Below are 124,972 nucleotides of genomic sequence, written 5' to 3' on the forward strand. Positions count from 1 at the left end.
TAGAGGGTCACCACCAACTGAGCTTGGGAGAAACCAGTATTAGCCGTAGCACCTCCTAGGTCTTGACTGGCTTTTCTCCAAAAGAAAACCAAAACAATACTAAATGGTTAGGTAACAATAATAGCAAAAGGTTCTTCACTGGTGTTCCATTGCTCTTCTCGGATGGCGAGCTCAGTGACCCTACTAATGTTACAAAGAGCAGTGGCACCAGGATTAGGAGAGACATTAACATGCAGAAGAGACTTCAAAGGCCCCTACATGCATCCAGAAAATTCTTTAATGTGTCTGCATACACAGGTTGCATGTATGGCAAATTAAGCTTTACAAAATATCTCTAGCTAGACATGCGGCTGCCGCGTTTGGTGGTAATAAGAGAAGGAATGGTGGGCCACCTGCATTTCTTAGCGTTCCACCCCTCTCTGTCCAGCAGAGCAGTCAGAACTCCAGAATCAAGATTTTTCAAACTTTGGAGAGAAACATCAAATATATAAATATTGGTAGGCTAAAGGAGAAAGGACTGGGAGAGCTGAGGAAACAAATGGAGGTGCGAAATAGGAGGAGGCAAGAAGAGAAGAGAGGAGCGCACCAGGGTGAAGTCAGAAGGAATAGAAAATGCAAGCCCCCTGCACTTTGAAAACAGAGAACCCAGCCCGTACACAAGATGCAACGCTTCAGCAGCTGTTTCTTCTCTGGCGGAAGCCTTCTCCCCTGCAGCTGGGCGTCGCTGAGCGCAGAGAACGAGGAGCTGGAGCTGACGCTGGGGCTCGCGCAATGGGGAGGGGTCGCCTCCTTTCTGCGGGCTTTGGCGGGTTCTAACCCCGCCCATTCCCAGTTACAGCCGTCTCTGCTCTCGCCATCTCTGCCAAGTAGGGAAGGGGTAGCTGTGGTGTGAATACATAGAGTTGCTTCTCTGCCCCCTATACATAGATAAATATGTTAAGAAGCATGGATCCCACAGACGTTTCCAATCACTCTGGCAAATCACTGCCCTGCTTATCTTCCCCGCACCCTTCCCTGGCCATTGTGTTTTCCCCACAAGAGCGATCAGGAAGATTAAAGGAAGCCTATTGATCCAGTGGAAGGTGATAAATGAAATAAATGATCAGGACCTGCTCTGAAATCCGGAAGAATGGTCTTGAGACTCGGGAGTGGGGGTGGGGAAGCTTTTTTTGTTTGGTTGGTTGGTTGGTTGGTTTTTGGTATAGAGAGAGAACAAGAGAAAGTGCCAGAGCTGCCCTCGGCTGGTTCACTGCCCAGATGCTCACAATAGATGAGGCTGAGATGGGGAAAGGTCCAAGCCAGGAGTCGGGAACTCAATCCAGGTCTCCCACACAGGCGGCAGGGACTCAGCCACTTGAGCCACCACCCCTGCCTCCCAGGGTTTGCATTAACAAGAAGCTGGCATCCTCAATAGGCTAATCCTCCACCTTGCGGCGCCGGCACACCGGGTTCTAGTCCCGGTTGGGGCGCCGGATTCTGTCCCGGTTGCCCCTCTTCCAGGCCAGCTCTCTGCTATGGCCAGGGAGTGCAGTGGAGGATGGCCCAGGTGCTTGGGCCCTGCACCCCATGGGAGACCAGGAAAAGCACCTGGCTCCTGGCTCCTGCCAGGATCAGTGCGGTGCGCCGGCTGCAGTGGCGGCCATTGGAGGGTGAACCAACGGCAAAAGGAAGACCTTTCTCTCTCTGTCTCTCTCTCACTGTCCACTCTGCCTGTCAAAAAAAAAAAAAAAAAAAAAAGAAGCTGGCATCAAGAGTCAGAGCCAGCAGTGGAGTGGAGCCCAGGCACAGGGGTGTTGCAGCTGCTTCTTTATTGTTCGCCCGTGGGTTACCTGATCGAGGGGTTTCCCACGTGCCGTGGAGGTAGCAGCAGCCAAAAAATAGAAGAGAAAAGAAGAAATGGCTTCTCCAGGACTTCCCCCTCAAACCCCGCTAGCCAGCTTTGTGATGTTGGGTGCATCACCAACAGAAGTGTGGGCTCCAGCCACCCCTCCCCACCCCCAAGCTGGGGAGGACTCCCTCTGTAGCCTAGTTGGCAGGCATTAAACTTCACGCAAAGGGAAAAGCATCACACTCAGAAAGATGTATTTTGTAAGTCATGGCTGGAGAGGGCAAAAGGTGGGGGAAATGAGGGAAAAACTGAACATCTTGCGGGGTGTGCATTTGGCATAGTGGGTAAGCTGCTCCTTGGCATGTCCACGATCCGTTTCACAGTGCCTGGGTCAGGCCCCAGCTGATGTCGATCCCAGCTTCGCGCTAATGGGCACTCAGGGATGCAGCAAGTGGCTGGGCTCCTGCCCCCTGTGTGGGAGACCTGGAGTGAGTTCCCGGCTCCTGGCCCAGCCTCTGCTATTGTAGGCATCTGAGGAATGAACCAGCGAATGAGATCTCTCTCTCTCTTTTTTCCCTGTTTCTCTGTCCCTCTGCCTTTCAAATAAATTAAATAAATAAAAATTTAGAAATTAAATAAAATCAAAAGTTTATAGATACTAGATATTGAAACTGTATCAGTTAACAGAAAGGCCTTTGATATTTTAAATTTAAGGAAGTAACTAAAAACAGTACAAATTTAGAAAAATAATTTCACACTAATCAGTTGTGAGGATTTAAATCTATTTTTTTTATTTTTTCATACTCATAGGTTGTATGACATCTTATGATAACTGAATTTGAATTTCTAGTTTTTTGTTTCAAGACCTAAAAATTGTTAATTCTTTTTTTCTCAATTTTATAATAATAAGAAATACATATTTTAAAAATAATCATTTGCTATTTACTCACACCAACTGGCAAGAAGCTTCTGCTTGCAAAGTGTAGTTACTTTTTTTTTTTTTTTTTAATTTGAAAAGCAGAGACAAAGTAGAGACAGACGGAGAGAGATCCTCCATTCACTGGTTCGCTCTTCACATGCCGACAAGAGCTGGGACGAGGCCAGCCTAAAGTTACAAGTCTGGATCTCAATCAGGGTGTCTCACATGGGTGGCAGGGACCCAAGCACTTGAGCCATTGTCTGCTGCCTTCCCAAAGCGCGCATTAGCAGGGAGCTAGAACAGAAGCAGGGTGACGACTGAAACCCAGGCATGCGGACGTGGAGTGCGAGCACCCCAAGTGGCGTCTTAGCCGTGTGCCAAACTCCCACTCGTGGTAAGAAACTTCCATCCATCGTGATGGTGGACATAAGTACATGAACAACACCACATCAAGACAGTAATGACTTTTACTACTTGCTAGGAACTATCCAAAGCTGTAGCTCCGTTATCTTATGAGTCCTCACACCCATCCTATGAGCTTGTCCCTGCTTTAATCCCACTTTACAGATAAGTAAAGCAAGGCCTATTTCAGACGCTGACACACACTGACTCTGCGTGTGCTGTCCATCTGCATGTGCCGGCGCTGAGACACAGGTGGACGCCCTCCTCCTGGAGCTCTCAGTCTATGGCCAGGTAGAATCTGCTTAAATGCTTACATGACTGCAAAAATGCGAATATAATTAGAGAACAAATAGTCTGTTTTTTCTTCTTAACATATTTATGGGGCTGGCGCTGTAGTGCAGTGGGCTAATGCCCTGGCCTGAAACGCCAGCATCCCATATGGGCGCACGTTCCAGACCCGACTGCTCCACTTCCAATCCAGCTCTCTGCTATAGCCTGGAAAAACAGTAGACGATGGCCCAAGTCCTTGGGCCCCTCCACCCCCTTGGGAGACCGGAAAGAAGCTCCTGGCTCCTGGCTTCGAATTGGCACAGTGCCAGCCGTTGTGGCCAACTGGGGAGTGAACCAGTGGATGGAAGACCTCTCTCTCTCTCTCTCTCTGACTCTCCTCTCTCTGTGTTATTCTGACTAGCAAATAAAAATTTAAAAAAACTCACACATTTATTTTTGAATGTTGACTCTTAGTTGAATGCTAATTTTGTGAACTTTTAATAATTATAATTATGAGGCATGTTTATTCTTAAATTTTTCGTAATGGCTTTATTGAGATAAAACTCAATGCTAAAAGGTCACCCTTTCAGGGTGTATGTTGAGTAGTTTTTTTTTTTTTTTTAAGATTTATTTATTTATTTGCAAGTCAGAGTTACACAGAGAGAGAGGAGAAGCAGAGAGAGAGAGAGAGAGATCTTCCATCCGATGGTTCACTCCCCAGTTGGCCACAACAGCTGGAGCTGTACCAATCCAAAGCCAGGAGTCTCTTCCAGGTCTCTCACGCAGGTGCAGGCATCCAAGGACTTGGGCCACCTTCTACTGCTTTCTCAGGCCATAGCAGAGAACTGGATTAGAAGTGGAGCAGTCCGGTCTGGAACCGTAGTTTTTAATACTTCCAGAATTGTGCATCCAGCTCCATTCTCAAATTCCAGAACATTTTCTTTCTTTCTTTCTTTCTTTCTTTCTTTCTTTCTTTCTTTCTTTCTTTCTTTCTTTCTTTCAAAAAAAGGGATTTATTTATTTATTTGGAAAGGCAGAGTTACAGAGAGGCAGAGGCAGAGAGAGGGAGAGAGAGAGAGTCTTCTACCTGCTGGTTCACTTCCCAATTGGCCACAATGGCCAGAGCTGAGCCAATCCAAAGCCAGGAGCCAGGAGCTTCCTCTGGGTCTCCCATGCAGGTGTAAGGGCCCAAGGATCTGGGCCATCTTGTACTGCTCTCCCTGGCCATAGCAGAGAGCTGGATTGGAAGGGGAACAACCAGGTCTTGAACCAGCACCCATATGGGATGCTGGCACTGCAAGCAGCAGCCTTACCTGCTATGCCACAGCTCCCAGAACATTTTCATTAACCCAAAGCAGCAACTCCACGCTCATTAGTAGTCACTTCCCGTCTTCCCCTCCCCCAGCCCCTAGCAACTCTGATTTAGTTTCTGTTTCCATAGGTTTGCCTGTTTCAGACATTTCATATGAATGAAATCATCTGTGTAGCCTTTTGTATTTGGCTTCTTTCACTGAGCTCAACATTGTCAAGGTTTGTTTAGGTGTGGGCACGTGTCAGGACTTTTTATTGCCAAAGTCTATCCCACTGTATGGAAATGCCACATTTTACTTATGTTGTCATCGGTTGATAGACATCTGGGTTATTTCTACTTCTGGTCTAATATGAATAGTGCTGAACATTTGGGAGTAAGCTTTGTGTAAAAACCTGTTTTCTATTCTCTTAGATATATATCTAGGAGTAGAATTGCTGTACCTATGGTAACTCCAGGCTTAACTTTCTTTTAAAAACTTACTTATTTATGGTCTGGTTCTGTGACAAAGCTGGTAGAGCCACCACCTGTGGTGCCAGAATCCCATGTGGGCACTGGTCCCTGATCCAGCTCCCTGCTATGGCCTGGAAAAGCAGTGGAAGATAGCCCACGTCCTTGGGTCCCTGCACCCGTGTGGGAGGCCTGGAGGAAGCTCCTGGCTCCTGGCTTTGGATCAGTTCAGCTCCAGCCATTGTGGCCATTTGGGGAGTGAACCAGCAAATGGAAGACCTCCTCCCCATTTCTTTAGCTTTCAAATAAATAAATACTTTTTAAAAACCTTATTTATTTATTTGAAAGGCAAAGTAACAGAGAGAGAGAGGGAGAGAGAGAGGGAGAGAGAGAATCTTTCATTCAGTGGCTCACCCCCCAAATAGCCACAATAGCCAGAGACTGGGCCGCCTGAAGCCAGGAGCAAGGAACTCCATCAGGGTCTCTCACATGGGTGGCAGGGATCCAAGTACTTGAGTCATACATAATCTGCTGCTTCTAGGCGCATTAGCAGGAAGCTGGATTGGAAGTGAGAGTAGTTTGGACTTGAACCAGGGACTCAGATATGGGATTTGGGCATTCCAAACAGTGGCTTAACCTGCTGCACCATAACACCTGCCCCTGTGTTTACTTTTTTTGTTTTTAAAGATTTATTTATTTATTTGAAAGGCAGAGCAAGGAGAAGGGGAGAGACAGACAGACAGAAATTTTCCATCTGCTGGTTTACTCCCCAGATGCCTACAACAGCCAGATCCGGGCTAGGTTGAAGCCAGGAGCCAGGAACTCCATCCCAGCCTCCCAAATGGGTAGCAGGGACCCAAGCACTTCCAGGCGCCTTAGCAGGGAGTTGGTCAGAAGTGGAGCATCGGGGGATTGAACCGGCACTCTGATGTGGGATGCCAATGTCTCAAGCAGTGTTTTAACCCACTGCACCACAGCACTAGCCCTTATGTTTAGCTTTTTTTTTTTTTTCCCCAAAGTGGCTGCGCCCTTTTACATGAGCACCAACAGTGTTTGAGGGTTCTAACTTCTCTACACCATCACCAACACTTGTTACTCATCTTTTCTGTATCCTCATGCTAGCGGGTGTGAAGTGATGTTACATTTGTATTTCCCTAATGACTAATGAAGTTGAGGAGGCTTTTGTTTTCACGATTTAAAATAATCTTGATTGGGGAGCACAATAGAATCACTTGAGGAGCTTTTACGAAACACTACCTGGGCTTCACACTGCTTAAAGCAGTGAAAATATTTGCCAGAATGGTCTATTGCTAGAAATAGAAAACCAACGTGACATGGCCTACACGGTGAGGCAAATTAGAGTTCATGGAGCAAGAAGTCCAAGTGCAGATTATATAGCTGCTTAACAAAGAGTTCAGCACTATCGTTGGAATCCACTTCCCTTCCTCTCTGCTAATGTGTCCCATTTTGCTCACATGCTTACTGCCTTCGCAGTAGTGGCAAGATGGCTGCTGAAATTCTGGGCACTTAATCTAGAGGGAAAAATGTCCAGTAGAAGGGAAATCCTTCCCAGAAGCCTCTGGTTGTCTTTTCTCACATCTCATTGGCTAAAATTGCATCACATGCTCAAATCTGCACCAATCACAGGCAAAAGAAATGGGAATTTATGAGTGCCATTCAGCTTTCTTAAATGGGAACCAGCTGGGAATTCTGCTAGAAAGGAACAAGGGAGAAATTGCTGTTGGGCAGGCAACCAAGTGTTTCTGCTACAAGCTACAACATCATGATGAGGAAAAATATTAGGTTGAATCTCAAAATTGCTGCTAGGGAACCACTGACACAACAGTAATTTCATAGAGTTTAACCTAATAATTTCCAATGCCATTTAGACAGACAGATTGGGCCGAGGGATGGGGAGAGAATAATATTGGCCCAGGTTTTAGTTCAATCACTTAATACAGCTCATGAAGTGTGAATCACTTAAATTGATTGATAGAAGTAAATCAGACTCCTGTGAGTGAGGAGAATTTGCATAATACAGATCTTATTTGATTTCTTTATCTCTTTCTTGGCACAACTCAAACATTAGGAAATAGTTCCACAATTCCAAAGCCCAGAGTATTTGTCCCATTGCGCGTGCTAAAGCCTATGAATGCTTTATTGATACAGTCTTAACAGTTGGTTGAATTTCGATTTTGAATAATTGAATCACAGAATGTAGTATCCTGTTCCCAATAAGAAATATTTTTAAATATCAAAGAGAGAAAGTGACTATGTACCTTCCCTTTTAAGAGTCTTTTGATCTAGGCAGACTTTGAAATATGCTATTTAGTGTATGGAAAGGAATAGGGCAGTTTAAGACTGGGCCAGTCTTGAATTGTGCAGAGCTATGCACAGAGCACATTGGAAAATGTCAAGAATTCCCTTTAAATATTCAGTCTTCTGTATTTTTTGAATAGGTGATATATTGACACAGTACAAAATTCAAAAAATAAAAATATTACAGTGAAGTCTCCTTCTCACAGCTATTCCTCATCTACTCAGTTCTCTTTTCCAAAAAACAACTCTTAGAAGAAAGTTTTTATATCAAATCCCAACTTTCCCTGCAATGGTAGCATACTCTACACCATGTCTGGGCCTTTTGTTTCTTGCTTGTTTGACCTAACAGGCTATTTTGGAGCCCATTCCAAGTTGGTCCATAATGAGCACCCATCTATGCATGGCTGCATAATATTCCATTCTGCTGTGGCATTGGGTTTCTTTGACCAGTTTCCTATTGGTGAACACTTAGATTGTTTTCAATTTTTCACTGTCACAACAATGCTGCCAAGAATTTTATGTACAGATTCAGTATCCCTTATCTGAAATGTTAGGACCAGAAGTGTTTCAGATTTGGAATTTTTTTTATTTTTAAAAATATTTTATTTTTATCTACTTAAAAAGCAAAGTGACACAGAGAGAAAGAGATACAGATATAGAGATACAGATACAGATACAGATAGAGAAGTCTTACATCTGTTGGTTCACTCCCCAAATACTTGCAACAGCCAGGGTTGGGTCAGGCCAAGGCCAGGAGCCTGGAGCTCCACCCACGTCTCTCACATGGGTGTCAGCCACCATCTGCTGCTTTCCCAGGCTCATTGATAGCAGGAAGCTGGATCCTGAGTGGAGTAGCTGGGGCTAGGTGGCAGCTTAACCAGCAGAACCATAACACCAACTTGATTTTTGGATTTTGCCGTATGTTTGCACACACTCTTCCTGCTGAACATCTAGAATCCAAAAATCCAAAAACCAAAATTGTTGTGCATGACGAATTTCAGAGCATTTTGGATTTTGGATTAGGGATGCCCAACCAGTGTATCATTTTGTAACTTGGGCAGATGTACCACCAGGGAGAATTCCTAGAGAGAGCAATATCTACATCAAAAAAGATATACAATGTGGTAGTTTTGGCAGATAATGCCACCATGCCCTTCAGAGAGGTTGCAGCCATTCAAACTTCCCCAGTGGGCATGAGACCACTTGCGTCCCCACTGGCGGCAGCTTTCCAGAAGAGAGTTGCCCCTCACCTCCAATCTGCATACAGAAAAGGACTTGTTCCCATTTTGCAGAGCACACACAAGTGCTCAGGGAATGGAGAAGGATCGACATCTGAACCGTGCAAACGTATCTGGGTGCGTAGGAAAAGGGCTGCACTGGTGTGATTACAGTACTGACCGAATGCAGATTTGTATCTTTCTACAAGTAGCCCTAGTTGTGTTTACAACAAGAAAACCACAGTCCAGGGCTGCCGTTGCGGACCCAGAGTGCAAGAGGTGTCAGAGCAGCACCCTGGGAGCAGACCTGCTTTTAAAGAAGTCTCTGCGTGGTTCCATTACCGGCTGAGTGGACTCTCCCCTCAAAGATGCCAAGGAGCTGAAACAGCACTGCAGCTCTTCGGTGTGGTCAGGCAAAGCTGCCGACCAGAAAATGCCAGCACCAAGGGGACTCACTTAAAAAAAAAAAAAAAAAAAAAAAAAAAAAAACCGCTCTGCTGATCAGTGTTACCGGTCAACATGCTGTCTGGGCTTTGCACTATGGTTTCTCATTAAGACCGTTACAAATATTTCTGAGCGCTATCCTCGGAAAGCACTATACCCAGAAGAAGAAAGTCCTGCCCTTTTGCGGGGGGTCCTTGGGCTCTCGGGCTGTGCAGGACACCTGGGAGCTGGTGTGGAGGCAGCCAGGCTCCTGGCCCTGTCTTGCACTCACTCTGCAGGAAGGCGGAGAGCTGTTGCAGTTGCAATTTTCTCTCTAAACCCAACTCCTTTTGTTGGCGCGCAGAAGCTCACATTCAAAAAAAAAAAAAAAAGTCATTGGAAAATGCTGCGGAATTTAGATGCATTTTGCTAATTTGTTTTTATTATGCATAGAAATATTGGTATAAAAGGTGTTTCAATTATTTTTTTAAGGGAGGGACACATGCATTCTGTGCGGCCACAAAGCTTTTAAATGGAGTTATTTTTCTCAGCCTATAATCGTTCTCCCCTTTTAAGTACCCCAGCAGAAAAAGTAAGTTTACTGCTGCCCGCACAATGGGCCTCTTCACTTTTTAGGTTTGGGAGACCTGGGTGACCTACGAAAGTTAATTAGAAGGTTAACAAAGCCCAAGACAGAGTCGAATCCATCGCCTCTCCTGCAGCCAAAGATGTCATCCATTAATTAGGGAAATCGTTAAGGTGGCCTTCGTAGAATCCAGGGAGAAGCTGTGGTTGGCGGTCGACAGTTTTGATTCGATTTTCGTCTCCCCGCTCTCGCTGGCCTTAATGGTAGGAGAAGCCGAGGGCCGGGGCGGGCGCGGGGAGGGTGGGAAGGGTGGGAAGGATGTGTTTCAGCAACTGTACAGTTAACCAGCCGCCCAAGGGGACGCCTTTGATTCTCAGGCCGCCCCGCATACTTGCTCCATGAGGTAATCCTTATTGAACCTGGAGGGCGAGGGAGCGGGCGGGAGGCGGCTGAAGCCGCTGCCACCGCCTCGCCGCCGCAGGAGGCCCGGGAGTTAATCGCGCCAGCCCCCGGGCTAGGCTGCGCCCGGGGCTCGGGCGGAACCCCGCGGGCGCGGGGCTGCGGCGGCTCGGTGTGGGGCCCGGCCCCGGCTCTGCTGCCTCCCCGCCCGTCCGGGTCTGCCCAGGTTCCGTGCTCCCCTTTCCTCGTGACGCCGAGCAGCAGTAGTTCAGGGAAGGGGGCCCTGCATTCTGCCCAGCTCCGTGCCAACAGAAAGTCTGGACGCTGGCGGGCGCCGGCGTGGGATCTCAGCCATCCCGGTCTTGGCCTCCTCTCCTACAAGTTTGAACCGGGGATTTCTGATTGAGATCCGTTAGGAGAGCCGGCAGGGATTTAGCTTGGGTGATGGGTATTGAAAGATCGTGTTACTTCTGATGGTGGGATGCCTTCGTTTTGTAATGTGGATTCGTTATTGTTGCTGTTACCATTCCAAAGTGTGCAGTTCAGTCGTCCCTCCGTGGGGCAACCTCTCCAGCACCTTGGCATCTTCCTGGATGAGGCTTCGGGTGCATGGCGGACCTTGACCTGGGACTCTAGGAGTAGTACCTTGCATGGCTGCTTCCGTGGCTTTTAAATCTATCGGTGAATTCCCAGCGAGGAATCAGGCACCTTGGTATGCAGAGTCCTCCGTGGCAAAAGCCAGAGGAACAGAACATGACCCTGGTTTTCCCTATAAAAATTTCTTCTGATACCGCACAAAACCGCCCCTGAACCATAACCTGCTATGTTGATTTGCTTATTCCCCCTGTGGCACAGCGGGTGAATGTTGTCAGAATACAGCGAAACCCCACCCAAGCTCTTTGTAGCAAAGGAGGAAAAGCCAGAACTCGTTTTCTGAATACAGAGGTCTTCAATCAGGTTCAAGAAAATGCACAGTGTAAAAAAATCATGCATGGGTTTCAAAAAATGCTTCACACCAAAATCAATGTATCTTTTAATTCTGCCTTCTGAAAACTTTTAAAGTCTGCTACCTACACAAACTCAAACGTGGCGACTCCACCCACACCCAGGCCCTTTCTCAGCCCTTTGAGAGAGGAATTTGTCTCCTCCCACCCTGCAGGAGGCCAAACTACAAGGCCCGACCTGGTTTGGGCAGTGGGGCTAGCACCTGCCACAGAGGCCTGGCTGGCAGCCCCTTGTGCAGACCGTCCCTCCTGTCCCGGCTCTGGGCACAGCACTGGGGACAAGCAAGGAAGGGCAGGTGCAGCCAGCTTCCCCAGAGAAAAGTCCTAACTACAACTGTCAGCTACAGGATTGAGAGCGCACAGCATCAGCTACAGAAATTATCAGCCATTGCTGTCGCCAACACCACAATGCAGAAGAAATCCTCACTGTGCCTATATCCAGGGAATCTCTGTTTTCCCCAAAGCTTAATGCTTTGGACTTCACAATTCTGTTTGTATGTGTGCATCACATTTAGGCTGTTGGGTTGCTTGATATTCCTTTGCAGTTGGAGTAGAAATGTATAAAGGTCCTCAACCAGTTGAACTAGTAGACTCCAAGCAGTCATCTGCTGGTAGCCCTGGGGTGGGTTTACATAAAGAGCTCCCCTGTGGTCTTTTTCTGCCCACTGCCTTTGATTACTGGGACCCTCAGACTGCATATTAAAATCACCTGAGGGGCTTTTAAAACTTCCAAGAAGCCAGCTATGCATCAAACCAGTTCCATTGGGATTTCTGGGGGTGGGACCACAGTGGGCTGTGTTTCTTTAAGCTTCCCAAGGGATTCAAATGTCCACCTACAAATCTAGGATCCATGAGGCTGTGGATTGTGATGTCATTTTATGTGTCGACTCGGCAGGGCTGACATCACTGTGAAGATGTCGGTGACAGTGCCTGCATGAATTGAACATCGGAGCAGGAGTGAGGAACGGCAGGTTGTCCTTCCTAGTGTGGTGGGCCCTGTCCGATCAGCTGAAGGCCTGAAAAGCACAGACAGGCTAACCCTCCCATGACCGAGAGGGAGCTTCTCCTGCCTGACTGCCTTTGAGCTGGGATGTTGCCTTTTCCTGCCTTTGCCCTGGAACTGAGACGTCAGCCTTCCTGGGTTGTCGGGAAGCGCGCGCCCAGCTCTCCCGGAGCCAGCTTGCCCACTGCAAATCTTAGGACTTGTGAGCCTCCATAAATGCCCGACAGTCTCTCTCCTTCCTCTTGGTCTCTGTGCGTTGATTTGTCATTGCTTCTCTGGAGAGCCCTGATTAATTCAGAACTCTGTCCATACCATGAAGTGGGCGCTGCTGTTAACGGATACCTGGCCATTGTGGAACTGGGTAATGGGTAGAGGTTGGAGGAGATTTGAGGAGTAAGCTCAGAAGGACTCAGCTAGAAAGGAGGAGCCTTGGAAAGGACACCTCCATCTTCTGAGAGAATACATAAGTAACCGTGGACAGAATGATGGAGGAAAGACAGACTTCAAGGCCATTCAATGAGATCTAAGAAAGAGATGAGAGATAGATGATTCAGAACCGGAGGAAACATGATCCTTGGATAAAGTGTCAAAGAACTGGCTGAACAGGGCTCTAGTATGCTGTGGAAGGTAGAATGTGGAAACATTGACATCAGATATTTAGCAGAGGATATCTCTTTAAATGTTTTACAAATTTTTTATTTGAAAGGCAGTGACAGAATGAGAGAGACAGAGAGAGGTCCTCCATCTGTTGGTTCACTCCCCCAGATGCCCACAGCAGCCAAGCTTGGGCTGGGCCAGGCCACAGCTAGGAGCCAGGCTGAGTCTCTCACATGGGTGGCACAGAACCAAGAACTTGAGCCATCCCCTGCTGTTCACAGGGTGTGCACTAGCAGGAAGCTGGAATCAAAAGTGGAGCCAGGACTGGGACCCAGGCCTTCCAATGTGGGACGTGAGTGTAAGAAGCAGTATCTTAACTATGGTGCCAAACAGCAGTCCCCCTCTAGGGGGCCAGAGGGGAATGTTGTGGGCTGAAAGTTTGCATCCCCTTGAAGCTCATATATTGAAGCCATAACCCGGGATGTGATTGTATTTGGAAATAGGGCCGGTGAGGTGATGACCAGTGCCTGTGAAGTAGTGGACTAAGCTGCCGCCTGCAGTGCTGGCATCCCATATGGGTGCAGGTTCACGTCCTGGCTACTCCACTTCAGATCCAGCGCCCTTCTGATGCACCTGGGAAAGCAGTGGAAGCTGCCTCCATGTGGGAGACCTGGAAAAAGCTCCTGGCCCCTGATTTCGGTCTGGCCCAGCTCTGGCCATTGTAATCATTTGGGAAGTGAACAAAAAGATAGAAGATCCTCTCTTTCTCTGTCTCTCCCTTCCTCTGTAACTCTTTCAAATAAAAATGAATTAATAAATATTTCAAAAATGCAATGAGATCGTAAGGGTGGGGCGCTAGCCCCAAGGGCTAGTGCCCTCATTAAGAAGAGTAAGAGCCACTTGAACGCTCTCTCTCTTCTCCCCTCTCTGCTGAGTGAAGACAGAGAGAAGGCAGCCACTCCCATGCAAGGAAGAGAATCTTTGCCAGAAATGGAGTAGACTGCTCTTGGATTTCATATTTCTCAGCCTCCAGAATGGGAAACAATTCTGTTGCTTAAGCCAGCTAGTCCATGGCATTTGTCATGGCAGAAGCCTGATACAAGTGCCATACAAGGAAGATACCAATTATTGCCCCTCCCCCATCTGCCCCATGCTCCTGCACCCTCACCTCATTAACGAGGGGTGGGAGTACCATACCTAACACAGGAGACTCTATTCATGGGCCCTTGAGCTGTCCCCCCTCCCCCCCAGAAAAATCCACAAAACAGAACTTCACCTAGGTTGATAAGATCTATTGAAATGTGTGTTCTCTGGGGGACAATCATGTTAGGGTGAGTTAACTTGGATGGAAAGATCTTTTTAAAATATTTATTTATACTTATTTGAAAGTCAGAGTGATAGAGAGAGGGAGTGAGTTAGAGAGAGAGGGAGAGAGAGAGAGAGATATTTTCCATCTGCTGGTTCATTCCCTAAATGGCTGCAACAGGCAGGGCTGGGTAAGGCCAAATCAGGAGCCCAGAACCCCATGCAGGTCTCCCACATGGGAGGCAGGGGCCCAAGCATTTGGGTCATCTTCCGCTGCCTTTCCAGGTACAACAGGAAGCTGGATGGGAAGAGAAGCTGCCAGGTCTTGAACTGGAACTCTGATAATGGGATGCTGACATTTCAAGTCAGGGCGTTGCAAGGTTGACTCCAGGTTAGGAAATCTAAATACCCACCTGGAAAGCTGGCGTCACAGTAATTTTGAAGCCTGAGACACTTTCTATAAAGAGGACAGGCCCAGGACGGGGGTGGCAGTTGGGCCTTTCGGGAGCCAAGGGCTGGGTGGGAGAGCAGGACACCACTTGGTGCAGTGGCCAGGAAGTAGGTGAGGAGGACAAGGGGGAGACTGGCAGGTGCAAGGCAGGCCTGGCTTCCATCAGCTTCCCCGGGACTTCCAGTGCTGTCAACCCTCTCCCTGCCCTTTGCCACCCATCTGCAGGGTGGCTTTTGTCTTAATTGTCCCAATCAAAATGAATCTTGTTGTATGGATAGAACGCATACAATATGGGAAGGGACCGTGGTTCTTGGGTAAAAGGGAGGAAGAGTGGGGCTTCTTGGGAAGCTGTGGCAGCTTCCTGCCCCGCCCCCTCCTTTAGCTTACCTGGGCAGGTAAGTACACTCCTTACACAATGGCTCTGCCAGCCTCCACGAGTGGGGAAGTACGGGCCCAGCTGAGGGGCTGAGTCACCGAGGATCTTCACGCCAAACATTCCTACTCACATTGTGAGAAACAGCCAAACAAACCTTATCTTTTCATTGTAAGTCCTAAACAATTTGGTTGAAATTTGGATTAATGGGCACACTGGGGAGTGGAATATTCTGACTCATAAGATTTTCTGATAAAGCTTCATGTTGACCAGAAAGCAATTCATATAAAAAAATTAAAAAAAAAAAAAAACCTGCACCAAAAGGTGTTTCTGGAATGTTTACTCTCTGCTTTGGGTAGGCATAGCGTGGTGACCATATTTGCAGCGTGGGTTGACATGGGAGTCGTGTTTAAACAGTGACTCCCATGGAAGAGATCATGGAAGAAATGCAAACAGCGCTGGCTTTAGAGGCAGAACATATCTGTCCTGCTCATCTCAGGACCCTTGCACAGGTCACCAACCCCCATGAGCCCTCCTTGTAGGAGAAGGGGAAATGGAGGTGGTCACACTTGCCTTTTCTTCTTATCTCAGGGGGAATTACTTTAAATTTGTGAAATCAATTGTTACACCTAAAGCCTACATTTTTATTTCAGCCTTTGGCATGTAGAACTTGTCCTGTAAATGTCTGTTGACTGACAATTTTTTTAAAAAGATTTATTTATATTTTGCAAAGCAGAGTTACAGGGAGAGAGGGAAAGACCCGGAGAGAGACCCATTTGCTGGTTCACTCTCCAAATAGCCACAATGTCTGGGGCTGGGCTATGCCAAAGCCAGGAGCCAGGAGATCCAACTGGGTCTCATACAAGGGTGCAATGGCCCAAGGACCTAGGCCATCTGACACAGCTAACACTTTCCCAGGCCCCAGGATTGGTCAGACACCAGGCTGGACACTTGCTGTTTTTCTCCGTAACCCTCATGACCAGCTTTCAAGCTAGTCACATTTGTCCTCCTACTGCATGCAAGGAAACTGCAGCTCGTAGAGGACATAGCCAAAGTCACAACGCAGCTAAACCCAAGTCCCTCCTACCTGTGAGCGCCTTCCCTCTTACTGCTAAGCCATGCAGGGCCTATACCCTTTGCTTAACAGAACCCTGGGAACCTAGTCTTCCTGTCCTATGCCACCTGGTTTTCAACATGTCAAAGGACACTGGTACAGGCTGATGCTGTGGCACAGCAGGTTAAAGCTGTGGCTTGCAGTGTCGGCATCCCATATTTGTGCTGGTTTGAGTCCTGGCTGTTCCACTTCCAATCCAGTTCCCTGCTAACGCACCTGGGAAAGCAGTAGAGGATGCCCCAAGTGCTTGGGCCCCTGCACCTGCATGGGAGACCTGGAAGAAGCTCCTGGCTCCTATCTTCAGAGTGGTTCAGTTCCAGCCGTTATGGCCATTTGAGGAGTGAATCATTGGATGGAAGACTTCACTCTCTCTCTGTGTCTCTACTTCCCTCTGTAACTCTGCCTTCCAATAAATAAAATAAATCTTTTTTTTAAAGGACATTGGTAACACCAGTAACAGCAGCTTATTGTGCCAGATGCTCTTCCAAGCCCTTTACATATATTAATTCATTTAATCCTCACGAATCTATGAGTCGCAGCTCTTCTTATTTAACAATAGTTATCTGTTATTTTTTTAGAGGGGGCAATGAGACCCAGAGAGTCAAAGCAGTTTGTCCAAGGTGACTCAGCTAGTGTTTGGCAGAGGCAGCACTTAGACCCAAGGTGCTACATAACAGTACAGTCTACATAGTATGCAGCAGCCCCGAATCCCAACACCCACCCAGCTGTGAGTGACAAAGAAAACCACGCCTGGTATTCAAAGTCTGGGCTCTCTGTCTCATTTGGCTGCTGTGCCCAGGTGCCCGACAAGCCCTACAGATACGAGGGTCCTACCTGGGTCATCAGCCTTCTTGAAAAGAGGAATTGAGCGAGTCAGCATGTGGCATACCGAAACACGAGCATCCCATATGGGCACCCATTTGAACCCCGGCTGCTCTACTTCCCATCCAGCTCCCTGCACCCACGTGGAGACCTGGAAGAAGCTCCTGGCTCCTGACTTCTGCCAGGCCCAGCTCTGGCCATTGTGGCCATTTGGGGAGTGAACCAGCAGATGGAAGATCTCTGTCTGCCTGTCTTTCCCTCTTTTTCTGTAATTCTGCCTTTCAAATAAATAACTCTTAAAAAAGAGAGAAAGAAATCGAGGAAATGAAGAAGCATTTTCTTTGCCAGCTCAGGCAATTAACAGAAGAATCAAATGTTAACTTTCTTTTCAAACGTTAACTTTAAAATCATGCGGTTTTGCGTCTTCACTCACACTGGCTATCTGGGTAAATTGGGCAGTGTCACGACTCACTGGGCACCAGAGGTTCACATGGGGGCCTGGCAGAGGCAGGAGCAGCAGGAAACGCTGGGAGCCAGGCTGATGGTTCACAGACCTCTCTCTCTCTGCATCCAGAGTGCTCCAAAGCAGGCTAATGGCCTCTAATGTAAACCTAGTCTGTGGCTGCGAACACGCAGGGTCCTTGCTAACTACTAATTAAATGAATTAAGTGCACAAAATATAATTATTCACATTCTATTCTGCCCCCCCCCCCTTCGCTGCGCCACAGGGAAAAGCTTCCACGGCAATTGGTTTGTATAAGCTAAACCCAAAATTAAATTAAGAGGTCACACACCAGTAGCAAAGACAGAATCAGACAGAAAGCATTTTCTAATCAGAAACTGCAAAGAAATGGGAGCTTTTACATAATAGCAAAATTAGGGTTTGGATGGTGGTATTCTTTCCACCAACTTTTCACAGGGAATGAATCCCAACCCGGGCTATTCTTTTTCAGATGGAATTGAGTTCACTTTGGTTTCTGCCTCCCCCACCTCTTGTCTGGTGGCCGGGAGGGGGTTGCTTAGCTCTTACCAGGCGGCACGCTTTGGTCAGAAGACCAAACTTTGTTTGTTTTAAAGATTTATTTATTATTTGAAAGGCAGAGTTAGAGAGAGGGAGAGACAGGGAGAGGGAGATCTTCCATCCACTGGTTCATTCCTCAAGTAGCCACAATGACCAGGGCTGGGCCAGGCTGCAGCCAGGAGCCAGGAGCTTCTCCCGGGTCTGCCACAAGGATGGCAGAGACCCTAGCACTTGGGCCATCCTCCACTGCTTCCTAGGCCATTAGCAGGGAGCTGGATTGGAAGTGGAGCAGCCAGGAGTCCAGCAGGCACCCATATGGGATTCTGGTGTGGCAAGCAGCGGCTTTACCTGCTACCACAAGGAACCCTGGCCCCTGTTTTTGTTTTGTTTTGTTTTAATCCAGGAGTATGCCAGACATCTCCCAGCCTCTCATTCCTTTCTTCCACAGTTACCACATTCCCTCTGCCCCCAAGAGATTTCTCCAGATGCTGTGCCCCCTCGAGGGTGCTCATCAGGTCCCCTCTGCAGCTCTGTGCCACCACCATCCGCGTTAACCTCCCATGAAAGTGAATGACTCCCACAGCTGGCGCGGACTCCATCTGACAAGCGCTCTTGGGGAGGAATCTGATGAGAGAAAAATAGAACGGTTCTGGAACCCCGGACTGCAAGCACTGAGGGTCGCACTCGCTCAGCCTGAATGGAAGTGACAGTCATGAATGACGAGAATGAGGAAAGAGAGCCTGTGCGGCCTGGGGCCTGGGAAAGGATTTAGCAGTGCACAGCTCAGGTTGGAATGAAAAGTCGCTAAGGACGCGTTCGTTTCCCACGTTAGCATCCGCGGAGGCAGGCCGCTGGCTCGGCATCAACTTAGCCTGGACACTCTCGAAAGCCATCTCCACGGGGAGGACGGCACTTGCCAAACAATTCTCATCACCCGTCTGGGCACCCGCTTTGTGTTCCGGGCGTCCTTGGAGCTAACTGACTTCGCTGCAGATTCTACAAATATTCGCTTGCACACCTGCTCCTGGGGGCTAAAAATATATTCAGATGAAGGTGTTACAGGGAAAGGTAAGAAGCTGTGTCTCTTTTGTTTCTGTTCTGCAAGTGTAGTTCGTTTGTAGAGAGAGGTTTTTTTTTTTTAAGATTTATTTATTTGACAGATACAGTTACAGAGACAGAGAGAGATCATCCATCAGTTGGTTCACTCCCAAATGGCCACAATGACTGGTCCAGGCCACATTGAAGCCAGGAGCCCAAGCACTTGGGTCATTTTCCACTGCTTCCAGGGCACATTAGCAGGGAGCTGGAGCAGCCAGACCTGGAACTGGCACCCATAAGAGATGCTGATGTTGCAGGTGGCGGCCTAGCCCCTTATGCCACAATGCTGGTCCCTGGAGAAAGCTTTATTTTGGATGTAAAAACTTAAAAAGACATCCTTTCCTCCCTGAGGAGTGTCTTTTCCTGCTGTTTTTCAGAGGCTAACACATACGTGTGTGTGCGCACACACACACACACACAAACACACACGTGTCTGGAAGTCTCTGTTCCTGTGCTCATATTTCATCCATGAGGATGTGGAGACCACCAGGATAGGAACCTCACAGTCACCAGGCAGTGGAGTTTGGTGAGTGGGCAGCAGGCTGGGGGCCCAAGTGCTCTCACCACCTGTGGCTCTGTAGTCTGGTTCTCGGCAGGAATCAGCATGCGTCATTTCCGCCATGGCTTCCCAGGATCAGGCTGTCCTGTCTCCAGGTGCAGCTTTCTGTGAGCCTCGGGGAATGTGGGATTCTTTGAGCCAAGCTTCTTAGCACAGCTGTGTGGGCAGCCAAGTGTAAAGGGGGCCCACAGCTGTGGCACGGCCTGGAGAAGATGTGGGGCCCAGCTGGGTGCTGGGCCAACTGGGAGAGGGAAGCCGGCAGAGGCATAGGGGTTCTCCACGACCCTGCTTGCTCCCCACCAGCTTTTGTCATTTTTGGTAAAGATGTATTTCTTGAAAGACATACTTAGAAAGAAAGAGAGGGGAGGAGAGCGAGAGAGAGAGAAAGAGAGAGAGAATGAGAGAGAGAGAATCTTCCACTTGCTGGTTCACTCTCCAAATGACTGCAATGGCCAAGGCTGGGCCGGATGGAAGCCAGGACCCAGGAGCTTCTTCCAGGTCTTCCACGTGGGTGCCGGGGCCCAAAGACAGGGGCCGTTTTCCACCGCTTTCCCAGGCACATTAGCAGGGAGCTGGTTCAGAAGTGGAGCAGCTGGGACTCGAACCAGCGCCCAAATATGGGATGTTGGTATGAATGTCTAAGGCAGCATAAGCTTTACCAGCCATACCACAATACCAGCCCCCAGCTTTTGTCATTTTAAAGTGGTGCCTTCATCTCTGGTTGTTGCCCTGGCGCCAGGGCACACACTAATCTTCACTCATGAATGCATTCCTTCAAAACCAAGTCATTCTCCTATGAATAGCCTTTGGCCTCACAATCCATGAGCTAAATAGCATTGTCCCATTTTACTTATGAGAAAACCGAGGCTTCGCAGTGGTTGCAGGTATTTCCCGAGGTGATGACACAGAGTATGGCATGCCTCCTGATTTTAAATTATTTTCCTTGTATACACTTTTAGTCAGTGAATAAGCATGTAGGAGTAGGTACTGAATTCCTAGCAAGGAGCCAGTATCAATTCAAAGACCCTGTGACATGGTTCCTGCCACCTTGGTGCTTACAACCCAGTCTGCACAGTAAGGGATTTGGAAATGAGGTTGGAGGGGCTCAAGAGTCCAAGTTCTTACTTCCAACATTGCACTATAGATTGAAGATTAGTAGAGGAGTATGATTTCTTTATTTACTTATATTTAAAGATTCATTTATTTGAAAGGCAAAGTTGAGAGAGAGAGAGATCTGCCATCCGCTGGTTCACTCCCCAAATGGCTGCAATGGCCCGAGCTGGGCCAAACTGAAGCTTCCTCTGGGTCTCCCATGTGGGTGCAGGGGCCCAAGGACCTGGGCAATTTTCTGCCATTTTCCCAGGCACATTAGCAGGGAGTGTCTCACAGGAGGCAGTGCCACAGGCGGTGGCTTTAACCCCTAAGCCACAGTGTTGCCCCAGAAACAAGCTTTATTAGCAAAGCAAAAGTGCATACTCAAGGTGGAGTGTGGGCAGGCTCTACAGCGGGGTGGCCAAGGACCATTTGGATGTTGATGACATTACTTGAAGTTCATATAAAATTACCAACTTGAAAATCAACCTGTGGGGCCGGTGCTGTGGCGCAGTGGGTTAGAGTCCTGGTTGCAGCACCAATATCCCATATGGGTGCTGGTTGAAGTCCCGGCTGTTCCACTTCCGATCCAGCTCTCTGCTATAGCCTGGGAAAGCAGTGGAAGATGGCCCAAGTCCTTGGGCCCCTGCACCCATGTGGGAGACCTAGAGGAAGCTCCTGGCTCCTGGCTTTGGATCAGCTTGGCTCTGTTTGTTGCGGTTATTTGGGGAGTGAACCAGCAGATGGAAGACCTCTTTCTCTCCCTCTCTCTCTGTCTCTGCCTCTCTCTGTAACTCTGTTTTTCAAATAAATAAAATAAATCTTTTAAAAAATCATCCTGCTACAGATTTACTGAATTTCAAGTCCTGTGAGTGGTTGCCAGGCATTTCCCTGCTCTAGAGTGAGCTGCAACCAAGAGGTTCAGGGTCATCCCTTTATGTGGTCTGAAGGCACAGGGAGTGGTTTGGGCAGAATTTTCTGGGAAAGGATGGAGATTTTTAAGGAATTTGGTGACTACCCTTCTTCGGGCCTTTTCAGGAAATCTTGAGACTATCATGGTGTCGGGTGCATGATGGGAGCCGGAATGTCAGCCATGGTAATCCTAATAATGATATTATAATGGGCTACAGGTCATGTTGGATATTTTCAGCTACCCAGGTACTGGGTTGTGGCTTTAGTACAATAGTGACTTGGGGTTGCAGGCTATGGGAAGGGTTCCTAGAGGCAGCCTGGGAAGGGCACGGTGACATATTTCCTCTGGCTCTTCCTCTGAACTTGTCCCCATAACTCTAACAGAAAGGCTGGGTGATAAGCATGTGATGTTATTGGTTCAGTGCACATTTTTTGGGGGGCAGGATGTGCCAGACCCTGGGATAGGAAGAGAGACACAAAGATGACAAGGATGTGGTCTCTGTTCTCCAGGGGTCCAGTCCACACAAGAAATGTCACTGACCCAAACCCTTCAACAGCTTCCCATTGCTCTCAGGGAAAAATCCCAAATCATTGCATGGCCCAGAAGGCTGTCTGAGATCTGACCTTCACCCCTGGCTCCAGCCTCACCCTGCTCCAGCCTGAGAAGTGTTCTTTGAGCAGAATCTTGATGATTCTACAGGTTTTGTAGCACAAGGAGATGCAGAGGGAGATGGAATTCCAGGCAGCAGAGTTTGAGTGGAGAGGAGCGTCATGAGTAAGAGTAGAGACGCTTCCTAGAAGAGACAAGATGTTCTTTGTATATAGCTGGCCACAGGCATCTGTTGAACACAGCTGGACTGGGAAGGCTGGAGATGGGCAGGGGGAGGACAGGACTGCAGGGGAGTGGACGGAGAGCTTGTAAGTAAAGCCTCAGGAGCTGTAACTCCCCAGGACATCCAAGTGAGGGGAGGAGCCTTGAGACTGCCCTTGAGGCAAGCTGGGAAGGTGGCAGTGCTGCACGGGTCGGGTCGGGAGCTCCAGTTGCAGCTCAGCACCCTGCTTCATGACCTCCAGTCACCTGCATCGCCTTCCCCAGACCTCAGACTCTGCGAGGCAGGTAGCCTCAACTGGTTCTGACGCTCTCCTTTCCAGGCGAACCAGGTTCCTCCAAGTTTCCAGAGTTAGGGAAGCCAGATGGATGCAAGGCACTGGGAAAGAGCAGGCGGTCCCAGGGAGGGAGATGGAGCCCAGGCAAGGGGCTGGCTTTCAAGCCCCCCACCCCACCCTGGGCTGTGGGGAGGGCTGGAGGGTGGAGAGGGCGCAGGGTGGGGTGAAGAGAGGCACCCGGAGGTGGCTGCAGCCCCTGACTCATCCGTGTCCCACCAAGGCAAACTGGCTTTTCCACACTCCGACCACAATGCTAACATCCGGGGACCAGGCCCAATATGAGGGCACAAGGCGCTAGGGCTGGGGAAACTGAGGCTCACACAGATAATTTTCAAAGGGCAGAGCAGCGAGGCTGAGGAGCTGAGCGTTCCTTCGACAGTCCCCGGAGCAGAGCAAGCCCCTCACCCACGTTTTTTCTCTAGTGACCCCATTCTGCCCCCTGGATGTCACTTTTTTTTTTTTCCTTTTTCTTTCTTGGAGCTTTTGGGGAGGGGGAGGCAAGAGGGAGGTGGGGGAGAGACTTTTTTTTTTTTTCACATGAGCCCTCAGAATTACAGTTCACAAACTATTCAGTAAGCTGACCGGCCTCCACCTCCCCTTCAACGGCCTAATCTAAGGGGTGGGTCTCCGCGTTTTGTTGCTCGTCGGAAACAATGGCTGCGCGGCCCATTACATTTGCAGCACGTCGGCCTTTAATTGGTGTAACACGCCGAGGCCTGAAAGGAGGAGGCCCACAAAGGCGCCCCGTGAATGAGCCCCGGCTCACACAAAAACACTCCGCACAAGTTCAGAGCTGGCCACTAACAAGGAGGTAGGGAGTTAGTCTGAAAAGGGGGTGAAGTTCAGAAATGTGTCACCTTGAGGAGCCTCCCATCAAAGCCACGGGCGCCTTGACAAGCTGCAAAGGAAGAAAGTTAAACCGTCAGGGCCGCCGCTGGCCTGCGCGGGCGGCGGGGCTGGGGGCGCAGCTCCCCCCCCACCCCCCCGCCTTCCCTGCCCCTGCCTCGCTGCTGCTTCCCCTTCTTTACTTCGGGGGGCCTCGAAGAAGTCGGAGCGGGGGGCAAAAAACCAACCCTCCCACGCCCTTGCGAAGGCACAGTCTTAAAAGACAAACCTACGAAAAGGCAGGCTGAACGCGCAGATGGCGGCCTTGGTGGGAGCGGTGGTGTCTCCCTGCCCTCGCGCCTCTCCCTTCCCCGGCTCCCCCCACCCCGTGTCCCAGGGGACTCCCCGCCTCCCGAGCAGGGGGGCGCGGCGGCCGCGAGCGCGCAGGCCTCTCCGTGGCACCCGGCACTGGTGTGCATCTGGGTCAGCGGGGTCCTCCTGCGCCCGCCCAGAAAGGACTCCAGCTTCCGCGCCTCCTGCGTGTAACGCTCTGGGAAGACGGGGTTTCCACTAGCTTTGCAAAAAATGCCCCCCCCCCCAAATAACCCCAAAGAACAAAAACTGGCGTGCGAGGGCCGGGGGAGCGGGTGGAGGCCCAGGTCGCACCTTCCATTCCCGCGTCCTCCAAGGTGAAGGGCTCGGCGCCCCCCCCCCCCAGATGCCCAGAGTTCACCAGGAGGTGGGGGCGCTAGAGTCGACCCCCCACTCCCCGCGCCCTGGGGACCCTGCCCCCGGCACGCTGGCCCTCGCCCTCCTCGGCGGGGGCCTCCCAGCCACGGCCACGCCCGCACCGGGGCGGACAGCTCCGCGCCCCGTTCCCCGGCTCGCCCAGTCCCCGCCTTTGTGTCGCGGCGGGACCCCCGCCCCTCGGGCTGCCCCGTGCGAAGGCGGGGGCACTTTTCAATGCCGCGCCGCAGCTCCCTCCAGATTTGTAATCCGCCAAAAAGCCGCTGATTGCTGCAATCGGTACTTTTCATTAAAAAAACTTAGAAGCAATTTGGGCGAAGCCTTCTCAATGAATACATTTCCCCCGGAACGGTCTTTATTCTCCGCCTCCACTTGATGATTTTCTCCGGCACGAATCCGTCCTTACAGGCACAGAATGGGCAATCCCTTGAGCGCCGTCAATTGTCATCCCGACTCGGGGCCACTTCGACCGCCAATAGTGGCGAAGTCAGGGCTAATCCGCAGAAGGAATCGCGGGAAAAGAAAAGCAACAATAACCAAGTCAAGCGTAAAAAATGAAAGAGAAATCTCTATTATCAGTCACTACATTTCCCAGCTATGTCCTGAAAAAATCAGCTCGCTTCTCATGCGAGTCAGACACCAGCACAAGAATATGGGGTCGTGGTGGGTTGGTAGACTCACACGACGTCAGGAGCGAGGTCTGAGAGCCAAGGGCCCTCCTCGGCCTCCGCCAAATCCCCCTCACATCCGCCATAACCATTAAATACAGACTGACTTTATTCTGTATGGCGAGGCCCGGGGCTGGGTGGTGAGGGAGTCCCCAGCTGTGCAGGGACACAAAACACGCCCCGGGGAGAGGCATGGGGGCGGGGAGCCGACGCGGCGGGGACGCGCCACCTCCCCGCGGGCGGCCCCCGGCTGCGGGGCGCCCCACGCACCCCGCGGCTCACTGGCGCGCAGCCCTGCAGGCGCGCGGCCGCAGGTGCGCCGTGCGCGCGCGAGCGCGGGAAGCCGCGGGCCGCCATCCCCGCTAGTGTGCAAACGTTTCGGCTTTCCACGCTGACACCTGCAATTATCCCGCACCGGTCTTGATTCCCGTCTGCCGCCGCCTAACGAGGGGGCAAAGTTAGTTCGCAGGAGGCGGCTGCGGAGTGTGGGCCGCGGGCCCGGCTTCCCGGCGCTGCATTCCGCCTGCGTCCGGGAGGGGTCGCCCCAGCAGCCGCACGCCCCTCTCCCGGCCTCCGGGGAAGCAACTTGGAGGTCGGGGACTGGGTCCACAGCCCCAGGCTCCCCCGACCCGGGACGTGGGAGGGCCGCGGAGGACCTGAAGCCCAAGCCCGCGAGGGCGGAGCAGGGCCGAGGCTACTCGAGTAGTCACCCTTCTGCGCGCCTTCTTTCTTCCCGAGGAGCGGGCTCTGGCTGCCTTGGGGATCATTTTCGTTTCCCCCTGGTGGGTCGGGGGAGCCTGCCACGGCCGAGCGGCGCGGCTGCTTCGCTTGGGGGCAGTGGGCAAGGCCGCGGACCGCACGAAGGCGTTCCTTCCTTGCCTCGCCTGCCCCCCGCCCGACCCCAGCCACACAGCCGAAGCCTCGGCTCCGGCTCCCGCTTTGCACTCCAGGCTCCCAGGGCGCCGCGAGGCCTCCGGAGCCGGCTCCCACTCCCACCGCACGCGTGGGACCCAAAGCTGAGAAACCTGCCGCACTTGTTCCCCTGGGGAACCTCTCCTTGCCACCGCCCCCCCGAGGTGCTACACTCACATCCCGTACCACGCACATCACCTGTGTGTATCACACTCTGCGCACCGATGGAAAGCCCACATTTGTGTAGCAACACGCCCGCAAAACACACATTTACCCAAGAGCTGGGCACTCGCACACACATTCCTGCACAGCCAGGCCCACGCCGCACGCGCACAGGCTCCCTCGCGAGCCCACGGAGCGGCGCTGTGGGGGATGGCAGGTCAGGCAGAGGGGACTGCCATCCGGACGGGGCTCGCGGGGTGTGTGTGTGTCGTGACTTTGGCCCTGGAGCCCGGGCTTAATTCGGTGATCCTGGCCGGGGCAAAGGTCCCGAGTTCCCCGTGGGGCTTGTGCTGCACTTGCGCCCCTGACCACGCAGGCGCTGCGCTCTAAGGGGAGTTCCCCACAGGAAATCAGGAGGTAGGCACCAGACCCTCGCGCGCGAGCCCCGTAAGGGAGTAGGCAGGACGCCCCACCGAGGCCGCCTGAGTGGGTGTGGGTGAGACGGCCAGGGATGGGGGGAGGGGTCCGACCCGAGTGACCCCCGTTCCCACCCAGATTGGACGGCCCCGGGAGCGGGGGTTGGGGGTGGCTTAGAGCTGCGAAGGCGACAGTCGCCATCTCTAAGGCCAGACGAGCGCTTTCCGTCCTGCCCTAGATTTACCTACCCGCGAATTTCCGCTCGGTCCGCGGCCTGGAAAGGGTGCTTGCAGAGAGGGCGACACTCTGCAATCCTAATTAGTGATTTTTGTCCCCTTGTTACTGGGCTCAGCGTCTCATGCAAATGAACTCTTCATTTCAGCCACATTACCCCAGCTCCAGAATTAACTGACTCTTATCTTTAATGATATGCCGCTGAAGTTCTCCGAGCCCGGCTAGCTTTTTATCTTGATTACTCTAATCAATAAGAAATGATAGAGTAGAATTATAAACTCTATTGGCTTTTAAATGTTGCCGACGAGCCCTCTAGATGCCATTCCTGTTCATTGTTATTTATTTTAAAATGGTCCTCAGCCTAACAGCGCATGCAAATAGAGAGTGAACAAGGAGAAGCAGTCCTGGGACTCCTCCCAGCCCACCACTGATCCCACCCCTCACCCCCCCCCCCCAACCCTGGGGAAAAGTGTTAGCTGTTAGGGCTTTGAGAAGGTAGGGGACTTTTTTTCTTTCCTTTTCTTTTTTAAAGCCGTTAAAAGCAAATAGCTCTGTTAAAGGTGCCAGAGAAACAGAAAAAGAAATGAAGAAACACCAGGCCTCTTCTGCCACTTCCAGACGGACAGTCTTGAAGGAAGCTTTGAGAAAGGCACACAGAACCTCATGCACTAGGAATCAGCGTGGAACACGCACACACACTCATGTCCTCTGACTCCCTCCCCACCCCCAAGCTCCCAGACTTTCTGCACACAAATATCTACAGACTTGGGTGTATGTGTGTATCTATAATGTTAAATGCACGCGCGCGGGGCGGGGGGGCTGTGGATTGGAGCTTGAGTCTGCAGTAGGTACCTCCAAACTCTAGCTGGTCAGTGGGTGGCGGTTGGCCAAGGTGTGAACGCGCCTCCAATGTGAAGTCTTAAGGCTCCCCAACGTCCAGCAGCAGGTGCACTGTGACCCAGAGCCCATCCCTGCGGCCTCAGTCAAGCCAGCGCCCACGCCTGCCGCAGGTCCAGAACCCCACCACCCTCCCCATCACACCTTCATCATAGGCCCAATTTGAGCGGACCTGTTTGTCTCACGCAGCCGAAAAGGTGGGGCGGCTCATCTCTTCCTGCCTTCGGCTCACGGGTAGTGGACGGGGTTGGTGCTGACGCGAGATAGGTCCGAAGCCATCCCTCCTAAACTCCGCCCGGCGCCCCAGCCTCTGCTCTGGGTTTGGTCCCAGGTAGAGGAGGAGCTTTCGGGGCCAGGGGCTGCTGAGGACGCCCCGCCATCCTCGCTCATCAGAGAATCAGGCATGAATTTCACCAGCTTTCCTTAGGATCCCACAGAAACCCGTGCAGCGCCCACTGTGCACCCCGCCCTGTGTTGGGAGGTCGGCCCAAGCTCTGAGGCCCAGGGGGACCTTTAGCTTCCCGTGCTCACTCGATCCCCCGCCCTCTCTTGGCGCTTTGGGGCGCAGTGGGGGGTGGTTCTCTACTTGCGTGGCATGCAAAGCCCCGCAAGCGCGCACTCGCACAATCACAAACGTGCCCCAGCTCTGCCTGCCCTGCGTTGCCACCCTGCGCCGCCCTTCGCCACGGTCCCGACACGTTGACGCGCAAGCCCACTAGTCCGCCGCTCGGCGCGAGGTCCCCCGGCGGCCGCGCGGCCTCTGCAGCCCTGATCGCCGCGGGCTCCGTTCTCTTCCCCGCCCCTCGCTCCACAGCGCGGCCCCAGGAGCGGCTGGGCGCCCTGGTCCCGCGGGACGGACAGGGGAGCAGCGCGCTGGGCTTCTTAAACGCTCCGGGCGGCCAAACCGGGAACAGCAGCGGGCAACCCGCGGACGCACTGGCGAGGGGCTGCAGCAAGCGGGCAGCGGGAGAGGCTGGGCAGCGGGAGAGGCTGGGCAGCAGACTCAAGTTCTCACCAAGGCCGCGGCGGATCCGTGGCAGGGGAAGTTGGAAATCGCGGGCGGGTTAAGCCTTTTTTTTTTTTTTTTTAAATGATACGTGTGGGGGAGGGCTGAATGGATCAAAATCACGTAAAATTTCTGTTCTTAGCAACATCCTTGTTATTAGGAATGATGACTAAGCCGCCAGGATTATTCTGGACTGTAAGTTATCAAGAGCCCACTAATTTCACATTAAAGCCCATTGACTGTAACCGCGTGATTGAAGGGTTTTTAACAATTAACATAATCAGAAAATGAGCTGAGATAATTTTTATTCAACTCATTACTTTTTAATCATGTATTTCTTTTAATTAATATCTTCTCCGTGAACATAACACAAAGCAGAGCCCCAGTGCTGGCCCAAGCCAGCCTGCGGGACTGAATTTGACACAGCCAAACATTGCACCAGCCGCATTCATTGCGTCTCTATTGTGGAATGGGTGAAACAGAAAAATCTTGTCCAAAAGTCACCATGTTGTTTTGAAACACAATTTAAATAAAAGGGGGGGGGGAGTGAGCGTTGGGAGCTCACAAGACCCAAGCTTTTAAATTCGACTTGACTTTTATATTTGGGTGCTTTTCTAGGTTTGCAGCCACATGGATACAAATGAGAAGCAACGGAAGAAAGAATGACCAAAAGAAAAGGCCGTGGGGGACAAGGCCCCTCCTGGGTTGGTAGGCCATGGGCTGCGGCTGCGCGCGCCCAGCAGGTGCAGTGATTGGAGGCACAGAGCCTGTCTGCCGGATCTCTGCTTCGGCGCACGAACCTGCCTTGACCGTTGGACCTGGGCAGTCAGACCCTTCCACCACCATCCCCACTCCACCGTCTGGGCACCGACCCATGGGCGTCTGAGAGTGCATTGGTCTGTAGGCCCTTTACCCTGCAGAGTGCCTCCCACCCCACCCCGCAGCCGCTGTTTGCACTGCCCAGGTATTTGCATGGACCTCTCGGTGCCAGGACCGAACCAGCCCGCCAACACTTCCTGATATTCCCACCCCAGGAGTCTTTGTCTGACACTCCCGTGAACGGGAACTTTTGGTGACATAGGGGGTCCCAACCTCGCCCTCGGCGACCTCCTTCTGCCCTGGGTAAATCCCACCCCGCAGAGCATCTCGCTTGTGGCCTGGCCTGGACAGCCTGTGGCTGTTTCTGTACTAAGACCTCTGGCTGCATCAGCTTGGGAAAAAAAAGAAAAGAAAGAAAGAAAAGAAAAAAAGAAAAGAAAAGAAAAGAAACAAAGCCGACCCCTGGTGGAAGAAAATGAAAGTTAAGAATGGAAGGTTTGGGGGAACCACAGGCCCAAATGTCTGCGCAGGGAGGCAAGGGAGAGAAGGGCAAAGTGCAGGGAGGAGCAGAATAAATCAAGAAAAGGAAACAAAAGAGAACAGGTGAGGCTGCCCAGCAGGTGGGATTAGGTAGTGGGAGCTGGGTAGATGGCAACTCTGTGGCACTGAGCTGGTAGGCACTTGGATCAAGCAATGCTTCCTATTTGAACCCTTGATGTCCAGGCTTTTGCCAGGATGACTCTGCCGCCCCAGGGCAGATATGGAAGTGCTGAGCACAAGTTTCTGTTGGGTGCTTGCAGTTGTTGCCTGCTTGCCCCAGAGAGCACCCAGATTCCAGAATCTTCCTTCTCTTTCTTTAAGCAAGCCTTTGCCTCCCACCACCTTGACAGCTCTTTGACAGGTGCTGGTAATTGGAATCTAACCTACCAAAGGCTAGGGGCTCAGAAAGCAAGCCCATGCCTCACTGGTATTTTTTAATTAATTAATTTTATATGAGAGGCAGAGGCAGAGAGAGAAAGAGGGAGGACTTCCATCCACTGGTTCATTCCCCAAATGGCCGTAATGGCTGGAGCTGTGCTGATCCGGAGCCAGGAGCTTTTTTCCAGTCTCCCACATGGATGCAGGGGCCCAAGGACTTGGGCCATCTTGTACTGCTTTCCCAGGCCTTTATCAGGGATCCAGATCGGAAGTGGAGCAGCCAGGACTCAAACCAGCATCCATATGGGAATGCTGACACAGCAGGTGGAGGCTTTACCCGCTAAGCCACAGTGCTGGCCCCTGTGTGTTACTTTTAATAGCGAATAAGTGGGCACAGGCTCGAGCCCAAGGCAAGGAGGAACTTCAGGCTCCAGAGCAGAGCAGGGAGGGGATGAACCACTATCAGGGACAGTTAACACAGAAAGGACAAAAGGTGATGTGTAAGGTAGGCGCTCATTGATTAGCATGCCACTATTTACTTGGAGTGAGCACTTTGGGTTAATCAAGGAGGTGCGCATGGTAGCATTGGTGTCCTTGAACTCTTTTTAAAGCCTCTTTTGAGTCTGGTCTCAGGCAGCTCCTGAGAGGAGGGTGTGATTCCCTCCTTCCCTCATCTTTCTGCGCATCTCCCACACTCCTGTGAGCTCTGGTGTTCTGCTGGTGTTCGCACATTCGTGACCAGCTACAGCATCCAAAGTCTCCCCTAGTCCACCCATTTATTGAATGTTCACTTGTCCTTTATGGTAAAGTGTAAATGGGCACCGACCCACTCTTCCTTAAAGATTTTCCTTGTTATTTCCCCCACTTTTAAAAAGATTTATTTATTTATTTGAAAGGCAGAGTTACAGAGAGTCATAGAGAGAAAGAGAGGTCTTCCACCCGCTGGTTCACTCCCCAAATGGCTCCAACGGCCAGAGCTGAGCAGATCCGAAGCCAGGAGTCAGGTCTCCCACACAGGTGCAGGGGCCCAAGGACTTGGGCCATCTTCTACTGCTTCCCAGGCCATAGCAGAGAGCTGGATCAGAAGTGGAGCAATCGGGACTCACTGGTGCCCACATGGGATGCCGGTGCTGCAGGTGGTGACTTTAACCCATGGTGCCACAGCACTGGCTCCATGATAAACTTCTTAATGGCCTTGACCTTGGGCACTCATTGAGCACAGTTCATGTACTGAATAGGCTGCCTGTGGCCACAGTCCTTTTTAGCATGGCTGTTGTTCCTTCTTTGTCATCTTGGAAGTGAGGACCTGAAAGGTCAAACACAGAGGTTTCTTAGGAAGAAATTCTGCAACATCATCTCCTGTATGAGTCTTCAGGCTGTGAGCCTGACCCAGTGAGTTTTAGACTGTGCAGCCCCCACAAATTTTATCATGAAAATAATAGGAGTATTAAAGGTGGTCCTCAAATGAGAGAGAGCTAGCCTGATCAATTCTTTTTTTTTAAAATATACACTCTGGGGCTGGCACCATGGCTCAGTGTGTTAATCCTCTGCCTTCAGTGCCAGCATCCCATATGGGTGCTGGTTCTAGTTCCAGCTGCTCCTCTTCCACCCAGCTCTCTGCTGTGGCCTGGGAAAGCAGTAGAAGATGGCCCAAGTCCTTGGGCCCCTGTACATGCGTGGGAGACTAGGAAGAAGCTCCTGGCTCTTGGCTTCGGATCAGCACAGCTCCAGCTGTTGCAGCCATTTGGGAGTGAACCAATGGAAGGAAGACCTCTCTCTCTCTCCCTCTCACTGTCTGTAACTCTACCTTTCAAATAAATGAATAAAAATCTTTTAAAAAATATACACTTTAATTTTAGAACCATTTCACTTTTACAGAAAACCTGAGATAGGAATACAAAGAGTTCCCAAGTACCCGACAGCCAGTTTCCCCAGTGATTAACATCCTACGTTAGCATGGCATACTCAGTCCAACTAGTGTGTCACCGTTTGTACATTCTCGTTAACTGAAGTCCATGCTTTACTTGGGTCTCCTTAGCTCTGTCCAACATCCGGGTTCTGTTCCAGGATCCCAGCCAGGACATCACATCGCCTTTCATGCCTCCTTTCCCAGATCTGTCTTCTTTCTGATGACCTTGATCGTTTTGGAGACCAGTCAAATACTTTGTAGGATGTTGCTCTCCTGGGATCTGGCTCATGTTTTCTTGTGGTTAGCTTGGGTGTTGGGCTTGGTGAGAGAGACTGCGTCATCACATTGGTACCATGACTTAGGGTATTGATGTTGAGCCCGAGTGCCTGGCTGAGGGGGTGATTGTCAGACTTCCCACCAGAAAGTTGATTTTTTTAAAACCTTCTTTCTATACTGTACTCTTAGAAAGGAAGCCCCTGTGTATAACCCGCACATAGGGAGTGTGGGGCTGTGGTCCACCTATTTGAAGACACAATGGCTAATTATGTAAATTTTTGGAATTCTTCTGCAAAGGTGACTTGTCTCTCCTCCTCCATTGCTTAATTATATCACAGTGGATCGATGAATATTTATAATATAGAACAGAGTAGGATATATAATATTGTAAATATATAATATTGTAAATATTATATATAAATATATTTATAATCCAAGAATCCTTTATTTCTTTTGCTCAGTTTATTCTAGATTTCACCATTGGGAGCTCTTTCAACTGGCTCCTATGTTCATCCTAGTAGGTTTTGTTTTCTTTTAAAACAACTTACTTACTTTCTGGAGCTACAAAAAACTCCAGGCTCATCTTGTATATTTCTTGCCCCAGTCCTTGAACCAGTCATTTCTCCCAGTGCCTTGGTTCCGTTAGTGGGAAAAGGGCATTAGAAGCCAACGTCTGGTGCTAGCGGTGCCTGTTGCAAGTGGAGTGCCCTTGTTTCCAGGCTCACTCTATTTACAGAGCAAGTAAACATACGTGTGTATACCAGCACACACATCTACAATTTTTTATGTAACTATCTGTATCTCTATTAAGCTTAATATAGTTCATCCTGATGTCTTAACTCTAATCCACTATAATCTGTTGCTTATCTGTAAATTCCTGCTCTAACATCCAGCAGCTTGGCTCCTGCTATGCATTTACTTAAATGTTCAATTCCAACACAAATGCTAACCTGTCCCGCTGTGGGAAGCAACATAGCTGGAGTACAGAGCTGTATACAGTTCCTTTTGCCTTAGTCTAAGATGCTCTACTCATTTCTAAAGTTACTTAGGTCAGAAACTTTCCTCTCTCACCCTCTAGAGTGTGATTGTTACACACATATGTAATACACTTCAATTCTTTTGATATTATACAAAATCCTTCTCCCAGCAGCCTAAATTATTGTTTTTACTTGTGCCTATATTAAAATTCACCCCTTCTGTTGTAAAATACTGAAGTTTTTTTTTTTTTTTTTTTTTTTGACAGGCAGACTGGACAGTGAGAGAGAGAGACAGAGAGAAAGGTCTTCCTTTGCCGTTGGTTCACCCTCCAATGGCCGCCGCGGCTGGCGCGCTGCGGCCGGCGCACCGCGCTGATCCGATGGCAGGAGCCAGGAGCCAGGTGCTTTTCCTGGTCTCCCATGGGGTGCAGGGCCCAAGCACCTGGGCCATCCTCCACTGCACTCCCTGGCCACAGCAGAGAGCTGGCCTGGAAGAGGGGCAACCAGGACAGAATCCGGCGCCCCGACCGGGACTAGAACCCGGTGTGCCGGCGCCGCAAGGCGGAGGATTAGCCTAGTGAGCCGCGGCGCCGGCCTTGAAGTTTTTTTTTAAAAGGTTTGTTTATTTGAAAGGCAGAGTGACTCTCTCTCTCTCTCTCTCTCTCTCTCTCTCTCTCTCACACACACACACACACACACACACACACACAGAGATCTTCCATCTGCTGATTCCTTCCCCAAATGCCCACAACAGCCAGGGCTAGGCTAAGCTAAGGAGCCAGTTACTCCATCCAGGTCTCCAATTTGGGTAGCAGAAACCTGAGTACCTGGGCTATCATCTGTTGCCTCCCAGATGCATTAGCAGGGAGATGGATTGGATGCGGTGAGTAGCCAAAACTCAAGCCAGGCACCCCAATATGGGATGCAGGTACCCCAACTAGTGGCTTCCATCATTGCACCCCAAAGCCTGCCCTCTACTAAAGTTTTGACACATGTATAATATCACGTATCCACTATCATTTAGAATAGTCACTACTCCCCTAGGCCCCTGTACTTGACCTAGCCAACCCTCCTCTCTCCCCCTGCACTCCTGGCAGCCACGAATCTTCTGACTCTACAGTTTCACCTTTTCCACAAAATCTTATTGTTGGAATCACAGGGTATTTTGTCTTTTCAGACTGACTCCTTTTACTTAGCAATATACATTTAAAGTTTACCCACAGTTTTCTTTTGTAACTGGCAAAAAAAAAAAAATTGCCATTATATGGATATATCACAGTTTATTTACCCGTTCACCTATAGAAGGACACATTGGTTGCTTCAAATTTGGCAATTATGAATAATACTATTGACGTTGATTATCACAATGATATAGTGGTGTAACAATATACACAAAATCAGAATAGGTCAGATATGAAAACAATAATTACATAAAACAACATAGAATAAGAGTGTGTTGCAAAATGATTTTTTAAAAGGAAGGCTTACCTAATACATGTAATGTGGACAAGTAGTTGACCATTTAAAAACAGAAACCTGTTAGGATTTCATGGTAGGTATTTGTCCTAATTGAGAGTTCTGTCTATAAGCTATTTTTTTAAAAAATAAGATTTATTTATTTATTTGAAGGACAGAATGACACACAGAGAGATATCTTCCAGTTGGTGGTTCACTCCCCAAATGGCCACAATGGCTGGGGTTAGTTCAGGCTATAGCCGGGAGCCGAGAATTCCATCTGGGTCTCCCACGTGGGTAGCAGAGGCCCAGGCACTTGGACCATCTCCTGCTGCTTTCCCAGGCATGTTAGCAGTGAGCTGGATTAGAAGCAGAGCTGATAGGACAGGAATTAGCACTCAATATGGGATGTTGGCATTGCTGGCAGCAGCTTTGCTTGCTGTGCCACAATGCCAAATTCTGTAAGCTATTTCATAAACGGATATTCTCTCAGGCACCAAAATAAAAGACCAATGGAAGGTGGTGAGTAGCAGTGTTGATCCATTGCCCAAGAGGAGCTTTAGTTTAGTGCACAGTGAACCGTGTGGTACTCAAGAGGAAAGGACCTGACAAGCATGTTCTACCTGCCCCACATGGGTCCATCTATAGGCAAGTAGAGTTGCAGCACAATCAATTTTGTAGCTTCCAGAAGCATCTATGGAAGTCCTCATAACATCTAGAGCCAAAGGAACTGTTATTTTTTTTTAAAAAGTATTTATTTTACTTATTTGAAAGAGTTACTGGGAGAGATAGAGCCAGAGAGAGAGAGAGAGAGGTCTTCCATCTGCTGGCTCACTCCCCAAATGGCTGCAACAGCCAGAGCTGAGCTGATCTGAAGCCAGGAACCAGGAGCTTCTTCCAGGTCTCCCACCTGAGTGCAGGGTCCCAAGGACTTGGGCCATCTTCTACTGCTTTCCCAGGCCATAGCAGAGAGCTGGATTGGAAGTGGAGCAGCCAGGTCTCACCAGTGTCCATATGGGATGCTAGCACTGCAGGTGGTGGCTTTACCTGCTATGCCAAAGTGCTGGCCCCCAGAATGTCAATTAATTGTCAAACACTGGGTTATGGATAAATAAATAGTTGATACATTACTATATGCACTTTTCTGCATTAATGTCTCAGGAAATAATGAATTCCCAGCAGTCAGTGCATTGGCTGGGTGCTCAGGCCCCTGGTTGGGACACATGCATCCCACATTGGAATGTCTGGGTTCAATGCCTGGTCCCAGCTTCTGACTCCAGCCTCCTGCTGATGCCCTTCCTTGGAGGCAGCAGTTGCAGGGTCTTAGTCCACCCGAATGAGGATGGACTGGATCCGAAGAAAGGTAAGTGCGCCGCTCGCCTGTTCCCCAGCCCCTGGATCCTGGGGACAGTCAGACTCAGTGGGGAGTCATGTCGGGTAAGCAAGAACTCATTTATTGCATGCGTAGCAATGCCTTTTAAAGCACAAGACCACAGGATTACTGGGGCAGGGCATAAGGACCAACCAATTACTTAAAAGGTCATTTTACAGGGCGACTTTTTACAGGACCAGCCATATATCCGTACACTCATCATCAGTTGTCGTCACCTCCCCTGATACTGCGCGGCCAATCAGCTTTGGTGGTAAATGACTTTGGCTACTGCCCACCTTACTTCCTTTGGGCACCATCTTTGAATTGCCTTGTGTGCCTAATTTTCCCACAAGCAGTGATGGCTCAAATAGGTGAGTTCCTGCCACTCACATGGAAGACCTCTCAGCTCTATCTTGGCCAGATACCAGCCATCGTGGGCATCTGGAGAGTGGGCCAGGGGACAGAAGCTCTCTATTTGTGTGTTTCTATGCCTCTCAAAGAAATCGATAAAAAATTTTTAAAAAAAGAAAGAATATATCACCAATCTTAGATTTAGGGAAAAGCCTAGGACTGGGATGCTATTTTTTCACTTTTGACTGTAAGAAATATATACATATATATATTTTAAAGATTTATTATATTTGTTTGAAAGAGTTACAGGGAGAGGTAGAGACAGAGAGGTCTTCCATCCGCTGGTTCACTCCCCAGATGATCACAACGGCCGGAGCTATGTTGATCTGAAGCCAGGAGCCAGGAGCTGCTTCTGGGTCTCCCATGTGGATGCAGGGGCCAAAGCATTTGGGCCATCTTCTATTGGTCTCCCAGGCCATAGCAGAGAGCTGAATTGGGACGAGGAGCAGCTGGGACTAGAACCAGCACCCATACGGGATGTCATTGCTTCAGGCCAGGGCTTTAACCCACTGTGCCACAGAGCTGGCCCCAGAAATATATTTTTGTGTTCAACTTCAGTTCCATAAAGTTATTGGAGCCTCTTTTTTTGGTATATTATTTAAATTACCATTTATTGTTTATTTGTAGGAGATGGCAGAGAAGAGAAAGCTCATTTAAATTCTAAATTCAAGATGTCCAGATTTCAAGAATGATGATCACATAGACAGGGGGAATTAAAAATAGAAGGGGGACTGATTTATTTTTGAAAATTATTTCACATAAAGTTGAAAATATAAATTACTCAAGCACATGACAAACAGGTATAAGAAGACAAGTGAAACAATTATTTTACAATTCAGACAAAACCCCTCTCCCATAAGAAAGCAACACTGGGGTTACTGACATTTGCTACATTCTTCATTTGACTTTAAGGTAAGCACACTTAAAAAAGGGTTTATTTTGCAAAAATAAATTTTTAAATTTGTATATGACAGAGTAGCAACTTAAATTATCGGATCCAACATTTTTATTGCATCTTGCCATCTGTTCAGTGTCCCTCACACATTCAGGTGATTTACCCAAACTGAATCACCTACGTTAAAATCATTTCAATCTATCAACGAAGATATAATGTATGATAATTTTATAATTATGCAAATGTTAGGCTTTAGTTTTAAGGCTCATTTCTCCACAGTTTTGTTCCTTAGCCATTTTATGAGGGCCATTTCGATACCTTCTTGAGGAAAATCCAGCATAACAGTACTTCTTTCATTTCATAATGGACGGTACAATTAAGATTCAATTAGAAGCACACTAGCAAGGGAACTGAAAGCTGCTCTGAACCTGTAAATGAAATGTTACACTGCTAAATTGCTCATATGTTGCAACCCATCCTCCTCCAAGAGCTGCCATATATAACCATATATAAACCTAATTTGAGACGGAGCTTTTTAAAAAGCTTGATTGCTTGTTGCACTGAACCTCTTCCTTGTCATGTGCCCACCAAAGAGACTCATTTTATCTAAAAAAGAAAGACTCACAGATGCTTCAAGGAAGAAAGGGGAATTTTCAGTGCATTTGCTTTACAAAGAACCTCCTGTACGTGCATTCGAGGGTGAGAAGACCTCACTCTCTACTCAAGTATGGCCGACTACTTCTCCTCCCCCTTTCCTAGCCTCACAAAGAGCCTTTGGCAGGTGATTTGTCCATCCCATCTGAATTGATTTGGAATAACCATGTAGCTTTATACTTAAACAATGCTCTAAAAAACTAGTGTTTATTAGAATTTGGGTCTTTGTTATTGCTTCTATTATCCTTAACTATTTTTCAAATTTAGATACTTCATGTTCAAGTCTGAAGCGGAGGGGACATTTCCAGAGATTTGCAATCTTGGGTCTTCTGTCAATCAATCACTATTCTGAAACGTGGAAAGTTAGAATACAGCTGTGAGCTTAGGTGAAGTAAGACCGAAGAGTTCAGGAAGATCCCTCTCTCTCTCTCTGTCTCTCCTTCTCTCTCTGTAACTCTTTCAAATAAATAAATAAAATCATTTTTAAAAAAATCACCATGGAAAAGCAGGCTTGCTGACCTGAGTTGATATAATTACATTCTAAAGCAGAGAAATTTCATGTTTTAGGTGGCCTATGGCAGCATTTTACCAAATTTATTTAACCAAATTTATTTATTTATTTTATGGAATACTTTTATATGATTTATTTATTTGAAAGGCGAGTTACAGAGAGGCAGAGGCAGAGAGAGAGGGAGAGAGAGAGAGAGAGAGAGAGAGAAAGGTCTTCCATCCGGTGGTTCACTCCCCAGATGGCTGCTGCAATGACCGGAGCTATGCCAATCCGAAGCCAGGAGCCAGGAGCTTCTTTGGGGTCTCCCATGCAGGTGCAAGGGCCCAAGGACTTCAGCCATCTTATATTGCTTTCTCAGGCCACAGCAGAGAGCTGGATTGGAAGTGGAGCAGCTGGACTCCAACCCATGCCCATATAGGATGCCGGCACTGCAGACCAGGGCATTAACTTGCTGCATCACAGTGCCAGCCCATATTTATTTTTTAAAATTATTTATTTGAAAGGCAGAGTGACTGAAGAAGGAGAGACAGAGTTATCTTCTACCTGCTGATTTATTCCCCAAATGGCAGCAAACCTGGCTAAAGCCAGGAGCCTGGAACTCCATCCAGGTCTCCTACATGGGTGGCAGCCATCTCCTGCTGCCTCCCAGGGTGCACATTAGTGGGGAGCTAGCTAGGAAACAGAGCAGCTAGGACATCTGATATGGAATGCTGGCGTCACAAGTGGTGACTTAACCTGCTGCACCGTAACTCTGGCCCTGGCATATTTATTATTTCCTTTGGACTTCATGAAAGGTTGGCAATAGCTTATGGGTCTTCAGTTCTTCTTTTGTGGGTACATAGAGATCCAGGGATCCCAGGCTGGAATACACTGGTTTACAGTATGGAAGTGCTGAGTCACTGCTTACACATTATGGTCTTTGCAGGTACCATGATAATTGAGTGCAATCTCTGCAAAATCGATCTTGATAATCAACATGCATTTGCATTTGAAAGTGGATCAATTGCCTGATCCAGCAGACTAACTCCTTGCTTTTGCCTGTTGACGGAGAGGCATGAGGAGCCCCAAGTGGCCGAGCGGCAGTCTTCACTTACAGTTCTGTGGAATCCTGGCTGTATCTCCTGGTGGAAGCACCCCTCCCTTTGGACCAAGGCCTCTAGAACAGCAGATCATAGGCCTGGAGAAAAGCAAGTGAGCATTGTGCTGGTGGCTCAGGGTTGCCGTGGATGAGTTCTGAGAAAAGGAGTGTGGTGGGGGCAAGAGGCGTGGAGTCACCACACAGACCCCGGGAGTCGGGTGAAAGCAGGCCAGAGGCCAGCAGCCCGTGGACTTGTTTATTTCAGTTGATGCAGCAGCTTATATAGCTGAGGTAGCCGATCCAGTCAAGGGGCGGTTTATGACCTAACCAATCCCAGCCTGTTGCCAGGGGGTTTCCCAGGGGGTTTCCCAGGGGGTTTCTGAAACTATTTCTGAGTAACTGACACTGGCCTGCCAGTGGCCATCTTGGCATGGCCTTCTCATTCCACCACAGCTCAGCAGGGGTGACAGTGCATGGAGCCACTCTCATGTTTACCCCTTGATACCTGGATCTGTGAATGGTGGTTATGGGAGAAACAGCATCTTGTATCAGGTATCTAATCAGCAACAGTTTCCTGTAGGAAATGGATTCAGTGATCAGCCTTTAGTTACTGATAATATGAAGTTATTTCAAAAAGTTAGTGTAAAAATAAAATTAAGAGGTAAAGTGAGTTTGGTGGAAAAACAGCTTTTTCATATTATGCCTTTCCTATCAGCTTTCTGAAGATCCCACATAAGCAGGTGAAGGACATCTGTTCACATATATTTCCATTCACTTTATTTATCAAATAATGACCAGCACCACGCGGCTCAAGAGGCTAATCCTCCACCTGCGCCACCGGCACCCCGGGTTCTAGTCTCGGTCGGGGCGCCGGATTCTGTCCTGGTTGCTCCTCTTCCAGTCCAGCTCTCTGCTGTGGCCAGGGAGTGCAGTGGAGGATGGCCCAAGTGCTTGGGCCCTGCACCCGCATGGGAGACCAGGAAGAAGCACCTGGCTCCTGCCTTCGGATCAGCGTGGTGCGCCAGCCGCAGCGGCCATTGGAGGGTGAACCAACGGCAAAGGAAGATCTTTTTCTCTGTCACTCTCCTTCACTGTCCACTCTGCCTGTCAAAAAAATATTAAAAAATATGTTGGTATAAACCTGAAGTTCTAATAAGATTAATCTGTTAGGAATGTACATTTATAACCACATAGCCTGTCAGATAAATGTGACTAAACTTTACTGTTTTTTAAAAATATCTCCTTATGTTGGAGCTGTAAAATAGTCTGTCCAGGGGGTCAAGGAGTTGGACATGAGATTGGCTGCCAGTAGGAATGCATGAAACTCTGTGAAGTGTCACGGATGGACAACATGATGAAACATTCCATGTGCTCAGGTCATCCCACTCAGTTACGTAAGATTTGTAGACATTAGGAGTTAACTTATGACATTTTTGCATATTCAAGAAGTAGGAAAGTGATAAATCCCTATCAAAAGCGGCAGCCATTGGAGGGTGAACCAACGGCAAAGGAAGACCTTTCTCTCTGTCTCTCTCACTGTCCACTCTGCCTGTCAAAAAAAAAAAAAAGCATTTAAAGCATAAACATACATAAATTCAGTAATAACAATGTGTTGAGTACTTTCTATGTGCAAAGCATCAAGCCAGGCACTTCTGAGCACATAAATATAAATGGGACTCAGTCTACATTCTCCATGAGATTATCATCTCACGGCTGGAGTGTGCAGAGGGCATAAGATTCACATTCTGACTTCGACAGAGAATGAGACAAACGGCCAGTGAAGAGATGCCATTTGCGGTGGTAGGTTGTGTGTAAGATTAGATTTGCTCCTTCCTGAAATCCCTCCAAGGTAACAGTAAAAGGATTCCTAAGAAGACACACAAGGGGGTGGATGTTTAGCCTAGTGATTAAGATGCTGCTTATGACACTTACATACTAAACCAGAGTAGCTAGGTTCAATTTCCAACTCTGGTTCCTGACTCCAGCTTCCTGGTGATGCTGACCCCAGGAGGCAGTAGTAATTTGGTTCCTATCTCCTATGTGGGAAACCAGGACTGCATTCCTAGCTCCTGATTTTGGTCCAGTTCTGTTGTTGCTGGCATTTGGGGAGTGAAGCAGCAAATGAGATACCTCTTTGTGTCTCTCTTCCTCTCAAATAACTTCTAAAAAGAAAAAGGGAGATATAAAAGGATGTAGAAAATTAAGAGAAATTAAAAGAAAAATATTGGAAGCAAGGGAAGAAGATGAACTAATTAACAAGTGACTCAATAGAGCCAGGAAATCTGAATCCTAACCTTGAAGCAGAAAAAATGTATTATATATAGCATAGCATAGTATATCACCATCAAATGAACCAGGTAGTAAACTACCTCTGGAAGTGTAGATGAAGGAAGAGCCCAAGGCAGGCTGATTGAAAGTCTATCTGGCCGGCGCCGTGGCTCAATAGGCTAATCCTCCGCCTGCAGCACCGGCACCCCGGGTTCTTATCCTAGTCGGGGTGCCGGATTCTGTCCCAGTCACTCCTCTTCCTGTCCAGCTCTCTGCTGTGGCCCGGGAGTACAACGGAGGATGGCCCAAGTCCTTGGGCCCTGCACCCACATTGGAGACCAGGAGAAGCACCTGGCTCCTGGCTTCGATTCAGCGCAGCGTGCTGGCTGCAGTGGCCATTGGAGGGTGAACCAACAGAAAAGGAAGACATTTCTCTCTGTCTCTCTCTCTCACTGTCCACTCTGCCTGTCAAAAAAAAAAAAAAAAAAAAAAAAAAAAAGGAGAAAGTCTATCTGTGATGCCCTCCCTACAACTCTATGTCCCACCCCAATTCCAATTGAATACCCCTGAAGTTCTGATCTCTAGAGAGAGTGAGTGAAGCAGAGTCTAGAAGAGCGGACATAAGCATATTTGAGGACAAGGACATTTTGCTGAAAATAAGGCTATTAAATAAAAATTTACTAACTCTTCAGCTACCAGCCTTTTCCCACTGTCAGGACCTGAGATTGCTGGATCCAGAGAGCACAGTGACAGTCTTCTCTGGAAAGTATGACCTACCCACGAGAAAAGATTTAAAATAGTGATGTTTTCAGTTCATTGTCTTGGGTAACCTTTGCTCTGTAGGATAGTTGGCAGCATTCTTGGTCAATAGCATCCCTTGCTCCCAGTTGTGACTACCAAAAATGTCCCCAGATACTGCCAAATATCTCAGAAAGTGGAAGAAGGGGAGCAAAATTTCCCCCAGTAAAGAATCACTGGCCTATAGTGAATCCTGGAGCTGAAAGCCCCATCCATGAGCACAGAGTTCCATTCAACTTTGTAGTACTGTCTCTTCAACACAGACAGCCAGGGCTCCCCAGACATTTCAGGAAAAGTATAGAGAAAAGCAAACAGGAAAGCAGCAACTTGGAAGAACCGGACTATGAGGAAAAAGAAAACCTTAAAAATATGTAACATCTACAAAACAAGAACTTTGGACATTAAAAATATAGCAGTAGAAATGAAAAGTCAAATAGAAGCTTGGTGAATTGAGCTTATGAAACCTCCAGAAAGTGTAGTAAAAAAGAGATGGAAAAAAAGAAGGTGACACAGATGGGAAAACTCAAGTAACAGTGTAGAGGACTGTATTCGAAAGCAGTGTAAGTTGCTTTAACAAAGGGACTGAAATATAGAGGCTTAGATAACACCGAAGTTTATTCTTCTGTGGCCTACCACAGGTAGATGGCTCTGCTTTGTGACCACTGGGCTCTGCCATGCTAAACATGTTCCGTTCATCCACCTCTGTATCCAGGGCTGCTGTGTCAGTTGTTCACATTTCCTGTCTCACAGGAAGGGGGTGAATAACATCGGTGACTTAAAGATCTGACTGGTAAGGTACACCCATCACTTCCTTTCACACCTGGCTGTACCGGAGGCCAGGGTACACAGTCTTGCCCATGTGCTCAGATGTTCAACTAAAACTCAGGAGCTCTGTTATTAAAATGAAGGACAGAATGGATATTGGAGGAAGTAAAGCAATCTCCACCTTAAAGTTTAACATCCAAATGAAAGGAGATCCAAAGGGAGAACCAGACAAAATAATAGTGAGGAAATTGTTAAAAATAAAAGTGGGTGACTAGATTGTGCTGTGGTAACAGACCTCCTCCAAAGGAGAAAACCCCAAAGTCCCACCAAGTCATAACCTAAAACTCGATGCCTAGAATCTTTGGGTGATTCAAGGGTAGTCTCCACGGCAGGCTCAAATGTAGCCCCCATGGGAGCCAGCGCCGTGGCACAGGTGAAAGCCCTGGCCTGCAGTGCCAGCATCCCATATAGGTGCCGGTTTGAGTCCCAGCTGCTCCACTTCCGATCCAGCTCTCTGCTATGGCCCAAGTCCTTGGGCCCCTGCACCCATGTGGGAGACCTGGAAGAAGCTCCTGATTCTTGGCTTCAGATAAGATCAGCTCTGGCCATTGAGGTCTCTGGGGAGTGAACAAGTGGATGGAAGACCTCTCTCTGTAACTCTTTCAAATAAATAAAAAAAAATTTTTTTAAAAAAGGCTAAATTCTATCAGTATGATCAATTGTGACCTGAAATTGATCACTTGGACAAGTGAGATGGCATTGGTACATGCCACCTTGATGGGATTGTGTTGGAATCCCCTGGCACATTTCTAACTCCACCTTTGAAGCAAGTCAGCTTGAGCATGTCCCAAATTGTACATCTCCTCCCTCTCTTATTCCCACTCTTATATTTAACAGAGATCACTTTTCAGTTAAATTTAAACACCTAAGAATAATTGTGTGTTAATTACAGAGTTCTACCAATAGTATTAAGTAGAACAAAAAAAATACTAAAAGGGATAAAGTATCAAATTGCACTTTAACAGAGAATGATCCTGCGGGGGAAACAGGACACACAGCAGACTTATAGAATGGCAGCACTCCTGCCTCAGAATCAACCCTTGGGACATTCGGATCTGGCTAAAAGGTCCATGAGAGTCTCACAGGCATGGAAAGCCATGACCCGGTGGCAAAAAACAATCAAAATGAAAGATCCTGGTGAACAAGACCCCAGCAGAAGGAACAGGCCATCAAGGAGAGAGGCGCCTTTCTCTGAAGGGAGGAAGGAACCTCCACTGTGATACGGCCTTGACTAAACAAGTTCAGAGTCGGTGAACTCAAGGGGCTTCCATAGCCTAGACAGCTCATAGCAAGAGTCTCAGGTGATTGCTGACGTCATAAACAAGAGTGCCAATTGTTAAATCAACAACGGGAGTCACTGGGTACATGCTCCCCACGTAGGATCTCTGTTCTTAATGTGTTCTACTATGAAACTTAAAAACAACACTACTAGTCGAACAATACCCTATACCTTATGCAGTTGTGTGAGTGCAGCCTGTTGAAATCCTTGCTTAGTGTATACTAAGTTGATCTTCTGTATATGAAGGTAATTGAAAATGAACTCGATGAAGGGCAGGATGGGAGAGGGAGTGGGAGAGAGGAGGGCCACGGGAGGAAGGGAGGTTGGAGGGGGGAAGCCACAACAATACAAAAGTTACACTTTGTAAATTCATATTAAATAAAAAAAACTATATAACAATCAAAAAAAGAAAAAGAAAAAAGAAAAGGAACTTAATACTTTACCCTTTTAGTATTTTTTATGTTCTACTTAAAACTATTCGTTGAACTCTGTAATTAATACACAATTACTCTTAGGTGTTTAATTAATGCTATAACTAGTACTCAAATAGTATTTTACACTTTGTGTTTCTGTGTGGGTGCAAACTTTTGAAATCTTTGCTTAATATATGCTAAATTGATCTTCTATATATAAAGATAATTGAAAATTAATCTTGATGTGAATGGAGGGGGAGAGGGAGTGAGAGAGGGGAGTGTTGTGGGTGGGATGGAAATTAGGGGGGGGAAGCTATTGTAATCCATAAGCTGTACTTTGGAAATTTATGTTCATAAAATAAAATAAAATATAAAAAAATAAATTGTACATCAACAGTCGGGACAAGGGCTGATCAAGTCACAGTTTCTCATAGTATCCATTTCACTTCAACAGGTTAGGTCAAAGAGTCAAAGGGATCACACAAACAAGACTAGTGTCTGCTAATACTAACTGATAGAATCAAAAAGGGAGAGAATGATCCAACATGGGAAGTGGGATACACAGCAGACTCATAGAATGGCAAATGTCCTAAACAGCACTCTGGCCTCAGAATCAGCCTTTAAGGCATTCGGATCTGGCTGAAGAGCCCATGAGAGTATTTTAGTGCCAAGACACTCTGGCCAAAAAAAAACGAACACACACACACACACACACACACACATCTAAATGAAAGATCTCTGCGAGTGAGATCCTAGTAGAAAGAATGGGCCATCAAAGAAGGAGGTACCTTTCTCTGAAGGGAGGAGAGAACTTCCACTTTGACTATGACCTTGTCTAAATAAGATCGAAGTCGGCGAACTCAAAAGGCTTCCATAGCCTTGGCAACTCATGACTAGAGCCTAGGGAGATTACTGATGCCATAAACAAGAGTGTCAAATTGTTAAGTCAACAACAGGAGTCACTGTGTACTTACTCCTCATGTAGGATCTCTGTCCTTAATGTGTTGTTCAATGTGAATTAATGCTATAACTAGTACTCAAACAGTATTTTACACTTTATGTTCTGTGTGGGTGCAAACTGATGAAATCTTTACTTAATATATACTAAATTGATCTTCTGTATATAAAGATAATTGAAAATGAATCTTGGTGTGAATGGAATGGGAGAGGGAGCAGGAGATGGGAGGGTTGTGGGTAGGAGGGAAGTTATGGGGGGGAAAATCCATTGTAATCCATATACTGTACTTTGGAAATTTATATTTACTGAATAAAAGTTAAAAAAAATTTAAAAAAAGGCTAAGTTCTCTCTCCTCATATACATATATGCGATGGTGGAAATACCAGGATAACCTCAGAAATGGGAAGATAGGAGACACAGCAGACGTTAGCCTGCTGCAAAATGCAACAAAACAGTGGTTTCCAAACTACTTTTGTTTGTTTGTTTGTTTTGATTTTTTAAATTTTCTTTTTTGTTTCTTTTTTCTTTTTTAATGTGTGTTTTTCTCTCTCTCTCTCTTTTTTTATTTCAAACTACGTTTACCCTAATGGAACTTTTTTTTTTTTTTTAATTTATTTGACAGATAGAGTTAGACGGTGAGAGAGAGAGACAGAGAGAAAGGTCTTCCTTCTGTTGGTTCACCCCCCAAATAGCCGCTACGGCCAGAGCTGCACCGATCCGAAGCCAGGAGCCAGGTGCCTCTCCTGGTCTCCCATGCGGGTGCAGGGGCCCAAGTACTTGGGCCATCCTCCACTGCCTTCCCGGGCCTCAGCAGAGAGGTGGACTGGAAGAGGAGCAACCGGGACTAGAACCCAGCGCCCATATGGGATGCCGGCGCCACAGGTGGAGGATTAACCAAGTAAGCCATGGCGCCAGCCCCTTGTCCTAATGAACTTTTACAAAATATACGGAATTCCAGGGCTTAAAGAAAATCAAAGTGAACTATAATACTACTCGACCTCTTACCCTCAACCTAGGAGCTGCTTCAGAGGAAGTGCCATGAAATAATTTTTGTTTCTTTTTTCAATTTTCACTTTACTTGAAAGGCAGAAAGAGAGAGAGAGAGCAAGTGAGCATGCTCAATCTTCCATTCCTAGTTTACTCCACAAATGCCAGCAACAGGGACCAAGCTGAAGCCAGACTAGAATCCAGTCTACGCAGGTATCCCAAGTTGTGTCTTTACAGTTAATTTTTTGTTAAAAACTTCGGAAACCCATGCATATGAGATGTCTTCAGAAGACCACAGAAGAACATGTAGGTTTCAAAATTTGTTGGAATCAAGTCAAAAGTTTAATTCCAGTTTTTTCTACATTTTTAAGTACCCAAGTGTAAGGTGATGTGTGCTCTCTTCTTTCATCAGACCGGCCTAGGCAATACCTCAACAAGTTTAAGCTCAACCATTATGTGGCTCTATGCTTTCACCTGAATGATTAAGCACTGACAAAGAGAACACATAATTAGGCTGCTGGTCTGACCTTAAAATTGTGTCCACAGGCTTTGGGGTTTGTGCATTGGTTTAGATGCTGGGTGGGACACCAGCATCCCATATTGGATTGCTGGGTTTGAGCCCTGGCCCTGCTCCAAATTTCAGCTTTCTGCTCATGCACACCCTGGTAGGTAGCAGTGATGGCTGAAGTAGTTGGGTCCCTGATACCCATGTGAGAGATCTGGATGAAGTTCCAGGCTCCCAGCTTTGGCCTGTCCCAACCCTGGGTATTGTGGGTATTTGGGGAGGGACTAGTAGATGGTAGCTGTCTCTGTCTGTCCTCTCTATCTCCTTTGTCTCTGAAAACAAACAAAAAAGTCTTCAAATCTCCAATAGGCACTCAATACCTCCTGGAAATAGTATTATATTTACTTAATATGTCCATTCTTTCACTGTCCAGGACAATTTTTTCAAATCTTGCTTTCAGGCCTCAAACTTCTTATACTGCAAGCTTCTCTCTAAATGAAATTATCCTTCAATAAATACTCATTATATACCAGGCATTGTTATAAATATATGTAAATATATATTTATAGAGTTTATTAATATATACATATTTATATAATATATAAAATATGTAAATAATACATATTATTTATATATATAAATACTCTATATGCCAGGCATTGTTCTAAATATAGAGAGCCGTTGACAACACAGGCAGTCTGTTTTCATGGAGCTTAAGTTTCAGTGGTGGAAGACAGAAAACAAACAAATGCATGTTTTGTATGTGTTGAGTGCTAAGGAGGAAAATAATGCAGGTTTGGGGAAAGGGTGTGCTGGGCAGGTGGCAGATCACGTGCATTCTTCTAGGACATAGCGCCTTTGAATGAGCTAGGTATCCAATGGTGGGTCAGAACATAATGAGTGACACGACACCACTTGGGTTTTGAGAGGGTCAGTCTGCCTGCTGTAGTAAGAATAGACCACAGAGGAAAAAGCATATCTATAGGGACACTGTGTATTAGCCTTGGCATCTGGGTCTCTCTTTTTCTTATTTATTTTTAAAGTCAGAGAGATAGTGAGAGATACAGAAAAAGGGAGAGATAGAGAAGATAGACAGATAGATTTTCCATACGTTGGTGCACTTTACAAATGCTTGAAACATCCAGAGTTGAGCCAGGCCAAAGCCAGGAACCAGGAACTCAATTAGGTTCTCCCATGTGGATGGCAGGGACCCAGCTACCTGAGATATCACCTGCTGCCTTCCAGGGTGCACAATAGCAGGACACTGGATTGGAAGTGAAGTCTGGACTTGAACCCAGGCACTCCAATATGGCATTTGGGTATTCCAAGCAGTAGCCTAACCACTGCACCAAACTCCTGTCCCCAGGCCTCCTCCAATCATCTGTGAATACCTTAGCACCTACATCTTTTCTTTCCCCTTCTACCCCCATTCTTTATGTCTTAATGGAAAGAACTTTCAAAGTATAATTTTTAAAAACTGAAAATATGACTCTACACAAATATAGAATGCAAATGTCTCAAATGTTTATTCACTCAGGGGACGTTGTTTTGCCTAATGGTTGAGGCATCAGCTGGGATAGCTACATCACATATCAGAATATCTGGTTCGGAGTCCTACTTCCAGCTCCTGATTCCAGCATCCTGCTAATGTGCACCCTGGGAGGCAGCACATGATGGCTGGTGTAGTTAAATTGCTGCTGCCCATGGGAGAGACCTGAATTGAGTTTTCCTGCTTCTGGTTTCAGGTTCCTATTGCTTTTGGGTTTTGGGAAGTGAATCAGTGAATGGGAGCTCTTTTTTTCTATTTCTCCCTCTCTCTGTTTTTCAAATAAATAAAATATTTATTAACTCGTTAATGTCTCAAGCTGAGTATAGGCACTGAACAAAAAAAAAAAAAAAAAAGAAAAGAAAAGAAAAAGAAAAAGAAAAATGTTGGAATAATGTTCCCCAGTATAATCAAACTATAACCACTGGGGTTATCAGTTTCAGCAGAAAGAAATCTATATACATACTGTCACCGTGTCTGGGCTCTAATTAAATAGTAAAGAGGCAGTCAAATACTCTGAGTTGTTCTCTCCTAGACTTGAAAGGAAATAAGCATTACATGGGCTTGTTGAACAATGTGCAAGCCTGCTGGCTCTCTGATTTTACTTCCTAATTTTGGGATAAATTTTCTTAACAATTTTCCAGGAGGCCGGCACTGTGGTGTAGTGGGTAAAGCCACCGCCTGAAGTGCCGGCAGCCCATATGGGCGCCATTCGAGTCCTGGCTGCTCCACTTCTGATCCAGCTCTCAGCTATGGCCTGGGAAAGCAATGGAAATGGCACAAGTCCTTGGGCCCCTGCACCCGTGTGGGAGACCAGGAAGAAGCTCCTGGCTTCTGATCAGCTCAGCTCCAGTTCTTGTGGCCATCTGGAGAGTGAACCAGAGCATGGAAGACCTATCTCTCTCTCTCTGCCTCTTCTTCTCTCTGTGTAACTCTTTCAAATAAATAAATAAATCTTAAATAAAAAAGAAACAAACAATAAAACCCAATTTTCCAAGAAAAGAAAATTTAAAAGTCTGTCAAAGTCTTGATTTACAGGATGGGGAAACTTTTTTCTGCAGAGGGCCATTTGGATATTGATAACATCATCTGTAGGTCATACAAAATTATCAACTTTATTGAATTTTAATTCCTGCCTGTGGTTGTGTTGGCAGGGGCAGACCAAATGATTTCACAGGCCTTACAGGGCCTGTGGGCCAGATGTTCCCCACCCTGTGAGTGTGGGTGGTGCTGCAGTTCAATTTCTCTTCCTCTTCTCTAGGTTTCCTGCCTTTTCCTTTGATCTTTATCCTTCGGTATTACAGTAACCTTGGCAAGAGATGCAAAGGACTCGAATTTAGGCAATGGTATTACTTTTTTGTTAGTGGTTTATAATCAAGATAAGACCTTGCCTTGAACTTATTCTTATATTCAGGGCTAATGTGTATATCATCATGAATATAATCTCCTCTAATAATCATGAATTAATCTTAGTGTGTCAGTCTTTGGGGGGCTTATTTACCTTAAAAGACTCAATTAGCACATAAACCTCAATGATTCTCGACTTTACAACTCTAGCTCAGTTCATGCTACCATACACCTAAATCTGTAATTTAAAATTCTCCATGGTGTCTCTACCAGAAACATGAACTGATGATTCCAGTTGAATTCACTGTTTTCCATCCCTCTCCAAAGACTTTCCTCTTCCTGTCCATGGCACCATCATTTACCCAATTATCTAAATTTGCAACCTTAGAGCCTTCCTTGCCTCACACTCCAGATCTACATAACTATCAATCCTTGTTCCTTCTGTGTCATAAATCTCTACTCAAACCTCTCATCTCCCTTTCTCCCTTATCCTACCTATGTCAGCTTCTTTTAGGTCTTTTATTTATTTTTTAAAGATTTATTTATTTAGGAGGCCAGCAATGTGGCGCAGCAGGTTAAAGTTCTGGTCTGTAGTGCCAGCAGCCAGGAGCCAGGACCTTCTTCTGGGTCTCTCATGCAGGTGCAGGGTCCCAAGCACTTGGATCATCTTTTTATTGTTTTCCCAGGCCAAAGCAGAGAGCTGGACTGGAAATGGAACACCCAGGTCTCGAATTGGTGCCCACATGGGATGCCAGCACTGCAAGTGGCGGCTTTACCTGCTACGCTACCGCAATGGCTCCTATATGTGCTTATCATTATAGGGGTGCCTTTGCCTCTAGGTATTCTCAGTGGACACAGCCAGGGGAAAGTTACATATATAAACATATACATAGACTTACTTCTGAATTTATTTCTATATCTCTATGTAGTTCAAGCCACAACTTCTGCTATTTCTAATTAATTCAACAATACAGAATTCACTTCTTTTTAAATTTTTTCTTTAATTTTATTTAAGTTATATGTTTCATGTATTTCATATATAAAGATTTAGAAATAGTGATACTTCCCACCCTACCCTCTGTTCCCTCCCATGCTGCAACCCTTCTTCCTCCTCCCTCTCCCATTCCCACTCTTAAATTTTTTTTTTTTTTTTTTTTTGACAGGCAGAGTGGACAGTGAGAGAGAGAGACAGAGAGACAGCACCGCGCTGATCCGATGGCAGGAGCCAGGAGCCAGGTGCTTCTCCTGGTCTCCCATGGGGTGCAGGGCCCAAGCACCTGGGCCATCCTCCACTGCACTCCCTGGCCACAGCAGAGAGCTGGCCTGGAAGAGGGGCAACCGGGACAGAATCCGGCTCCCTGACCGGGACTAGAACCCGGTGTGCCGGCGCCGCTAGGCGGAGGATTAGCCTAGTGAGCCGCGGTGCCGGCCCACTCTTTAATTTTTACAAAGATCTACTTTCAGTTTACTTAATGATTGTAAAGTTAACACTACACTAAGTAAGAGTTCAACAAATAGTGTGAATATTTTTATATTTGTAACTCCCTTCCGTGACAGTGAGAAATCAGATTCCCATTATCCTTAATATATTTACTTATTTGACCAATTTCTCTAAATGTAAACAACCTCCCAATCACTACTGCTTTCTTCACTGCATAAAAACCCTTTAAAAATTTATTTATTTGAAAGGTAGAGTGACAGAGGAAGAGAGAGAGAGACAGAGACACAGAGAGAGATCATCAGCTGGTTTACTCCCCAAATGGCTGCAACAGCCAGGGCTGGGTCAGGCTGAACTAGGAGCTTGAAACCTCATCAGGGTGTCCTATGTGTGCAGGGACCCAAGCACATGGACCATCTTCCGCTGCCTTCCCAGGCACACGAGCAAAAGTGGAGCTGCTGGGACTCAAATCAGCACTCTGATTTGCAGTGTTGACATAATAAGTGGCAATTTAACTCACTGTGCCATGCAGGTCCCATACCTTTTTAAATTTATTAACGATTTATTTATTTGAAAGGTAGAATGAGAGAGACAGAGACAGAGAGAGAGAGAGAGAGAGAGAGAGAGAAATCTTCCATCCACTGGTTCAGTCCCCAAATGTTCACAAAGGCCAGAAGCTAGGAGTCTGGAACTCCCATCAGGGTCTCCCATGTGGTGGCAGTGTTCCAAGTACTTGGGCCATCTTCTGTGGCTTTCTCAGGTGCTTTAGCAGGGAGGTAGATTGGAAGCAGAGCAGCTGGGACTCCAACCAGTGCTCTGATAGTGATACCACCTAACCCCTGTGCCACGCCGCATCTGTATAGGAAGCCTTGTCACCCCACTCAGGGTCCAATACCCTGCATCAGGCGATGCAGCCTCCCTCCTTCATGTAAATGTCTTCCTCTTCTCTGAACTCTGACATCTCTTTGGGCCTCTGATGCCCCAACCCCACTAAGCATAGACTCCCACTTTGCTCTACTTGGCCTTGAGGACTGAATTGTCCCTGGAAGGGAAAGAGGAAAAGTGTACTTAATTTTTAAAACATTTCCTTCTTAATCCATTCTTTTACTATATTATAAAGCAAACTGCAATGAATAATCATGTCTATACAACGTTAGTGTATGTTTAAGATAAATTCCTACAAGTGAACGTGTCTCAGAGTATGTACATTTGTAATACTGGCTCTGCTATACTGCTGTCCATGAAGTTTAACAATTTACACATCACCCAGCAACACAAAATGGTACATGAGAGAACTTATAAGAATGGTAACTCTAAGGGGCCAACAATGCAGTGTCGCAGGTAAAGACGCTGCCTGCAATGCTAGCATCCCATATGGATGCCAGTTCATGTCCCAGCTGCTCCACTTCTGATCCAGCTCCCCACTAATGGCCTGGGAAAAGAGCAGAAGGCGGCCCAAGTGCTTGGGCCCCTGCCACTTAGTGGAACACGGGAAGCTCCTTGCTTCTGGCCAATGTGGCCCTCTGGGGAGTGAACCAGCAGACGGAAGATCTGTGTCTCTCCCTCTCTTTCTGTAACTCTGACTTTCAAATAAATAAATAAATCTTTTAAAAAAAGGCAACTCTAATAATAGACTAAAAATTTACATGATGACACTTAAAAAAATTAAGACAACCAGTTTTCTTGTTTGGAAATGCATTTATTGTTATACAAATCCAACTTCCTACTTTGTGGTTTCTTGGTAACAAAAGTGAAACAAAATTTAGTTATCAGAATGAAATTTAGGAACACAAAACAATTACCAGATAGATGCAGTAAAACTATAGGAACCCTCAGAAACATAAATTAGGACCCTAAGCTAAAGACTAGTACAGTTACTCTGTGATTTACAAGGCACAACACTCGAAAACAGGATGACACAAAACAGCCTGCAACTGCAAGTAATTTTTCCATCAAACTTGTTAAATGACAATGCCGCTCACAAGAATGTCACACACACACACCCCAGATATACTCTTAGTCTGTCTCTCTAGCCACCTGCAAAATGGCTTGAAAAACTAGATAAGCAAAGGCTCCCAACGCTTATAGACAGCTCCTGGTGCCAAGTTCCCTTGACAATCAGACCAGATAAAAGCCCTGCCCCACTCACGCTCTGCACTCTCTTCAGGGACTGTCGCCACGCCACCTCTTGGCTTCAGTATATCAGCTTGTCTCCGCTGAAGTCGGTCTCCATCTCTTCTGGGGACTACGAAAGGCCAGAACCCCAAGTTATTTAAACCTAACACTTGTGAGTCACATATATTGTCAGAAATTTGTTTTCTAGGTCTTGAGGTTAAATTCATTTTATAGCCCAGCAGCGATATGAGGACGCTTGTTGCGGGGGCGGGGGGGGGGGGTGTCCCTCACGACCGCTCTGGGGATGTCAGAAACCGGCTGGGGTTTGAAGTTGAGCGGTTTGCCAGGACTTCCAGGGTTCCAGCAGCGGCCATGGTGCACATCCTGGAAACCCCATCAGTTCCAAGCAAACCTGCACGGTGGCCACGCCAGGACCAGAGCTGCGTCCAAGTGGCCTCCAATGCAGATGTGGCTATTTGCATTTCAGTTAAATTAGAACTGCTGTTCCGGGCCAGCGCAAGGCTCACTAGGCTAATCCTCCACCTAGCGGCGCCGGCACACCGGGTTCTAGTCCCGGTCCGGGTCCCGGATTCTGTCCCGGTTGCCCCTCTTCCAGGCCAGCTCTCTGCTGTGGCCAGGGAGTGCAGTGGAGGATGGCGCAAGTGCTTGGGCCCTGTACCCCATGGGAGACCAGGAGAAGCACCTGGCTCCTGCCATCGGATCAGCGCGGTGCGCCAGCCGTGGCCACCATTGGAGGATGAACCAACGGCAAAGGAAGACCTTTCTCTCTGTCTCTCTCTCTCTCTCTCACTGTCCACTCTGTCAAACAAAAACAAAAACAACAACAACAACAAAAAAAAACAAAAAACAAAAAAACCTGCTGTTCCTCAGTCACATTGTAAGGGCTCAGCAGCCACATGTGCACATGTGGCCAGTGACTACCCCGTTAAGGTAGCTACAGACTATTTCCCCCACCGCGGAAGGTTCCGTCGGGACCTTGCTGAGTAGACAATTGAGATTTTTATTTTTTTAAATAAAGCTTGGGAGTCACTAGGCCCCTACTATTAATAATAAACCGACGTTGTTACTCTTTCCAAGGGGGGGGGGGGCTCGCTAAGAAACCGCGAACACAAAGCCTGCCAAGGCACCTGCAGCGGGCTTTCCCCAGGAAGGCGCTAGGCAGTAACTTGACGCTGCGAGGTAACACCACAGACGTCAAGACGAAGAGGACTCCCACTGCGCTGGGCGTTCCAGAGCCAAGGCTCCCGAGAAGTAACTGTCCACAGAGGCACACGCCACGGTCGACAGGGCTGGAGAGCCTGGGCCGCGGAGGTCGGAGCCGCGAGGAAGGCCAGGTCCCTTGATCCCTCAGCCCCGGGGTCGCACGCCGGCTCCGGCACGAGGCCGCAGACGACTCGCGCGCTTCCGCACGCCCAGCTGTCGGCAGCCAATGGGGCGCGGCGCCGCCGCCGGGGGGCGGGGCCGTGACGTCCGGGCCTCGTGACCCGCCTCCAGGCCTGCGCTCGCGGAAGCCGGAAGCGGCGGCTGTCTGCCCTCCCGCTGGGGGCGGAGGAGCGGTGGTGAGCGACCTGGGATCTGTGAGCCGGGGGATGGATCGGAAGCCGACAGTCGCGCGGCTGGGACGGTCGGCGCTGCCGTGGCTGCTGCTGGTGTTGCTGGTGTGGCCGCGGCTGGCTCTGGGCGCGCTCCCTTTCGGCAGCGGTCCGCACCGGGTCTTCCCTGACCTCCTTTCAGAGCAGCAGTTGCTGGAGGCGGAGGACTTGAGCCTGTCCTTGTTGCGGGGCGGCGGTCTGGGGCCACTGTGGCTACCCTCGGACCTGCCCGAGCTGGATCCGGAGTGCCGGGAGCTGCTGCTGGACTTCGCTAACAGCAGCGCGGAGCTGACCGGGTGTCTGGTGCGCAGCGCCCGGCCCGTGCGCCTCTGTCAGACCTGCTACCCGCTCTTCCAGCAGGTCGTCAGCAAGATGGACAACATCAGCCGAGCCGTGGGGGTGGGTAGAGGAGCACCCTGTGGACTGTGGCGTGGAGGGTTGGGCTAGCTGGAGGATATGTGGACGGTCAACCCTGGGGCCTCATGTTCGCTAACAGTAAAGAAACGGGTTGGACTGGGTCTGTGGAGTTTGGGGTATCAGAAAAAGGGGCTGGCGTTAGGGTTCTTGGGATCTTTACCTCCACGCGTGCTGTTGGCCATCCTGTTTTCTTCAACCCACTCCTAACCCCTGACTGTGCCATAATGCACAGGAAATTGAAGGAAGGGTCCTTTCTGGAAACCCCACGTGGAGGACCCGGCAGTGGTTAGAAGCTTGCGGTTTGCAGCCCAAGCTGTTCAGATCGGGACCACCAGGTTCTAGCACTGTGACTTTACGTGGTGATTGTCGTTTCAGAGCTCTAGTTTTCTCCCCAGGAAAATGGGAGCAGCAGCCTGATGTGGCTGTGTAGGATTAAGATAGACACTGTGTGGGGTTCGTCCTTATGGCGAGGATGGTCCAGAGACAGACTGCCAGGAGTACCGTTCCGTTTTGCTTATTCGCCGCACATTCTGGGCGAGTAACTTAGGTGCTCTGTGCTGTTCGCTCCTCTGTCGAATGGGGACAGCAGGAGGCCTTGGACAGCTGGAATGTAGACACAGTGCTCAGTAAATGGGAGATCTCACTTGAGGAAATGGTATATCTGCCTTTGTCGGTCTAGACTAGGAAAGGATTCAGGTGACAGAGCTGGTGAGAGTCATGAGGTTTGTCCGGAGACGCCTGGTGAAGGGAAACCATGAGGAAGACTGCTGGTCTCATGACAGGGTGGTTGGAATGACTTCATAAATCGCAGTTGATTTGACTGCAGAGAAACTCGTGTATGGTTGCATCCTACTTTAAGACCCTGTCTAAATCTCTGTTTTACGTGCATGGGGCATTTACTCGTACTCAGTAAATCCCACGATCCATCTTTCTATGAAGAGCTAGTTTTCCAGGTAGCTTAAATAAATTTAGGCTTACATGGAATGTTTTCCAGCCATACTTCTGTTGGGTTTAGCAAGGGATATATAGGTACGATTTCAAATCAAGCACCTGAGACTTGTTCCTGTCAGCTGCGGCAGGGAATGATCTGGCGTGTCACCCTCAGCCTTGAGCATGTGGGTGAGCTGGTACTCTGCAGAGCAAGTGCTTTTGTGGGCAGAATGGCTGTGGCTCAGGATGCAAAGCTTGGATCTTCTGAGGCATTTGTGTAGGTTTGATGGGATTAAGGGGAGGTTAGGCAAATTACTCCCAAATAGTGCTACAATGTTATGGGGATCACCCAATCTGAATTTCCTCTTAAATTCTCACTGTGCAGGGAAGCTTCCCAATGTGGGGGTTACAGATGATGTCTTCCTGTCTCTATGCCCCCTAGATTCTGCTGGTGACCTGGGCACCCTGCTTACCTACTGCTAATGTGGGAGGAAAAGAAATGAAGAGGTGAGGAGAGTCAGGACAATGCCTTATCCACTCCTGATATCCTTCTCCAACTCATCCTGGACCTTGATCTCTGGGCCCCTTCTTTTCTCAGAACTGGATATGGTTCATTAGCTCAGAAACATGATTTCCAATGTTTTGAGGAACTTTGTGGATTTAATAGACTTTTTGGGACTGGTTTGGGAATTGAACCATCATGTGTAATAATGAACCTATGGAAGAATGTGTTGGTGCATTATGATGATGATGAGTGACTTGAAGAAATTAGTTGTCTTTGCTGAGGTTTATTTCTCTAGAGTAATGTATTTTCTTTGGCTCAATTAGAATTTCATTTAAATCAGTTTAATTAACACCCACTACTCTTAAATATTGGGCTGGTGATGGAGTATAGAAAGAAAAGGAGGATACACCCAGGCCTCAAACTATTGATGCAACTGGGGAACTAAACCTATATACAGAAAAAGATAAATATTATGAGTGTATTATGAATTACACAAGAGGAGTTTAGCACAAAAGGTTGGAGGAGCTGCTGAATGAAATGGGAACAGAGCAAGATAGACAGCTGACAAGCTAAATTTTCTTCAAGGCATCCTTTCCTGCCTTCTTTAGGGTGAATGGACATGACTGATTGAGAAGAGTAGACTAATAAAGAGAAAAAAGAATTAATGGTAGAAACAAGTAAGCTATTTATGTGGTACAGCAAGCTAATTAATAGAATGATCTGATGAGAATTTTGTGTTCTTGTTATTCCTCTTGGAATTATAGGAGAGGACAAAATATAGTTTTATTTTATTTTTAAGATTCATTTATTTATTTGAAAGGCAGAGATGCAAAGAGGAGGAGGAGAAAGAGACCTTCCATTTGCTAGATTACACCCCAGTGGAAGCAACAGCTGGGGTTGGGCCAGGCTGAAGCCAGGAGCCAGGAGCTTCATATGGGTCTCCCACATGGTTGCAGGGGCCCAAGTCCTTGAGCCATCCTCTGCTGCTTTCCCAGGCACAATAGTAGGAAGCTGGGTTGGAAGTTGAGCAGCCAGGATTTGAACTGTCACTCATATGGGATGCCAACACTGCAAGCAGAGGCTTAATCTTCTACACCAAAGCTCAAGCCCCAAATATAGTTAGTTTGTTTGTTTTGTTTTAAGATATATTTATTTGAAAGACAGAGGCAGAGAGAGTGAGAGAGGTCGAGAGAGGTCTTCCATTCCCTGGTTCACTCCCCAGATGGCCACAATGGCTGGAGCTGTGCTGATCAGGAGCTTCTTCCCGTTCTCACACGTGGGTTCAGGGGCCCAAGGACTTGGCCCATCTTCTACTGCTTTCCCAGGCAATAGCAGAGAGCCAGATTGGAAGTGGAACAGCTGGGATATGAACCAGTGCTCATATGGGATGCCAGCACTGCAGATAGTGGCTTTACCCGCTATGCCACCCAAATATAGTTTGATTATCTCAAGGTAAAGAATACTGTGATTTGTTGAAACCTGAGTGATAGAACTGATAAATTCTGTCTTCCTTAGAGTTGTACTTTCTTTTAGTTTAAGCTTAGATTGGGACATGGTTTCCTTGAGTTGTTCAGCATCTTCAGATTGGTTTTGAGGATGCCTTAGCCTCCTTGAATTCTAATCTGGTAAACTCTTTCCTATCCTACTTGTTTAAAGTTCAGGTACCTAGATAGATGTATCTATGTAAGTACAGATACATACACACATCTATAATATTTGTGAAGGTGTTAATCATTTGAATTATGTATCTGTGAGTAACATACTTATAGGTTAATAAATAACAAATTCTTAGGAATATAGAGAGAAAATTGGGATATAACATAATCTATGTCTTTCATTAAAGATCAGAAAATGTAATGCTTATGCATACATTAACAAAGTTTAGAGTGCCTATTATGTGCAAGTTCTTGTAGTTACTTGGGACGCAGCTGTGAATGAGCAAAGCTTGCGGTCTGAATACAGATATTAAACAGATTATTAAACAAGTACCTATTTAATTCAGGTATGATAATTGTTACAAAGAAAATCTCAGAATCTACCAAAACCTACAGGAAGGAAGCTGATCTTCAGTGCTGCTGTGGTCAGGCAGAGTTGGTCAGTGATTAAAGCTGACACCTCAAATTTGACAAGGTGGGGGGCAAGAGGAGAGAAGGTACTATTACACATGTAAAGAAATAGCAGATGTGAAGACTGAGATGTGGTGGGGTCTGGTGTGTTGGAGTACTACAAAGAACTCAGCACAATGAGCACGGATGAGACTAATAATGATCTGAGCCTGAAGAACTGAGCAGGTGCCAGGCCATGTGGACCCACAGGGCATGCTGAAGATTTCAGAGTTTGATTTTAAAGCAGTGTACTGTTATTAAAAGTTTAGTTCTGTGGAATGCCCAGTTCTGTGCTTTAAAAGGCCATTCAAGGTATAATAGAAAATGGGTTCTGCTAAGTGATTATGACAGATTTGTCTATGTAACATTTCTTTCCTTTTTTTTTTTTAAGATTTATTTATTTATTTGAAAGTCAGAGTTACACAGAGAGAAAAGGAGAGGCAGAGAGAGAGAAAGAGGTCTTCCATCTGCTGGTTCACTCCCCAATTGGCTGCAAAGGCTGGAGCTCCACCGATCCGAAGCCAGGAGCCAGGAGTATCTTCTGGGTCTCCCATAAGGGTGCAGGGGCCCAAGGACTTGGGCTATCTTGTACTGCTTTCCTAGGCCATAGCAGAGAGCTGGATGGAAGTGGAGCAGCTAGGACTCGAACCGGCACCCATATGGGGTGCCGGCACTGCAGGTGACGGCTTTACACATTATGCCACAGCGCTGGCCCCATACATAACATTTCTAAGTATAATCAGGAACCAATTTTTTTGGCCACTGTGCTGGGTATTAGGAATACAAAGATGATGGAGTTTCCATCCTAAAGGAACTTCTGTTTAGATGAGGAAGCTAAACAAATATCGATGAATATCATGCTTCAAGAAACTGAGGCTCAAAGTGGTTAAGTAATTTATCCAAGGCTGTGTCGTGGCAGAGGTTGCATTTCAAACTACTTGGTTCATACAGTTGTTAGGAGGAATAAATGAATTAATGTACCTGGAGCATTGAGAACTGATGTGTTCTAGGTAAGTACATCGTCATCATTGGAATGATGTACTTTCCTTCCCCACTGTTGCCACCATCTTTTCATCATGGTTGAACTATGTAAAGTCTCATTAACTTCTCTGCCTTCTCACCCTATATATCACGACACACGTTCCCCAAACCCTGCTTTTCACATCACCCTCCTCAAAAGTCTCCAAGTGTTTCTCACTGACTCTCAAAGCCCTGTACAGCCTTGTCCTAACTTCCCCTGCAATGCCCCTACTGTCAGAGAGGTACTTTCCACCCTCGCCGTGCAGACCAGCCCTGTTCTCCCTGCAGACCACGTGGTTGTTCCCACCCTCACCATATGACTTTTTGGTTCCCTCATGTTAGAATCCTCTTCCCTTTCTCAATACAGGACTTAGTTCAAATCCTACTTCCTCTGTTGTGGTGGAATGAGAAGGCCATGCCAAGATGGCCACTGGCAAGCGAGTGTCAGTTACTCAGGAATGGCTTTGAATCCCACCTGGCAGTGGAGCCTGCCTGGCAGCAGGCTGTGATTGGATGGCTTTGGAAACTGCCTGGCAACAGGCTGTGATTGGTTGGGGCGTAGACCGCCCCTTGACCTGATTGGCTGGTCTTGGCTATATAAGCTGTTGTACTAACTGAAATAAATGAGTCTGCGGGCTGCTTGCCTCAAGCCTGCTTTCACCTGACTCCAGGTGTCTGTGTGGTGACTCCGCACCTCTTGCCCCCACCACGCTCCTCTTCTCAGAAAGAATCCACTGCAACATTGTTGAGAAATCAACTGCAACACTCTGTGAGCTCTTTCCTAACCACACTATTTTCTTCCTCAATAGAACTGTTCTATACATGGAAGCATGTGTACAGGCTATGCTGTATTGTGTTTTTAAATAGCCAACTACTTACGAAGAATCAACTTGGGTAATGTGATTATGCTTGGCAAACTGCTCCCACTCAGCAGATTAGTGGCAAGGTAGCCAGGTGAAATAGCATACATGAAGTTACTAGGTGCCAGACATTGTGCTAAGTTTAACATTGTTTCATTTAGAACAGTAACTCCAGGACACAGGAATATGAAACCAAACCTCAAAGAGGTTTTTATCTCATTCCTTAGCCAAACTCTCTCTCTCTCTCTCTCTTTTAAAGATTTATTTATTTATTTGAAAATCAGAGTTACACAGAGAGCTGGATCGAAAGTGGAGCAGCTGGGTCTCAAACCAGCACCCATATGGGATGCCGGCGCTTCGGACCAGGGCGTTAACTCGCTGTGCCACAGCGCTGGCCCCAGCAAACTCTCTTTAAGAAATATTAATAGAGGCCGGCACCATGGCTCACTTGGCTAATCCTCCACCTACGGTGCCGGCACCCTGGGTTCTAGTCCTGGTTGGGGCGCTGGGTACTAGTCCTGGTTGCTCCTCTTCCAGTCCAGCTCTCTGCTGTGGTCCAGAAGGGCAGTGGAGGATAGCCCAAGTGCTTGGGTCCCTGCGCCCACATGGGAGACCAAGAGGAAGCACCTGGCTCCTGGATTCGGATTGGCACAGTGCCGGCTGTAGCGGCCATTAGGGGAGTGAACCAATGGAAGGAAGACCTTTCTCTATGTCTGTCTCTCTCACTGTCTATAACTCTACCTGTCTAATAAAAAATATTAATAGAAATTTTCTTCTATAGCTTGTATTACTCCCTAAGAAAGGGACTTTATTTAAAAGTGTTTTATTCAGTTTACTATTTTAAAAGCAGCACTCATTTGGATGGATCTTTTTAAAAAATTTTTTACAAATTATTTTAGAAGCAGAAAGATGCAGAGAGAACACTGCCATCCACTGTTTCACTCCTCAAGTGGTTGTAAAATCAGAACTAGGCTGAGGCCAAAGCTGGGAGCCAGGGTCACTGTTCAGGCCTCCCATGTGAGTGTCAGGGACCCTACTACTTGTGCTGCCACCTGCTGCCTCCCACAGTGTGCATCAGCAGTCCACTGGAAGTGGGAGTGGAGCCAGTACTGGTATGCAGGCACTCCCATGAGGAATGCCGGCATCCACACCAGCATCTTAATTGTAGGTCAAACACCTGCCCCTTGATGCAGCTTTTAGTGATAAAGTGACAAAACTAAACCTCAAAAAGAGTAGCATTCCCAAAGCTAATGTCTGATATTTTGAAGCAAGAATGCTGCAAGCCTACCTTCCTTTCCTTATCCAACCTGGCTGATCAGTTCTTTCCTAGAGTTGCCTCTTTCTTCTTACTCATCATATTATGTAAGTCCTTATCTGTGTGTTTGCAGGGAGGTTCTCAAGGCTCCAGCATGGATGGCGTTCTCTTTTAAAGTTTCTATCTTTGAAACTCAAAGATTCTTGTAGTGGCCAGCAAATAGTAGCAGTTAATTTTGAAGAATGAAGCATCAGCAGGACTGTTCCTTGCTTGGACACAAACAAAAGGAAATAGATAAGGATTAAATAATTAGGAGCTTGGATTTATTATTTGTATAGCTTGATTTTCTTTATTATTAAAATTATCTGTGGATAGCATATTTTTCCGAGTACAAACTGGGTGTAAACTGAATGTGGTGTTGGATATACATGTGGATTATAAGACTTTGAACCAAAAATTGTCCAATAGGTGAGCCAAATGGTGTATGATCATTTACCCACTAGATTTAAAACATTATATAAATAATATATGCTCACTGTAGAATTTTTTTTTTAAATATTTGTTTATTTATTTGAAAGGCAGAGTTACAGAGAGGCAGAGGGAGAGAGAGAGGTCTTCTATCCTCTGGTTCACTCCCTGAGATGGCCACAGTGGCTGGAGCTGTGCCAATCTGAAGCCAGGAGCCAGGAGCTTCTTCCGGGGGTCTCCCACATGAGTGTAGGGCCCCAAGGACTTCTGCTTTCTCAGGCCATAGCAGAGAGCTGGATCAGAAGTGGAGCAGCCAGGACTCAAACTGGTGCCCATGTGGGCTGCCAGCACTGTAGCTGGTGGTTATGCAACAGTGCCGGCCCCTGTAGAAAATTTTTGACAGCACAAGAGAGCAAAAGTGAAAATAAAAATCAACAACATTTTCATTACCAAAAGATACCTATTAGTGTTGTGGCTCAGGAGGTTAGGCTACTGCTTGTGGCACTGACGTGTTGGAGTGCCTGTTTGAATCCGAGCTGTTATGCTTCTGTTCCAGTTCCCTGCTAATGCACCTGGGAAGGCAGCAGACAAAGGCCCAAGTACTGGAACCCCTGCCACCCAAGTGGGAGACCAGGATAGAGTTCCTGGCTCCTGGCTGTGGCCATTTGGGAAGTGAACCAGCAGATGGAAGATTCTCAGTCTCTGTCTCTCTGCCTTCCAAAAAATAAATACATAAATAAATCTTTCTTAAAAAAAGATACACACTGCTACATTTTGGTGAATAGCTTTCCAGAGTTCTTCCTGTGCATAGCAAATAAAGAATGTGGTACACAAGCAATTTGGACCTAAGTAGTTGAGATTGTACTGTAGGCCGGCACCATGGCTCAATAGTCTAATCCTCCGCCTGTGGCGCCGGCACACCGGGTTCTAGTCCCTGTCGGGGCGCCGGATTCTGTCCTGGTTGCCCCTCTTCCAGGCCAGCTCTCTGCTGTGGCCCGGGAGTGCAGTGGAGGATGGCCCAAGTGCTTGGGCCCTGCACCCGCATGGGAGACCAGGAGAAGCACCTGGCTCCTGGCGTTGGATCAATGCGATGCGCCAGCCACGGCGGCCGTTGGAGGGTGAAACAACGGTAAAGGAAGACCTTTCTCTCTCTCTCTCTCTCTCACTGTCCACTCTGCCTGTCAAAAAAAAAAAAAAGATTGTACTGTAGAAGCAAGTATATCTTTAAGCAGCCAAGGTTTTCTTGCACGTGAACTTTGTAGCAATAAATGTTAGCTGTTGTTTTATTACCATTATTTAGTGCTATTGTGATCTGATCGTATGAAAATGTTAAAAGATTTATGATAAATATTTTTATATTTATAATGTTTTTGCCTCAAGTTGTTTGGAAAGTCTAAAATACAATACTCAAGGTTATGTTTTTCTGTCTCCTTTCTGTTACAGAACACTTCTGAGAGTCAGAGTTGTGCCAGAAGTCTCTTAATGGCAGATAGAATGCAAATGGTTCTGATTCTCTCTGAGTTTTTTAATACCACCTGGCAGGAGGCAAATTGTGCAAGTAAGTAATTCATTTCCACGTTGTGGTTCTGGTTCAGCAGTATACACATCAGATTTTATTCGAATTATGAGATCTTTGAATAAAGCTTTTTGTTGTCACATTTGAATGAACTGTCATTAGCATTGTGGCTTATTCCTGGTGAAAATATTTATTTATTTATTTGAAAGGCAGAATTACAGAGCGAGAGACACAGAGAGAGAGAGAGAGAGATCTTCCATCCACTGGTTCACTCCCCAAATGGCTGCAATGGCCAGAGCTGGGCTGGTCCAAAGCCAGGAGTTTCTTCTGGTACTCCCATGTGGGTGCAGGGGTCCAAGTACTTGAGCCATCGTCTGATGCTTTCCCAAGTACATTAGCAGGAAGCTGGATCAGAAGTGGAGTAGCCAAGATTCAAACTGGTGCCCTTATGGGATACTGGCAGCTTAACTCACTATGCCACAATGCCAGCCCCCTTCTAAGTCTTATAATTTGATGAAGGAGAAAGATATATTTACAGATATCAGATGAGGCAGATAGATGAGTGCTTTAATAAAGTTATAGACCCTTGGGAGAGTAGAGAATAAATCTTAAGAGGGATGAGTTTGAAGCCGGCACCGTGGCTCAATAGACTAATCCTCCGCCTTGCGGCGCTGGCACACCGGGTTCTAGTTCCGGTCGGGGCGCCGGATTCTGTCCCGGTTGCCCCTCTTCCAGGCCAGCTCTCTGCTGTGGCCCGGGAGCGCAGTGGAGGATGGCGCAAGTGCTTGGGCCCTGTACCCCATGGGAGACCAGGAGAAGCACCTGGCTCCTGCCATCGGCAGCGTGGTGCGCTGGCCGCAGCGCACCGGCAGTGGCGGCCGTTGGAAGGTGAACCAACGGCAAAGGAAGACCTTTCTCTCTGTCTCTCTCTCTCACTGTCCACTCTGCCTGTCAAAAAAAAAAAAAAAAAAAAAGAGGGATGAGTTTGAAGTGACTTCCTGGAGGAGGTGTCTTTTGAACCTAGGACTTTCATAATGGGCAATGATTTCACTAAGTAGAGATGAGAGAAAAGACACTGCAGATGGAGAGGCTTCAAAGGCAGAGTCACAGATACTAAAGAGTAATAGATGTCGGGGGGTCCCAGAGCCCAAGAGGAGATAAAGCTGGGAAGGGAAGGCGGGATCTGGACTGAGAACAGTAGTTATCAGGTAGATGAGCAGTTTGCTTTTCTTTTTTAAAGATTTATTTATTATTTGAAAGGCAGAATTACAGAGAGGGAGAGAGAGAGAAGGAGAAAGATATCTTCTGCCTGCTGATTCACTCCCCAAATGGCCGCAATGGCCAGGGCTGGGCCAAGCTGGAGCTGGGAGCCAGGAACTCCATTCAGGTCTCCCACATGGGTGCACGGGCCCATGCACTTGGGCCATCTTCTACTGCTTTCCCAGGTGCATTAGCAGGGAGCTGTATTGGAAATAGAACATCTGAGACTCAAACTTGTGCTCCTGTGGGATGTGAGCACGGCCGTCTGCGGCTTAAACTGCTGTGCCAGAATGCGGGCCGCAGAGGTGAACTTTCCCATACTGTGTAGCATACCAGCATGTTATTAAGAAAGGGTATATACTGGGTTGTATCTTGGGAATTTAATAATGCACATGGATTGTTAGAGGCGGGGAAAACTACTCAGGCTAAAAACATTTTTTTAAACATCAGACCTTTTATTTATGGAACCCCACTGGAAGAGAAAGGGAGACCAGTAAAGAATTTATTATAGTAGTTTGGGCAAGAAGCAAAGAAAATATGAAGGTCAGAGGTCTTGGAAATAGAAAGGACGTGAAAGATTGAACCTGTACATCATTAGCTAGCTTTACAAATGGGAGAAAATCCCTCTGCCAAGTTTCCTTACCTTGCCAGTATACCATGATATATTGAATATTGACTCTCTTTTAAAATATTTTATTCAAAAGGCCGAGAGAAAGAGAGCTCTCCCATTTGCCAAATGTCTACAGTGACTAGGTCTGGGCCAGACCAAACCCAGAAGCCGAGAACTCAATCCAGGTCTCCCTTGTGGGTGACATGGACCCGAGTACTTGAGCCATCACTTGCTGTCTCCCATGGTGCACGTTAACAGGAAGCTGGAATCAGGAGTAGAACTAAGACCTCAGACACTCCAGTATAGGAGCGAGGTCCCTGGTGGCACCATCACCACTGTACAAACAAACATCCACTCCAGGATATTGACTCTCTTAATTTTGTCTCTGTCAATTCACACTTTCTAGTAGTTTGGGCAGAGGCTTGACTGACATTTTTTTTTTTAATAGCAAAATTTTTTTTTTTTTGGGTAAAGAATTCTGTTGCAAACATGATTGAGGAGAATTTGTTTAGCCTTTTTTAAATACCTGTTTTAAAGTAATCTGAAGCCTTTAAAAATCCATTAATAGAGGCCAGCACTGTGGTGTAGCGGGTAAAGCTGCCGCCTGCAGTACTGGCATCCCATATGGGCACTGGTTTGAGTCCCAGCTGCTCCACTTCTGATCCAGCTCTCTGCTATGGCCTGAGAAAGCAGCAGAGGATGGCCCGAGTCCTTGGGCCCCTGCACCCTTATGGGAGACCTGAAAGAAGCTCCTGGCTCCTGGCTTCAGATCGGTGCAGCTCCGGCCATTGCGGCCAATTGGGGAGTGAACCAGCGGATGGAAGACCTCTCTCTCTCTCTCTCTCTCTCTCTCTCTCTGTGCCTATCCTCCTCTCTATGTAACTCTGACTTTCAAATAAATAATAAATCTTAAAAAAATCCATTAATATAGGCCGGCGCCGCGGCTCACTAGGCTAATCCTCCGCCTAGCGGTGCCGGCACACCGGGTTCTAGTCCCGGTCGGGGTGCCGGATTCTGTCCCGGTTGCCCCTCTTCCAGGCCAGCTCTCTGCTGTGGCCCGGGAGTGCAGTGGAGGATGGCCCAGGTGCTTGGACCCTGCACCCCATGGGAGACCAGGAAAAGCACCTGGCTCCTGCCATCGGATCAGCGCGGTGCGCCGGCCGCGGCGGCCATTGGGGGGTGAACCAACGGCAAAGGAAGACCTTTCTCTCTGTCTCTCTCTCTCTCACTGTCCACTCTGCCTGTCAAAAAAAAAAATATATATATAGAGAGAAATAAGTTAACAATCAACAATTTAAAATCATGAGTCAGAATAAGTGAGATATATGTTGGGGTTTATTTCTTTGAGAGGGAAAAAAGCATCTTTTTTTAAACAAATATTTTGAAATGAAGATTTCACTAATTCGAAGTAGCATTCTTCCCCAACTAGTTAAAAAAGAAAATATTTTACTACAAATCTGCTGAACATGATAGATATAAAACTCTTTAACAAGCTCTTAGGGCTCATTAGTTCTTCTGTGAGGCATCCTATTTTGAAAATATCTCTTAGGCTAAACTTCTGAAGAACAAATAAAGTGCTAAACAGCTAGATATGAGTTATTCAAAAGAATCTTACTTCCCAGTTACAGTTAACTTGGCAAAGGCATATATGGTCAGGAGAAAGAAGCAAGGTACAGAGTGTTGCTCCCCCTCTTCATGGAGGAACGACACTAAACCCTGCCTAGGCTTCATATCCGAGTCACGGCACCATTATGTCGCTCCCCGTCTTCGCGGAGGAACGACACAGGACCCTGCGCTGTTCTTTTGTCTGCTGGGCCCTCCCCGGGTTTGCTGCTGGTTCTTCCCGGGTTGGCTACTGTCCCTTCCACCTCCGTGGAAGGGTGGTTCCCCCTGCCACTTTCCCCACTTCCGCGGGGGAGCGGCACACTGCTGGCCGGCTCTCTCGGGGGCTGCACAGGTGTTCCTCTTAGCTGTTCCCCTTAGATGTTCCTGGTGCATGTTGTCTCTCTCCTCCTTTATAGTCCTCTTCCACCAATCCCAACTCTGCTACCCACACGCCGAGTACGCTGCTCTCCTCCAATCAGGAGCAGGTCCTGCTGTTTATTGGTTGAACTGGAGGCAGCTGTGTAGAAGCTGTTTCCTCCTCTCCCAGCGCCATATTGTGGGAGAGCAGATGCATAGAATAAGTCTTAATTCCAGTAACTTAGTCTAGTCCGAGTTGCTCCCAGTTGCTCCCCACAACAGAGAAGTATGATATTTTTTTGTCTTAGAATTACGTATGTATTTTGAGGGAGAGTAATTGCATAGCTGAGACAGGAAGGGGAAAATGACCTAGTTTGCACTGTGTTTATGTTTTACCCTTCAGATTATGTACTGTATACACCTGATACCCAACTACTTGCGCCATCACCGCTGCTTCCTATGGCCTATACTCAGGAAAGCTGGAGCCAGTAATCAGACCTCAGGCGCTGTGATGAGCGATGTGGGCATTTTACAGACATCTTACAGTAGCCAAACACTGGCCCCTGAGTATACTTGATGAGACTGTGGATTGTTTTATGATAGTGTTTTGGTTCCTTGATAAGCAGTATCCAATATCAAGTGCTATTGTAGTAAGACTTACGCCCATAATATCAGGTCAGATATTTGTTCTGATGTTCCGAAAATCCACTCTTTCTTTCTGAGCAACCAGGATCTACGATGATCTGGGTGATAATTTGTGAGCATAGTGGTGCTGTGGAACCGTTGCATGATCTTGATGTGCATTCTGATTCATCAAAGGAAAATTAACTTTAGTTAACACATCCAACTTAAGTCTTAATGCTTTAATATTAGCAAGTAAATGCGATGCCTAACCAGAAAGTCAGTTAACTAGCCAGCATCCCATGCCCTTTTCCCATATTTTATGTAGATGGAAATTTACTGCTAGATGCATTTATTTGTATGGTAATTTAATAATGTTTGTTTTTATATTTATTGAACTTGATTGTTCAGGTACAAGGTTCCCATAGTTTGTTCCATATTTTCTGAACCTCCCATTTTTTTCAGCAATTGTTGATTGTTGTTTTCTGTAAAACTAGTTTTTCAAAATAGCAGAGATCTTTATATAAGCTCTCAAGAGATATCAGATAGTTTATTTAAAGATATGTGACTCCTGTTAGGATAATTTGGTAGGCTTCCACGTAAGTCTAACTTGAATCCTAAAACCTGTAAGAACGCCTCCTGAGCCGATGCCTGAGCCCTCGCTGAGAAAGCAGCCACGCTCGTCTGCCCTTGATGAGGCGCCATTGATTGTGTGAGCTGACGAAAATTCATAATGGCCACTTCACTCGGTGCTTGCAGGAGGCTTCATTACTGCTGAGATTCCTTCACTTACTAATTTCTAAAACATGTAGCTTCTCACTGTTTATAACCTTATGCTCCCATTTCTTACAAAGGGATGAAAAGGGAATTTACTGGGATTCCTTTGTTTTGAATCAGAAAGTCAGGACTCTTTAATGATGAAGACATTTTTAATCCCATTATATAAATGAACTCCTTTGTGCTCAGCATACCACTGTCTAACAATCACGGAAAAAATTCTCATGGTGCTGCATTAATGCAGCACTTAAGAAGATGACCAGTCTATACAAGCTTTTAGTTTAATTTTCAAATTCTTCTAAATGAAAAGTAAATGGCTGTCTGTAAAATAGATGAGAATAAGTCCTTTTATTCTGCCGAGAAGATTTCTTTACAAATTACTTTTTGATAAAGAAATTATTTATTTTAACTACATGTCTTGTATAGAAGAAATTGCCACTGCTCTCTCATAGTAACGAGCTTGTATTTCCTTTGTGGGGCAGAACAGGGCCATGCACTCCTTTTGTCCATATTTTGGCTATGTCAGTTGTCTTGAACACGAGTGTGGTGTTGTTGTCTCCTGTCTCCCTCACAGCGGATTCAGTGGTCAGGGGCAGTTTGACGATGGCATAGTGGTCAGGCTTGTTTCTCCTAGCGGTGCTCTTCTGAGGATATTTGGGCTGCCAGAATCTGAGTGACATACAGATCTTTGTTGTGGGTGTGGACACCTTTCAGCACTGCCTTCTTGGCATTCAAAGCCTTTGCCTTGGCTTTGGCTTCAGAAGCGGGAGGAGCTTCTGTCTTTACCTTTGGTGCCGTCTTGGTTTGTACTGTTTTTAGATGGTGAAGGGAAGAAGAAAAATATAAGTTTTTTTGGTGCAAAAAAAATTTTTTAAGTAATTTATTTGAAAGGTAGAGAGACAGATAGAGAGACAGATGGAGAGCTCCCATCTGCTTGTTTACTTTCCAAATGCCTGCAACAACCAGGGCTGGACCAGGCAAAAGCCAGGGGAGAGCTCAGTCTGTGTCTCCCCTGTGGGTGGAAAGGGAACCGAGCACTTAGGCCATCACCTGCTGCCTCCAGGGTGCTTGTTAGCAGGAGACGGACATGGAGATCAGAGCTGAGAGTCAAACCCAGGCACTCCAGCAGAGGATGCAGCCACCGCAAGTGCTGCACCAAGTGCTCTCCTGAAGGTGCAGAAGTCTTTTGAAACCCATATTCAAAAAAGTTCACGGACAACCATCATGAAAAAAATTTACATAAATTTCAAAAAAAATTTTTGCACCAGTATTTTTTTTTCTTTTTAAGTTCTTTATTTTTTTAAAAAAAGATTTCATTTATTTATTTGAGAGGTAGAGTTACAGACAGTGAGAGGGAGAGACAGAGAGGTCTTCCATCCGCTGGTTCACTCCCCAAATGGCAGCACCGGTCAGAGCTGCGCCGATCCGAAGCCAGGAGCCAGGAGCTTCCTCCAGGTCTCCCACGTGGGTGCAGGGGCCCAAGGACTTCAGCCATCTTCCACTGCTTTCCCAGGCCATAGCAGAGAGCTGGATCTGAAGAGGAGCAGGTGAGACTAGAACTGGTGCCCATATGGGATGCTGACACCGCAGGTGTTGGATTAACCTGCGCCACTGCACCGGCCCTCAGCATTTCTATTTAACTCCAGTTTCCATGAACTTTTTGAAGTGTCCTTATAGCTGTGAATATGGATTTGTTTTGCAGTATTTGAGAGTGAATGCCCAAGTCAGACTGAGTAGAAATTCCAACTTTTTCACTTAACCAGGTTTTTGATCTTTGGTGATCTCCTTAATTTCTCTCAACTTCTATTCTTATTTATAAAAATGGAGACAGTGATAGTTCTTACCTCATAGAATCTTTTTTTTTTGTTTTTTGAGTTCTATTTATTTGTTTGAAAGGCAGAGTTACAGACAGGCAGAGGGAGAGAGAGAGAGAGAGAGAGATCTTTCATCCTGTGATTCACTCCCCAAATGGCTGCAAGGCCATAGCTGTGCCGATCTGAAGCCAGAAGCACGGAGCATCTTCCAGATCTCCCACCTCAGTGCAGAGGCCCAAGGACTTGGGCCATCTTCCACTGCTTCCCCAGGCCATGGCAGAGAGCTGGATCGGAAGTGGAGCAACCAGGACTAGAACTGATGCCCATGTGGGATGCTGGCACCACAGGTGGTGGCCTTATCAGCTATGCCACAGCAGCGGCCCCCCTCATAGAATCTTTAAAAGAATTAAAGGATGAAATGTGTTTAAAGTATAAGATACCACTTGGAACATGACAACTACTCAGAAAAATGTTAACTTTCATGATATGATTGCTGTTTGTCATGGGACGTGGATACTCCTTATGTCTGCCTCTTCATTCTCCCTCTTGTCTATGAAATTCTTTCTGCTTGCATTGCCACCTTCCTCCTGGATTATTGCAATAGCTTCTTATTCTGTCTCTACACTCCTAGTTGGAGGGAGAGCCTATTAAATGGTCTAAATTTGAGTCAGTGGGTGTAATTGAAGACTATCTATTGAAATTGAGAAGAACAAGATATTGGGCATCTACCAGAGTTGTTTCTTGGGGGAACAGCAATTGCAGCACAGACATGGCCAAGTCCAAGAACCAAGGAACATACAACCAGTCCTGATATTGTCACAGAAATGGCATCAAGAAACTCTGATGACAAAGATAGAAGTCTCTTAAGAGGGGTGGACCCTGGGTTCCTGAGACACATGTGTTTTGCAAAGAAGCACAATAAGAAGAGCTTGATGAACATACAGACTAACGATGCCAAGGCTGTCAGTGCACCTGTTTAGACTGTCAAGGCCCTGCTCAAGCCTAAGGAAGTTAAGTCCACAGTGGCAGAGGATGTCAGCTGCAGGCTCAGTTGTCTTGTCTACAACGCCCACCCCAAGCTCAACAAGCAGTGCTTGTGCCCACTTTGCTAAGGGTGCCAGGCTGTTGTAGCCAAAGGCCAAGGCCCTGGCTCAAACCAAGTCCAAGGACCAGGCTCAGGCTATAGCCGTGCTCCAGTTTCAACTCAGACTCTGGCTCTGGCTCCCAAAGGTGCTCAGGCCCCCACTAAAGCTCTATAGTAACAGCTTGTGTCTGCCAGTGTGAAGACAGAAGGACTGGTGTGACCCCCCCTGGGCTTACATCTGAATGGGGCTAATGTTCTGGTGTGCTGTTTGTACAAATAAACCCGAGGAGAGGTGAAAAAAATAAAAATGTTTCATGGCCCTGAGATCAGAGACACGAATGTGAATTGAGTGCCTTCATTATACTTCAGAATTTCCTGTAATAGTTTTCTCCAGCCACAGTTGGGAGAAGAGGAGTAGATGAAGGCTGTCCAGGGTTGGAGATGTTTATGAACACATGGAAGGGAGAGAGGGCAAGGATCCTAGGAGAGTGAGGTGAAGTGGCTGACTGGAGCCCTTTGAACTTGGACTGGGGAGAGCAGGGAAGGGTGACTGACAACAGAGTAAGGTTGACAAAGAGTCACTGAGGAAGGGAGCATGGATGAATAAACTCTGGGGTGTTCACACATGGACAGCAGTGCGTGGGCTTGAACTAATGCTAGGCAAGAGTAGCAAGTTGCAGAGGAATACCATTTATATAAGATTTTTAAAAACATGCAAACAATTCTGTTTATTTCCAGAACTTACCTGAGATCTTATTGCCAGGACTTCAGGCAGAATTTCTAGGCTTCCAACTCATGATAGATTAGAGAGTGAATCAAAAGTTACCCTAGGCCGGCACCGTGGCTCAATAGGCTAATCCTCTGCCTTGTGGCGCCGGCACACTGGGTTCTAGTCCCGGTTGGGGCGCCGGATTCTGTCCCGGTTGCCCCTCTTCTGTGGCCCAGGAGTGCAGTGGAGGATGGCCCAGGTCCTTAGGCCCTGCACCCCATGGGAGACCAGGATAAGTACCTGGCTCCTGGCTTTGGATCAGCGCGGTGCGCCAGCCGCGGCTGCCATTGGAGGGTGAACCAACGGCAAAGGAAGACCTTTCTCTTTGTCTCTCTCTCTCTCACTGTCCACTCCGCCTGTAAAAAAAAAAAAAAGTTACCCTGTACAATAAATGACCCATTGGTGAGTTTGGAAGAGATACAGAAGTACTAAATTTGATATGGAAAAGGATAAAAAGGCATGTGAATTTAGTTAAAATTAATACAGGGTAAAAAGTCTTCTGCCTAAATAGTACTATCAAAGCTGATCTTCATGGCTGGCGCGGTGGCTCACTAGGCTAATCCTCCACCTAGCGGCGCCGGCACACCGGGTTCTAGCCCTGGTTGGGCCGCCGGATTCTGTCCTCGTTGCCCCTCTTCCAGGCCAGCTCTCTGCTGTGGCCAGGGAGTGCACTGGAGGATGGCCCAGGTCCTTGGGCCCTGCACCCCATGGGAGACCAGGAGAAGCACCTGGCTCCTGCCTTCGGATCAGTGCAGTGCGCTCGCCGTGGCGACCATTGGAGGGTTAACCAGTGGCAAAAAGGAAGACCTTTCTCTCTGTCTCTCTCTCTCTCTCACTGTCCACTCTGCCTGTCAAAAAAAAAAAAAAAAAAAGCTGGTGTTCATGATTATGACCTCATGCCATCAAAAGTTAATTTGAGGGCCAGCATTGTGGTGTGATGAGGTAAGCCACTGCCTCTGACACTGGCATCCCTGATGGCACCTGGCATTTCTGATCTGGCTTCCATGTAGGAGACCTGGAGGAAGCTTCTGGCTTTGGCCTGACTCAGTAGTGGCTGTTGCCACTGTTGGGGAGTGAACCAGAGGATAGAAGAGCTTTCTCTCTCCGTCTCTCCCTTTCTCTCTAACTCTGCCTTTCAAATAAATAAAAATAAAATCTTTTAAAAAATTTCTAAGAGTTATTTTTAAAAATATTTTTTAAAAAAAGTCAGTGTAAGTTTGCCTATCTTTCAGTTTAACAATCTTAATTGATTTTATGATTCTAGAATTGGGCAACACTTCATTCCATAAAATATAATAAGTGTTCCTAGTATGTTGCTTGTATAAAAAGAGGATATATGATTATTTTAAGATTTTCATGAAAATGTTTAAGTTTTTTGTTGTTGTTGTTTTTTAAGATTTATTTGAAAGTCAGACTTACCAAGAGAGAGAGAGAGATCTTCCACCTGCTGGTTTATTCCCCAAATGGCCACAACAGCTAGGGCTGGGTCAGGCCAAAGCCAGGAGTTTCATCCAGGTCTCCCATGTGGGTTCAGGAGCTCAAACACTCAGGCCATCCTCTGCTATTTTCCCAAGCACATTAGCAGGGAGCTACATCAGAAGTAGAGCAGCTGGGACTCAAATTAGCACCCATATGGGATGCTGGCTCTGTGGACTGTGGCTTAACCCACTGTGCCATGACACCTGCCCAATGGTTATGATTTTTAAAAAAAGCTTTTAGAAACTAAATGGAGTAAGCTTCATGTATTTGGAAAATTCTTTTATGTGGAATACTTCATGTTTGTATTTGAATAAAGAATTATAGTACAAAACAAGAGATGGCTGGGGAGATAAATAACAATATGTAATTATTGCTTGAGATATATTAATATACTTTTTTGCTTTGTTCTGACAGATTGTTTGGCAAACAACAGTGAAGAATTATCAAACAGCACAGTACATTTCCTCAGTCTGTTTAATCACACTTTGACCTGCTTTGAACATAATCTTCAGGTATTTTATAAATTATTTTATAAAAAAACTAATTTTGAGAAGGAGGGCTGGGAGTAAGCGAGAGAGAGAGAGAGTGAGAGTGAGAGAGAGAGAGAGAGAGAGCACACTATCATCAGTGGTCTACTCCCCAAGTGCTTACAGTGGCTGAGGGTGGGCTGAGCTGAAGCTGGGAGCTAGGAGCTCACTCCAGGTTTCCCACATGGATGGCAGGAACTCAATTTACTTGATTCGTTGCCATGCCTCCCAGTCCTACATTAACAGGAAGCCAGTGTCAGAAGCTGGGAATTGAACTGAGGTACTCCAACCAGTTGGGGTGTGTTGGGGTGTGGGCATTTTTTTTTTTTTTAAGATTCACTTATTTATTTGAAAGGCGGAGTTACAGAGAGAGAGAGAGAAAGAGAGAGAGAGATCTTCTGCTTACTGGTTCACTCCCCAAATGGCTGCAACAGCCAGGGCTGGGCCATGCCAAAGCTAGGAACTCCAGCCAGGTCTCCCCCATAGCTGGCAGGGGCCCAAGCACTTCGGCCATCTTCTGTTGCTTTTCCTGGGCACTTTAGCAGAGAGCTGGATCAGAAGTGGAACAGCCAGGAGTTGAACCAGCACTCATATGGGTTGAACCTGCTGTGCTGTGCCATCCCTGGATGTGGGCATCTTAACTGGGGTCCTAACTGCTAGGACAAATGTTTGGCCTCAAATATGTTGTACAAATAAATAATGTATACTTCCAAGTTTTTATAGCATTAGTTGTTGATAATTATCTATACCCATGATATAGAGGAATTAATGGACCTGGGTTTTTTGCTATTAAGTAATTCTCATTACAAATCATTGAGATTTCAGTTCTCTCATTTGAAATAGTAATTTCTTCACTGCCTACCCTCAAGTATTTTGTAGTGAGGATCTAGTGAGATGATGAGTGTAAAAGCATTAAGGGAGGCCTGTGAGTGTTTAATTAAAACCCAGTGTTGGGGCCGGCGCCGCGGCTCACTAGGCTAATCTTCCGCCTTGTGGCGCCGGCACACTGGGTTCTAGTCCCAGTCGGGGCGCCGGATTCTGTCCCAGTTGCCCCTCTTCCAGGCCAGCTCTCTGCTGTGGCCAGGGAGTGCAGTGGAGGATGGCCCAAGTGCTTGGGCCCTGCACCCCATGGGAGACCAGGATAAGTACCTGGCTCCTGCCATTGGATCAGCATGGTGCGCCGGCTGCAGCGCGGCGGCCATTGGAGGGTGAACCAACGGCAAAAGGAAGACCTTTCTCTCTGTCTCTCTCTCTCTCACTGTCCACTCTGCCTGTCAAAAAAAATAAATAAATAAATAAAAAATAAAAAACCAGTGTTGTTCAACCTGTGATTTACCTTGACTGTGTTCATGCAGTAATACGGTATTTTTTGTAGTGTATTATTATTCCGTCTACAGGCAGCTTATTCTTTGGCATCAATAGCTGCTTAAATATGTTTTCCCTACTTTAGAAGGCACTGTTTACTCAGGAAACTTTGTGTGTTGAATTATGATATAAAAGGGAGCCTTTGAGGAGCCTACCTTGAGGATTTTTGTTGCCTCCGTCTCTGACCCTTGAATTTTGGAATCAGAACTTACATGGTACTGAAGGCAAGAGTGGAACTCTGGTGAAGTTGTAATTTTGAATCTTGCAGAACAAGTGAATAACCTCCATAAGAAGATAGAATGATGTTTAGGATATAAGTATGTATGATTTCTTCTTTACTAAACGTGATAACCCAGAATTATTAATTTCCATGAGAGTAATAAAAATTATTAGGAAAGTATTTCCCAAAAATGTGTTCTGTAAGGTGTTAACAGATAGACTATTAAAATGGTTTAGTATTCTACTAAGATTGAGAGTGTGTTGTGAAACTATAAATGGTTATTTTTATATACAGTGTTTATCAAATCTGTTATTAGGCCAGGGAACTCTTTGGTTTAAGATAGTGTTCTAGGGACTGGCGTTATGGTGCAGGGAGCTAAGCTGCTGCTTGCATTGCTGGCATCCTACATGAATGCAGGTTTGAGTCCTGGCTGCTCCACTACCAGTCTAGCTCCCTGCTAATGTGCCTGGGAGGGCAGCGGAGGATGGCCCAAGTCCTGCCACCCACATGGGAGACCCAGATGGAGTTCCAAGCTGGCTGTTAAGGGAATGAACCAGCAGATGGAAGATCTTTCCCTCTAAAGGGATGACGATGAGATGGAGAAGACAGGGAAGAACTGGCTGTAGGGAGTGGGGGCTCAGGGTTCTGACTTGAATGTGTGGAGTCCACAATGCCTATCAGACATCCAAGATGAGATGTCAGATAACGTTACAAATGAGATTGGAGCTCAGGACAGAGGTGCAAGCAGGAGAGAGAACTTTGGGAGTTACCAGGTACAGATGATATTTACGGCCATGAGACTAGAGAGTGGGCATGGAGATGATAAGGAGGCCCAAGCACTGAGTCTTGGCGTGATCTGGTGTTTCAAAGGAGCGTATGAGCAGGGCATGGAGCCAGATTTGTAGTAGCAATGAAATCGGGGCTAGTGGCCAGGCAGTGGCTTCCAGCCCAGCTGAATGTTCGGAAGATGGGTGTAAGTTTCATACGAGGTCCAGCTTGGGTGAGTTTGCAGATGGCTTCTTTGGAAACTTGGGCTGTCCTGGTGACTGTGGAAAGGCAGCTTTCTGTGGAATCAATCCCTCCAGCCTCCTGCTTCTCTGGACACTGGTGGGTGGTGGCAGGGGGTGGAGGTCTGGCAGTTTCTGTGGAAGTGATACGGCAACTGTAGTACCTCCTCTTCCAGTGATGATGTGTGCTGGTTGCACCTTTGTATTTTACAGAGCTTTTCAAGTGCCCGGGTTTAGCCTTCAGTTTTTTTTTTTTTTTAATTTTTTTTAAAAAAAATATTGATTGACTGCTTTGCAAGGATTAGTGACAGAAAGGAAGAGACACAGAGAGAGAACAGCTGGGCCTGGGCCAGGCTGAAGCTAGTAGCTGGAATTTCACTGGGGTCTACCATGTGGGTAGCAGGGACAAAAGTACTTGCACCCTCACCTGCTGCCTTCCTGGGAGCATTAGCAGGAAGCTGGATCAGAAGCAGAGTAGCTAGGACTTGAACTGGCGCTCTGGGATGGGATACGACCATCCCAAGAGAGGGCTGAGCCTGCTGCACCACAACACCTACCCCAGGAAATCAGGAGACAAGGCATATGCTATGTCATCACTTCCTTGAATCCTTTCTCATTAATTTTCTTAAAGATTCATTCCATTCATTTGAGAGGCAGAGTTACAGGCAGAGAGGGAAAGATAGAGAGGTCTTCCGTCCACTGGTTCACTTCCCAATTGGCTGCAATGGCTGGAGCTGCACCGATTTGAAGCCAGAAGCCAGGAACTTCTTCCAGGTCTCCCACGTGGGTGCAGGGGTTCAAGGACTTGGGCCATCTTCCACTGCTTTCCCATGCCATCAGCAGAGAGCTGGATCCAAAGAGGAGCAGCCGGAACTTGAACATACACCATATGGGATGCTGGCGCCACAGGTGGAGACCTAACCTACTGCACCACAGCACCAACCCCTCTCATTAATTTTTAAAATGGGCGTAACTTTTCCATTGATCTAGCTAGTCTCTATATTGATGAAGATGTTTGGTTAAGTGTTTTACAAACTGCTGCCATAGACAGCTTTTTCCCATGTAACTTGAAGAACTTGTATGGGTTTGTTTGGTCCAATCTGGAAGTGGAATTGCTCTGTTAAGTGATGGATGCCTTTTAAGTTTTAATAGAAATAGTTAAATTAGACCTCATCAAGATTCTGTGCTCAATATTTGATCTTGTTTTTAGCTAAATGCACAGTTCTTTTGTGGAAAACAGGCAGTGGGCTATTTCTTGTGACAGACTAAGTTGAGGCTTGGTTTTGCTGTCAGGTAGATGATGACGGTAACATAGTAGGGGCTACATCAGTTTAATTGCTTTTATTTTTCTCTCCTTTTTCTTTTTTTCTTTTATTTATTTATTTATTTATTTATTTATTTATTTTGGACAGTGAGAGAGAGAGACAGAGAGAAAGGTCTTCCTTTGCCGTTGGTTCACCCTCCAATGGCCGCCGCGGCCGGCATGCTGCGGCCGGCACACCGCGCTGATCCGATGGCAGGAGCCAGGTGCTTCTCCTGGTCTCCCATGGGGTGCAGGGCCCAAGCACTTGGGCCATCCTCCACTGCACTCCCTGGCCACGGCAGAGAGCTGGCCTGGAAGAGGGGCAACCAGGACAGAATCCGGTGCCCCGGCTGGGACTAGAACCCAGTGTGCCGGCGCCGCAAGGTGGAGGATTAGCCTACTGCCAGCCTCCTTTTCTCTTTCATTCCCATGTTCAGTTAATGTCCTTTCTCTGTGCTACAAGGTAAAGAATAAAAGGACTAGAAAACAAAGGTGTAAACTGATTGTTTAGCAAACTTGTCCTGGAAAGTAGAAGTAGAAAAGATTGACTTTGCTGACATAATATATATTTGTAATTTTTACTTATTTTCTTCTAATTTAAAACAGAGATTTTAATCTGCTGGTTCACTCCCCAGATGTCCACAGCAGGGGTGGGCATTGGGTACAGTGGTTAAGACACCACATCCCATGTCCACAGTGCCTGTGTTGGAGTCCCTGCTCTGCTCCAGATTCCAGCCTCTGGAATGCACACCCTGGAAGGCAGCGGGTGATGTCTCAAGAACTGAGTCCCTGCCATCTCTGTGGGAGAACTGGATAGCATTCTTGGCTCCTGGCTTTGGCCTGCCCAGCCCTGGCCATTGTGGGCATTCGGGGAGTGAACCAGGAATTTCTCCGTCCCCCTCCCTCCCTCTTTCCCTCTTTCCCTCCCCCTCTCCCCTTCTCCCCTCCCCCCCATCTCTCTCTCCCTATCTCTCTCCCTCTTTCCACTTCTCTCTTTCTATCTTTTAAATAAATTTTTAAAAATTTTACAGGAAGTTGTATCTCAATAAGGCAGACTTCAGTGTTGAAGTCCGTTCAGGCAGGAACTTTTTTCTTTATTTGGTTAAAGTAGGAGAGATAAATGCAAATAGGTAATGATGAGATAACTTGGCCATTTGGGTATTCAGTATTTAGGTTTCATTGGTTAGTACAGCAGTTTTCAACATTTAGGGGCACTTGGGCCAGTATGTGGCCTGGTGGGTTAAGCTGCCGCCTGCAACACCAGCATCCCATGTGGTTGCCAGGTCAAGGCCTGACTGCTCTCTGGTGATGGCCTGAGGAATCCCGCAGAAGTGATCCAAGTGCTTGGGCCCTTGCATCCACGTAGGAGACCTGCAAGAAACTCCCGGCTCCTGCCTTAGGTCTGGCCCAGCCCCAGCCGTTGCAGCCATTTGGGGAGTGAACCAGAGGATGGAGGATCTCTCCCTCTCCCTGTCCCTGTCCCTGTCCCTCTCCCTGTCCCCTCTTCCTCTCTCTCCCCCCTTCCCCCTCCCTCCCTCCCTCTCCTTCTCCCTCTCCCTTCTCTTTCTCTGTGTCTGTAACTACCTTCAAATAAAATACATATTTAAAATTAAAAAAAAAATCAGGGGCATCTAAAAGATGCCAGATACTGTGCCATGTGCTTCACATAGCAGATCTCTTATCCTTGAAACCTGTAATACAGGTAAAGGTCACCCTGGCTTACAGATGAATAAACTTGAGACTCAGAATGGTTTAGTAACTGCCCAGTGTTCTGCACACCATATTGTTCCCTCTGTAGAGGGTGTGTGGCTCACACATGAAAGACTCACCGTGTGTTGATGCACCTTTGTCATTTTAGAGGAGTCTTCTATCACCAAAGAATTACTCAGAAGTCTGCAAAAACTGTCGCGAAGCATACAAAGCTCTGAGCAGTATGTACAGTGAAATGCAGAGAATGAATGAACTTGAGAATAAGGCTGAACCTGGGACACACTTATGCATTGATGTGGAGGATGCTGTAAGTGTTTTACTTCCTGTGCGACGCGTTGTTTGCTGTGTTGAATGTTCATTCTACCCTTTGGGAGGTGAATTGGACTTTGTATATGCTGTCTTCAATCAGAATAACTACAGAGTGCCAGAGTATGCTAGTCTCTCACACTGAAATGGACATTAAATCGAGCACTAGTAAGTGAACTGATAATGTGGTACTTTTTTTTTTTAGTTTGAAAATGTGTTTCATTTTCAGATATGTGGGTATTGTCACATGTTTACATTTGAGTTTCTGCTGCACTTGTTGCTAATTCAAGAAGCTTCTAAATTTAACTACAGCTTGTTTCAGAAGCCATCATCAGTCACTTCGTATCACATTGCTTTATTTCTTTACCTCTGTTACCATCTGAAAGCATTTATTTGTAGTCTGTAGCTTCTCTCTAAAATATAAGGACCTAATCATTTTTGTCCACTGTTCAGTGTCTAAGACAATGCCTGGTATATAACCGAGTTTCAGTGAGTATACCCTGAAGGAATAGTCACCATCAACAGAACGCTTTTTCGGCCATTGTATAGCCTGTCTTTACGTGGGGCACCACTAGATGGCAATCATGCCTTTCTAGGCAATATGAGGCTCAAAGTAGAGGACTTGGGGTCAAAATTGCTAAGTTTAACGATTGAGAATAATGAGTGTGAATTAGCACAGCAGCTCAGAGAGAAGTATAGTGGACCAGTAATAATATTAATATTAAGAATAGCAAGAAGCACTTAAAATGGATGTGCCGTGAGGATTTTTGTTTGTTCATTCCTCTTGTTTAGAACAGTACCAAGTTTATAGTAGGCTCTCAATAATAATTTTAAAGGTTTTATTTATTTATTTATTTTCATTGTATTTGAAAGAGACAGAGAGAGAGACATTAACAGAGACGGGTCTTCCATATGCTGGTTCACTCCTAAATACTGGAAACAGCCAGGGCTGGCTGAGCCTAAGCCAGGAAGGAGCCTAGACTCCAGCCAGGAATCCCTTGTCGATGACAAGGACTCAATTACTTGAGTCATTATCTGCTGCCTTCTGGGATGCACGTGAGCAAGAAGTTAGATCAAAAACAGAGTAGACAGGACTCGAACCAACACTCTTGTATGGGAAGTGGGCATCCCAAGCCTCAACTTAACCACACACTGTATGTCTGCCTCAAATAATGAATGAGTTTTCATGAAGTCTAACTATGTGACTGTTAATATAAGTTCTCAGAAAGCTATAAATGATTGACATTGGAGAATAGTTTGGTTAAAGTGATAAATCTGGAATAGGAATTTCCATGTAGATGTACACTTACCCAGTGTCTGTGAACCAGCTTATTTCCCTGGCAAGAAATGATCCTCAACCACAAAGGGATCTTATGGGATGTGTACCTAATCTGTTTGGATAGTAACAAAGTAATTGTAAGGAAGTTAAATATCAACTAGAATCGTGTTTGTTACTGTTGCAGATGAATATTACTCGAAAGCTCTGGAGTCGAACTTTCAACTGTTCAGTCCCCTGCAGCGACACGGTGCCTGTGATTGCTGTCTCTGTGTTCATTCTCTTCCTGCCTGTTGTCTTCTACCTTAGCAGCTTCCTGCACTCAGAGCAAAAGAAGCGCAAACTCATTCTACGTGAGTTTCTTTCTACAACTATTCATTAGTTCAGTTGAAAGCCTGCATTTAAAGAATTTAAGTCCATTTTAAAAATGATATATCCTCTCATGTTTCGAAACATACTAAATAGCTCTCTGCTTGCCATTTTATAATGATGCTTACTAATGGAAAAGATGTGTGAGAATATTTGTGCATGCAGATACTCAAAGGAAGGTTTGAGATGGTTTACATGGGAAGGGTAGATTTCACCCAGAATAAGGCTGGCAACCACAGAGGAGCAGCGCCCAAGACTCTGTGGTCCAGGCACAGCAATGGCAGTGAGACGCAGATGGCTCCTCGGCCGTGCAAACCATCTAAAGTGCAGTAGGCAGGAAGAAATGATAGCTAGTTTGCAGTTTGCTTATGAACATGCTGGAATTGTAGTACCAGGGACATCACTTGACATCTGGTATGTACTCAGGATGTATGAATTCCCCCTGCCAAATAGGGCAGAGCAGAGGAAACATTAACTAAGAGATCCCATCTAGCTGAAGAGGAGTGGCCTGTAAATCATGCAACTTGTTTATCAGCACTACAGGTTTATTTTTTTAGTAATTTTAGTTTTTTTTTTTTTTTATAAATATTTCATTCATTTATTTGAAAGCCAGTGTTACAGAGAGAGAGGGAGAGAGATCTTCCACCCACTGGTTTATTCCCCAAATGGCCGCAACACCACTGCTTGATCAGGGCAAAGCCAGGAGCTTCATCCAGGTCTCTCACATAGGTGGCAGGGGCCCAAGCACTTGGGCCATCCTCTGCTGCCTTTCCAGGTACATTAGCAGGAAGCTGGATCGAAAGTGGAGTAGCTGGGACTTGAACTGGCATCCATATGGGCTTAACCCACTACACCACAGCACTGGCCCCTTAGCTGTTTTTAAAAAGTTTATTTATTTATTTGAAATAAACTTAAGAGAGGGAGAAGCAGATCTTCCATCTTCTGGTTCACTCCCCAAGTGGCCGCAATGGCTGTATCTGGGGGGTCTCCCCCATGGGAGGCAGGGGCCCAAGTACTTGGGCCATCCTCTGGGGCTTTCCCAGGTGCATTAGCAGGGAGCTGAATCAGAAGTAGAGCAGCTGGGATACCAGCTGGCGTCCATATGGCATGCCGGCCCTGCAGGTGGCGACTTTACTCCCTCTGCCACAACACTGGCTCCCTTGCTTGCATTTTACACAGACAGTAGCCATCAGGGGAGACCACTGGTTTCTCACAGAAACCAGAGCAGTGGTTCTCATCCTTGACTGACTACCAGAATTATCTGCAGAACTTAAAAAAAAAATACAGGTACTTGGGTCCCATTGTAAACCTAACCATTCAGGAAACACTGCTGGGCTGCTTCCTGAGGTCATGGGTAGGTGGCTGGGGCTGCTTCCTGGGGCCTGTGGTTGCCAAGATGCTCAGGATTGCTTGTCTGGTTGCTCCCCAAGGCCAGGGTTGCGTGGACTGGGCCACGTGACTGCTTCCTGGGCAGCAGGAGGGTAGGGGGGGCCTCTTCAGGCTCGGGGTCTGTTTCCCAGAATCTCCTCTGGGTGGGGAGAGGGCATGTGCAGTCTGCGGAGGTGCTTGGAGCAGCTGCTTCACGAGACCCCAAGTGCGGCAGGGTCCTTTGGCGGCTGCCTGCAGCAAGAGCCCAGGTGTGGAGAGTGCGGTGTGGGCGGGCTCTTACTCCCAGCGGTGCAGCCCAGCAGCTTGCTAAGCTGGGGTCAGAGCTTGCAGGGGCCTCAGGGTCTCCAGCAGTAAATATTTCAGGTGTCTGTGACGAGAGTGGAGGCTGCTGGGAACCTCCTGCTTACCCCTCCCCCACCAAATGGAGTCCCTCTTGGTTCAGAATTGAACCTGAGAGGCAGAAGGGCAGATGCTGTGTGCTTCACTCTGTTCTTTATTAGATTATTGCGTATCTGCATGCTTGGCAAGGCCGTGCCCTGTGCTCCCGGCTCCTGGCCCACCCCTTCTGTGACTGGGGGAGTGGTCCGTGGAGGCAGGCCCTTGGGCACATGGCTGAAGAGGTTCCGGATGCTCAGTCCATGGGCAGGTGCACTGGCCTGAGAGCAGGGGCCACAGGGCTTTGCCTCACACGGGATTTCACCCAGGTAGCCCTAGGCCTGCGTTTGGTACTGAAGCCTGGACTTAATTCATTCTCCCTTCTCTAAGGAAGGAGTTGCTCTCCATACTGTGCCGCCTGTAGCTGGGGGAGGGGTGATGCTGGCAACTCTTCCCTTCCTGCCTTCCTCAAGCAGCATTCTTAATGCGCTGAAACCAGAGGCTGTGGTCTCTCACCTGGCTCCCCGCTTCTTTGTAAAGGTAGATTGGTATGTGAATACCATTCCAATTGTAACATGCCTTATTTGCAGCCATATATATTTGCCTGCATATGATATATGTACAAGCCATTTCTACATAATTTAATTTTTTTAACACGGCAGAGTTCTTTCACTGCAGGTTTGTGGTTGTTTTTCTGTATGAAAATAGAGACAGTTTCATTTCTTTCTCCCCAGTATAAATACCTTTCTTTCTCTCGTTCTCACCCTAGTGCACCAGCTACATTGGTGGCATGATCTTGAATATGGGCCCAGATATCCTTGTCTTGTCCCAGACCTTAGGGGGAAGTCATTCAGTCTTTCACAGTTAAGCTGATGATTGCTGTAGAATCTTTGGAGATACCCTTGAACAGGCTGAGGAAGTTTTCACTGAATTGCTTTAAGCAAAATTTAGATTTCAATTTCTTTTTTTTTTTTTTTTAACAGGCAGAGTGGACAGTGAGAGAGAGAGAGAGACAGAGAGAAAGGTCTTCCTTTGCCGTTGGTTCACCCTCCAATGGCCGCTGCGGCCGGTGCTCTGCACTGATCCCAAGCCAGGAGCCAGGTGCTTCTCCTGGTCTCCCATGGGGTGCAGGGCCCAAGCACTTGGGCCATCCTCCACTGCACTCCTGGGTCACAGCAGAGAGCTGGCTTGGAAGAGGGGCAACCGGGACAGAATCCGGTGCCCCAACCGGGACTAGAACCCGGTGTGCCGGCGCCGCAAGGTGGAGGATTAGCCTATTGAGCCGCGGCGCTGGCCTAGATTTCAATTTCTAAGCCAGACTTTTAAAATATGTAATTTTATTATTATACCTTAGAGCACTTTTCTAAGTAGACCACTTTCACCTGCATTACATATTTGAGATTGTGGTGTTCAAGAAGGTGTAAGTGATGTCTGTTTTTGGTTTTTTGGTACTGTTTCTGAAAGTCATGGGTAGTTTCTAACCAAGTTCTATTATCTGAAGTTGGCAGAAAAAATAGGCTTACGTTTTAATTCTTAGAAGATTCAGTCTCTACAGACTCAAGAAGAATTAATAGACAGATATTGTAGTTTGTATAACAATAATGAATAACCATGCATGGAAAATTAAATTTAAGTTAAAATATGCTATCTTTGATTTATGCAGCCAAACGTCTCAAGTCCAGTACTAGTTTTGCAAACATTCAAGAAAATTCAAACTGAAACCTACGAAATGGAGATGCTACGTTTGCACCACGTGGATGAATGGTGAACGACACAGCTTGGTCAGAAAGAAGATAAGCTGTGGCTTGAGGAGTCAAGTTCTTGAGAAATGCAAGGACATCTGATTTATTTTTAAATAAGAATTCTCAATCTTTCTTCCCTTTTCCACTTCTTTTTGTAAGGGTTTGTGTATTTTTAATTTCCAGGAATGGCAATGTTGTCTGTTTGAAAGTGTATTTGTTACAATAACAAAAGACACAAGAACAGTCTTTGCTTTTAGGGTGTGTAATTACTGGTATTTCTTTATTAATGAAATTACCTCAAGTAGGAAAGTTTTTGAAAACTAGGACTTAAAATGTAACCAGTTACGGAAAAAGGCTTTGGAAAAGAAATATACTTGCCAGAAGGTCCTAGGTCCAAAGGTTAAATTCTTCCTATAGCAGTATTATTGCTTGTATATTTAGTACGTTGTATGTTACAATAGTGTGGAATTCAATCTCCACTTTCCCTGAAAGTCACTTTTCAAACCACTAATTATAAGCTTCCATAACAGTTTTTAGAAGTGGTAAAGTCACATCACATTTATCTTTGGATAAAAGATTTTGGTAACTGGTTTCTTACTTAACTTTTATAAATAGTATTTTGCATCTTATTTTTGCCTTTATGTCATAAATAATTTGAAGTCATTGCACTGCTTTATTACATTTAGGGCAAGATGGATTCTTCTTAGGTCAGGAATTTACATTATGAATTACATTAAGTTATTTGGCAATTTATAATTTATTACTACTTTGAATCAGATGTAGCAGTCACACTGTATTTAATTGTGAATTCTTTTTTAATGGAGAAATATGGGGATTTGGGGGGAGAGAAGGAGTACAGAAGCTTAAGGTTCAGGAAGTAGATGTTGGCTGTAAGACTGCTGAATGGTTCACACTGGAGGCATGAGTCGTAATGATAGTCTCATACAACATGCAGGTAGATCAAGATGATGCTTATTTTTAATTATTTGAATTAGATCAAAGTGAAATGATTGAGATGAAGTCATGTATTTCATTCGCAGAAAAATTCTGTTTTGGAATATTTGCATTGGTATTTAAAAATAAATGCTTTGTTTCATAATTGTTCACAGTCGTATCTGTCAGGTTTTTAGAGTTGAGGATTCATGTATTAATCCCTTCATGGTTTCTTGCTGGAAGTAGGTTTTGTTTTAAATGTTGAGAATATAAAGTCTCCTCTGTATGGGTGGAAGAGTTGGTAAAGTAATAAGAATTTGAATCCCTTCATCTACTGTAAAATGCTCCACAGAGACAAAAAATGTTTTCTTTTACTGTTTTATGTTTACCGTATACACGGAGTGAAAGAGAAGACTCAGCCTGGTGTGCTCTGACGTGTCCCCAATGTGCTGGGACTCCTTCTCCCGCCATCCTTCTCGCTGCTGCTGCTGACGGCACTGTCTTCATTTGAAGCACATGGTTGAGAGCCATTGAAAGCATCCTTCAGTGCAGAGAGAACCAGTTCACGCGTGGGAAGTTAAAAAATGAGGTATTCGATGCTGTAAGCAGTGACTGTCTCAGCACCTTTCGTTATTACATATTTGCAAAAACCCTTGCTTTTGAATTTAAAGCTAATAAGCACTTTAAAAAAGAAAAGGCAGCCTTTACTATTTGTCTAGTTGGATCATTGCTTTTTAAAAGCATCAGCAATAGATTTCAAAAATAAGTATTAGACTAACAAGTATAAATACTTCATTGTGGAGTCAAAGTGAAAAGTTGCATAGTTCTGGATTCTGAGATGCATAGCTGATGTGTATGCACAAGAATATCTAAGTTTTTTGACCTTAAAATAAAGGCAGTAATTTAAGAACATTGCAGTGCTGTATTTGGATTTCTAAATGCGTTTTGAAAACTTCAGATGTAATTTAATGTCAGAGTCCGGCGTTTCAGGTATAAAGTTTAAATGGCTACTTTAGGGCAAGCATTTGGCACAGCAGTTAGGACACTGCTTGGGATGCTCTGTCCTACATCAGAGTGCCTGGGTTTGAGTTCTGCCTCTGCCCCAGATTCCAGCTTCCTGCTGATGCACTTCCTGGGAATCAGCAAGTGATGGCCTGAGTAATTGGGTCCCTGCCACCACATGGGAGACCTGGTTGGAGTTCTAAGCTCCTGGCTTCAGTCTGGCTCTTCCCCCAGCTGTTGTGGGCATTTGGGGAATCAACCTGTAGATTAAAGATTTCTGTTTTCCTCCCTTTCAAAAAAAAATACCTACTTAATTTTTTAAAAAATATTTATTTGAGAGGTAGCGTTACAGAGAGTGAGAGGGAGAGAGAGAGAGAAAGGTCTTCCATCCACTGGTTCACTCCCCAGTTGGCTGCAACAGCCAGAGCTGGGCCTACCTGAAGCCAGGAGCTTCTTCCGGGTCTTCCCTGCGGGTGCTTTCCCAGGCCGTAGCAGAGAGCTGGATCAGAAGAGAAGCAGTTATGACCTGAACCAGTGCCCACCTGGGATGCTGTTGCCACAGGCGGAAGCTTAGCCTACTACACCACAGCGCTGGGTGCAAAAATACCTACTTTAAAAGTACCGTCTGTCTTAGAATTTTGCTGCAAATGAAAATGTACTTTTGGATTTGCAGGGTAGGGAGGGGGATTTGAGGATTAAAACTAACATTAGATTATTTATTTATTTATTTGAAAGGCAAAGAGACCGAGATCTTCCATCCACAGGTTTCACTCTCCAAATGTTTCTAACAGCTGAGGCTAAGCAAGGCCAAAGTCAGGAGGCTGTAACTCAGGCTGGCTCTCCCATGTGGAGACTACATGAGCCGTCACTTCCGCCTCCCAGAGTGCATGTTAGCAGAAAGCTGGAATTGGAAGCACAGCCCGGACCCAAATGCAAACACTCCCGTCTGGGATGTGGCCATCCCAAGTGGCATCTCTACAGCACCTCCAGATCCTACCCCGACATCAGTTGTTTTGAAAATGTAACACCACAGGTTAGCTGGTAGATGTTACTCCTATTTGGATCGTATTTTCTTTTAAATACTTATTTATGTATGGGGGGGGGGGAGAGACAGACAGACAGACAGACAGGTGTCCCATCTACTGGTTCCCTCTCCAAATGCCAGCAACAGTCAGGACTCAGGCAGGCTGAGAACTGTCAGTCCAGATCTCCCACATGGCTGGCAGAGCCACAGCTACCTGGCCTGTTTGTAACCACTCCCTCCCAGGATCTGCACTAGCAGGGGGCTGGATTCAGGGTTCAGAACCGGGTACTCCAGCGTGAGATGTGGACATCCTAGCCCGTGTCTTAACCACCATGTCAGACCCCCTCCATGGGAATCAGTGCTTTCTAGTGTTCCACGGGTGGGCTCTGCTCTGTACTGCAGTTTACTCCTTATAAAGTGAGATGTTTCCCAGAACAACATCATAGTTAGGATTGCATTCCTGACCAAAGGCTTGACATCAGATAAATAATACACATCGCCAGCGATGGATTTCTAAAGCAAAAGTAATCTATTAACCTATATAACAATTTTAAATGGCAAAAAATTGTCTTCCAAGTTCCTGTATTTTCTGAACTAGAAGAAAACTTAGAGACCATATGATTATAGAATCCCAGAGCTGGGTGGGTCCCTGGAGACTGCCTGGTCCCACATTCTATCCACTGCATGGATTCCTTTTTTTTTTTTTTTTTTTTTTTTGACAGGTAGAGTTAGACAGTGAGAGAGAGAAACAGAGAGAAAGGTCTTCCTTTTGTTGGTTCACCCCTCAAATGGCCGCTACGGCCGGAGCTACACTGATCCAGAGCCAAAAACCAGGTGCTTCTTCCTGGTCTCCCACGCGGGTGCAGGTACCCAAGTACTTGGGCCATCCTCCACTGCCTTCCTGGGCCACAGCAAAGAGCTGGACTGGAAGAGGGGCAACCAGGACTAGAACCAGTGCCCATATGGGATTCCTCTTAAAAAAAACACGTAGATGGGCCTTCTGGCACAGTGGGTTAAGCCGCTACTTGGGACACTCACATCCCTTACTGGAGTGCTGGTTTGAGTCTTGGCTACTCGACTTCTGATCCATCTCTCTGCTAATGCTCCTGGGAAAGCAGCAGATGATAGCTCAAGTACATGAAGGCCTGAGTGCTTGAGCCTCTGCCATCCACATGCGAGACCCAGATGGAGTTCGTTGCTCCTGGCTTGGGCCAGGACTAGCCCTAGCTGTTGCACCCATTTGGGGAGTAACCAGCAGATGGAAGATATACCTCTGTGTGTGTGTGTGTGTGTGTGTGTATCTCCCCCGCTTCATGCTCTGCCTTTCAAATAAATAAGTCTTTTAAATAAATAAAAGGAACAGTTGGTTCTTTGTAGCTAGATACTGTAGTTCCTCTGTTGTCCACTTAAATCCTCAGGGTTGTATCCAAAAAGATTTGTCCAGTAGCATTGGAAGTGAAAGGTAATTGTAATTTCTGGGATTATTGTATATAACTGGAGTATAGATGGGATTGAAAATTATTAACTGCTATTCCACTTTGATTTCTGAAGCAGGAAGTAATCAGAAGGGAGGAGAAGGCTTCTGGCCACGTCTGTGTGAGTCTTTGGGAGCAGGGGCCCACACTTGAAGGCCTTGCATCCGTTCCTGCTTCCAAACAGAACCAGAGCTATTCCTTCTCTTCCCCCTCTCCTATTAGTACCTAATTGTCTACATTCACTGGGGGTGCCGTTGCCAGCAATTTTGTAATAGAAGCTGAAGCACAAAGGGCTTGACCTTGGCTTTTTTTAAATCCTCTTTGTATCTTGGCTGTCCTCCCACTAAATCAGGCACAGGGTTTATTTGTACAATCCAGGGATACTTACCAGTCAAAGTCCAACACACACACACACACACACACACACACTTCTTTCACTGCTTTTCTCCTATAGAATTGGAGAATTAGCAACATGGTGTGGACAAGCAGTAGCCATAAGGATAGCATAAGTGGGGAGGAGAGCAATTAGAACCTCAGACTGCATTTCCACTGCCCCCACCCACACTTCCATCCTGTGATTCCTGAGTACATAAAGGAGTGACCCCAGGAGTGGAAGTCTGCATGGAATAGATTGTGGGTCACTTGTCTTGAAGCTGTGTGTGCTAGCAAGCTAAATGTGTACTGTTAGGCTGTATATTTACTGGGAAAGCTTGCAGGAAATGAAGGAGGTTATGGGAGGGCTAAAACTCTGCTTGCCCTTGCACTCCTTGGCACACTCTGCCCATTCTCCACTCGGGACTTCGGCCTTGCTCTAACTCACTACTCAGTTAGCAGCAGTGGTAAATGCATTGTTGCGTTATTTGTGAAGAAGGAAAAAATTCCAAATTACATTGGGGATTTGGATTAACGTTGAAGTTGTTAATGTAACTACTACTAATAAAAGTAAGAGAGGGTATAACTACTGAACTGACAGAAGGGGAAAGCCCCAATATAACAAAAATCAAGAGAAGAGAGAAATGAGGACATAGAACAGGCAGGATGAGTAATGAATGGCAGATTTAAACCCAAATGTCAGTAACTAGAACACACAGAAAGGAAAAGAAGAAAGAGAAAGGAAGGAAGAAAAGAAGGCAGGCAGAACATAATCTTGATAGCATAAGAAAGTGAACAAACCTCACTAAAAATAAAGAGGCAAACCTTCCAAATACAGCATATGTGAATTCATTCCATCGGCATGCGAGAAGAGTCGTGCGCCTTGCACAAGTTAGAGTCTACTCTAGGGGGTCAAGGTAGTACGCTCAGCAGGACTGCGGTGTCCCTTAGTTTCATACCTGTCTGTGGCCACTGGCCCTCTAATGCCCTCAAACCTTGCTGGAGCCCTGATTCTGCACAACCCCAGGACTGTGATCCCAGAACACACTTGGAAGTCGACCACATCTGATTCAGTTGCCCCTTTCTCTGAGCTAGAAAGCTGTGTGCTCTCTGTCCCTTGTCTCTGAGCTAGAAAGCTGTGTGCTCTCTGTCCCTTGTCTCTGAGCTAGAAAGCTGTCTCTCTGTCCCTTGCCACCTGAGCTACCACTTCTAGAAAGCTGTCTACTCTCTGGAGGCCGCTTCTTGTTATCACCATATTTCTGGGCTGCTGCCATGGAAGTTATAAAGAAGACGGCTCGGGGCAGGTGTTTGGTGCAATGGGTAGGACACCACCTGGGATGCTGGCATTTCGTGTCAGAGAGTCTGGGTTCAAGTCCTGGCTCCATTCACAATTTCAGCTTCCTGCCAAGGTGCACCCTGGGAGACCGCAGATGATGCCTCAAGAACTTGGGTCCCTGCCACCCATGTGGGAGACCCTGATTGAGTTCCAGGGTCTTCACTTCATCCTGGCCCAGTCCTGGCCGCTGCAGGCATGAGGGAGTGACCCAGTGGTTAGAAGATCTACCTCACTGTCTGCCTCTTTGCCTTGCAAATAATATGAAAAATAAATAAATGTAAAAACAAAAGACTTGCATCATTTTTTAAGAAAATCAACAATCAGTTGGGGAAGTAAAATGCAACCCATGTGATAAACAGTTGATAATAATAGGGCCTAGCCATTTAGGCACCTGCATTCCACTTAGAGGTCCTGGGTTTGAGTCCTGGCTCCACTCGTGACTCCAGCTTCCTGCTAATGCACACTCTGGAGGCAGCAGTGGGGCTCAAGGACTTGGGTCCCTGCCACCCATGTTTTGGCTTGGGCCATCCTGGGCTGTCGAAGGTGTTTTGGAACTTTCTGTCACTCACTCTCTGCATCTCAAAACATTTTAGGCAAAGAGTTACTAGTATTGACAGATGAGGGGACTTTCAAAAGTTAATGGAAAGTTCATATTTTAGTTCCATTTTTCTGTGAACTTCTGAAGTCCCCTTATGTAAAATGTTATAAACAAATGGGATAATTTAAAATTTTAATTGGTAAAATTAAGTTTAAAATCATTTTAAATGGAAAAATCAACAAAGGAAAGGCACAGAATTCTAAAACAAAGTAAGCTAATGGAGGTAATGATTAGGTGTTCAGTCGACCCATTAAAGAAACACACGTTACAACTACATGGTGGTACTGTGTTCTATCAAATGGATTGTCAGTTAAAAAAAAAAAAAAGAATAGCAGTGAGGATGGCCTGAGAAGAAGAATTTCCACCACTCATCATGAGAGTGCAAATGGATACAGACATTCTCAGTTCTTTCTTTCGGCTTAGTTCCTGAGTGTCAACTGGGCGGCCCCGGTAAACCCTCCATGACATCTTGTATGAGGCCCTTTGGCTCTTGACTCATTGTGTTTCTTGTTAAGGAATAACTTGCTGTAAAGGAAAAAGCCATGACCTTGAAATCAGACCTAGGTTTAAACTCCTGCTCTTCCTGTTAGAATATGGACAAGCAGCTTAGTCCTCTGAGCCTCAGTTTCCACATCTGTGAAATGGACTTGCTTTGCAAATGACTGCAACTAAAATGAAAGTAAACTGAGAGTCTACAGCACAATGCCAGCTCCTAGGGCTTCATTTACCCTACTGTTAGGAAGTACCAGTCCATCTTTTTCCTTACCGGCTACACCAGGCGCAGGTTGCCTGATGCGATTTGGTGCTCGATGAAGTCCTCTCACATATTTGTGTAGTGTAATGCCATGCTCCTCATATTTGTGATTGTTCTCCAGCCTCTCTCAACTGGATTATAAGCTCTTCCAGTTCAGGGGCTGTGTCTGCTTTGTCTTTTGTGTCTGTAGTTCAATGAGTGGTTTTGCAGTCACAGTCACACTTGTTTGAAGAAGGATGGTAAAATACGGCCCTGAACCCCTGAACGGCCATGTGGCAAGGCCAGGGGAAAGAACGTCTGAGATCTGGAAGAAAAGTCCTCCAGCTTCCCATGAGGAGTGTACGTGGCGAGGAAGCAGGCCCCTGAACAGGAAAGTCCAGGGTGCACCTGCCCGTGCCGGAACCCTCCCGCTGTAGCCAGAACCAGCGCCAAGGCTCATGGACTGCGCCCCGAATCTAGCGTCTTAAGTCGCTCATAATACCTTTTCTGGGCAGGCATCCCATCTGCGGCTTAATCTCTGCTAAATGAACATTCATTAGATCTGACTGTTGAAAAATACCAAGTTCAATTGGACAGTTCAGCCCATCAACAGGATGCTCATAACTGATTTAATTTCTCTTTCCCTGGCAGTAATTCCGCACATTACCTACTTATTTGCTGTGATGAACATGCCATTCAGCTAAAATAAGATTAACTGCTTAAAGCATGGCATTACAGGCAGAGGACTTTACTGCTGCTTTGTGTTGCGTTGTAAGGGTCAGCAGTTAAACTGTACGGTGTTGTCGTTTCTTCCCGGGCAATCAAGACGGCTTCATGGAGGATTAGCGCTCCCCAGCCGACTCCCGATGCAACGTTGGGAGCAGCGAATTTCTATGTTTAGGTTACAGCCTGGGGCAGCAACAACCTGCAGAACCAAACCCAAAGGCCTCGTCGGCACTCCGATTGTACAGCTTTTTGTGCAACCCCTCCACCCCCCGTGCTCTAACAGTGGTGAGACTCTCACCTGCCATGAGACCGTGCTAGGAAAATTGCAAGAGGCCTTGGGCATGCATCTGGCAAACAGCGCTGCAATACCCCCAAGTGGGGGCAAGGTCCAGAAAATGAACCCAAGTTCCCCCATGTCCGTGGACATTCACCTGTTCTTTGCATCCAGGTCACATCTCACTCCTTCAGCAGAACTTTCTAGACTGAGCTCCACTGAGCTCATTATTACCACTGTAAATAACACTTTCCCTCATGTTACTCAAGGTTGGTCCTGCAGCCATTTCTTTATATGCCAAGTCTTCCTTCTCAGGAGCCTGAGAATTGAGCAGCCCCTGGCTGACTATTGTAGCAGAAAGAGGGAGAAAGTTTGAAAGCTCCGGCAAGAAACTCCTTCTCACCCACTGCACTTCCAAGCCAGCCTGGGAGAGGAGCAAGCTTCCAGGGGCTTCCTTTCTGCCACTTCCCAGCCTCGCTGCACCTCCGGCTCAGATGGCTGTGATCAGCAGGACAGCTCCTCACCTGCCTTCCTGGCGGGGGCCGTAACAGGCTATTGAATTTTCCCCTGCGAAGCAGGTTGGTACAGGTCTGTGCTAGGCAGGTGGCGCTTGCAAGGTTGGATGGGTATTAAGTATGCTCTTTCAGGTGGGGTTTAGTTTGGGTCCTGATTCCTTCACTGAGCTTGCAAGGGCAGGGTGGGAAGGGGGAGGCAAGGTTGGTTCTGCCCTTTATGCTAGGCAACCACATGGACTATTCAGCAAAACCAGGGGACCTGCCTTTGACCGTGACCTTCCAGGGAAAGGGCCGTGGATGATCTGAAGTTGGCTTGGGGGCACTGCTTCTTGGGGATGGCAAGGTCACCCTCTGACAGCTGTGACTATAACAGAGATGCACCCTCACCCACTCCCTTCATTGTCCTGCTAGAAAGAGGGGATGTACTATATAATCACAGACTGTGAGAGTCCACAGGTGCACAGATCATCTTCTACTCCAGGCCTTTACTTATTTCTTGGGGGTAGAAATTACAATTTAGTCAATGTGGCTTAGACAAATTTATTTTTAAAAAAAGCAGGTTACGGGGCTGGCACTGTGGTACAGTAAATTAACCCTCTGCCTGTGGCACCGGCATCCCATGTAGGCACTGGTTCTGGTCCCGGCTGCCCCTCTCTACCGGTACAGCTCTCTGCCGTGGCCTGGGAAAGCAGTGGAGGATGGCCCAAGTCCTTGGGCCCCTGCACCCACGTGGGAAACAAGGAAGAAGCACCTGGCTGCTGGCTTCAGATCTGCACAGCTCCAGCGTTGCAGCCATTTGGGGAGTGAGCCAATGGACAGAGGACCTCTCTCTCTGTCTCTCCCTCTCACTGTAACTCTGCCTCTCAAATAAATAAAAATATTTTTTTAAAAAGCATGTTATTTAGGCCGGCGCCGCGGCTCACTAGGCTAATCCTCCGCCTAGCGGCGCCGGCACACCGGGTTCTAGTCCCGGTTGGGGCGCCGGATTCTGTCCCGGTTGCCCCTCTTCCAGGCCAGCCCTCTGCTGTGGCCAGGGAGTGCAGTGGAGGATGGCCCAGGTGCTTGGGCCCTGCACCCCATGGGAGACCAGGAAAAGCACCTGGCTCCTGGCTCCTGCCATCGGATCAGCGCGCTGCGCCGGCCGCAGCGCGCCGGCCGCGGCGGCCATTGGAGGGTGAACCAACGGCAAAGGAAGACCTTTCTCTCTGTCTCTCTCTCTCACTGTCCACTCTGCCTGTCAAAAAAAAAAAAAAAAAAAAAAAAAAAGAAATATTTAAAAAAAAAAAAAAGCATGTTATTTAACTCTCTATCTCTATTTTCTTTAGTTCAGGCTTGTTTTAATTACAAGTGACAGGAACCCAACTCAAATTAGCTTAAGCATAAAAGGAGATTTATTGGATCACATAACTGGAAAGTTCAGAAACTGATCTGGCTTCCAATTTGACCTGACTCAGGAACTCCTGGGAGGTTGCCACCTGCGCCCTTCACCCACTTCCCTGGCTTCATTCTTCCTGCAGGGGTTTGCTCCATGCAGAAGAAGTGGCTGTGGGCAGTCTCCGCTCACGTACTTCCAAAGGCAGGTCCCCTTCTCCTCCGGCCCAAAAGGAAAAGCCCCAGAAAAAGCACTGATTGGCTAGATTGGAACACATCACAGTGCCCAGGAGGATGAGGTACATGATTGGCTGGCCTGGCTTCTATGCTTGGCCACTCCCACCACACACACACACCCCTCTGTGGTCAGAAAGCAAGACCCTACCACTGGCAGTGTCATCAAAACCACAAAAAGAGGCAGAGGGAAGAGTTCCCCTCAAAGAGGAATTCTGAAAAGACAAAATTAGCAGACTGATGCTTCAAACGTCCTCCAGTGGTCTCCCCGAGAGCAAACTACTTCTGGATCCTTCGGAGTAGATCTCTTTCTGGAATCTTTCCATTCCCATCGCGAGCCTTGCTCATTGCTACCACCGGCAGGGGCTAAGGCAGTGTCTTCTTACTGTGTCATCTCCATTCTCCCCTTTCCCCATTCACTTACCACCCTACTCATCCACTCCAAAGCACTGAGTGGTGCTCATCCACTCAGTGGATTCCAGTCCTGTGAATTATGGAGGCGGCCACAGGCGGCAGGATGTGCCCTCGTGGTTAGCAAAGCTGCTTCAGAGCGCTAAGCCGGGCCATCTCCATAGAGTGCATTCTGTAATTCCAGTTACTGCCAATGCCCTCTTCACCCGGACCGTGCCGCTTGCTGTGTTCGGGCTGTGACCCAGTGCAAGCCCATGGGTCTGCTGATGGCTCACTTTTGGAGACTGGTGAGGGGGCAGAGGAGGAGACCCAGGACAGCTGTCCAGTGTTTTCTTGATTTCACCCTCACCACCTCTGAGAGGCTGAAGACCAGTCAGGATGCCCTCTCGCACTCCGGGAATGCCGACAGTTTTAAATACTCCCCCGGCGACAGAAGGGAAGACATCTCCGGCAGAGCCTGCTGGTTGGCCCCGTAGCCATTCTGCATGCCTCCATGGCTAGGGAAGGTTTAGGTCCCAAGTGACTTCCCAGGGTGATGACAGCAGCTCCCAGGCCCCCTTACAGCCGCGTGGCTGGCTGGCTGACTGTGGAGCAGGAGCACTGAATGGCAGCTTCAGGGATCCTCGTCCCCAGGGAGAGCCGCTGGGGGTTCTGACTTTCTCCCTCCTTCCATCCTGCTACTGGCAATGTGGCTGTGATGCAGCTTGTGGAAGACAGGACAAAGGCCAGGTTGCGTTGATTTGTTTAAGCCACCCCAGAAGAAAAATCCTCTGGGGACCAAGTCCGGTCTTTGAGTGTCCTGTGACAGCACCAGCAGGACTGCCCCACCCCCACCCTGGCCTCCCTCTGCTGTGAGCCTGCAGATCTTGCCCTGTTCACAGCCCGGGGGCCTCCTCTGCCTGCACTGTCCCCTTCCTTCTTATTGCTGGCCCCTGAGAGCAAACCAAAACAGCACATTGCATGCTCCCTGGGCGTTGGCTCCCTCCCCTGCCTGGAGTCCCATTTGTCCCTTCAATTCTATCTCCTTTTGGCTGTCCCTGGAGTAACCCCACTTGTTGCTGTGGATTCGTTTTGAGAGGGGGAGCACAGTGGGGGAAAGATGTGCAGAGTCACCACACAGACCCTGGGAGTCGGGTGAAAGCAGGCCAGAGGCGAGCAGCCTGCAGACTTGTTTATTTCAGTTGGTACAGCAGCTTATATAGCCGAGGCAGCCAATCCGGTCAAGGGGCGGTTTTTGCCCTAACTAATCACAGCCTGTTGCCAGGTGGTTTCCCACGTGGTTTCCCAGGGGGTTTCTGAAGCCATTCCTGAGTAACTGACACTTGCTTGCCAGCAGCCATCTTGGCATGGCCTTCTCATTCCACCACACCCACTAGCTTCAGTTTATCCAAAAGCTGTGGTGCTGGACTGGGGCCACTCATTCATTCATTGACAAAATATCCCAGTGCCCTAAGATGAGGCAGGCAATGTGCCAGGCCCCAGGCCTGTGGCAGTGACCCAGACAGATGCTGCCTGACCTCACAGAGCTGTGGATGAGAGAACAGTGTCCCCACAATGCTCTCACACCCAGGACCAGACCAGGAAGATCCCGAATGAGAAGACTGGGGTTTACTGGTTATTAATGATCAATAAGGGTGGACTTCAATTGTACCTGGGCAATGTGTTTTATTTAGAAATGTTAACTGCATCCTCATTTTTTAAAAGATTTTATTTATTTATTTGACAGAGTTACAGACAGTGAGAGAGGGAGAAATAGAGAGAGGTCTTCCTTCCATTGGTTCACTCCCCAAATGGCTGCAATGGCTGGAGTTGTGCTGATCCCGAAGCCAGGAGCCAGGAGCCAGGAGCTTCCTCCTGGTCTCCCATGTGGGTACAGGGGTCCAGGGACTTGGGCCATCTTCTACTGCTTTCCCAGGCCATAGCAGAGAGCTGGATGGGAAGAGGAGCAGCTGGGACTAGAACTGGCGCCCATATGGGATGCCGGCGCCGCAGGCGGAGGATTAACCTGTTGTACCACCACGCCGGTCTCCTGCATCTTCATTTTTTAATTGAACGGATATTGTTCTGTGAGTTTTAATAAAGAATGCTAGTGTTATATGAAAAGCAAAGTTGACCATAGATCGAGATGATTTCCTGCTGAGTTAACCAATCTTATGTCTATAACCAACTTTAAAGAAAGACTATTTATTTGAAGGGCAGAGTTAGAGAAGGAGAGACAGGGAGAGATCCTACATCTGCTGGTTCACTCCCCAGATGGCCACAACCAGGATCCAGGAACTCCATCAGGTCTCCCAGGTGGGTGCAGGGGCCCAAGCACTCAGGCCATCTTCCATTGCCTTCCCAGGTGCATTAGCAGGAAGCTGGGTAGGAAGTGGAGCGGCCAAGATTTGCACTGGTGCCCATGTGTCAAGTGAGGGGTGGGCATTTAGTCTGGGGTTTAAGACACTGCTGGGGATACCTGCATCCTATTTTGGAGGGCCTGGGTTCAAGTCCTCCAGTTCCCGACTCCTGCTAATGTGCACCTGGGAGGCAGCGGATGATGATTGCAGTGCTTGGGGCCCTGCCACCATGAGGGAAAACTGGATTGAGTCTCTGGATTCTGACTTCGGCCTGGCCCAGCCCCAACTGTTGTGAGCATTTGGGGAATGAACCAGAGGATGGAAAATCTCTCTTCTTTCTGTCTCTATCTCTCTGCCTTTCAAATGAAATGAAAACAGGGGCCAGTGCTGTGGCGCAGCAGGTTAAAACCCTGGCCTGAAGCTCCGGCATCCTATGTGGGTGCCAGTTCTAGTCCTGGCTGCTCTTCTTCCGATCCAGCTCTCTGCTGTGGCCCAGGAATGCAGTGGAGATGGCCCAAGTCCTTGGGCCCCTGCACCCACATGGGAGACCTGGAAGAAGCTCCTGGCTCCTGGCTTTGGATCAGCTCCAGCCATTGCGGCCATCTGGGGAGCGAACCAGCAGATGGAAGACCTCTCTCTCTCTCTACCTCTCTCTGTAACTCTTTCAAATAAATAAAATAAATCTTAAAAAAAATTAAAACAAAGATAATAAATACACATAATGTTTAAAAATTTGTTTAAATGCCTTAAAAGAGAAAACCACATATTGATTTATATTTTTTAAAGATTTATTTTTATTTATTTGAAAGAGTTACAGAGAGAGGTAGAGACAGAGAGAGAAAGATCTTCTATCCACTGGTTCACTCCCCAAATGGCCACAACAGCCAGAGCTGAGCCGATCCAAAGCCAGGAATCAGGAGCTTCTTCTGGCCCCCACAGATTTATTTCTAAGGATAACTTGGCCTGAAATAAATCCACATCAGTTGATACAATAAAGACTTCATTTAGAAATAAGAGACTTTGCTAAGCTTCATTTATTAAGGTATCTTCAGCTCCCTCATCCATGTGGAAATCCCTCATGGTATACACTGCAAGGCGTTGAAGAGAAGATTCCGGATAAATAAACAACAGAGATGTTTTTGAATTAAGGTTATTGAGAGCAGCACACAGAGGAAAATACATGCTTTTTTAAATAAAAGATTTATTTATTTATTTGAAAGGCAGAGTTACAGAGGCAGAGGCAGAGAGAGAAAGAGAAAGTCTTCCCTCCGCTGGTTCACTCCCCAAATGGCCCCAATGGACGGAGCTACACCCACCCAAAGCCAGGAGCCAGGAGCTTCTTCCAGGTCTCCCACGCGGGTGCAGGGGCCTAAGGACTTGGGCCATCTTCCGCTGCTTTCCCAGGCCATAGCAGGAAACTGGATTGGAAGTGGAGCAGCTGGGACTCAAACCGCTGCCCATATGGGATGCTTGGCACAGTGGCAGCTCCCAAAATAGCACACTTTCACCTTTCTGGACTTCCAGTCCGAAAGGTAAGGTGAGGAAAGAGCTGTCTTCCCACCCGCATCACCGGAGGGCTGGCTGTGTGCTTGCCTGAAGGAGCTGTCGTCTGTCATCATTTCGTTTCTCATTCTTTTTCCTCCAGCTCCCCCTGCCTTTCTCCAATTTAGCTCTCTATTGCACTTCTGCCAGCAGGTGCACAGGAGAAAAAACTGAATTGAACATTTCTGAAGAAGTGAAACTGGGAGCAGGTTTACTTCTCAGTGCGATGCCACGCCGGGAACTCCTGTTCTGTGAATTTTTCTGTCTTTTTTGCTTCAGTCTCTTCTTGCCTCATTCATTATTCTTTCTATCTCCTTCATTCATCCTCAGAAACACCCCCTTGCCCTCTAGAATCACAGACTCTTAGAGCCAGAAGGGCTCCAAGAGATTCTCCATTACTTGGCTTAATATCTCCTCGGGGAAATGAAGTCTCAGAGAGATGAAATGATTTTATCCAGGATAGTGGGAAACCAAATCTGCTGATTCACTTCCCTGGATTCTTTCTACTCTATAATGCTACCTTGTTTCTTTTTTTTTTTTTTTAAGATTTATTTATTTGAAAGTCAGAGTTACACAGAGAGAGGAGAGGGAGAGAGAGAAAGGTCTTCCATCTGATGGTTCACTCCCCAACTGGTTGCAATGGCCAGAGTTGCACTGATCTGAAGGCAGGAGCCAGGTGCTTATCCAGGTCTCCCATGGGGTGCAGGGCCCAAGCACTTGGGCCATCCTCCACTGCACTCCAGGACCACAGCAGAGAGCTGGCCTGGAAGAGGGGCAACCAGGACAGAATCCGGCGCCCCGACTGGGACTAGAACCTGGTGTGCCGGCGCCGCAAGGCAGAGGATTAGCCTAGTGAGCCGCGGCGCCAGCCCCCATTTAGTACTGAGGAGAGAGAATCCTCCTGGGGGCTTTCCTCGGGGGAAGGGCTGGGACCACCTGGAAGGTTATCAGGGTCCGGGCAGGACTCTGACGTGCAAAATGCTGGGCTGCTGGGGCTTCCAAAGCAGGTACTACTGGTTTCTTCGGGCCCTTCTCACACACACAGGCTAATTTTTAACTTCCGATCTAACAACATGACCTACGTAAGACCTTTGATGGGCTTGGGTACTGCGTCCTCATTTACAGCTTCTGGGTGACCCCAGGCACCCCCTAGGTCTGTTCCGGTCATCTCTTGGCTTACCATGGGTGTTGTCAGTCCCAAATGATCACATTTGGTGTGGTTGTGTTGCCCATGCTGTGGGGCTTCCCAAATGCATGTGCAGCTGTGAACACTGGCCTCCCTTGGAGACTGACTCTCCCCAGCTGACGGAGACAGCTGCTTCTGAAAGCCCCTGTGAATTTTTATGGGGTTCACATTTTTACCCCCAGATTACTACTACTTGGACAGTGTGGTTTTATTCTTACTCATGAAATCTTATACACATTATGATTTGACATGGCCCATCCCTCAGTGAATTTCCTCCTTGTTAACCCGGGGCTGCTGGATCAGTGCTGTGGCATAGCAGGTAAAGCCGCTGCCTGCAGCGCTGGTTTGAGTTCCGGCTGCTCCACTTCTGATCTAGCTCCCCTGCTAACGTGCCTGAAAAAGCAGTGGAAGATGGCCCAAGTGCTTGGGCTCCTGCACCCATGTGAGAGACCCAGAAGAAGCTCCTGACTCCTGACCTCCAGCCGTTGTGGCCATTTGGGGAGTGAACCAGTAGATGGAAGACCTCTCTCTCTGTCTCTCTATCTCTCTGTCTCTACCTCTTTCTGTAACTCTGTCTTTCAAATAAATCTTTTGAAAAACAAAAACAAAAACAAAAACCTGGGGCTGCTTGGACAGTTGCAGAAACTGAGCAGGGAGAGTGGGGACGGCAGGGGCGTAAGCAATCTGCCCCCCCCCCCCCCGCCCACACGGGGGGTGCCGCTGAAGGCAGAGTGTTGCCGGCACATCCATGTGCAAGAATGATTACTACTCTGCTGAGGTTGTAAGTCCCCCTGCCTTCTAAAGCGCTTCATTGGAGTATCAGGTGAAGACCTTTGGCCTTCTTGAGATTGACGTGGTTTTATACGGCTGTGTGGCCATCGGCATCCACATAGAGCATTTTGGAGGAGACAGGTCTCCGCTAGCTGCTCTTTAACCACGTTCTCTAAGAAGGCAAACACCAACAAACGCCCACGGTGTGGAGAACAAGGATGAGGAGCCGGGGGCGGGGCGGGGGTGGAGGAGAGAAAGAGAGGAGAGAGGGAGAGGCAGAAGCAGAGGACCTGCAGGCTGTGGCGCTTCTGCGTCCTGTCTCTCTCACTAGCCCAGATGACCCACACCCCCGGCTCAAACTCGTTGAGCTCTCCTTGGAGCTGGCTGTGGCCTGAGGCCCAGGCTGACTGGCAGAGGAGAGCTGGGCAGGGGCAGAGGCGGAAGTCACACGCAGGGGCTCTGATGGACATGTGAGCCCCTGGGCGGGGTGAGGGGCTGGCAGCAGCAGCTGAACCATCATAAGACTCTGGGACCAAAACCAATGGGAGCCTTGTTTTGGAGCTTCCAGTGTGCAGCCAATTGCCTGTTAGGTGCTTAGAAATTGATCTACTGACATAATGGAGCGATTTTGTTATCTGTCATAATACCATAAGCCACAGACCCACAGACTTTGCCCCCTCGCAGGTATAATAAGCGCCTTTACGGGGCTGCACGTGTTCCCCCTATGGGGAGGGAGGCAGGGGGCCCTTCTCCTAATTGCACAACCTAAGCATATGTTTTGCTGGAGAACAAAGCACTATATTCATTAGCAACAATCTTATAAGCCAGGTTCTTTTTACTACGCAGTTAACTAATTGACGGTTAAGAATGTGTATTAATAACATACGGCAGCTAGGCATGGCTTAATCTGACCGTTTTATTAAAAATGCAGGCAGGCTCAGCAAGCCGACGTGTCTGTCGGCTTTTTTGCAGGAATCCTGCTTACCAAGGATCTTAACTTGCCTGTAGCATAGCATGGCTTTGGCAGGGGATTGTTCGTTCGGGGCGAAGTCCGGGAGTCAGCAGTCATTTCTTTTGCAGGATTGCTGCTCCCTTTGTGACACATCTGAACAAGGCAATGATTTTGTCATGGCCCCTTAAAACCTTGTTGGCATGGTTCCCGAGACAGGACCAGATTACTCAGATTGGTAGATTAATGGATAATCTTAACTCCCCTTCCACTTCTCAGTTTCTCTAGACTTCTTTTATTTATTTATTTAAAACTTTAAAAAATATATTTTATTTATTTATTTGAGAAGTAGAGCTACAGACACAGAGAGAGATCTTCCATTTGCTGATTCACTCCCCAAATGGCTGCAATGGCCAGAGCCAGGATGATCCGAAGCTAGAAGCCAGGAGCTTCTTCTAGGTCTCCCAGAAGCCAGGACATGAAGTGGCGCCTGTATGGGAGGCTGGCAGAGGCTTAGCCTACTATGCCATAACACCAGCCCCCAAGACTTCTTAAAATTTTTTAAAAAAATCTATGGAGGTCAGGGCTGGTGTAGTGGTATAGCAGTTTAAGCTGCCACCTGTGATGTCAGCATCCCATATCAGCGCTGGTTGGAGTCCTGGCTGCTCCACTTCCCATCCAGCTTCCTGCTAATGTACCTGGGAAAGCAGGGGAAGACGGCCCAAGTGCTTGGGCCTCTGTACCCCCATGGGAGACTTGGAAGAAGCTCCTGGCTCCTGGCTTCGGCCTAGCCCAACCCCAGCCATTGCAGTCATTTGGGGAGGAAACCAGCAAATAGATTTCTCTCTGTCTCTCCCTTTCTTTCTCTGTAACTCTGCCTTTCAAATACACAAATATATCTTTTAAAAAAAAAAGTATGGAGTATAGAAAGAACTATTTTTGAATCAGTAGTAGCTCCATCAAAAGTCATCTTAAGTGACGACAGAGTTGGAGAAATCTATCATGCACCACCTTGGTCTTTCCATTCTTTGCCTTTGAAATTCTATGCATTTTTCAAGACCCATCTTAAATACTCCCTTCTCCCTGACACGTTCCTTGATTTCTGCCACTCACAGGAGTCAGGTACCTCCTGCCAGCCCTGCAACCTCTCCCAGCACACGCACAACTTCGCTTGCCCTCTCTTCTCAACCGATCCCGGCCCTCTGGGGGCACAATGTGCGTTGTCTTTGCTTTTTAATAAAGAGTTTACTCTTTCCTAGATTTGTTTTATGTTTATGTGTTTAAAAACTTTTTTCTTTGCTTTTTTTGTGAAAGAGAGAGAGAGATTTCCCATCCACTAACTCAATTCCCAAATGCCCGCAATGGCCAGGGCTTGGCCAGGTTGAAGCCAGGAGCTGGGAACTGAATCCAGGTCTCCCATATGGGTGGCAGGGTCCCCAGTACTCAAGGCAGCACCTGCTGCCTTCAGAGTGGGAATTAGCTCAAGCTGGACAAGGAACGCAGTGGCTGGCATTCAACCAAGCCCTCCAATATGGAATGCAGGCATCCCGAGGAGAGCCGCGAGTTCTGCCACCCATCTACCCCGCATCTATGCCTTTATCTGTTTCTCCCATGATTGCTTTCCCACAGCAGGTACTCACTCAATCTTTTCTGGGCTGAATTGAATTTACTCTTTGCTGCTGGCACTGATCTCTGTCGCCAGGCTGCAAACAGTCTTCTGATCGCTGCTGCCCACACCCGTGCCTGGAGTCCTCCTCCACGGCAGGAGCTTGCCTACCCCATGCGCTCCCTGCCTCAGTGTCAGGCCCCTCTGGCTGCCTTACTCCGACGTCAAGGTCATAGAGTCCTCTGCTTAAAACCTTCCAGAGTTCCTCACTCGTGCATCTTCTCCCAGAGCCCTTCCTGGGTCTGGGGTGCTGGGCATTCAGTAGTGAGCAGACACAAACACTCCTATGCTAGCAAGAGAGACAAACAACACACAAGCAACTAGGGAGGCAGTGCAGTCAGCCCTCTGCGTTCTCAGCTTCCACATCCTTGGATTTAACCAACCACAGATCAAAACCTGAATTTTCTGTGCAATCCATGAGAAAGAGTGATGTGTGTGCAGGTACACCCTGCCATAGTCCCTCCCCATCTCCCAGACCATCAACTCCCTCCAGCACTTGTTAGCCAAGCATTGTTCACTTTGCATCTCATTTGCATGCCGTATAGTTCAGCCTACAATGATTGCATCTATACGGAACACATTTTTTTTTCCCTTGTCATTATTCTCTAAACAATGCCGTGTAACAACTCTTTACATAGCATTTACATCGTATGAGGTATTGTAAGTAGTCAGAGGTGATTTAAAGTATATGGGGGGATATCCCCAGTTTATATGAAAATGTTCTACAAGGGGCCTGAGGATTCATGTCAGACACTGAGGGACAGCTTTATGTCAAGTGGCCGTATAAGCTACAGGAACCAGAAATCAAATGTGGGAAGAGAAGAGGCCAGTGGCTTAGGAAACGCTTCTGTGCCCAGGTGTGGCCTCACCCCTCCACCACTGTGCAGGATGGTGGGATTTCACGAAGTTTAATGGACTCGACCCATGGATGGAAACCACGAAGCAGGCATGGGGAGAACAGGGAGTCAGCAGGAGGAAACCCGGGGGAGGGGCTAGCTCACCAGGCAGAGGGGGCAGCTGGGTGAAGCTAGGTCCTGTGGCCAGAAGGAACTTGCTGGCGTGGTTGGAGCAGAGCAAGGGGGAGAATGGCAGGTGGGGTGCGGGGAGAGCCCAGCAGGCTTTGAGGGCGTTGTGAGGACTTCAGGTTTTCCTCTGGTGAGAGAGGAGCTTTGACGGATGTTCAGCCGAGAGCGCTTTGATCTGACTTCAGTTTTTCAAAGTTCCCTCTGGCTACCGGCTTGAGTGGAACGCTGGGCAGGGGTGGGTGAGGACAGAGTGGGAAAAGCTGTTCAGAAGCTGCTGCAGCAATCCCACGGGGAGATGACAGCCCCTGTCCCCAGGTGGACCTTGCAGGCGGTGACAAGTGCTGGACTCCAGGTTCTTTGAAGTTAGAGCAAACAGGACTCACAATTGGAGTGGAAGTAGAGAGAGAGGGAAAGAGGAATCAAATGTGACTGCAGTTTAAAAATATTATTGCCTCTGGAGGGCTAGCTTAGGATGGAGCCTCTGGGTCTTTCTTCCTAGAACTCTGTCCAGCTCACTTCCCTGGGGGTCATCTGCCTCTCCCCTTTGGTGCCCTGTGCTCCATCCACACCCAGTTTGTCCAGGTTGCACACTCACGTTCTTTCCCATGCCTGGGTCTTTGCTCGTAGTCATCACTCCCACTGGATTTCCAAAGTAAGGTCATGTGGCCAGCAAATTTGTCCTTGTCCTCTCTCAACACTTCCTAGATCATAATCCTCTGTGAGTCCTGCTCTTCCACAAATGCACACCCGCACACACCCCAGGGCTTACACACCCACATCATAGCCACACTCACTTGTCTTCCCCACAGCCCTTTATGAACACCTCTCCTGCACTTGGCTTACTTAGTTGCTTAGGCGCTGTGCATCTGGGCTCTCCTGGAGAATGGGTGCCTCCTGGGGGTGGCACTGGAGCCCATTTAACATTCCAACCCCACCACCATGGGGGAGCACTGTGAGGCTTTGCTAAGTGGTCATTGAATCAATGACTGGGTGGGAGTCATGGAGGGATGTGCCTCTCCCTCTTAATCCCTTCTCCCGCCCCCGTCCATCCGCCACAGTGACACCAGCATTCTTCTGTGCCGACATGGCACGTGAGGAAGCGTTGATTGAATGAACACTGACTTGGGGTGGGAACTCCGGAGTAGAAACAGTTTACTTGCCCGTGTTGGGCTGCTGTGGCTCTCCCCTAAATCAGGCTGTGTTGTAAGGAACAGCAGTCTCCAAGTGCACTTCGGGAAAGCTGTCTCGGAGGACATGGAGTTGAAAGACTCACAGACCAGCTTTAACTGATGGAATCAGGGTTTACTGAATCCATTGAAATCGTACAACGGGAAGCAAGGAGACACAGGTTGGGTAGGTTAACGCCCTTAGCAGGGTGGAGGCCTTTCTCTCAGTGCCTATGGTGTGGCTGAGGGGACCAGAGCAGGGGAGTGTGGAGGAGAAAGTGCCTGGAACCCACCCTTGCTCGCTTTATTGGGAAGACACAGAGCATGCACACTTGCTCAGAGCCAAGGCTGCCAACCAGGGTGCTGAACAGTCTGGGTTTTATCTGAATTTTGGAGACCGAGCACAAGAGGTCACAGAATGGTGACAGATACACAGAGTGATGTTACTGTCAGCCAGAGGTGGAATAATCCATACTACGTGACATGGTCTTTGCAACTTTTTTGGTCTTGACATTTTGTCCTTTTTAGCATGTAACCTGTTTTGTGGTTGCTAATTTACTTACTACCATCCTTAACCTATTTTTATGAGCTGTATGTTTCACAAGCTGTTTATTTGCTTAACCCTTGTCTCTCATAACATATCCATGAATATTATCTATCACCAGCTGCTGGTTTGCTTGTCATTGATGCTCAATACCTCTTACTACTATCATGCACTGAATGTTTCTGTTCCTCCCCCAATTCTTTTTTTTTTTTTTTACAGGTAGAGTGGACAGTGAGAGAGAGAGACAGAGAGAAAGGTCTTCCTTTGCCGTTGGTTCACCCTCCAATGGCCGCTGCGGCCAGCGCGCTGCAGCCGGCGCACCGTGCTGATCCGATGGCAGGAGCCAGGAGCCAGGAGCCAGGTGCTTCTCCTGGTCTCCCATGGGGTGCAGGGCCCAAGCACTTGGGCCATCCTCCACTGCACTCTCGGGCCACAGCAGAGAGCTGGCCTGGAAGAGGGGCAACTGGGACAGAGTCCGGCGCCCAGACTGGGACTAGAACTCGGTGTGCGGGCGCCGCTAGATGGAGGATTAGCCTAGTGAGCAGCAGCGCCGGCCCCTCCCCCAATTCTTATGTTGAAACCCTCACCCCCCTGGAGGCCAGGCTTTTATGAAGTGAACAGTTTCAGGTGAGGTCATGGGGGTAGGTTCCCTACGACAGTGCTTAGGGTCCTCAGGAGAAGAGGGGCGGACAGGGGAGTTTTTCTTTCCACCGTGTGAAGACACAGCAAGAAGGCGGTCAGCTGCCAGCCCGGAAGAGGGCCTGAACCGTGAGTTGCACCTGCCGGCACCTTGATCTTCGACTTCCCATACTCCAGACCGTGAGAAAGAAAGGTCTGTGGTTTAAGCCACCCAGGCCATGGTATTTTGTTACAGCCACCCGAGCTAAGACAGCGAGTTTTCTCCGTGTTGGTTGTGTACACACCACAGCACCCAATATAAGACAGGTGAGAAAAGTGAGGCTCTACGAGGCCAGTCTACACCGTGCTGCAGTGTCCAGGTAGGCATCACACTCAGCAGCTTATGCCTCTGGCCACCTACAGTGCATTCCTATGATTGGATAATTGAAGAATATGTTTAAAGGCAGAAGAAAAATGAAAGTCATGAAAATCATTAATTATGTAAGCCCATGCTGGCCAGTTAATAACCATTAACAGTTAATTGGAAAAATTTCCCACCACTGAGATAACTTAGAATCTTTTCCTTTTTCTGCTTTCTTACTAGAAGTCCTAAACCATTTGCAAAATGGTTTTGCTCAGCTGAAGGAAAGGAGATCCAGGAGCAGTTATTATTCTTTCTAGATTCACTCTCATCTTTTTTATTGTGCAAATTGTGTGGGTTTTTTACTTTTTAAAAAGATTTAGGGGGCTGGAACTGTGGCACAGCGGGTTAAGCCGTCACCTACAGTTCCGACATCCCATGTGGGCACTTGTTCAAGTCCTGGTTGCTGCACTTCCCATCCAGCTCCCTGCTGATGTGCCTGGGAAAGCAGCAGAGGATGGCTCAAGTCTTTGGGCCTCTGCATGCATGTGGGAGATCTAGATGAAGCTCCTGGCTTTGGCCTGACCCTGCCTAGGCTGTTGCGGCCATTTGGGGCATAAACCAGTGGATGGAAGATCTCTCGCTCCCTCTCTCTTCCCTCTCTGTCTGTAACTGGTAACTGACTTTCAAAAAAAATTTTATTTATTTGAAAGGCAGAATGACACAAAGAGAGAAGGAGAGAAATCTTCCACTGATTCACTCCCCCAAATGGCTGCAATAGCCAGAGCTGGGCTGGGCTGAAGCCAGGAGTCAGGAACTCCATCCAGTTCTCCAGTGAGGGTGGCAAGGGCCTAAGCACTTGAGCCATCTCCCACTGCCTTCCAAAGCACATTAACAGGAAGTTAGACTGGCAGTAGCTAGGACTTGAATCCTGGCACTCTGATATGGGATGCAGGTGTCCCGAGTGGCGTGTTAATGGCTGCACCAAATGCCAACCCTTATAAGAATTGTTGAGATGAACGTTCCTTATATCCTGCCGACATAAAAGCCAAGGCAATCATATTCCTTGTACTTCAGCAAGGACTTTTCTAAGGGGAGTCAATATTAAAAAGTCTGAATATTTTCTTTTCTGATTACTTAGTAACCCAAGATTGATAACAGGATCACATTTGTGTGGATACTAGATGCCGACACCTGTGCAGACATTTCTAGTTGGTCATGGCAGAATTTCCGGCTGAGCCTGAACGAAGATTCACACATCTCAATATAGCAAGCAGCACCAGTGAATGCAGCTGGCGTGTAAGTTGACAAGATGAAACCCGGGCCATCCTGGGAAATGTTGATGGCTTAGTTCTGTCTGAAAGGCTTTTGTGTGTGGAGAGAAATGCCCACTACTCTCATTGATTTGTTCAATGTCACAGTTATTAATCTTATGGTTTTAAGTTATTACCATTTACTTAAGCAATCAACACTTTAAACATTTTATTTATTTATCTGAGATGGATGGGGAGGCAAGGAGAGAGAGAGAGAGACATGAGAGAGAGAGACACACACACACAATCCCCATCTGCTGGTTCACTTCTCTCTTTTTATTTATTTTTTTATTTATTTATTTTTGACAGGCAGAGTTAGTGAGGGAGAGAGACAGAGAGAAAGGTCTTCCTTCCATTGGTTCACCCCCCAAATGGCCGCTACGGCCTGTGCACTGCGCCGATCCGAAGCCAGGAGCCAGGCGCTTCCTTGGGCCATCCTCCACTGCCTTCCTGGGACTGGAAGAGGAGCAATTCGGACAGAATTCGGCGCCCCAACCGGGACTAGAACCCGGGGTGCCGGCGCCGCAGACAGAGGATTAGCCTAGTGAGCCGCAGAGCTGGCCAGTTCATTTCTCAAGTATCTGCAATCCCAGGGCTGGGCAAGGGCCAAGGCCAAAGCTGGGAGCTGAGAACTGGGTCCAGGTCTCCCACATGGGTGGCAGGAACCCAAGTGGTTGAGTATCACCTTTGCCTCCTAGCGTATGTATCTGTAGGAAGCTAAAGCAAGAGCCCCAACCAGGAATTGAACCCAGGGACTCTGATGTGGGATGTGGGTGTCTTAACCATAGCCTAAGCTCTGGACTGAAAGCTTGCCCCTCAATGCCTTAAATATTCATAGACAGGACAGGCATTTGGCCTAGTGCTTAAGACATCTGTGTCCCATATCTGAGTGCCTGAGTTTACTTCTTGGCTCTGGCGTCCAGTTCTAGCTTCCTATTAATGCAGTCCCTGGCAGGTAGCAGGTGATGGCTCAAGTGGTTGAGCCACCCACATGGGAGCCTGGATTGAGTTCCCAGCTTCTGGCTTTGGCCAGGCCTGCACCGGTCTGTTATATGCATTCTAGGGCGTGGAGTGGTGAGCTACAGCTCTATTTGTCTGCCTGTCCTCCATCTCTCTGCCTTTCAAAAAAAAAAAAAATCATAGATAGGTGAGTCAATCCAAATTTAATGGATTTAAATAAGTTAAGTTTCCCCAAACATCTAAACATTGACTCAAAATTTATTTAACCAAACCCTTCTAAACATTTCATGAAAGTCCAAAGTCTAAACTATTAATCTCTTACATGCTTTGACCAATTTGATAAGCGGGTAAAATGCATGTAGAGTATCACAATAATTACAAAACTGCAGCTTTGTACTAAAATTGGTTGGAAAACGTTTGAACTGAAGATTTAAATGTGCTTATCTTAATCTCATTTTTTAAAAAGATTTATTTATTTGCTTCAAAGGCAGAGTTACAGAGAGGCAGAGGCAGAGAGAGAGAGAGAGAGAGAGAGAGAGAGAGTATGAGGTCTTCCATCCACTGAGTCACTCCCCAATTGGCTGCAATGGCAGGAGCTGCACCAAACCGAAGCCAGGAGCCAGGAGTCTCCTCCATGTCTCCTACACGAGTGCAGGGGCCCAAGGACTTGGGCCATCTCCCACTGCTTTTCCAGGCCGTAGCAGAGAGCTGGTTGGGAAGTGGAACATCTGGTATTCCAACCAGCGCCCATATGGGATGCCGGCACCACAGGCGGCAGCTTTATCCACTATGCCACAGCGCTGGCCCCCTTAATCTCATTTTAAAAAATGTATTTACTTTTTTGAGGGGCAGAGAGACAGAAAGGGAGACACACACACACACACAGAAAGACAGACGGTCAGACTTCCCATCCACTGGTTCACTCCCAAACGCCCTCACCAGTTAAGGTGGGGCCAGGCTGAAGCCAGCACAGAACTCCCTCATGTCTCCAGTGTGGATGGCAGTGACCCGACTACTGAAGCTATCACCTGTTGGCTCCCAGGGAGTTCATTAGTAGGAAGCTGAAATCAGGAGTGGAACTGAGAGTCAAACCCAGGCACTCCAGTAGGGAATGCTGGCACCCAAAGAGGTGCCTTAACCCCCATACCTAACACCCATGCTCACAGGCTCCTAAATGGAAGCCCCTTATAGTTGGCTACAGGCCCAGCTTAAACACCTTCTCCACCAGGAGGCTCCCCTGACCACCTGTGTCCCTCTCCATGCCCCAGCTGCTGCTCCTGCCACTCTCACTGCATAGTTACTGCTTAACTGTCTCTCCCCAGCCCAGCCTCTGTGCCTGTGTCCCGCAATGTCCTGGTGCCTTATCCGGTGTCTGATTTTGAAAGAATGAATGAAAAGTTCTCCTCCCCCAAACATTCTAGCTTCACGCCCTCCATGCCATCCCCAGAGTCCTGTTCTAGACCAGGTTCCTGTCCCATCTGGATTTGGGAGCCAGACTCAGCTCAGCCTCCCTGCCTGGTGGGGGGCTCCTCTGTCTAACGCACTGCACTGTCTGGAAGCCTACAAGCATCATTGTGATAGACTCGCTCCTCTTCTAATCGCCTCTTGAGTTACATGAAAGCTCCTAATCATGGCTTTCAGGGTATCTACCAATTAGCGATGAGCCCATGAGCCGTCTTCTGCTCACAGGCCCTCAAGCCTGGCTTCCCCGCTGCCCACAGATCTAATCCACCACCACCTCCCTCCTAAGCCTGCCCCTACGCTCTCTCCTCCTTCCTTGTTAAGCTTTCTCCTCTCCTCTTTCTCTCAAATCTCATCCCTTCCCCCCCTTTAAACATATTGCTCAATAATCATTTCCTTCATGATTGCTCCTTAAAGCAATGCCACCAGACTTTGTCCTTTCTAGCAATGCACATTTCCAAGTGTGTAGAATATTTGTGCTTCCATGTGTAGTGTGAGTGTGCTGGGCCCTGTGGCTTGGGCTGACTTATTTTTGGTTCTGTCTGCCTCCTTGCTGTCTGGGTCCAGCTCCTCCTAGGACTTGCGACTCCCTGTGGTTCTTAGGCACACTCTGGGATGAAGACCCTTGCTTGCCTTTGCAACAGGGGTGGACTGGATGACGGGAATGCCTGCTTCCCTTCCGGTTTCCCCGGTCAGGCTCTGGGTCAGCCAGAGCAGGTGCAGTCACAGTGGAGCTGGAGGCACTTCACCTTCAGCATCCCCATCTTGAGCGACTCTTAGGATGGCCGTGGGAAAAAGGAACCAAAACCAACGTTTCTGAGTTCTTGCCTTTACACAGGGGATGCCGTGGGTGACTCCCAACCATCCAGTGCGGTAGGGATTTGTATCATCTGCTCTTGTCACTTACATAGATCTTGCAGGTCCCAAAAGCATGTTCTGTTTGGGACAAGCAGATCTTCTGGGACAGTGCTCCAAATCCAAACCAAAACCAGGATATACGGTGGTGTGTCGGATGACCCTGGTCGCCACGCCTGTACCACCTGGCTCTGCTGATCCTGTTTGCTTGTCTGGCCTTTGTGACCCGAGACTTCCTATAAATGATTACTTCTGGCATTCTGGTTGTGCACTCTCTCCCCCGGAATGTCCTTAACCATGGCTGTTTCTGTACAATATGAGGCTGTGCTTCTATACAGAGGCTGCCCTGGAGCCCTGCTTAGTTCCCAGAGAGAACGTGTTCTCCTCACTCCTCCCCTATTTTGCAGAGCCCAGAGCCCCTCCCAAGCACATCTTGGAGGGCTCTGTCAATATTATTCATGCATGTATTTGAAGCGGTGGGCTGTGAACCCCTGCAGTTACTCAGAGATGTGAAAGACTCATGTTAAATGGAGACCTCAGAGACAATGTGGGGATTAAAAAGTGAGGTCAGAGAAAAGGTTTTGGAGAAAATAAAGATAATGCTCCTTTGTTCTGGGTGTGTCCCTATTCATGTTGGGGTCCCGACTGTTGGTTTGTTTGAGTCACATCACCTGTGTTCCCAGACCAGCTTTCTTCTGGCTATACATAACACTCACTCTGTTTCTGCTTCATTCTGGAGATCCTGGGCCATGGTCTCCTCCCTTGACCGGGTGAAGCTGCTCTTCAAACAGTGAACCATACCTGGGAAGCTTCCCTTTGTTGGGGAAGAGAAAGGAACAAAGATAAAACTGGAATCTTTGAGGAGCCTGAAGTTTTTGTTGAAGCTGAAGAGTGACATCTCTTGGAGGCCCGATGGAAGGGGCTCCTTATCAGTTCACTTGGATTGGGACAGGAAAGACCTTGCACCCACAGAACCAGGGGCTCTGTGTGAACCCCCTAATGTTGTGTGCAAAATTTGTAGGGTTCAGTAAAACGTGCATTCTTGTGAGAAAGTGCTCGAGAGCTTTCAGCAGGTTCTTAGCTCACGAAAGATGGTAAGGTTCACGGGGTTGGGCCCCTCTGTTCGGACCCCACACAAGCTCTGCTGGCTTTGAACTTCCAGGCTTTGGCCTTGGACTCTATGTTTAGCAACTTCCACAGGTGAGTTAAGTGTCTGAATTCACTGGAAGGTTCCAGATGTTTAACATCGCTTATTAGAACAAGATGAACAGTTACAGTGTAGGGCCTTGCTGACATTCACCCAAGAGGCAGGGTTGAAAAGCTACTCACCAGCTGTGTAACCCGGGAAAATTATGATTCTCACTGATTCTTAATTCCCCCATCTGTAAATCTGGAGCCAAATAATTTAGCTGTAAGTCCAATCCATACTATTTATTGCTCACAACTTCTCTTAAACACTGAATATTGCCCAAATACTCCAGGTTCAATTTTTGTTTTGTTTTGTTTTTTTTGTTTGTTAAGATTTTATTTATTTGTTTGAGAGGTAGAGTTACAGGCAGTGAGAGGAGAGAGAGGCAGAGAGAGAGGTCTTCCATCCATTGATTCACTCCCCAGATGGCCACAACGGCTAGAAATGAGCTGATCCGAAGCCAGAAGTCAGGAACTTCTTCTAGGTCTCCCACGTGGGTGCAGAGGCCCAAGGACTTGGGCCATCTTCTACTGTTTTCCCAGGCCACAGCAGAGAGCTGGATCAGAAGAGGAGCAGCTGGACTAGAACTGGCACCCATAATCCTCGCAGGCAGAGGATTAACCTATTGTGCCACAGCGCCAGCCCCCAATCTTTGTTGTTTTAAGTGGTAGGTGAGACTTTTTATTTTTTATTTAACATAAAGGTATTGTCAAAACAAAACAAATAAATCATTTTCTACAATGCCTCTGCTGCCAGGTATAAAGAGGTTTTATTATGCCGTCAAACATGCCTCACAGCTAAATCACAAACTGAATTCCCTTTGTTTCATCCTAACAGGGAAACTAACATTCTGCAGGCTCCGCTGCCTGAAACTTTCTTGTGGGCTCACAGCAGTTTAGCAAATGGAAAAGGCAAATACCAGTATTGTCCAGTGAGGACAAAGTCTCCTGTTACCCTACTTGCCTATTAGTCACCTTATGGAGAACGTCTGATTTAACTGAGAACTACTCACTGGTAGGTTCCAAGAAAAAAAATAGCAAAAAAGAGAAAAGAAGGAATTCCTATTTTTGTGAAAGCAAGCAGATGTGCTTGCTTTGAAACCCCTCCTCCTCCCGCTTTGCACCCACACCGGACTTGGGAGAGGTCCCCCCCTCTGGTCATTCTGCAGTGTGTCTTCTACTACCGGAAAGCCCTTTCTACAAGTAGTTACTCATTTTTTAAAAAAAAAAAATCTTTATTTCTCCATAACTTTTTAAAAATTTTTACAAATATTTTATTTATTTATTTATTTATTATTTATTTGAAAGGCAGAGTTAAAAAGAGGAAGAGAGAGAGAGAGAGAGAGAGAGAGAGAGAGTTTTCCATCCACTGGTTCACTCCCCAACTGGAGCTGGGCTGATCTGAAGCCAGGAGCCAGGAGCTTCTTCCAGGTCTCCCATGCGGGTGCAGGGGCCCAAGGACTTGGGCCATCCTCCACTGCTTTCCCAGGCCATAGCAGAGAGCTGGATCGGAAGAGGAGCATCCAGGACTCTAATCAGCACCCTTGTGGGATGCTGGCATTGCAGGCAGCGGCTTTACCCACTATGCCACAGAGCCGACCCCAAATATTTACTTCTTAAAATTTACTTATTTGTTTAGAAGAGAGAGAGAGAGAGAGAGAGAGAGAGCGAGCATACCCCCATCTGCTGGTTCACTCCCCAAATGCCTGCAACACCTAGATGGCGGCAGGCTGAAGCCAGGGACCAAGGACTCCATTAAGGTCTCCCACGTGGTCAGCAGGGACCCAAGTACTTGAAACATCACAACTGTCTCCCAGAATATACATCAATAGGGATCCACAATTAAGAGTGGAGCTCAGATTCGAAACTATACACACTCCAATATGGGATGCAGGTGTCTCAGAGAGAGAGACAGAGAGAAAGGTCTTCCTTTGCCATTGGTTCACCCTCCAATGGCCGCCGCTGCAGCCGGCGCACCGCGCTGATCCGATGGCAGGAGCCAGGATCCAGGTGCTTTTTCCTGGTCTCCCATGGGGTGCAGGGCCCAAGCACCTGGGCCATCCTCCACTGCACTCCCTGGCCATAGCAGAGAGCTGGCCTGGAAGAGGGGCAACCGGGACAGAATCTGGCACCCCAACCGGGACTAGAACCGCTGTGCCGGCGCCGCAAGGTGGAGGATTAGCCTAGTGAGCCACAGCGCCGGCTTGTTTTTTTTTTTTTTTTTTAAAGATTTATTTTAGGCCGATGCCGTGGCTCACTAGGCTAATCCTCTGCCTGTGGCGCCGGCACACCAGGTTCTAATCCCAGTCGGGGTGCCGGATTCTGTCCCGGTTGCCCCTCTTCTAGTCCAGCTCTCTGCTGTGGCCCAGGGAAGGCAGTGGAGGATGGCCCAGGTGCTTAGGCCCCTGCACCCGCATGGGAGACAAGGAGAAGCACCTGGCTCCTGGCTTGGGATTGGTGCTGTGCACCAGCCGTAGCGGCCACTGGGGGGTGAACCAACAGAAAAAGGAAGACCTTTCTCTCTGTTGTTTCTCTCTCTCTCACTGTCCACTCTGCCTGTCAAAAAAAAAAAAAAGATTTATTTTATTTATTTGAAAAGCACAATTACAGAGAGGGAAGAGAGAGATCTTGCATGCACTGGTTCACAACCCAAATGGCCAGGTCTGGGTCAGGAGCCAGGGGCTTCATTGGGGTCCCCCACATGGGTGCAGGGACCCAAGCACTTGGGCCATCTTCCACTGCTTTCTCAGGCCATCAGCAGGGAGCTGCATCAGAAGTGGAGCAGCCGGGACTTGAACCTGAGCCCATATGGGATGCTGGCTTAGAGTCTTAATTGCTGCACCCACTGCCTGCCCCACAGGTGTCCATATTTCATACTAAAGAACATTTCTGCTTATGATATAAGCAGAAAAATCTTAAGGTAATACGATGTCTGAATAAAAGCAAACTCTAATTTTCATGAAGAGTTACTAAAGTGGTTACCTAAGGAATCAATGAGTTGTCTCTGGTGATGACTTTTTTGGGGTTAGATATTTTTATTAGTCACTAATGAAAGGAAATATATTTGCTTGGAGCATAAGAAATTGTGACTTTGTGAAGAACTGGTATTCAAGAGATAGGATACAGTGGTCTGCTCTCCTTAATATGTAATTGTGTTATTCCACAAATCTAGTTACCAAACTCTCCAGTAGGGTAAGTTCAGCTTTTGCATTCCTTGATTGCCATCTGCTGGTGGTCTTCCATACTAAGGCAATCATTCTTAGGAAGGCTGCAATGACCTGGTTCCTGTTTGACGTAAGGGGTTCTTGCAGCGTGAGAGAAAGAGGGAGGAAAGGGGAGAGAGAGAGAGAGAGAGAGAGAATCTTCCAACCACTGATTTAATGACTGCAACAGCCAGAGCTTCTATCCTGTCTCTTATATGGGTGGCAGGTGCCCAAGCACTAGATCCATCTTCTGCTGCTTGTCCCAGGTGCATTGGTGGGGAGCTGGGTGAGGAGCGGAGCAGCCAGGACTCTAACTGGCACTTTAATATGGGATAGCAGCTCACAAGTGGCAGCTGCACCCACTGTGCCACAATGCCAGGCCCCAGAGAGAATATTTTTAATGTCCAAGATGATACAAGAGAGTCAAAGGCAGAATGAGAGAGGCGCTCTAAATAAGATCAAAGTAGCAGTTACGCAGTTAACTTCACTCATCCTCAAATATTCAGTGAGCACCCATTGCTGTCTAGATGCTAGGGATACAAAGCCAAACAGGACAGAGCAGGTCTCCATTTTCAGTGAGAACCTATTCTAATGCAGGAGGCAGACAGTAAGCAAATAAGTGGGTGTGAGAGCAGGTGGGGCTAAGTGTGACTCAACAAAATAAAGGCGGCCAGTGCGCGACTAGGATGTGACAGTGGAGGGAGAAAGGGGACACTCACCTACAGACCTGATCAAAGTGGACCTTGTCCAGTATTTCTTTTATTTATGTATCGGATTTATTCATTTATTTAATTGAAAGAGTTACAGAGAGGAAGAGTCAGAGAGAGAGAGAGGTCTTCCATCTGCTGGTTCACTCTCCAGATGGCCACAATTGGTAGAGCTGAGCTGATCCAAAGCCAGGACCAGGAGTTTCTTCCGTGTCTCCTATGCTGGTGCAGGGGCCCAAGGACTTGGGCCATCTTCTACTGCTTTCCCAGGCTGTGGCAGAGAGCTGGATGGGAAGTGGAGCAGCGCCCATACAGAATGCGGGCAGTGCAGGTGGTGGCTTTACCCTCTATGACACAGTGCTGAACCATGTCCAGTATGTCTGTATGTTGGAACTGAACCAATAGCCTCATGGGCATTCTATTATGGAATCCTCTTAACAATCTGTGAGATAGGTAGCACTATTATCATCCCCATCTTTGTAAGGAACAAGTTGAATCAGAGAGGGATGGGGCTGGTATTCAAATCTAAGTGTTGCCCTTCTGTACAACTTTGTAACTTTCCAAAGCTCTTTCATGCAAATGGAATAATATATGCAGAAATGCTTTGTGAATGACAAAGTACTATGCAAATATAAGTGATTACAACTATTTTAATGCAATCTGATTTGACCTTCATGGCAGGAAGATAAGGTGTATGATATTGCATCATTCGTGGACAAAAGCAAATACACCATGGTGAAGTGCACCATGAAGTGACTTGGCCAAGGTCGCAAAGTTAGCTCATGGCATATTCACAACCAGCACCTTTGTTTTTAAGGAGCATTTGTCTTAATGTTTGTACTTTTATCCATTAAGATGATAAATTACACTACATGTTTCCCTTGCCAAGCTTATTTATAACTACATTGAACTACATTGAAAGACAGGCCAGTAATAATAAATAAATTTGATTCCACAAGCTCCTACCTCTTCCTCCCCATTCCCTGGCACTCACAGACATCTACACACCCTCCACCGCCACGCCAGCGGTCCGAGCTTCCCAGGCCTGTTGTCGGCACAGGCAAGAGGCCTGACGCTGGCTCACTGGCGCTCAAGAGAGTCAGAATGCAGCTACGAGGAGCAGTAAGGATTCTCAAGGACACCAGACAGGGTCTGAAAGCCGTCCTTCAAGGGATTGGAAATGCTTAGCTGTGGATGCTGTAGGTCAGAGCCAAATGGTAGTGTCTGTTTGTCCCTCCACCTATAGGCCCAGAGCCTGGCCCCTCGCTGCCCACTGAGGGTCAATACAAGAAAAGGCTATAAGACTTAAGATTCCCGAAAACCCTGTGGCAGGGCCTGGCTTTGAGAACGGTGCCTGCTTGAGGATTGGAGCATATGGACCCTAAATAGCCTCACAGTACCCCAGGAACCCTGCCCACCAACTTCTGTCCCCAGTAAAGCTGGGTTCTGGCCTTCTTTCTTGAGCCTTTGAGTTCATTATTGCTTAAATATTCTGTAGGGATTGGAGGTAAGTTAACATTGTATCTAAAGACAAAAAGGACCCAGGCCCCTGAGCAGCCGGCATGGGAACCTTGTGGTTGACCAAGAGGGACCCAGCAGGAGATGGAGCAACAGAGGTGGTTTCCCTGATGTTCCCCCCAGCCAGGAGTGCAGCTACACGCCTCCAGTGTGGAAAGAGAACAATGGAGTTGGGAGGATGTAATAGAAATGTGGCAAAGTCATCCACGTAAAAAACCAACCAGCCAACCAACCCGTGAGAAATCATTCTCCGTCTACACTGCCCCATCCCAGGCCCCTTCTTCCAGTTCTCCCTCCTGTATCTTCCCTTCCTGGCAGAGCAGCCCAGGCACTTAGCAGTCACTGCCCCTTGTCTTTCCTTCTCCCTCTCAGCCCTCCAAAGTGGCTTCTCCTCAACCCAGACACTCCATTAAAACTCTTCCTGGGAAAGCCATCTACTGGTGGCATCTATTTTGCCAAAACTACTGGACAAGAATTTCCCAAAGTGTGTTTATTAAAAATACTAGACCTTCTTTACATCCTTTTTTAAAAATTTATTTATTTGAAAGGCAGAGTTACAGAGAGGGAAAGGCAGAGGCAGGGAGAGAGAGAGAGAGAAAGATATCTTCCATCCACTGGTTCACTCACCCAAATGGCCACAATGGCCAGGGCTGGGCCAGACCAAAGCTGGGAGCCAGGAGCTTCATCTGGGTCTCCTACATGGTTGCACTGGCCCAAGTCCTCAGGCATCTTCTGCTGCTTGCCCCAGCACATCAGCAGGGAGTTGGATCAGAAGCAGAGCAGCATGACCTGAATCTGCACTGTGACACAGTGTGCAGGCATTGCCAGCAGCAGCTTAACCCGAAGTGCCACAATGCCTCACCCTGCAATGAAGATTTTTACTTCTTTTTTAAATCCCCCTCACCGCTGTGAATTATATTAAAAACATAATCATGGGGGCCGGCGCCGTGGCTCACTTGGTTAATCCTCTGCCTGCAGTGCCGGCATCCCATATGGGTGCCGGGTTCTAGTCTCAGTTGCTCCTCTTCCAGTCCAGCTCTCTGGTGTGGCCTGGGAAGGCAGTGGAGGATGGCCCAAGTGCTTGGGCCCTGCACCCACATGGGAGACCAGGAGGAAGCACCTGGCTCCTGGCTTCGGATCAGCGTAGCTCTGGCCATGGCGGCCATTTAGGGGTGAACCAACAGAAGGAAGACCTTTGTCTCTCTCTCTCTCACTGTCTAACTCTGTCAAATAAAATAAAAAAAGACATAATCATGGAATTTGTGTATAGAATAAAGCCCTGATAACTAAGTCTAGTCTTAAAAAGCCCTTTACAAACTGGCTCCCTCATTATTACATTCATCCCATAACCGGGGACTTTGCTGGGCTGCAGCTGGGAATCACATCTCCCAGATAGTGGAGCCTTGTAGCTCCAGGGTACGTCAAAAAGTTCATGGAAATGCACGTAATGAAAAAACCTACAGCTGATTTCAAGAATATTTGCACCAAATTAAGCTTACCTTTTCATTCTATTTCCTTAAACTTCTTGAAGTGCCCTGGTGGTTGCATTAATTGATTTGTACCAGAGTTGAGGCCTCTGGATAAAATACTTGAGCCCTGTCCACAGTTGGCGTTCAAACATGCAGGTGTGTCTGATTGGCAGACGCCCTGGGGAAGCCAGCAGGTGGATAAGTAAGAGGCATCTCTGGAGCAGGGAGCAGGCTGTGAGAGGACAGGAAGTCTGACATCTCTGTCCCAGAGTCCACCTGCCTGGATGCACACCTGCCCCTGCGGCTCACTCTCCCTCCGCCTGAGCCTGGGCACGTTTCCTCATCTCTCGAAGGCTTCTTTTCCTCCTGTGGGAAAAGGGCGCCTTTATAGTTCCTACTTCATGGAGCTGTTTGAGTGAAATGAGCCAAGTGATGTACAAGGGTAGTTTTAAAAGTTTGCGAGAAACTGAAATTGAAAGATAAGCTTATTTTAGAGAAAAAAATTATTTTGAAATCCATGCATAGTGTTTTCATTATATCATTGCTATGAACTCTGATGGAACAAGGACACAAGCCTCAGCCATTCTCCCTCAAGGCCCAAAGGAGATAAACGTTGGAATGTATTCCTTGCCCTTGAAACTCAACTGGGTCTCACACCCTATTGCCTTCATACCCCACCCCACATTATTTTCCAGGTTCCCAAGGCCTTGCCTAATTCCTGGAATTCCCCTCCCTGCTGCCCCCTACCCCCGCCCCCATCCCTAGCCCTCCTAAAATATAAAAAGGCCGGGCCCCTGGGGGTCCCATCATGTCCATGCTGGCTGTTGGTCACCACCTCTGTGGATTTATTTTCTCTGAATAAATTCGGTCTGGCTGTAGATTTGTGCACTGCCTCTTTCCTATTCTGTGACTCTTTTCCTGACATTCCTCCCCATGTGAGGAGGCACCAATCTGCAACTCTTTTCCTAACAAACTCTTTAAAGACCCCTCATTTGCATGGATTTTGGGTTGTTTTTTTTTTTTTTACACTCCAAATAAACTTAATCTTTTAATTCCATTTTCCTACAAGCTTTTTTTTTAAAAAACATTTATTCATTTATTTGAAAGGCAGAGTTACAGAGAGGCAGAAGCGGGAGGTAGGGTGAGGGGGGAAGGGGGGAGGGGGGTCTTTCATCTGCTAGTTCACTCCCTGTTAGTAAAAAAGACCGCAGTCTTATCTATGGTGCGATCTATGCCCGGGACACCAGCCTAGGCTCTAGCCTCCACTGCCATTACTGGAAGCCAGGTGGCCACATGGCCCAACCACCGGTGTCAACTCCACCTCCATCCTAAAGGGATTCACTGCTCCTACTTCCCTGCCTGCCCCCCAGCAAAGGTTTAAAAGGATCTGTTCCTGAACATGTGGCTCCCTTTCTCTCTGTCTCCTGATCTTGCTCTCTCTCTCTTTCTCTCTCTCTCTCTTACACTCTCTTTTTCCTTCTGTGCCCCTTCCCTCTGGCCTGTTGGGTTTCTCCCAATAAACCCTTTCCCTTACTCCAGTGTCTGGTGTGTTTTGTGGTGGCTTTACACTCCCCAAATGGCTGCACCTTTTATATGTTAACTCATGCTGCAGTTTGGATGGGGTTTGCATGCTGAAATTCAATTGTGTAGGTAGCAGGATGGAGGGGCTGAGTGGAGCTTAAGAGGTGTTAAGGTCATGGGGGCTCTGCTGTGCAGGAGTTAGCTATCGTGAGCTGCCAAAGACCTGGCCCCTTGGATCCCTCCCTGTGTTCTGCCTGTGTCCACTTGCCCTCCAGTTTGTGCCAAGGGTTCAAGGAGCCAGCCGCCTTCCTGAACTGTGAGTGGAATAGACCTCTATACATTATCCAGTCTCAGGTATTCTGTTCACAGGAACAGAAAACAGACCACACATCTCACTTACCAATAATAACTGAGGCTATTCCCATTCTACAGATGAGGGCGGTCATGGAGGCGGTCAGCAGTAGAGCCAGCTTTGGGTGTTAACCTGGTTTGGAAGCCCGTGCTCTTATCCTCTCTGCTATGCTGGTTTCCTCTCCCCTCTAGCCATGTATTTCAGTTAGTTTAACTTTGACTATCACAAATCTATCTCATATGTTTGGTCCACAGTTCTTTCCATTGTTGTTTCCCCAAGTACTGACTTTTATGCTGTTCAGCAGGCTTTTTTTTTTTTTTTTTTGAGATTTATTTATT

The 124,972-nt window shown here is 47.4% G+C and overlaps 1 protein-coding gene and 2 long non-coding RNA genes across 5 annotated transcripts; 1 reads left to right on the forward strand and 2 right to left on the reverse strand.

The window, feature by feature from the left end:
- Positions 1–17,895: 17,895 nt before the first annotated feature.
- On the reverse strand, positions 17,896–23,843 carry LOC138849627 (uncharacterized). Its single transcript, XR_011388598.2, has 4 exons — positions 23,755–23,843; positions 23,498–23,538; positions 22,122–22,267; positions 17,896–18,436 (listed from the first exon to the last, which is right to left on the reverse strand). It is a non-coding gene; the product is annotated as an uncharacterized LOC138849627 (long non-coding RNA).
- Positions 23,844–40,746: 16,903 nt separating this feature from the next.
- LOC149126530 (uncharacterized) lies at positions 40,747–55,548 on the reverse strand. The gene is made up of 3 exons (XR_016234570.1): positions 55,411–55,548; positions 54,297–54,392; positions 40,747–40,887 (listed from the first exon to the last, which is right to left on the reverse strand). It is a non-coding gene; the product is annotated as an uncharacterized LOC149126530 (long non-coding RNA).
- Positions 55,549–55,758: 210 nt separating this feature from the next.
- Positions 55,759–88,761, forward strand: OSTM1 (osteoclastogenesis associated transmembrane protein 1). 3 transcript variants are annotated; one of them, XM_089332345.1, is made up of 7 exons: positions 55,781–55,842; positions 57,665–57,729; positions 64,879–64,993; positions 75,742–75,839; positions 81,608–81,766; positions 83,229–83,394; positions 86,838–88,761. In XM_089332345.1, the coding sequence occupies exons 3-7, from the start codon at positions 64,918–64,920 to the stop codon at positions 86,891–86,893; spliced, it is 555 nt and encodes a 184-aa protein (XP_089188471.1). In that variant the 5' UTR covers positions 55,781–55,842; positions 57,665–57,729; positions 64,879–64,917; the 3' UTR covers positions 86,894–88,761.
- The last annotated feature ends 36,211 nt before the right edge of the window (positions 88,762–124,972 follow it).

The sequence above is a fragment of the Oryctolagus cuniculus genome, chromosome 5, assembly GCF_051225735.1.
Source record: "Oryctolagus cuniculus isolate XC-2025 breed Fujian yellow rabbit chromosome 5, ASM5122573v1, whole genome shotgun sequence".
NCBI lineage: Eukaryota > Metazoa > Chordata > Mammalia > Lagomorpha > Leporidae > Oryctolagus > Oryctolagus cuniculus.

Excerpts from the sequence above, each read along its gene's own strand:
- OSTM1 (XM_089332345.1), top strand. The coding sequence starts at position 64,918 with ATGGCAGATAGAATGCAAATGGTTCTGATTCTCTCTGAGTTTTTTAAT. Across the intron at positions 81,767-83,228 it reads GCATTGATGTGGAGGATGCT|ATGAATATTACTCGAAAGCT; the intron begins GTAAGTGTTTTA and ends TTACTGTTGCAG. Across the intron at positions 83,395-86,837 it reads GAAGCGCAAACTCATTCTAC|CCAAACGTCTCAAGTCCAGT; the intron begins GTGAGTTTCTTT and ends TGATTTATGCAG.